At 37.6% G+C, this 134694-nt stretch overlaps 7 protein-coding genes across 11 annotated transcripts; 3 read left to right on the top strand and 4 right to left on the bottom strand.

Annotated features, from left to right (window-relative positions):
* Window positions 1-21904: 21904 nt before the first annotated feature.
* Window positions 21905-33245, bottom strand: faxcb (failed axon connections homolog, metaxin like GST domain containing b). Its single transcript, XM_067448393.1, has 6 exons — window positions 32804-33245; window positions 29212-29347; window positions 28779-28975; window positions 26414-26631; window positions 24773-24889; window positions 21905-22843 (listed from the first exon to the last, which is right to left on the bottom strand). Exons 1-6 carry the CDS (start codon window positions 33061-33063, stop codon window positions 22563-22565), a joined length of 1209 nt encoding a protein of 402 aa, XP_067304494.1. The 5' UTR covers window positions 33064-33245; the 3' UTR covers window positions 21905-22562.
* Window positions 33246-34715: 1470 nt separating this feature from the next.
* Window positions 34716-41586, bottom strand: coq3 (coenzyme Q3 methyltransferase). Its single transcript, XM_067448392.1, has 6 exons — window positions 41273-41586; window positions 40953-41105; window positions 37602-37701; window positions 36145-36387; window positions 35527-35686; window positions 34716-35289 (listed from the first exon to the last, which is right to left on the bottom strand). The coding sequence occupies exons 1-6, from the start codon at window positions 41434-41436 to the stop codon at window positions 35099-35101; spliced, it is 1011 nt and encodes a 336-aa protein (XP_067304493.1). The 5' UTR covers window positions 41437-41586; the 3' UTR covers window positions 34716-35098.
* A 783-nt stretch (window positions 41587-42369) lies between these two features.
* pnisr (PNN-interacting serine/arginine-rich protein) lies at window positions 42370-52617 on the bottom strand. Of its 4 annotated transcripts, none has more exons than XM_067448388.1 (12): window positions 52568-52617; window positions 51867-51974; window positions 51602-51784; window positions 49798-50033; window positions 49547-49715; window positions 47557-47747; window positions 46583-46729; window positions 46396-46495; window positions 45740-45793; window positions 45246-45437; window positions 43076-44117; window positions 42370-42732 (listed from the first exon to the last, which is right to left on the bottom strand). In XM_067448388.1, the coding sequence occupies exons 2-12, from the start codon at window positions 51955-51957 to the stop codon at window positions 42702-42704; spliced, it is 2436 nt and encodes an 811-aa protein (XP_067304489.1). In that variant the 5' UTR covers window positions 51958-51974; window positions 52568-52617; the 3' UTR covers window positions 42370-42701. The 4 variants fall into 4 exon arrangements, with proteins under 4 accessions (XP_067304489.1, XP_067304492.1, XP_067304490.1 ...); XM_067448391.1 differs by having other exon boundaries at window positions 43076-44114; XM_067448389.1 differs by having other exon boundaries at window positions 51867-51987; window positions 52568-52595.
* Window positions 52618-60012: 7395 nt separating this feature from the next.
* usp45 (ubiquitin specific peptidase 45) lies at window positions 60013-107531 on the bottom strand. Its single transcript, XM_067448385.1, has 18 exons — window positions 107239-107531; window positions 106248-106356; window positions 105864-106033; window positions 98650-98750; window positions 98105-98205; window positions 85392-85540; window positions 84725-84820; window positions 84492-84622; window positions 70682-70769; window positions 67241-67322; window positions 66940-67031; window positions 66776-66832; window positions 66533-66661; window positions 65429-66089; window positions 62875-62972; window positions 62504-62590; window positions 62259-62400; window positions 60013-60700 (listed from the first exon to the last, which is right to left on the bottom strand). Exons 2-18 carry the CDS (start codon window positions 106348-106350, stop codon window positions 60570-60572), a joined length of 2418 nt encoding a protein of 805 aa, XP_067304486.1. The 5' UTR covers window positions 106351-106356; window positions 107239-107531; the 3' UTR covers window positions 60013-60569.
* Window positions 107532-109859: 2328 nt separating this feature from the next.
* On the top strand, window positions 109860-114433 carry tstd3 (thiosulfate sulfurtransferase like domain containing 3). Of its 2 annotated transcripts, none has more exons than XM_067449600.1 (4): window positions 109860-110119; window positions 110480-110668; window positions 110776-110935; window positions 113960-114433. In XM_067449600.1, the coding sequence occupies exons 1-4, from the start codon at window positions 109996-109998 to the stop codon at window positions 114024-114026; spliced, it is 540 nt and encodes a 179-aa protein (XP_067305701.1). In that variant the 5' UTR covers window positions 109860-109995; the 3' UTR covers window positions 114027-114433. The 2 variants fall into 2 exon arrangements, with proteins under 2 accessions (XP_067305701.1, XP_067305700.1); XM_067449599.1 differs by having other exon boundaries at window positions 110459-110668.
* Window positions 114434-118149: 3716 nt separating this feature from the next.
* On the top strand, window positions 118150-121779 carry zgc:172323 (uncharacterized protein LOC564165 homolog). The gene is made up of 10 exons (XM_067448387.1): window positions 118150-118367; window positions 118984-119133; window positions 119389-119508; window positions 119619-119714; window positions 119799-119933; window positions 120090-120200; window positions 120345-120455; window positions 120555-120679; window positions 120776-121252; window positions 121645-121779. The coding sequence occupies exons 1-10, from the start codon at window positions 118221-118223 to the stop codon at window positions 121730-121732; spliced, it is 1560 nt and encodes a 519-aa protein (XP_067304488.1). The 5' UTR covers window positions 118150-118220; the 3' UTR covers window positions 121733-121779.
* Window positions 121780-126900: 5121 nt separating this feature from the next.
* Window positions 126901-132221, top strand: prdm13 (PR domain containing 13). Its single transcript, XM_067449598.1, has 4 exons — window positions 126901-127201; window positions 128676-128807; window positions 128898-129018; window positions 130415-132221. Exons 1-4 carry the CDS (start codon window positions 127061-127063, stop codon window positions 131854-131856), a joined length of 1836 nt encoding a protein of 611 aa, XP_067305699.1. The 5' UTR covers window positions 126901-127060; the 3' UTR covers window positions 131857-132221.
* The last annotated feature ends 2473 nt before the right edge of the window (window positions 132222-134694 follow it).

The raw sequence follows: 134694 nt of genomic DNA, 5'->3' as shown, positions 1-134694 counted from the left end.
ACATAAGAGCATATGAATTATTCATTTTTAACACTTTCTGTTTTTTGATCCCTCTTGTCCAAAATGATAAACAGCTGTTTTTTTAAAAAAAATTAATCTTTAGTGGCATTCAAAAGGCCTAAATAAAATTCTTTCATTGCTTTTTCATGAAGATCATACCTGCTGCTAATTGTAACTGTAAACACAGCTCATAATTATTCACATTTCATATCCATATTACGCTTATCGAAATTATATTTGATTACTCACACATATCTTGCAATTGACTTCATTTAGAAAGGTCGACTATTGGCACCGGCCAGGGAGTGAATTAAATGTTTTATGATTACCAAAGTTATTCACTTTTTGTCTAAATGACAGAATCTGCAAATATAATTAGCACGGTGGAAATGCAAGGAGATAGTGGTGTTGGCTGTCATCACGTACTCCTATTGTTACAGCGCTATGTCCTCCAGCTGAACTTCACTACATGGTTTAATTGGTTTCAGGAACTCTGCTTTGAGGAAGTCATAACCTTGATCTTCCCCAAGATAAGACATTTCTCTTTTTTCACCATCAAATGCATGCAAATATCAGGCTCAGCCTGGGAGAATTGTAAACAGACAAACATTATTTTTTTCTATTGTGAGTCTGATTAGAGAGAAATAATTAATCACAGTGTTTTAGTGGCCCAGAGGTGCACTGATCTAATGGCCTAGAAGACTGACACAAGCTACTGTAGCCCCATACTGTAAATTCCCACTAATGTGTCTTTAACTTACAAGACACAGAGAGATACCGGTGTCTTATATAAATAGCCTATAATAAGAATGAAATACTGTTTCAAGATAGAAAGATTGAGGGGGCATTTTTTAATTAACTTATGCGTTTTGGCCGTTCATTTACAAAACAATGTATTTGGGGCCCTGAATACATGAGACTTTGAAAATGGGTTTCAAAGTTGATTCATGCACATGCGTATTACATGTTCAATTTATCACCAAAGTGTTATCACCAACTACTGGCCTGGCATGCTGGCATGTTGTGTAAACATACCCTGGATTTTATATAATTTATCTACATTTTATAATAATGTATATTTTTTTGTGTGTGTAAATTATAAGAAAACTAGTTTTTTTATCATTTGGGGGAACTGTAAAAAAACCTGTAACTTTAAAAGTATTTTACTGTAAATGAAATGTCTGGGTTGAACATACCCTGTTTTTTATATATATATAAACCAGGGTATGTTCAATATATATATATATATATATATATATATATATATATATATATATATATATATATATATATATATATATATATATATATATATATATATATATATATATACACATTTAACAGTATTTTACTATAAAATGAAATGAAATCTTTTAAAGGTTTTTACCATTTATAGTAAGAGAACTTACTGTTAACCAAATACAGATTTTACTTATTATTTGTGGTGATCTTGGTCCTTTTTTCTTGTTTTTTTAATACAGTGTAGGATACAACCACCCCTAACACATCACAACCTATTTCAGTATTTTAAGGATCCAAAAAAAAAAGGAAAACAAATGTTTTCTAAGGTGCAGAGTAAGTGAATAAACAGTGTACAGGTTACCAAGACACTGAATAGCTATTTCATTCTGCAGTCTTGGCACGAAAAACCTTTTCTGAGAGCACTTATCTCACTATTCCTCAAAGGTACAGAGATCAAATCCCTGCGTCCTTCACAACTGCCTCTCTTTTCTTTTCTAGTCAATACGAACTAGAACTCACTCTTGAGAAAACCTTTAAAAGTTACAATTTTCAAAAAGAGCAATCCAGGAGAAATACAAGTATAAAAGTGGTAGAAAAAATGGATACTTGCGAAACACATGCTCATTTTCCCACTTTCTCTGAGAAAAACAATCTTTAACCAAAATAACAAAAATCAACAGAAGACAATAGAAATAAAAATGGCAATAAGTTGTACGTTTGTAATGTCAAAGAGAGCTAAAGAATTCTAAATGGTTTTGTTGTTGTATATAATAATGATTTAGAAGAAATCTACTTTAATGCTGTATTAAAGGGATAGTTCACACCGTTCACAACCGTTGCTCATATAATGCAGGCCAATGGGGTTTAATTCTAATTAGACCCCATTGACATGCATTAGCCTATACGGGCAACGGTTGGAGTTAAAAAACTTCATTTGTGTTCTACTGAAGAAACAAACACACCTACATCTTGGATGCCCTGGGGGTAAGCAGATAAATATCTAATTTTACTTAGAACTTTAAGAATTATTTTTACTGACATTAATGTACCATTAAAATTTTTAGGATCAGTAAGTTTCTAAAGTTTGTTGAAAATCTCTTATGCACACCAAGGCTGCATTAATTTGATCAAAATGCAGTAACAGTATTTGTACAATTAAAATAACCTTTTTCTATTTTCATATTGTTTAAAGTGTCATTACATCAGTCTTGTCACAGAATCCTTTAGAAATAATTCTAATATGGCACATTTCTCATTATTATCAAAAATTTAAAACAGTTGTACTTCTTAATATTTTTCTGGAAACCGTGATGCATCTTATTTCAGGATCATTTGATGAAATTGTTTTGATCATTTGATGTTCAAAATAACTGTTAATTTGAAACAGAAGTTTTTGATAAATGTAATGTTATTCTGAGTGTAAGAATCAACAATTTTTGGGTGAATATACTTATAATTAAATTATACTGACAAAATTGTTACTTCTGTGAAAACTATTAAAATGAAAAAAATGGTAATTGGTCATGTCTATCCATTCATATTATATATATATATATATATATATATATATATATATATATATATATATATATATATATATATATATATATATATATATATATATATATATATATATATATATATACAGTATATATATGTTTGCATGGCTGACATTGCCTCCTTGCAGAACAGCTCGAGCTCAGTGAGGTTGGATGGAGAGTGTTTGTGAAAAGCAGTTTTGAGTTCTTTCCACAGATTCTCGATTGGATTCAGGTCTGGACTTTGACTTGGCCATTCTAACACCTGGATAGGTTTATTTTTGAATCATTCCATTGTAGATTTTGCTTTATGTTTTGGATCATTGTCTTGTTAGAAGACAAATCTCCGTCCCAGTCTCAAGTCTTTTGCAGACTCCATCAGGTTTTCTTCCAGAATGGTCCTGTATTTGGCTCCATCCATCTTCCCATCAATTTTAACCATTTTCCCTGTCCCTGGTGAAGAAAAGCAGGCCCAAACCATGATGCTGCCACCACCATGTTTGACAGTGGGGATGGTGTGTTCAGGGTGATGAGCTGTGTTGCTTTTACACCAAACATAACGTTTTGCATTGTTGCCAAAAAGTTCAATTTTGGTTTCATCGGACCAGAGTACCTTCTTCCACATGTTTGGTGTGTCTCCCAGGTGGCTTGTGGCAAACTTTAAATGACACTTTTTATGGATATCTTTAAGAAATGGCTGTCTTCTTGCCACTCTTCCATAAACGCCAGATTTGTGCAGTATACGACTGATTGCTGTCCGATGGACAGAGTCTCCCACTTCAGCTGTAGATCTCTGCAGTTCATCCAGAGTGATCATGGGCCTCTTGGCTGCATCTCTGATCAGTCTTCTCCTTGTATGAGCTGAACGTTTAGAGGGACGGCCAGGTCTTGGTAGATTTGCCATGGTCTGATACTCCTTCCATTTTCAATATTATTACTTGCACAGTGCTCCTTGGGATGTTTAAAGCTTGGAAAATCCTTTTGTATCCAAATCCGGCTTTAAACTTCTCCACAACAGTATCTCGGACCTGCCTGGTGTGTTCCTTGTTCTTCATGATGCTCTCTGCACTTTAAACGGACCTCTGAGACTATCACAGTGCAGGTGCATTTATACGAAGACTTGATTACACACAGGTGGATTCTATTTATCATTATTAGTCATTTCGGTCAACATTGGATAATTCTGAGATCCTCACTGAACTTCTGGAGAGAGTTTGCAGCACTGAAAGGGGACGAATAATTTTGCACGTCCAATTTTTCAGTTTTTGATTTGTTAAAAAAGTTTGATATATCCAATAAATTTCATTCCACTTCATGATTGTGTCCCACTTGTTGTGGATTCTTCACAAAAAATTACAGTTTTATATCTTTATGTTTGAAGCCTGAAATGTGACAAAAGGTCGGAAAGTTCAAGGGGGCAAATACTTTCCAAGGCACTGTGTATATATATATATATATATATATATATATATACACAATCACATAGTTTTTTTAATTGACTGTATACAACGCTATAAAAATCCCAATTCATCCAATACTCGACCCTTTCCCTTTCCACCTCACTGCTGCCAAGCGTCTCCCTCTGCGAGTGTGACACACTCCCATGGAATGTATTCAAATATTTTGACATTTTGCCTTTCCTTACTTCCAGAGCAGAAATGATTTGTGACAGATGGAGAAGGGCTCTGTCTGATGAGTTCCTCCAACACCACGGGCACCTCTCTCCTCCTCGGTGTGCTCTCCTCCGTTTGTTCCTTCTCTGTCTCTCTCTCCTGTCATGTGTGGTGGCCTGTCTCTTCCCACAGCTGCCCCAGGTGCATCCTCCCTCAGTGATAAACACACAAAAGGGAGACTCCATCAAAAAGTTGAGACAAGAACATGTTGCTGTTACCTCGAGCCGTTCTGGTCTGATGGTCCGAGAACACTTACACAGCCAGTGCCAATGGCTTGTGACGGAGTCAGCCTGAACACAAAGCTAAATGATGTAAGGTTCGACAGCGGTTTCCACAGTAGAGTCACCTGTCTTACTAAGTATCCCATTACTATCAGTAAAGAAAACTGATCAAAAAGACGAACTGATGCTACGATGACATGTCTGCATGTCAGTTGGCACCGTTTTGTGGCTAATTTAGCCATGTTATTTAGATGTGTTTTTCCCTAGTAAAAATGAAGCATGGAGGAATACCTTTAATTGTCACAGTCACTGGGCTGCTTGTCTGTACTAATGCAGAGGCAGTGAGAGACACAGGACATGCGATGTTGACACCAGAGCAGGAGTTTGAATAATGCCTCTCATTAGCCACTGAAGCGGTACTTCTGCCTGTGTCTGTCCCCGGTCATTTTGCGCCAGAGTGATAAAAAAACAAGCCCATCGCGTCTGAAAGCTGTCATCAATCAAAGGAGGATGCAGTTTACTGCTATGAAAAGGCATGAATCTCTGTGTTAGTCTCTCAGGAACCAAGCTGCCTATGTAGACAGCATTTAAGGCATTATAGACATTTGGGGGCCTCCTAAGATGGCTTGTTTTGGCCAAATTATAAGGCAGCAATGTGCATTTCATTCACAGAGAAAAATGGCGGATAATTCATGATCAATTAAAAAATTAGGTCAGGTAAAATGGGGGGAACAACAACGTGGATTTACTTTTAAACTGTAGCAAATTTCGATATAATTTTAGCATGTGCAGCAGGATGATGATGATGATGTATCACAATGTGTTATAGGAAATAAGTAGAATTTTTTTCTAATTTTTCTCTGTTGTTAGAGCACAATGTCAAATATTAAAAGAGGGGTTAGCTGGCCCCCTATCTGGGGTAAGAATCATCTTACCCCCTATATATTTTTGGTAACAGTTCATATTAAGATTTCACTACATTAGGATGACCCAACAATGAACAATACTTCTACAGTAGGTTAATAACAAAGATTAATAAATGCTGTAAAAATACTATACTGCTCAAAGTTAGTTCATGTTAACTAAATAAAGGCATTATTTTATTTCATGAAATACTATTAAAATAATCGTTTAGTATAATTAAAATGATATAACTTACTCAATATATGTATGCACTTTGTATTTTCTGCCTATGAGAGCATTGTCTTTGCTTTTGGAACATGCTAAGGCAAAACTCGTAAAAATCTATTGTGAATCAAAACAAATATATATGTAACAGTAATTAATGAAATATTGTGAAATATTATTACTTTTGAAATGAAAAGTTTTCTATTTTAATATATTTAAAAATGTAATTTATTCCTGTGATGCTTTCATCATCATTACTCCAGTCTTTAGTGCCACATGATCCTTCAGAAATCATTCTAATATGCTGATTTGTTGCTTAATTAACACTTAGGCCTATTATTATTATTTTCATCAGTGTTGAAAACAGTTGTGCTGCTTAAAATTTTTGTGAAACCATGACTTCTGTCTAACACATTAGTGTTCTGTGATAAATAGAAAGTTCAAAATAACAGTTTTATTTAAAACAGAAATCTGCTCTAACATTTTTCATTTCTTTTTTTTTTTTAATTTTGATCAACTTAATGTGTCCTTGCCATCAGACTTTTGAACGATAGTGTATAGACAGATAAATATGTTTCGGAACAGCGCTCTACAGCCACTCTCTACAGCCACTACAGTCAGTTTTCAATACAGACACTTTCTCTTGTATACTGTAAAAAGATTCTTAGCAATCAGTCACATTTGAAAAACAAGAACTGTATATATAATAATTTATAAAGTAATTTCCTTCCAAAAAGACAGATAAGACAAGCAAAAACTGAGAGAGGGAATCTTGTAAGGCAGCATCCATCTGTGCTTTGAGCCGTTGATTGAGTGTATGTCTGGACGTACATACTCTCAAGAGCCCACGGGGCAAACGAAACCCCAGCTACACAGCGAATCAATCAATAATACACGTAGCGTATAAGACTGAGAGGGAGGCGCAGTCTGAGCGCATATGATAACAGGAGATTTCCAGCAAATGAGAACCAGGCACAGAGCTCTTCATCATCACACAATCTGCAGAATCTCCCTCCACTGCCATCCCTCAACTCTCTCACAATATTTTCGGTGTGTTTGTGCATGAGGACTCAGTGGTTTTAACTGAAGCAGATAGACTAAATGTTTTTGACTGAAAGTTGTTTTCATTAGGCATGGTATGTTTTACCCAGGTTGAGCCATCTTAGATGTGGAGGTGATGCTCCATTAATGGTTGTTTTATGTCCAGAGTGAATGGGAAAAAGTCTAAGAATACTTGCCAATGAAGGAGATAAAAGCTCCAGTGCTAAGGTTAATCTTGTTGCAGACTTCATAGACTTCTTCCTTTGACAGACGTCAAGCGAGTAGCTGAAGTTCTGGACTGTGATCATCTGGAGTCATTATCATCACTGTCTGGGATGACCTAATGCAGCGCAGCACCACAGGATGAAAGAGCTTGTTTACTGATCCAGAATCAGAATAAAGAGCATTAATCACCTTAATGAAGAGCAAATCAAACCATCACAGATGATCCCATGTAACAGAATGTGCTGTTCAATTCAAACGGGCAATGTTTCAAAATGACAAATCAGTGAGAGTTGGTCATGTTGATTGATTTCCTCTATGAAACGCTAATAGATTTAGTCCTCACTGGGCAATTGCCACTCATTAACCTTCAAGCGGTTTCATTTGAGAATGTATTGCTGCCATTTTGCAGCACCAGACAAAGGCAATTCAGCAGATGATAAATATCCTGACTCTTTAGTGGCAGGTCACATATCAAATGAGCACTTTGGCACTGCAAACTCTGGCTAATAGATAAATATACACACAGCCCACTATACACTAATAAAAAGATGAAAAGTCCAAAGTGTGAACATTACGACCATCTGGCATAGCTACATAATAGCAAATATTTGGGAGTTTGGGTCCGCTCTTAACGCTCTTCACACTTCCATAATCAGATAATACTGTCTAAGTATAGGGCTCTGAGCTCGGAATTTGGCCCAAACCCAGAGCACTCCCATCCCAGGAATAGGATGTGGAATATATAGGATAGGAATAATCAAGTGTGAGGAGCTGGGGTGGAGGAGGAATGAAGAAAAAACTGTCGTGGATGTTACCGAAGTCAGCTCATATGGCAGCTCATACCCCGTGAAGCGGCTCGTGAGTCCTGACCGTCCCGACACAACACAGACCGACTAAATGAAACTTTAAGCAAAACATCTCAAATGGAGATTGATAAAATGCAGCTTACTTGTTTATTTGGTGTTTTCAGAACATCCGCGGTCGAGAAAGAGCTCGCGTTCGTGCGGTTGCCAGATTTCAGTAATTAATTCCCACAAACAGAGCTTTTCTGTGAAAAGAAACCCGTATACTTTCCGGTGTTTACCTAAACATGTCCAATCTGGCAACCATGCACGAGCTCTCTCTCGCGCACGATCTGGAAACACCAATAAACAAGTAACCTACATTTTATCAATCTCCATTTGAGATGTTCTCCTTTAAGTGTGTCCCTCAGCCTACATTTTAGACTTGTCTTTTTTCGTCAACGAAATTGCATGTTTATATAACGTTAGTCATAATGTGCTAACATTACACGCAGTGACGCAGCCTGATACAAATAGGCAAAAACATCATAGGAAACACCTACTTCAGTTCTCAAAATAGCCTTGTCAAATGACTATCCTTTTAACTTTTATGGTGGAAAAGGTGAAGTTTGCTAGAAGGATCGAGTGAACGATCTAAGCAAAGTATCTACAGTTGTAGGCTAATACAAAGTATATTACCATTTGTCATTAGATACATTTAGTTTTGTATGGTACTTGGAGTTTCTGTAGCCTTTAAACGACCAAACACCTCCACGTTTCCCCTATTTAAATACAGTTACACGAATAGCTGAACAACCAACTATGGTGACAAAATAAAACGTGGCGCTTGACTTAGCGGGTTAAAAAGTATATGGCGGAATAGCACTTTTGAGAGTAGGCCTATAGCCTACTTCGACTCGACGCAGTAAAAAGTAACGCCTGAAAAATCCTCCCCTCACATCTCCCCCTCCCTCTCAATAGGGGGATTTATAATTAAATAATAATAAAAAAAGTATTTTTTTTTTTTTGTGGTGAAAAACATAACCTATTGAATAGATTTTTTTTTATTTTTTTTAAAATACATTTTAAATACAGCTCTTACAGGTTGTTGGTCTTGTTTGTTTCGTTGCTTCTATTGCTCTCCCCTTTTTGTAAGTCGCTTTGGATATAAGCTTTAATTTGGATAAAACTCTTTGATAGATTATACAGTTATAATTTACATTACTATTACTGTTACTACTAATAAAACCGATCTCTGGGGGTCCCAAAAGTGCATGGGCCCTTAAAATCATCCTAAAATCCTGGCTAAAGTTCACCACTTTTGCTTTAGTTTGGGTTCTTTACAAATACCAAACTTAATAGAGAGAGAGAGAGAGAGAGAGAGAGAGAGAGAGAGAGAGAGAGAGAGAGAGAGAGAGAGAGAGAGAGAGAGAGAGAGAGAGAGAGAGGTGTTGCCATGGAGACCCTAAAGGTGAGTTCTGGGGGTTTGATCCAGGGTGAAAGAGCGTAACTGAAGCCGCCTGCATGTTCTCTCACTTAACTGACTGACTGAGCACCCACCAAGTACTCATATCTGACTCACACCCAAGTAGATCTGTGAGCCAAGAATTCAATTAGTCACTCAAAACCCAGAGATAGCCCCAGGGGGAGTCAAATCTCCATCATTTAAAAGTATGATTACAAATAAACCAATAACATTTTGACTCTCCGGGAATGGACCAGTAGATTAGAAAATTCAGATTAGATCTAAGTGCCTGTAGATTCTCATTAAAACAGCACAAACTACTGAGAAACAATAGGTAATTAGGAGCCTAATGAAGCACAGCACCGTTAGCGCGACTTGACTGTGTGCCTCTCTGCTGGGACCCAGTTTTACTCTACACTTATCCTACAGCAAAGCTTCCAGCCTTTCATTTGGGCAATAAGACATATTTAATTAGATTAATGAACGTTATAAGCTCTCTGAGGAATGGCTTAGTACACAGTGACAATGCAGCAGCTTATATGTGGGGAGGAACACTTGCTGCTTCAGGGCAGACCTTTTCGGTCTCTCAGGACGGAAGTGAGAGAATTGACAGCTACTGTGCAATCTGTCTCTGCGTTACGCCAAGAATAAAGGGCGATGTACAAATCGTTTATTGCAAACTCGTGTTTGGGAATTACAGGAGAGAGTTAGGAGTCTCGAGACACGAAACAGAGCAGAAGTGGACTGAGAGGAGCTGAGAGGGTTGATTAAAACAGGTTTTTCTTGAGAGTTCATAAAATCGGAGTCTGGTGTTTCGCAAGTTTGTTTAATAGCTTATTAGTCGTTATTAGTGCTCGAGGAGAAACGAGAAATTGGATTATGAAATTTATGAAAGAATTCTGACTTGAAGTGCAACGAGGGCAGAGATTCTGCATCATGCCAAACGTTACTTTCATGATGATCCTACTTGACTGTATCGCTCAGTAATGCTTCCAAGTCTGGAAGTAAAATTAGTTGCAACATTTTTATTTATATTGACTTTAAACACAAAGGGGTATTCAAAAAAAGGAAGAAGACCTCTAAAAGTGCATGAAAAGTCACTTTAAGAGGTCTTCCTTTATATTATATATAAAGGAAGAAAATTACAGAATTGATTTATAGAATTATCAAAAGTTTAGGGTATAAGTAAGAATTTTTTAAAAGAAATTAATATTATTATTCTGCAAGGACACACTAAATTGATCAAAACTGACAGCAAAGACAATAAAGATAACGTGACACTTAAGACTGTCAATTCAGCTTGGCCTCAAAGGAATACATTACAATTTAATACAAATTATTTTCAGTTGTAATAATATTTCATAATTACACTGTTTTTACTGTATTTTTCATGATCAAATAAATGCAGCCTTGTTGGGCATACTTTTTTTTTTTAAACATTTTAAAAAACACTTTAAATTATTTAATTGTGTAGATCGGTCCCACATGAATCAATTAAGTTAAACAAACATAATTTGTTTATGTAACTTCAGCATCATGGAATTTTAAGTGACCCAATTAAGTAGTCTCAAAGTGAGTTTTATATGGATGCCTGACATGATCCAGGCATTCAATTTCATATATCAATCAGCCACTTCAATTGCATATACTTCATTGCAACACAACTGAATTATTGTATACCATACTAGCTAGTTCACAAACTTTTAGCTAGATTAATACATTACCATATTAAATGCAAAGTATCAACAACTCCTTTAGTAAAGCAGTTGTATCAATCCACAGCCTAAGCAAATCCTCCACTCTTCTCCACAAAGGTAACCCACTGTAATTTAAATTGTTCTAATAATTCCAACATAACTGAATATTAAACACAATCAAGTATTCATCCCCCTTTCTCATCTTGCTCAAAAATACATTAAAAACTTTTACCTATAAGATAACATTTACTCTCTTTAGTTAGCTGTATGCAAAGCATGCTGGGAGCTAACAAGCCCCACCCAGTTTCAGTTAATGCAACACAAATCATTCATGTAATCTTAACGCAAACGGATTAAGTAAACTTCAACTTGACTTATATTTAAGTGGATTGAACACAATCAAATTAAATTTGGACAAAATGTATAGCAATTGTGTTGCTTTAGCTCATTTTAATGAAGCAATTTAAACAAGCAGTAAAAATCCTTTTTTTTGTGAACCCTAAACTTTGGTACAGTAGTATGTATATTCCTGTTAATGTTAATGACCTTAACATTAACAGGAATTTTTATTCCCTGCTGGGAATAAATAAAAAGTTTGACTTTTGATTAGTCAGAATGACAGCATGTCTAATGTTATAGTGCCCTCTATAGGCTGTAGGGGGAATGTGTTCTATGGGTCTTTCTCTGGAGTGTCAGCAATAGCGGCCTAGTCTTGGAAAGGTCACCATCAATAGCAATATGGAGCAATAAATCAGTAATCAGGTACACAGAAGCGTAACTGGAACCGAGATAAGATATGAATCTGAGGGATAAGCTATTTTTTCACTGTTTAAGTGAAGCTATTGACTTGTATCCATAAACAGCTGTCCACTTAAGCTCATAAGCACAACACATATTGTGGCACGTCTGCTGTCGTTGCAGCAGGTCGCCGCTTGAGTACCTGCAACTGCGAAATAAATCTCTTACACTGTGCCGCCTTTGGGAAAACTTTCAGTATCAGTGCCCCCAAAAAAGGCCCACGCCTAACTGATCCAACTGTTCTGTTTGCGCTCGTGTTTGTAAACAGATGAATAATTGAGCCAAGTTCAAATCCGCCGTGGCAGTGGGGTGAGAGAAGAGGAGGAGGATAGACAGATGGCCTAGAGCAGATAGTCTAAAGCGCGGCGCTCCGAGCGCACACACCAAAGAACGCGGGCCGGCATTGTTCCGCCCGCCAGGGCCGTGCTGTCATGCGGCGTACAAGCCATCCCCCTAGAGCCAAGGTCTTAGCGTGTCAGTGTCCCGGGCCCATTGTCTCTACGTTTTTTAATTTCTGGGACGCAATCGAGTGTGACGCCAAAATGTTTACCTAGCGTGTCTGCCTTACCCATGAAGTGAGGAAAATAATAAAAGACAGAGAAAGGGAAAAAAAACATGTCCAAGGGTCTCAGCACAAAATAATCCACCGTAATGCTAGAGAGTTTAAAGAGGCTTTGCCAATATCCCTCTGTTTTCAGGAGGGAAAAAAGAGGAGGGTGAGATAAAGAGCCAGGAGTAACCATCAGGAGAGAGAGAGAAAGCTGCTAAAAACCCCTCAGCCTCAATGGGATTGCTAATGATTGTTTTTAGAGAACAACAATTGTGGTATTAGGGCATAAGCAGCTGAAGATAACATCCAGGGGAAGAGAAACAGCAGCTTGGGGAAGGAGATAATGAGGGAAAAGTAGGGGATTCTGGGATGGGGCCCCGCTCTGTTGCTCCGATGCCCCTCTCAGTCAGGGGGTATCAAAGTGACTCGCCCTCTCTCTTTCTCTCTTTTGAAAAGTACCTGCTCTAATCCACCAAGACAACGGGGCTTGAAGACGTCCTTGCAGAGCAGATCTTAAAAAAACGTAGGTCGAGAACATGCACCCTCGGAAGCATCAAAAGTGAGAGTGGCTTCTCTGGCGTCATCTATTTGTGAGACAAATGGTCGGACATATGTGGGTCTTTGCAAAGAATATGATCAAGAACATGGCACATTCACATTCGATTCAAAACAGGAGCTTACCGCGAGCTTATCGTTTCTGGCTCTGTCCGAGGAGGCTTTGAGAAGCGTTGTCGGTGGAAAGACCAGCCCACACACATACCAACTCCCCCTGGCTCTTGTCCAGCGGGCGAGGAGACTCGTCCAAAACAAACTGGGTGCCAACGAGCAAACAAAGGCGTAATTGGTGAAGAAAACAGCGCCACCTGTTGGCGTTGAAGTCCGATCTTTATGTACCACACCTGAGTCTGGCTGCCAAGGCTGAGGGGAGTGAGGTCTTCGGGAGGGCCTAGGGAGTCACCTGGCACATGCAGAGCTGCACTCTGGGCACATGTGGGCCGTTTTATTCCCATCTCTCTGGATCCACAAAACACACACAAACAGGAAGACAGCGGGGGGCAGATGGAAGGGTCACTCTCTCTGCCAGGTGGCCAGGGGGCCTGAGGATGAAGCCAGATCCATTTTTTTCTCGTATAACACACACACACAGACCGAGAAACAGAAATATTATACACAATTCAAAGAAATGGGCATAGATTGTAGACATTCTTCATATTTATTGTTATGGTCTTTGTGCATTTCATTTCATAGGACAGATTGGAGATACAGGGAAATAGAATGGGATTGAGACAACACAGGCTGGATTCCAGATATCTTGATTCACTGCCTTTTACAATTCCCTGTTTATACCAGACGGTGTGAAGGAAGTATGTTCCATATGGATTGTGGAATATGTGTTGACTTTCAGCTGTGTTTGTGACTTTTCCTAGAGTCAGTGTGCAAACAAGCGAGCAGATGACTGAATGAATAAATGAAAGTATAGCAGAGAGTCTCTGCCATGTTCCTGCATGCTGATTACCCATACGACTGTTTTTATTCTAAACCATTTAAACACACAAACACACACACTCTAAGTCTTTTGAAAGCAAAATCAGTATCTATCAATTATATATATATATATATATATATATATATATATATATATATATATATATATATATATATATATATATATATATATATATATATATATATATATATATATACGGTATATATATATATATATATATATATATATATATATATATATATATATATATATCTATATCTATCTATCTATCTATCTATCTATCTATCTATCTATCTATCTATCTATCTATCTATCTATCTATCTATCTATATATATATATATATATATATATATATATATATATATATATATATATATATATATATATATATATATATATATATATGGCCCATATTGATAGGATAGCATCTTGCAGTTGGTGGAAATTTGTGGGATGCACATCCAGGGCACGAAGCTCCCATTCCACCACATCTCAAAGATGCTCAAGGGTTGAGATCTGGTGACTGTGGGGGCCATTTTAGTACAGTGAACTCATTGTCATGTTCAAGAAACCAATTTGAAATTATTCGAGCTTTGTGACATGGTGCATTATCCTGCTGGAAGTAGCCATCAGAGGATGGGTACATAGTGGTCATAAAGGGATGGACATTTACATTTACATTACATTTAATCATTTAGCAGACGCTTTTATCCAAAGCGACTTACAAAAAAGGGGAGAGCAATAGAAGCAACGAAACAAACAAGGCCAACAACCTGTAAGAGCTGTAAGAGATCTCAATTAATTAGCACAGTACACAATTTTTTTTATTTTTTATAGCCATCTACAACAAAAACTCACGTACGCAAAATACAGAACACTGGATTTTGATAGCTATGATAACAATGATAATGGACATGGTCAGAAGCAATGCTCAGGTAAGCCGTAGCAATTAAATGATGCCCAATTGGCACTAAGGGGCCTAAAGTGTGCCAAGAAAACATCCCCCACACCATTACGCCACTACCACCAGTCTGCACAGTGGTAACAAGGCATGATGGATCCATGCGCTCATTCTGTTTATACCAAATTATGACTCTACCATCTGAATGTCTCAACAGAAATCGAGACAAATCAAACCAGGTAAAAAAAATTCCAGGCTTCAACTGTCCAATTTTGGGTGAGTTGTAGCCTCTTTTTCTTATTTGTAGTGGAGATGAGTGGTACCTGGTGGGGTCTTCTGCTGTTGTAGCCAATCCGCCTCAAGGTTTTGTGTGTTGTGGCTTCACAAATGCTTTGCTGCATACCTTGGTTGTAATGAGCGGTTATTTCAGTCAAAGTTGCAGCTTGAATCAGTCTGCTTATTCTCCTCTGACCTCTAGCATCAACAAGGCATTTGCACCCACAGAACTGCCGCATACTAGATGTTTTTCCCTTTTCACACCATTATTTGTAAACTCTAGAAATGGTTGTGCATGAAAATCCCAGTAACTGAGCAGATTGTGAAATACTCAGACCGGCCCGTCTGGCACCAACAACCATGCCACGCTCAAAATTGCTTAAATCAACTTTCTTTCTGACATTCAGTTTGGAGTTCAGGAGACTGTCTTGATCAAGACCACACCCCTAAATGCATTGAAGCAACTGCCATGTGATATATATATATATATATATATATATATATTGTGTGTGTGAAATTAAATCACAATATTTTTTTATATATTCTGAAGAATGTTCAGCTTTGTTGTCAAAGGAATAAATTATTTAAAATATAAAAGCATCTCAAAATATTAAAATATCCATTAGCCTAGTTATTTTGAATTGTAAAAAAATTAAAAAAATTGGGGTATTCACATAAACACAATCTGTAATGCCTTAAATGAACGTAAACGGGTGTGTGCCCGTAGGTTCATGCATTTGTTCTTAAAGTGACAGCAGCCTAATATACTTACTGCCGCCTGTCATCAATCAACAAAAGACAAAGAGAAAATGACTCTGCTCTTGACTGAATAACTTTTGTATCTTTAATAAGAATCAATTTTTATGTAATTCATTACAAAGAGAATACATAATTATTCAGTTTCTGTAGTAGCATATAGTACTGCATATTGCATCTTAGTTCTTTTATATTTGTTCTATTGATTATTTTCTACTTTGTTCTTATCAATAACTAAAATAAAATAACTAAAATATCTATATCGTGATATATATTGTGAAATAAAATGTGTCATATTGTGAAATTATTTTAGGTGATTTTTGCAGCAGCCTTTTTTACTTAATTGTTAAAAATAAAAAGTTTTTGACTCAAAAATTGAACATTTAATATGAGCATGATGCTTCTGACTACTAGAAGAAAAAAACAGGAGCTTTAAAAGGGATCCGCTCCAGGGTCTGAAAGTGGAATGACCTAAAGTCTTTCTGTGCCGAGCATGTGTAGGCTGTGCCTGCCTCTGCCATCCTCAGTCCAAAGCCACAGATGCTGCAGTGTTTGTGTGTTGACTCTGTGTAATTTGTTTGCACTAATTTGTTTTGGGGTATCAGGGGAGTTCCCTTTTTAATTTGCCTCTCTCTGTTTACCCCTCTTTGTGGAGCACTGATCTGTTAAGCAGCAGTAAGAGCAAGAAAGAGAGAGGAAAAGAGAGAGAGAGATGGGGTGTAGAAGAGCCTAAATTAAAAGAAGGTACTATGCAGATTGTTTTAAGCTCTGGCTGCTCCGTCGGGCCCAAAGGCCTTGCTCGCAGCCTGCACCTGCTCCATCCCGCGGGAACCTGGTTCCTGATCCGTGGCCCCTCTCCCTCTCCTGTCTCTCTTCTCTTCTCTCTCTATCTCCCTCTCTCTCTCCCCTGCTGTTTCCTCTGCACGCCTCCAGTGCCTGGAAACGCCTTAATCAGCCCTCCTCTGCGCATGAATGGCTGCCACTCATTAGCCTGATTGAAAAGATGGTAGCTCATGCTAAACACACGCATACACACATGCACACACAGGTTGGAAAACATTCACACTTTGACTTTTTGAATATTAGGCCTAAATCCTATATATAAGCAATTTAATTAGATAGTGATGCTGTTCCAAATATCAGCATGAAAGGTCATAAAACAAAAGTTCAATATTGAGTAACTTATTAACAGTTCAATACTCAAGACATTAATATTAGGCACTTAAATTTCAGACAGAGTATTGTCAGGTACCTTGTTTATTTTTACTTCACAAGTGAAAATACTGTTGTCAAAGTATAATGAAATATCCAAGTGTAAAACAGTAGTGGTGTTTTGTTTTGAGAATGAATCAGAGTTTCGGATTTACCAATGATTCATAAAACAAGTCACTTGTTTCGTTCCTGAATGAATCAGTGTTTTGAATTAATCAGAACAATCAACGATTTTGTATCTCACTCATAAAAAACAGTGGCTACATCCTATATCGCACATCCATCATCGCACAATATATCTACTGTAACAGGCTAGGCGAAAAACAATATGAGAAGAGTAACGTCCAAATTCACAGAAGACATAAAACAGTGGGCTAAAAGTACCTGGATAACTTACTACTTACGGCTAAATTCTGAAGTGCACATCTAAAGGACACTTTAATATACCATGGCCTGAAAGACCAAGATAGAGAATTTGCAAATTGCCGAGGATTTGCAAATGGCAGTGAAGCAACACAACTGATGCTGGTAGCTAACAAGACTACATGACAAATGTAGACTGTTCGTATTGCATTCATACTAAACACAGGATAGTACTTTTAGTTTCTGCAAAGAAGTTCTAAAGAAGTTGCTACCTACTCAGAGTAGCCTATGTGATTTCAGATGCAGCCCTTTTATTTTTGATTCTAAATGAATCAGTGTTTTGACCGAACTGGTGCCATGAATGATTCAATGACTCGCTCATAAAAACAGTCACTTGTTTCATTCCTGAATGAATCAGTGCTTTGAAAGAATCAGTACAGTGAATGATTCAATGACTCGCTCATAAAAACAGTACGTACATCCCAAATTGCATACCTTTAAGCGAAAAACAGTACGCTACAAAAGAAGTGTTCAAAATCACTGTACTCATAAAAGAGTAGGTAAAAAGTAACCAGAGAACAGACTTCTGGTAAGATTGTTTAAGTGTGCGTACGACGGACACTTTACTTTACCATGCTGTAAGGCAACAGGAGAGGATTTGTGAATATCAGTAAAGCAACATAACTGACACTGGAGGTCACCTTATAATAACAGCATGACAAATGTTATAGGTCCAGTTTACATTCATTCTACCCACAGTCATAGTGGTCACAAAGTAATTATTTAAAATAAGTAAAGGAGAACAGGCCCAGGCTAACACAGGGCTAGTTGTAATACATGTGGTTTAAAAATTTCCACACATGCCAGCTTGACGAAATGTAATGTATTTATTAGTTGCCATATCAACACTGAATAGAGAGAAAAATGCTGCCAAAATATGAAAATCTTTGGAAGATATCACTGAACATTTATTTAACCATATAGCTAAAGTTCATTTCTTACTGAAGTAATTTTTTATCTGTTTTTTGTTGTTAACAAATCTGACTAAAAATTAGACAAATCTGATATTATTTTAATCTTATATCTGTTATTTAACAATTTCAAAGCTGATCTAACCAGCAGAAGACACTAGCCAGGTTTAAATTTGCACATGTGGGACATGTTGTAACAATGCATTACCTAGTCCCTAACTATATGCTATTCTATTCTATACTTTTATGAATTCTATTGAGAAACCACGAGGAAAAAGGCAAATTAAGACTGAGAGTCAATGTTCAGAAAGGATTAATTATTTTATGTTCTGAACTATGCTGTATTGCTGTTTTTCTGTTTGTCAAACTCCAAAAAAAAAAAAAAATACCATTATTTTATATGAAAAAGTTGATAATTGTATCTTATTGACAAAATATTTTAGTTTTTCTTGTATATATTTTTTTAATTTATTAGATCAGATAATATTTAAAGCAGCCATATTGTCATGTTACAATGTGCCCCACCTATGGGGCATGTTGTCACACTTTACTTCCATTCTTTAGGGGTAAGAAAAAGTATACACTGTATTAATGAAACAAAACCACATAATTGTACTAGACGTGTAAAGTGTAAAAAATAAATACCCTGAATCCGAAGTGGGTTTACACAAACTGAGAAAGTCAAAAAGTGTTAGGTTGTGTTCCCCTACAAGAGAGTATGCACTTGCCACTTGTCATTTAATTCTAGAATGAATCAGTGTTTTAAACCAATTAGTACACAGAATGATTTAATATCTCAATATTAAACACTTCACAGTCACTTGTTTAATTCCCGAATGAATCAGTGTTTTGAATGAGCCATTTCACTGAATGATTCAATCTTAAAAATAGTAACTTATTTCATTCCTGAATGAATCATTGTTTTGAATTATTCGGTTGAAGTAAACACTGTGATCAAAAGAAAGAAAGGACAGACACAAATGGAGGGACACAAACAGTGAAAAGTGAGTGCCACTTGACCTGAGGAGCAGAACTGTTTCATAATTCCTAATAAAGGTAAAAGTGGAAAACAAAAGTAAAGTAAGTTTATGACAAACCATCAAACAACTGGGTTAATTGCATTCACTGGCTTAAAGGGATAGTTCACTTTGAAATTAAATTTTGATATGTTTATCCTTACCTCATGGGCATCCGAGATGTAGGAGTATTTGTTTTACCAGTAATTTCAATTTTGATCATTTTAGGTCAAACCGTTCTTGTCTATGGTCACCACCTCATAGAGCATACATAGAGAAGTCCAAATTAAACAATCCCTCATCGTAAGTACACACTGATGACCTAAGACACGAAACGAGCGGTTTGTGTGAGAAAACGAACAGTATTTATATCGTTTTTACCTCTTGTACACCACTACGTCCGACTGATCCGAGGGCGCGCGTGCGTGTTTCCTGTGGTGTACAAGAGGTAAACGATATAAATACTGTTCGTTTTCTCACACAAACCGCTGGTTTCGTGTCTTAGGCCATCAGTGTGTTCTTACGATGAGCGATTGTTTAATTTGGACTTCTCTGTGTATGCTCTCTGAGGTGGTGACCATAGACCTGCATTATGTGAGACACAGACAGGAACGGTTTGACCTAAAATGATCAAAATTGAAACTACTGGGAAAACAAATACTCCTACATCTCGGATGCCCATGAGGTAAGCTAAACCATATCAAAATTTAATTTCAAAGTGAACTATCCCTTTAACTGGTTTGGAAGAGTAAAACATGCCTTTCACACACACTGAAATCACAAAGCTATTTTAATTGATGTTTTGGAGCAATAATTGTCAAACAACCACTCAGTTCAGGGTAACTAAGCACTTATGGGAGGGTCTCAGTTATTCATTTTTATATAGTAGAATATTTTATAACCATCATTTGGCTTCTATAGACAGGAAATGAACTGTAATATGGCTTCAAGATCTAAGATCTGTAGCAAAATTTACTTATGAGAGCATAATCCAGCTATGTTCTCAACACACAGACACATCTCTAAAAGTCTATTAATATATACATATAACACATAATTAAAATGCATCAGTTAATGCACATTTTTTGATTTGGCTGCAACTGTTATCATAAATCAAACTGATAATCAAAATTTCCTCAAGTCACTGAAAAACTTTAATGTCTTTTTTATTAGGCTACTTTATATCCCAAAAATAGTCTGCAAATTTAAATGATATTAACACAAAATTCATATAAGACTAGGTTTACACTGGGTATTAAACTTCGAATCTATAATGCAAGGAATAAATATTTCATAGAAGATTTCCACTGGTGCACTTTACACCAGCTCACACAGACGCACACACTAACACATGCAGGTAAATGATGTATTACATTTAGCTACTGTATATCATACACACACACACACACACACACATAACACATCTCACTGATTGTATGGACCCTGTTTTAAGTCCTCTCATTTTTCCACCCATAAGTGTACATTGTCAAATGTCTTTGAATAATCTAAAATGTGCAAAACAACAATATGGAAAGTAAACAACAGAAATCTGCATAAAGGTCGAACCTTACAGGGATTTGAATAATTTCATTTAGTACAGGCTTGGGTTTCAAGTAAATTCAACAGAAATAGGGTGATCTCATCATGCTGCTGTTAATCACGATATTTTTCCCTCAACTAAGGCAAATCTGCTTATCTGCACGCACTACACTTTGGTACACAAATCAGACACATGAAAAAATAAAATGTATACTGACTGTTTAGTGTTCACTAGAGGTTTACTGTTGTTATTAATATTTAAGGCAGAAGCTTGAAGAGATGCCCGCAACGGCCATACAAGTGGCTGCATAGGACCACCTCAATATGCGAATGGTCACAGTGCCCTCTGGTGGTGACATGGAAGTATGTTCTGTAAGTCTATTACAGAATCAAAAAGAAAGAGACACATGGGGAAGAGGAGAAATGGCTGTCACACACTTACAAATAAATGCAGTCAGGCACACAGGTATTAAGCACCATTCAGACTGATCAAGAGTCAGCTGACACTGATGACACACACTGGAGCTATAACAAATAAAATTGACAGAAAGGGATCTATTCTATTGTATTAGCCTATGTATTTGTGAAGATTGGATTCTCATTTTTTTATTGTATGTTTAAGCAGGTAGATTTAGGATTAAATGCTATTTTTACTTTAGCTGATCTGGGAACAGAAATTATTATGTTTAAAGTCACCATGAAGTCAAAACTTTTAATGGAATATTGCAGTATTTATATATATATATATATATATATATATATATATATATATATATATATATATATATATATATATATATATATATATATATATATATATATATATATATATATATATATATATATATATATAAACTATTCATGTGCCCTCATAAAATTGAATCAAAATAACTTCCCCTACCTCTTTCAGCTGATGATGTGTTTGCTGCAGTGAGGGCGGGACAACCTGTCACTCACATGAGATCGACCAATAGCAAACCACAATCATCCAAACAACGGACAAAATGTCCAGCCCTAAATTTTTACTTGCTTGAGAAGCCATTTCACTCAGATATACATCATAAAAGGGAAGAAAAGACTATTGCAATTTCTGTTCATGCCGAATTTAAACAGAAGCGAGGAATTCACACAGATTTCATTTAAGGTTGCACAAAGGAAATCAGCCTGTCAAAAAAATTAAATAAACCGTCAACCTCACACAAACATCCTAGAATCATGCAAGCTAGTGTTTAACTACATGATTCTGTTCAACGTTTGAGAGAAAACAGATGTATAGAAATACTTCGACGGGTGTTACAAATTCAGTGAGTGGCATTTCACATGAAATGAAAGCCAATTCAAAACCACACTAAATCTGTGGACAAATGAACAGCTGTTATTTAAGACATCTGAGAAAGATGGATAAGATATGTTTTTATAAAGGTAACTGTCCAAGAATGATCTTTTACACGTCTCACAAAGGGAACTAAAGCCAGCGTCCGACTTTTGCGGTGTAAATCTTGAGGCGTACATGTCCATGACTCATGTCATTTCTTATACACATATTTTGTTTTTACTTCAGGTCCATCAAAGTGTGATTTATCCAGGCATGAAATATCAATATCAGTTTTGAGTGCCACCAGATGATACAGCAGATGAAACTCAAACACCTCTATTAGATTTAACCCTTGACCTGCTCCACATCTGAGCCATCTACTTCAATGTCAGAGTCTGAGAGCGAGTGTCCAGAATGGTCTGAGTCTTGAGAGTTTGTGGGCAGGCTTAGATCACTCTCCTCTAAAGTGTCTGTCCTGGAAAAGAGACCAAGGTCCAGCAGGCAGGTGGGTGTCCCGCTGCTGTCGTTGTCGCTGTCATAACAGAAGTCCTCTAAGTCCACAAACCACTCGGGCCAGAACTTCCTCCGTATGCGCTCACAGTACATGGCGAGGTTGATCAGTTCTCCTGTGGACAGATAGACGTAATTATTTATTGTGTAGCTTTCATGAAACATGTCAAACAGGGTTAGCTGAATGATTCATTTTTCTTTATATAGAGGTTACTTTTAGGGATTCACAGGAATTAGTTTAAATTATTTTTTTATGTTAATTAAACTTTATGAATTAAACAACTCATAAACATAATTTATCACAATAATAACAATTAAATAATACGTTGAACATGAAATTATTATGCAAAAAGTTTACATTTCTCCTTATATAATATATTTTTGGCATAAGGGATTCTTTAAAATTGAGTGAGGAACTCTAGTGTTCTATATAGAAACCCACTGAACTTGTTTGTTGCTGTTGAGGGTATTATTTAATAAATAATACAGCAACATATATTTCTATACTGGTGAGGTGGATTAGCATTCTGTCTATGTGACATGTTACATAAATAAATTCCTGTAATGCCATCTAGTGGATAAACTGAATAATAGCGTTCAACAAACTGCCATTCAAGGGCTCAAAAAATGTAAAATAGTTTATCCATATTAGTCTGTACATATTAATAATACAAGATAAGATAAATATTGATTAAGGCTTTGATTATGAATTTAATTAGGATGTATATATATATATATATATATATATATATATATATATATATATATATATATATATATATATATATATATATATATATATATATATATATATATATACTAATTAATTCCTATATTATTTTAATGATTCTTCCCAGTTATGATTTTGCTTTTAGTTTCTTGTTTTCTAAAGTGTGTTTTCTAAAGCTCACTGAGGAGTGACTGAGGGTCTGGCCTAGAGATGTGTGATGTGTCACTAAAACAAAAAGCAACAAGGCATTGTGTGTTTGGATTTTTGAGGCATCACACACCCCTCATATGCCAGGAGTGCAGAAACAGTGTTTGCTCACTTACCTCAGCTTCCAGATATGAAATATTGATTTGTCTTTCACTTAATTTATTATATTTTATTCCTTTTAAATTTCCTTTTACTGAAACACTAAAAAATCAAGATGAATATTACCTGTACTATTGTCTGTACCTCTCACTGAAAGAAAGCACATGTTATCAGTATGTTTGGGTAAGAACTGGTTAGAACTGGAGCTTAATCAGCTCCAACCTGGGAGAGACTGTGTATCTGTGTATGTGCGCAGAATTCTGTGTTACAGATCAGTGTTGAGGTGGTGTACAATAGGCACCCTAAGAGATGGGTGGACTTGTTGTTCTGGGCAAGCTGGCGTCTGCTCCAGATCTAGAAGGTCACTACGGGCCTATTTCTGGGATAAAAGCATCAACAAGTGACACGTCTATGGAAACGTGCATCGGATTAATTGAAAATGTGTGGAAATTTACCATGACTATGCATTTTCTCTGAGCCAATCAGAATCATCCACCTTGCAGTAATGATGTGGATAGACCTTGAAAACAGTATAACTGTTGGGACAACTGTATGAACGATAGGGCAGGGCAACAAGACAAGGAGAGAGGGAGCGCGGCCTACAAACTCCTTGTGAGACTTGAAGCTGGCTTCTGCTGTTGAAACTGTAAACTATTTTTAAGTAAATTATTCTTTTAATTAATTGCACTCCTCTTGGTCTTTATTTTTTCACTACTGGTCTTGGGTCATAAGCTGTTAACCCCTAACATTACCATAAACAAAATTCAAATGACTCGTGCACTTTATGTTAAATATTCTGAAACAATACTATCACCAACATACCTAAACTTGTGTAGGTTGAGTAATAACGGACAATCTGTCCCTTTAGATAACAAACTCCATCAAAACTCCACATGCACATATCTCCCATTTGTTCTCCAAATATTACTACTTGTTTTAATTTGGCTGATGCGGAGCATTGTATGTTTCTATTAGGAATGCAAAGCTGCAGCTGTGAGTTCTTACTCACCTTTAATAAGCTGCTCAGGTCGTGTGCCAGGTAGCGTCCACATGGCTTGTGCAAGGTGACCGAACACTGTGGCATCCACGCTGGACAGCTTGGGACCCATGATGTACTTCTTATCCCCTGGCAGGCCAGAAAACAAATATCAACCCCAAGCCATAATGTAAGAAAATGACAGACTTCTTTAAGATTGGTTCAGAAACACATTGCCTTAAAACAGCCATTACAGGAAAAGATTTAACCTTCAGTTTATTCAGTTATCAGATGGATATGGATTACACAAAACTACAACCAAGTATGTCAAATAGTGTCTAAATGTTTTGTAACAGGTGTAGTTTCACTGACACATGAGCTATACGATAGCCTAGAAATCTAGACGCACCCTAATCTAATCTAACTCTAGGCAAATCTAATTTGCAGCGAGTGTCTTGATGTGGGTCTGGCTTGTCAGTCTAGCTATATAATACTAACATGCAGGAACAAAAAGTATTGGCTTATATATTTCATAAAACTATTTAATTACAGTTTTATGGTCTGGAAGAATCATAGTTACACTACTGTTCAAAAGTTTGGGTATAGTATGATAAGTGTCCTATCCTCACCAAGGCTGCATTTATTTTTTCAAAAACAGCAATACTGGGAAATATTATAATCGTACAAGTTAAAAAAAAACTATTCTTGAATATATTTTAAAATATATTTAGTCAATGATAAACATCAAAAAAATGATATGCTGATTTGGTCTTTTGGAAACATTTCTTCTGATAATTAAGAATTTTAAAAAGGAGTTTAATATTTTTGTTAAAACTGGTGCACTATGTAGTATTTTTGCAGTAAAATATCCAAAAACCACTAGGCCAGTGTTACATATTTTGTTCAGTTGAGTTCTTACAATACCACAAATGTTTCCAACTATTTGTAAATTGTGAGAAAATTGCTATTTTAACCATGGAGCCGGGAGCATAGAGGGAGTCGCCTGTCAATTGCATCATATTTGTGTTACCCTCAGTTTTTGGTTTTATTTGGCTGAAACACTTTACTCTTAGCAGTGTGTAACAAGTGGCACAGCAGCCACCGAGCGAACGAACAGATTAATGTCATTACATCATTTTAAACACACCCTAGTCCTATTTTTTACCGGCTGTCAGGTGAAGACCACATATCCCAAGATGCTGCGCTCAAACTTGGCGTCATCAAACTACGCCTTTGTTTTGAATAGGCTCCCTCCATTTGTTAACGTTAGTTACTAAAAATACAGCTGTTCATTGTTTGTTCATGTTACTTCACAGTGTATTAACTAATGTTAACAAATACAACTTTTGTATGTATTAGCAAATGTTGAAATGAACATTAACAGATTAATAAATGCTGTAGTGTAGGTAATTATTAGTTCATGTTAACTAATGAAACCTTATTGTAAAGTGTTACCATGACCTTTTTTCTGTTTAAAATGTATTTTCAGCTTGAGATCCTATCCATCTAAACTGGTTGTATCTATAAAGCCTAGTAGTCAATTTTTAAGGAGCAGTTGGACAATATCTCTTGTTTTTTAAGTTACATAGTGTACCTTTAAATATTGTGATCACATCACAAAAACATGCTATTGTCAAAGTATAACTTTAAACCTTTATTTCTTTTTCTCCTCACCTAGCAGTGTGGCCAGTGTGCGCATGTCCTTCTCCATGAGGGCATAGACCTCTTCTTTAGTGAAGCAGCCAATGCCATGACAGTACATCTCTCTCTTTACAATCCCACCAGTCAGTTGGCACAGGATCCATTTGAGCAAGTCACTGAGGGGTCCGGGAAGGTCAAGCATCCTCTGAGTCTCCTGAACATTATCCACCCACTGACAGTATGCAATGGTCCTGTGAGGACAATAAAGAGAAGAGAGAATTAGAGGTGAGAGCCATTTGTACTGTGGGGGCAAAAAAGGTCATATAATGAAGACAACCATTTTTTTATGCTTTCAAACCTTAAGTCTTTAAAAAGAAGATTTTGTGCATTATGCAGTTTAGACTAGCATATTTTAAACCTTACTGTGCTCTAATATGTTTGTATATGCCGTAGTAGGCTATTTTTAAATGCATAATACTTTTAGCAGCTGCTTTTATCGAAAAGAACTTAAAAATGAGGAAATCCACAACAAATAATGGATCACGAGCACAAGCGATTCATCATAATATGGGTTTATTTATAATTCAGAGTTTATTATAACTGATAGCAGCCTTAGTATCACACAGAAAACAAACTCAGTTTGGCCTTTGAGATTAAACTTTGAATTAATTCTCTGCTCTGTGATTATCTGAATCAAATTAATTAAAGCTGTCTTCTAATTAACTTCTTTGCACACTAGGCAATGCATTAATAAAAGCCGTTACTCCAAAATGGCTTCAAGCGCTCTTTGGGTTCACGGCTTTGAACTCACCACTTGGAATTTACAATCAGCCTTTCATCAGGTTTAAATCAGATTCAAAGCTTCAGTGTGTAAGTTCTGAGCCAAAAGTAATGACTTTATTCAACCATGTTGCATTGATCAACATGGACTTTAAACTGTATACATAATACAGTACTGTGCACTACACATTATATTCACTTTACTAGGTTATTTTATTTAAATCGGTCAAGTGTGTTATTTTCCTGACCAAAACCCACAAGATTTTCTGTCTATATCCCAAGTATGACATCCATAACTCTTTATAGCTCAATAAATGTCCTTGCTCAGCAAACTTTTCAGCTGACATACACTACACCACTCCGTGGTGGACAGATTCAAACCCTTGAATTATTCAATCAATAGCCATGTGGGAGCCTATATTTAGCACAATGTGAAGTGTTTCTGACAATGTGAATACAGAATGCACAAGAAAAAATTAATAATCTGAAGGAAGCTAATAATGCAAAAGTAATTCAGAGGAGGAAATTAGGATGCAAGAAAAGAGAGGTCTATTCCACTGCTCTTCACCCAGCTTGATATTTTTTTCCAGTATAATGCTTACTAACACACCCAATGTGTAGGATATTTTACAACACAAGTCATTCATTTTATAAACCTGATGCCTGCCCTGTAAATCATGCCAGCTGTACACTCCAAGCTAATTATGCATATTTACTATTTTATTGCATTACTATTATGGACTCTACAGACTATGGAATTTATTATGCAAACAGAAATGTCTATTTTTCAAGGATTGAAATCTTACAATGATGAAGATTACTAATAATTAAGGTCTAGTTAAAATCCGTCATGACTCTTCCGTCATGATACTTAATCAAATAAGTACCAAGTCTAAAATTCAGACAAAAAGAAAAGCCTTACTATTCGATAGAATGATATATACATATTTTTGGAGTTAAAAAAATATGTATTTCATTTAACTGATGATCATTTTATTGATATCCTTTAATTATAAATTGAAATACATTCACTTATCTAAATGATGAATCTTGATTTATAAGTTTGGCTATTAATTATTTTTGTATAGAATTATATTTCAAATTTTTAAAATGCCCCATTATGCTTTTTCAGATAATACCTTTCATGTGTGTAATAAAGCTGTTTGTGAATGTAAAAGATCTTTAAAGTTTTAAAGATCAAATGAAGTAAAGTAAAAATTAACAGAAAAGTTCACTATATTGAATCCATGCTTATGGTCAGCATGGCAGCAGCCTCATATAGGCTGTTAATGTTAATTCAAACAACAAAAGAAAAAAGAAAATAATTCATTTCTCCTTACTAAATTTCTTTCATAGCTTCAGTGATATGTAGAAGTATAATCTTTGTATATGTAATTCATACAGTGCAGTTTATAGCATGAAGTATCATTTGGTTTGGGGGGTGGGGGTGTTGGGGGTTGCCATTGTGCATGTTGTGTTAGAAGGGAGGCCTGCTGTCTTTGACTTTGAAAACCACTGCTCTAGTCAATAATTAGTTAATGCACATTTGTCCCTCACATTCTAGCAATGGCTCAGTAGCAGGAGAGTGACTCATTCTGAATGCCAGCACATGACTCACCAGTAAAAGTGTTCCTCCACCATCGTGGTGATGGCCCGCGCTACCGCCTGCTCCTGAGTGCTCAGACTCTTGTTCAAGCTCACACCAAGTTTCTCCTCCAGAAAGTCAATTATAAATTCAGTTCCACATACCTGCTCGTAGTTATACTCAACCCAAGGCATCTTGCCCTGGGAAGAGAGGCTTCCGTCAAAGTAATTCTGCAATGAAAAAAATATAATGAGGGTGAAAAGATGTAAATAACAATAATAATAATAATCATTTTCTTTATTCTGGAACATCTGGATGTGAATGAAAAAAAAAAATCCTATTTTCTAAGGGCTTTCATGAATTTCATTGACATTTTAACAGCAGATGTTGCAACTTCCAATAACTACATGTAACCACTGATCAAAAGAAATGGACACCATAATCCACACTGCTCCTTCATGCATACTTGATAGGGCAGATCAACCATGCGCAGATATGTCTCCATTTTGAGGCAGAAAGGTGACAGGCTTGGCACCCCGTGTTTTGGCCTGGAGAACTGGTGAAGGATGATGGTGTCTTTAGAATCCAACTCTTGCTCTTTCCTGTAAGGAGATGATCCACAATAGATTGTAAATCTACACACACACACACACACACACACACACACACACACACACACACACACACACACACACACACACACACACACACACACACACACACACACACACACACACACACACACACACTTACACACACACACACACACACACACACACACCACACACACCACACACACACACAGTGGGTACAGAAAGTATTCAGAGTAGGTAATTTATTCCTCATTAATGTACACACAGCACCCCATATTGACAGAAAAACACAGATTTGTTTATTTATTTCAAAAGAAAAACTGAAATATCACATGGCCCTAAGTATTCAGACCCTTTACTGTGACACTCATATATTTATCTCAGTTGCTGTCCGTTTCCTCTGATAGTCCTTGGGAAAGTTCTACGCCTTCATTTGAGTCCAGCTGCGTTTAATTATACTGATTGGACTTGATTAGGAAAGTCACACACCTGTCTATATAAGACCTTACAGCTCACAGTGCATGTCAGAGCAAATGATAATAAGAAGGTCAAAAAAACTGCCTGAAGAGCTCAGAGACAGAATTGTGGCAAGGCATAGATCTGGCCAAGGTTACAAAATAATTCTGCTGCTCTTAAGGTTCATAAGAGCACAGTGGCCTCTATAATCCTTAAATGGAAGACGTTTGGGATGACCAGAACCCTTCCTAGAGTTGGCCGTCCGGCCAGACTGAGCAATCGGGGGAGAAGAGCCTTGGTGAGAGAGGTAAAGAAGAACCTAAAGATCACTGTGGCTGAGCTCCAGAGATGCAGTCGGGAGATGGGAGAAAGTTGAAGAAAGTCAACCTACAGTGCAGCCCTTCACCAGTCAGGGCTTTATGGCAGAGTGGCCTGAACGGAAGCCTTTCCTCAGTGCAAGACACATGAAAGTGCACATGTAGTTTGCTAAAAAAACAAAAAAACACCTGAAAGACTCCAAGATGGTGAGAAATAAGCTTATATGGTCTGATAAGACCAATATATACATTTTTGGCCTTAATTCTAAGCGGTATGTGTGGAGAAAACCAAGCACTGCTCATCACCTGTCCAATACAATCCCAAAAGTAAAGCATGAGGGTGGCAGCATCATGTTGTGGGGGTGTTTTTCAGCTGCAGGGACAGGACGACTGGTTGCAATCAATGGAAAGATGAATGCGGCCAAGTACAAGGATATCCTGGAAGAAAACTTCTCTAGAGTGCTGAAGACTCAAGAGTGGCTTCACAACAACTCTGTGACTGTTCTTGAATGGCCCAGCCAGAGCCCTGACATAAAACCAATTGAGCATCTCTGGAGAGACCTGAAAATGACTGTCCACCAACGGTTACCATCCAACCTGAAAGAACTGGAGAGGATCTGAAAGGAAGAATGGAAGAGGATCCCCAAATCCAGGTGTGGAAAAACTTGTTGCATCTTTCCCAAAAAGACTCATGGCTGAATTGGGTCAAAAGGGAGCTTCTACTAAATACTGAGCAAAGGGTCTGAATGCATAGGACCATTGATATTTCAGTTTTTCTTTTTTTAAATAAATCTGCAAAAATGTCAACAATTCTGTGTTTTTCTGTCAATATATGGTTGTGTGTACATTAATGAGAAAAAAATGAACTTAAATGGCTGCAATATAACAAAGAGTGCAAAGGTGTGTGTGTGTGTGTGTGTGTGTGTGTGTGTGTGTGTGTGTGTGTGTGTGTGTGTGTGTGTGTGTGTGTGTGTGTGTAAAAACATGACAAATAAATACATGTAAAGCTGTTACATGACATGTCTGATCTATCTATCTATCTATCTATCTATCTATCTATCTATCTATCTATCTATCTATCTGTCTGTCTGTCTGTCTGTCTGTCTGTCTGTCTGTCTGTCTGTCTGTCTGTCTGTCTGTCTGTCTATCTATCTATCTATCTATCTATCTATCTATCTATCTATCTATCTATCTATATATATATATATATATATATATATATATATATATATATATATATATATATATATATATATATATATATATATATATACACATCACATTGGCTTTTCAAAGTAGCATACTTTACTAGTTGAAGTACTGCCAGCAAATGGTTTTACAGGAACACAATGTAGCCTTAAAATGAGCTATTTAGTCCCCAAAAATCTTGTGGAGTGCATGTGGAAGACACCTTATACTATAATTATGTGGAAACAGCAGCATATGTCTGGGAGGACAGAGGCAGATCTTATTATACAACCTTATACAAGTTTGAGCTTTCAAAATAACACAACCTAGTCCTATTCTGATCACAAGCAATTTTACAAACAACAGCAGTATACATATCTTCGATCACAATACATAATCTAAAACAGGACAAATCTCTCATTTCTACACTCAAAGAGCCAACAACAAATGCAGATTTCCAAATAATAACACTGTTTAAGTGTGAAATTGGAGATTAATTTGCACAATGATTATACAATATACACCTGCAGGTCTGTAATTAACCATGATGATAAAAGAAAGGTAGTTGACAAAATACTCTTGACAAAATTAAGATTCCCTTATGTATTGTTTTGTGGAATGTAATTCTCAGAGTTAACAAACTGACAAGTCATTAACCAGGCCAAAACAACTCACTCCAGGACCTATTTTCACAATTAATATAAAAGGCCATTAAGTTTTATAAGGACTCCACTCACTCATCCTCTCAGCTTTAAGCTTCCTTGGAACTCTAATATGAACATTCTTATGCACTAATAATGTATATTTATGTCTTTTGTTTATTACACATTTTTGTCTTTTTACGTCAACACCAAATAATAATTTTTATTCTATGACAAACTGAACAGATAATAAAGCGTAAAGCATCCGTATGTATTGAATGCTGCAGAGCTGAGGGCTCTAACATGACGCTGTCCACTGCTTGTGGTGCTGAAACCCCCCAGTGAAGTACTAGGCTATTGTATGAGGATGAGAACGTCTGTTGCCACATTAAACAGTCTGTACATTAAGACTTCCAACAGCCCACCTGAATTTATTAGCTAAATGGGCCAGATAAGAAAGGTCGCTTGTACAACACAACTCAAGGACATCGCGATCCAGTGAAGTAAACAGTCACGATCACGTGCCGCATAATATGACGCTTCATTTACACTTGGAACAAATGTATTAAGGTGCTGTTGTTCTACGCCAATGTAAACACGACAGGGCGTTTTCATATGCTCCAGTGCGGCCAAAAAAACAATTTGTGCATTTAATTTAGAAACGTGACTTGATGCAACCCAGCGGGCACGAGCTCAAAGAAAACACGGAGACACTCACTGGAACTGGCACCGCTATGCGTAGCCTCATATTTACATTTTCCGCTAGCCAGCTTCAAATGTATTAAGTATTTATGATGAGATATTACAAACAATAACATATGGTCATTTAATATGTCATGTGACACACAGGCCAAAGCACTGACCTGATGGAGAGCAGCTCGTGCAGTAGATACGCAGCCGCAGCCAGCAGGGCACCTCCGGTGATGTAAAGCGTCTTCCTCCACCAGGAATCCGATACCAATCCCGACATTATCTTACCGAAATCCTGCACAGGGACGGCAACTATGTACCCATAAAATAAGTGACGATCATCAGAGCCACACAACCCGAAGGACGGGCTCTGATTCCGGCCGAGATCAACCACGAACGACCGGGAGGAGGCGAAACCAGCAACCCAGTACATTATCTCTCTCCCCCCGCTTCCTCCAACGAATCCTACGCCACTTCATTTATCCATATAAATATGGATAACTGTTACATGGTTGCGAGCTATGTCAGCCTCGTAAAGCAACAAAAAGGAATTTTAACGGGATTTGGCTCCCGCACGCAGCTCCGCATCCTCCTTTGTTGCTGTGCTGGAGCTGAGTGACGTCACGGCGCATCACACATGGGAACTAAGCAAATAATCACATTCAGGTTTTTTATTGTATATATAGGCCTACTATATTGGCAAAAGTTTTGGAACGTCTGCCTTTACATGCACATGAACTTTAATGACATCCCATTCTTCAAATCTTCTGGGAAGGCTTTCCACAAAGTTTATAAGTGTGTTTATAGGAATTTTTGACCATTCTTCTAGAAGCACATTTGTGAGGTCAGGCACTGATGTTGGTTGAGAAGACCTTGCTTGCAGTCGCCGCTCTAATTCATCCCAAAGGCCAGTCAAGTTCCTTCACACAAATATCTTATATCTCATGTCCTTGCTTTGTGCACTGGTGAGCAGTCATGTTGGAACAGGAAGGGGCTAGCCCAGAACTGTATCCACAAAATTGGGAGCATGAAATTGCCCAAAATGTCTTGGTATGCTGACACATGAGTTAATTTCAGTGGAACTAAGGGGCAAAGCGGGCAAAGCCCAACCCCTGAAAAATAACCCCACACCATAATCCCCCTCTTTACACTTGGCACAATGCAGTCAGGCAAGTACCATTCTCCTGGCAACTGAAAAAAACAGATTAGTCCATCAGATTGCTAGACAGAGAAGCGTGATGAGTCATGATGGTGATTTAAGGCTTGGATGCAGCTGGAGGGGTGTTCCAATACTTTTGGCTATTATATATATATATATATATATATATATATATATATATATATATATATGAAATTTAGCTGTGTAGCTAATTCTGGAGTAATATTTTATTGTCCACTGTCAAATAAAGATATATATATATATATATATGAATTCAAAAACATTATATATATGTTTTTGAATTCCTAATCCTTTTTTACCTTTCAGTTATGTTCTGCACTTTGACTTTGATTTAAAGATATATTATCATATCTTTATTATATATATATATATATATATATATATATATATATATATATATATATATATATATATATATATAAAATATTCATTATGTGTATGTGTCTATATATCATTAAGATTTTTCACAGTGCATATATATATATATATATATATATATATATATATATATATATATATATATATATATATATATATATATATACATACACAAAATTGGGAGTATGTAAATAATCATTTTATATATAAATATTGTAATATATATATTTGTAAATGCTCTGACAAATCTGGTTTAAAAAAATTGATAAATATAACTGTGGCATTAAAATGATTCATCATAATAATAACAACACTCATTAAAAAAAACTAGTCATAGTGGTCATTTTTATTGTGCTTTCTATTCTTATGGTTAAACATGAAGCTGATATAGAAGGCTTTTGGCTGTTTTATTTATATGTCTATATTTATGTACATATGAAAGTTACCATAATTGATTTGACTCAAAGTAAATGTGCTCAAAATAGAAATTTGTTCAGGTTGAATAAAACACTCAATTACGCAACTCATCAGATCTGTTCTTTGTTTCCATTTTATTATGTACACTTACACTTTAAGTGCCATCAAAAAAAAAAAATTCATTATATCATTCTCGCTGTCTTATTTGACCTCTGACATGAACCAACCAGAGATCATCACCATAAAACACACAAGTATATTGTGGTGAATATACATTGAAGAATCTTTAAAAGCCTGAACCTCATTCTCATCTTACCAAGAGCTTCATAAACGATGCTTTATGAATCATGCGTCTGATAAAATGTTTTCTCAAGGAACGCAAGGCAAAGAATTATTACTGGTTCAGCAATGCAATATGCAACATTTTGAGATCACACTCTATCCTGGAGCAGAAGTCTGTTTGATAGCAGTTCCACCCGACACAGAAGAAAGCTCAACTGTATCTTGCGGCTCGGCCTAGCTCATCCAGATTCTCAGTCTCAGCCCAGACCCGGTCAGGCTGAGGCTCTTCTTTGCGTTTGACTGCATGCAAAGCGTAGTTGATGGCAGTGCTCTGCTGCCAGCTCCATGCTCCTGTGAGAGGATTGTACATCATGCCTCTGATAGCCTCCACGTAGAAACCAACTGGGATAGAGTGAAACAGAACGACAGTAAAGTAACAAAGGCAGCTGCACAATAAACACTGTAGCAGTGGAAATTTAGATCATATTGAGCAGTTACGCAATGCATACCAGCTTTTTTCCAACAAGCTGTTATTAAAACAGCAAAGGAGATCGATGAAAGAAAAGTGGAGGGGTAACACCCAGAAACCGATCAATAAATGATAGTAAGAGAGAAATGGGAGTCAGAGATGGCACTCACAAGACTCCAGCAGTCGCTCCAGATCCTCTGGGCTGATGAATTTCTCCCAGTCATGAGTGCCACTCGGTACAATTCTTAAAAGCTGCTCCGCTGCCACAATCCCAAAAACGTAGGACAGGTTGGTTTTGTTAATAGTGGTAATGAAAAGAGAGCCACCAGGCTGAAAGACAACACCAGCTCACATTAGTTTAGCAAACAATCTCAGTTTTCAATCAAGTTTTATTTAAATATTAATTTATATTTCTAGCACGTTATCTCCTATAAAAAAATAAGGTTAGTTTAGGGGATATAGACTGTAAAAGGGATATTGACAAACTTGTGTATGTATACACATATAAATTGAATGATATGATATGATTATATTATATTATATAATATATTATATTTAATCTATTAACCGAAAGGGACAAAAGCCTAACAGAAACAGGCTGACGAAAGTGCCTCTTAATAAATGGATTAGGAAAGATTATGGGGATTTGGAGTAACTCTTTAGGAAGACCTCCGACACACTGACCCAGAAGATTAAATCCATCCATTCGGTTCTCCCTGCTGAGAATCTTACTGTTACTCTGGGCTACTGTCATTGTTTTAGAGATCAGTGATGTTGTGTGTTCACACCTTCAACACCTGCAGGCAGCAGCTGGCAAAGGCATCCAGGTCAGCCAGATGTTCCACCACCTCAGATGCCACTACGGCATGAAATCCCTCGACTTCCTCCTCAGCGAGGTCTTCCAGGGTGCAGGCCTGATAGCGAACTCTCTCCCACAATTCGGGATCGTAGGAGGAGTGCAGCTCTGCGGTCCGCACACTATCCTCCACTGGGTCAATTCCCAGGACATCTGCTCCTAGCCTCCCTAGTGGCTGAGAAAGGTTAATGTTACTCGCGGATCAAATACTATATACTATACTATACTATACTATACTATACTATACTATACTATACTATACTATACTATACTATACATAATAATAATACTATACTATTACTATAATAGTATGTAAATAATAATAAAAATAACACTTATCCACAGGACTGAGATTTTGGATTAGCAAGCACAATTTAAATGGGAAAGAAAATCTAGTAAAAAATGTGTAATTGTTCAGTTTCAATGTAAAATGGTTGTTTACTAATGTACAGCAGGGACTGTTCCCTGTTTAAAGGTGCACTCTGTTAATTTTAGCGATGAGGTTGCGAAATACAGCCGCCCTCCCTTTTGAAGTATGTAGAGAAGCTTAGGTGGCCGACACAGGACAAAGATGTTGTCTGAGACAGCAGAGAGTAGCTAGCGCTCTGTAGAGAAGTTTGTCCATATAGGGCTACTGTAGAAACATGGCGGCGCAAAATGTTAACTTTACTGTGTGGTGATCTCCGGTCTATGTAGATAGAAATGGTTCATAACATTTCATTATGTAAGGTCTTTATACACCACTGAAAACATAGTCATGTATAGTATATGGCATTTCTGTCAATAGATTCTCAAAGATATTACACACTGCACCTTTAAGCAAAGCAAAACAATGCACCTTTGTGTTTATCTGACCAATGTAATAAAAATGAAGTACATAAGTATATTAATTAAGTACTTTATAAAAAAACTAAACAAAAACCAACAAAAACTGCACACTTCCCTCTGCTGTTCAGACAGGGCAATGCTCCTGAAATGGGGCTGAAGTAACCAGTCAGTTGTCTGTACCACTGATGTTCCTCAAAGGGGATCTTCTGACATAAGCTTTTGCATGACAGGACACTCAAAAAACTTCACCCTCACCAAAACACAACAACGATCAGTATTCTGAGCCCAGACGGCCTAGAGAAAGTGTTTATCTTCACTGGCCGTGAAGCTGTCTGTTTTAATCAAGTAATTCAGTTGATAGGTTTTCAGTTACCATTTGTGGCCAGCTAAAAAAATAATTCATGTTATCAAATCTAACAAACATGAGCTTTATTTTGATCCCAGACCTGATCAAATAAGAAAATACCATTCAGTAAACAGACTTGTATTAACTATTACAAATGACTCAATATCTCTATCTAGCTAGTCATTTTAACAATTTTCATAATTAACACTAGTTACCTCACTTAGCACGCCTCCACCACAGCCAACGTCCAGTATTCTGAGCCCAGTCAGAGGTTTGCCCAACTGCTGGATGCCGTGCACATTCAACAAATTATCCCTGGAAACGAGGTCAAAGGTCACAAAATGAGGTTAAAAAGGCATTAGGCTAGAGGACTTGTCAGTCCAGTCAAGCAGAATTTTGAAGCGACGAACATCAGACTGACGCAAAACAGAAAATCTGAAGCTAATCACAGCATGTAATTCCACTACGTGCTTCTTGAGTCACAAACATATATTACTGCTAGTCCCTCTGGCTAGACACACGCCTTTGACATCCTGAAGCACTTGTACATCCTCGCTATTTGTCTCGCTGGACCCATAAGCAACATCCTCACGTTTCTCCCCAAATGCTTGGACAGGCCTTGCAGACCAAAGCAGCCTGAGGTGCTCACTGCCAATCCTGTTAACTCAGCCCATCACTGGCAAAAAAACCCAAGTCTTTGAAGGAATCCCCTGCCAGATCTCTTGAAAACACACACTCCTCAAGTACAACATAATAACCAGCAACAGCACTGAGGTCCCTCATTTAAACAAGCCCCCAGGGCACCACCATACCCACGCAAGCTGCAAATACGCTGTGTACTCATCACCGATATAACTGATGCCGTGTTCAGGGAAGCGGAAGAAATTCCAGGAGACGGGGGGAAAACCTTACAATGACAATCTCAATATACATCCTGACTCTCACGGAAACAGCTGCCGAGAGAAGAATCAGACATGCTGCATAATCGCTGTTCTCTAGCTGCTGTCTTCACCCTTTCATCCTAATCACCATTACCTGGACATGAGGCAGAAGCTTCTGCTTTCTATCTGTGGACATGCTACTAGAATAGATACTAGTACTATTGATAGCACAGACTGACTCTGATTAATAGAAATTATTTGGTTCAGATGATTCCTTTGAAGAAAATATTTTAAAGAAATGTATATTTTTATTCTGCACTAATATAAGATTTCTAATTCAAGTAACTGCTGTTCTATTGAGTGCTCTGTTCATTAAAATACTCTTGAACAAACTAATATTTTACAGCCATTTTGAACATTGACTAATAAGAAATATATTTAGCTTGTTCTTAAAAGCTGAATAATTCCAAATCAACTCCATTATTTTCAAAGGAAAATACAACAAAGAAAAGCACGTCCATTCTGCGTGGTATGTAAGATTCTTTCAGCAAAGCGACGGCCTAGGCAAGGCGTGCGTCTTCACACTAGAGATTATGTCACGTCAAATACAGGTATGCTGCGTATCCATTGAGCTGAATTAATATAGTATAGATCGCTTGACGGAGATGCGAAACTCTAAAATGCTCAGTCAATGTTCAGAAAATGAAAATATATCTATGCTAAACTTATACTTCACCTCTAACGCACAAACAAAATCTATGAATTTATTAGGCAATGGCTAATGACATTACTTAGACATCATTTAGTCGCCCAAGGTGAAGATTTAGTCGCATATGCGAGTGATTTACTAGCATTGTAGAGAGTTGATAAGAGATTACAGTAGGAAAACATAAAACTCTTTCAAGAAGTTACATTCTATTCTTTATATAAAACTATTTTAAGCTAGGGATGTATTAATAATCCAGTCCCTTCCATATTTTTTATAGCCATGTAATAGCCAGAATAATATATATTAAAATAAATTATATATATATATATATATATATATATATATATATATATATATATATATATATATTCATATATATTCATGCATTTGGCAGACGCTTTTATCCAAAGCGACTTACATTGCATTTTTTAAGGAACACTTTTTACATTTTTATCAATTCTTGCTTTCCCTGGGAATCGAACCCATGACCTTGGCATTGCTAGTGCCACGCTCTACTGGTTGAGCTATATATATATATATATATATATATATATATATATATATATATATATATATATATATATATATATATATATATATATATATATATATATATATATATATATATATATATATATATATATATTACACACACACTCACCCCTATAGGATTTTTAGGAACACCTGTTCAATTTCTCATTAATGCAATTATCTAATTAGCCAATCACATGGCAGTTGCTTCAACAAACATTTAGGGGAGTGGTCTTGATCAAGACAATCTCCTGAACTCCAAACTGAATGTCAGAATGGAAAAGAAAGGTGATTTAAGCAATTTTGAGCGTGGCATGGTTGTTGGTGCCAGACAGGCCAGTCTGAATATTTCACGATCTGCTCAGTTACTGGGATTTTTTACGCACAACCATTTCTAGAGTTTACAAAGAATGGTGTGAAAAGGGAAAAACATCCAGTATCCACAACCAAGGTATGCAGCAAAGCATTTGTGAAGCCACAACACACAACCTTGAGTCGGATGGGCTACAACAGCAGAAGACCCCACCGGGCACCACTTATCTCCACTACAAATAGGGAAAAGAGGCTCCAATTTGCACAAGCTCGCCAAAATTGGACAGTTGAAGATTGGAAAAATGTTGCCTTGTCTGATGAGTCTCGATTTCTGTTGAGACATTCAGATGGTAGAGTCAGAATTTGGTGTAAACAGAATGAGCGCATGGATCCATCATGCCTTGTTACCACTGTGCAGGCTGGTGGTGATGGTGTAATGGTGTGGGGGATGTTTTCTTGACACACTTTAGGCCCCTTAGTGCCAATTGGGCATCATTTAAATGCCATGGCCTACCTGAGCATTGTTTCTGACTATGTCCATCCCTTTATGACCACCATGTACCCACCCTCTGATGGCTACTTCCAGCAGGATAATGCACCATATCACAAAGCTCGAATTATTTCAAATTGGTTCCTTGATAATGACAGTGAGTTCACTGTTCTAAAATGGCCCCCACAGTCACCAGATCTCAACCCAATAGAGCATCTTTGGGATGTGGTGGAACGGGAGCTTCGTGCCCTGGATGTGCATTCACAAATCTCCATCAACTGCAAGAGGCTATCCTATCAATATGGGCCAATATTTCTAAAGAATGCTTTCAGCACCTTGTTGAATCAATGCCACGTAGAATTAAGGCAGTTTTGAAGGTGAAAGAGGGTTTAAACACAATATTAGTATGGCGTTCCTAATAATCCTTTAGGTGAGTGTGTGTATTTAATATATATATATATAAAATACATATATAATATAAAAATACAAATATATGAAATATATATACTAAATTCAAAATTGAAGGAGCGGTAAAAATGTAACTTATATGTTAAGGTCAGTATTATAAATAAGTACCTAAACTCGCTGATAGTAAAGTGCTGTAATGCCATTTATTAGTAGAAAAGCGGGTAGATGTACACACCGTATGAAAGGCACTCTCAGGTCATTCATGGAGTGCAGGGCTGAAAAATCGCCCTGCAAGTCCCACCACTTGCTCGCCATGGCCTGAAACTTCCGTACCTCGGCGGGGTCGAGAGTACTCCGGGAAACCGTGCGGACATTTAGACGGGTCAAGCTGCAGGAGGAAACTAATGTTAAAATCCTTAAATCATAGGTCATCGTGATCCGCAAGTAAACAAAAACTCAACGAACGCTCAACGAAAACTGGCCTATTAAACAGAAAGAAATTTATACATGCATTAACTGTATATTCGCTTGTTAACTTGATTAAATCGGTCTCACCCGTTTGACAGCAGATTCTTCTGTCGGTGATGCTGACACACTGTCCAGCTGCACAGAGACCGCAAAGGTTTCACTTTAGAGGACACATTTCTGGTTAACCGGCTTATAAACGTTGATTCTGCTAACAGCCCAAAAGCTAATCGTGCAAATTTCTTGGAGTACATAACTGCATCTCATTACGTTACGTATCTTAAATTATCACTTGACTTCAGTCATTAAATCCATAGACAGTAGATTAAATCCAATGTGACCGTGGCGTGTTCGCAGAACTTCTGACCGATCAGAAACTTAACATGAAATTAAACGTTCCTATCCCATACAACAGTAAAGTTATGATAAACAAATGTATATTTTAACTGATAAACTTTTAACGCATTTAATTTCATTGAAAAGGGTAATACGTTTTATATAAAATATTTATACAATTTATACTTTTATATATAAATACTGCATACATCTACAGCCACAAGTTTGCTTGGACGCAAATAGTCTAACTTACTCACGAAATAATGAAAAAAAACTTTAAAAAGCGGCTCATTCGAGTCTTCAAATGTGATTCAAGAAATTGTGTTCACCTTAAAAATAAGAATTCATCATAATCTCAAAAACCCGTAGGACTTAATTTCTGATATGTAACGTTATATTTTGAAGAACGTATTCGGCTCAAAAAGCTAGTTTTTTGAGGTGTTCACTGTTCACGAAGCAGACTGATCCAGTTCTGGTTCAACTCGGTGCGTCGGTTCGTTCGCAGCGCTCAACTTACATTTGTTACACAAGGGAAGTTAGTTCCAGAACACTATTATATCGTTATTGTCAGTCCACGAGACATCGTTATGGTGTATTTGGAGATTGACTGTTGAAAATAATGTCAGGAAATATTCCCTTTTCCTTGTTCCATAGAATAGTCACAGGACTAAAACAAAGGTAAGTGATCAAACTTTTAATTTTTGTGCAAACACAATGTGGTTTATAAACACAACGCTAAATCATGTCGATTTTATTGTAAATATGCTCATACAATTTTTACATTGTTGATAGTTTGTCTTCAACCAGAACAAGGCATTTCAAGCCACAGACAAAATGAAAGCCAGGCCATGTCAGACAGAAAGAATCATTCTTCTTTTATTGAACAATTTACATTAAATGAGAATTTATTTCCTCTGGTGTTAGGTCCTTAAAATGTTACAGTTTCAAGGTTCTATTGACTACTTGAACGCTTAGTCTTGCATAATACAAGGCAAAAAAGAAACTACCATTCAAAATCATCCGTTTTGAAGACAACACTTAAAAATACAATATATTTACAAAATGAGGGGAGTGAGGGGGTTTGGAGTGGAGAGTTCACCTACAACGTTGCCTCGATAATGAGACAAGCCTGTTAACTCATGGAATTTTAAAAGAAGTGCACAGATCAGAGGCAGAACACCTCTCAACGCTTGCGACGGCTGGGAGACGGAGACCTGCAAGAGAAGCGGGAGACAGACTATTAGTGCAATCACTAGAACAGATCACATCCAGAACTTCATACACACACCTTAAACAGCTGTTGGATCAACACTGAATGAGAAAAGGGGGGAATGATATATCAATCTCAGTAGCACTTGAGAAGCACAGCCCAACCATTTGTGGACAACTCAGCTATTACACATTCAACATTATGTGACTGCAAATTTAAATGTAACAATTAAAAATGAACTTTAGAACTTTTTGAATGGCAACAGTTGACACTAAATACTATTGATCATTCACACACAATTAAAACAGTTCAACAATAAAAAAAAGTAGAAAGAAAATGGATACTACCTTGATCGTGACTTAGACTTGTGTTTGCGGCTTGCCTTCTTACCAGACTTGTGAGATCTTTCCGTTGACCTTGATCGACTACGTTTTGATTTCTTAGACTTTTTTTCTTTGCTAACCTCAGGGGAAGGGGACCTGCTCCTGCTGGACTCTGAATCGGAATACTTCTTGCTAGCTTTGGCGGAGCCTTTCCTGCTAGATTTGCTGTCTTGCCGGGAAAACCTCTCACTGTGAGAGTCAGTCCTCTCGCTCTCCTTTCTCCGCTTTGATTTGCCATCGTCTTCCTCATCCCTTGCTGAACTGCCCTCGACCTCTTTTTCCTTGCCCTTCTGCTTGTCTTTCTTTTTATCTACTTCCTTCTCTTTTTTCTTCTTCTCCTTTTCATGGCTCCGGCTCCTCTCTTTCCTCCTGTCTCTGTCCTTGCTGGAGGCTTTCTGTTTCCGCCTGTTGCGGCTCGTACTACGACTGCGGCTGCGCCTGCGGTCCCTGCTGCGCCGCCTCTCTCTGCTGCGGCTGCGACTGGCTTTGGACCGACTCCTGCGACCCCTGCTGGATCTGCGCTGCCGCGAATGGCTGCGCTTCCTGTGTCGAGAGGAACGTTCAGTGCTGTGCGTGCGGCTGCTCCGCCTCCTGTCTCTACCCTTGTCGCGCTCTGAGTGATGCCTGCGAGAGCTACGACTTCGGCTGCGCCTGCGAGTCCCACGAGAGGTGGAGCGGCTGCGTCGCCTTTTCCTTCTAGGAGAAGAGGAGCGTGAGGAGCTGCGAGAGGAGGATGAGGAAGATGAGGATGACCGGCTGCTGGAAGAGCTAGAGCTGGAGGTACGGCTACGTCGCTCACTGGGCGAGGGGCTGGCACTTCCTCCGTTACGCCCTGTGTGCTCTTTGCTTGTCCGTTTGACCTCACTGACCTCAGCATCACTACGCGACCTACGTCGCTCTACTGTAGGCTCCGCCTCCCTTTCCCTAACTTCCTGTTTGTGTTTAGAATCTGTCTGCTCCTCATAACCTGCCCTCTCTCTGCTCACTCTGTCCGATGCCAAATCTTCTGAAACACAAATTTTACAAGGTTAAAAAAAATGGTGTCAGTTTCATTTACCAACAAACTACCACCACAACCATTCAAAAGTTTTTTTTTTTAAATTAAGCAAGGATGCAATAAATTGACTAAACGAGTCAGTAGTCTTTACTTTGTTATTAAAAATAAATGCTATTCTTTTGAACATCATTGTTTGCACAAAAAGCAGTAAGCAGCACAGCTGTTTTCAACATTGATAAATGTTTCTTAACCACCAAACACTGCAGACTGGAGTAATGATGCCAAAAATTAAATTTATATATTTATAAGGGGCGTAACAGTTCAGATTGTTCACGGTTTGGTATGGTTCATTATTTTCTATTTTTAAGGGAAAAAAGGACTACTGCCAAATAAAAATAAGAACAAATAATTTAAAAACAACCAACAGCACAAATAAATACAATCCAGCAAAGATACTTATAAAATAAACAGTACTTTTCAGTGTTTTTCAGGTAGGTCTAAGATTAGTTTTCAGGTACAGAAATTGATCAAATATAAAATAATATTGCATATTTGACTAAATAAATTAAAGATAAACTTACAAAAGCTATTCAATCAATAGTAGTGAGTGATGTCCTCATCTTTTGTTTGACATTAAACAGAGCAGTAAAGGCTATTGCCCCTTTAAGAGCTAATGCACAGATCTGCGTCGTCTTTCTCGACTGTATAAAGTTCACTTAAGGCATATATAGAATATGTCTGCTTGGATACTCATCAAGATGGACATGTTGACATACTTTTCGTGTGAGTTTGTTCATTCAAGGGCAAGACTTGAAAGAGAACTCAATATTTGTGATGACAGCGAAAATGACTGGTCATATTCGAGCATACAGCAGCACTTGCATACATTGAACAAAGAGATACCATTTAGCGCACATTTATCTTTTATTATCGCTGTTGTAATGTGCGTGCTGAACAATGATTAGAGAACGGTGTGGTTAGATTTTTTTAACCGAGAACCATTTCACCCCTATATGAATATATGTCACATGAGTTAAAACTGTGATGACAGTTTGCAAAATGTATGCGTGTAATGTATAAATATATCTAAAAAATATTATTAAAAAGATGAAGATTCTGTTCTCTGGATGAACCTACCTTTTATAGTCTGTACCTCCAGTGCCAGCCTCTCCTGCAGCTGCTGCTCCTCCCTCTCTTTGCGACGGAAGGCATCCTGTTTCTGGCGAATGCGGTGCTGCAGCTCCTCATCATCTGTGTCTGATGAATCAGACCCCTTTGCGCTCCGCTCCTCATCCTCACTCTCGTCCGAGCCGTACTCACCCAGCCCTCCTGCGGCAACAAAGCCCCTCTCTTATAATGGACCGCAGGAGCATTGCATTTAGTCGCACGCTAACAGTCCCTCTTTTCTCACCTACTCAACTAAACAATACTTCACTAAAGCCCACCTTAAAAGAAGCATGCGTTTTATAATCTTCTATAAAGTGTTGCTGGAAGTTAACCATTTTGAGAAGATCTGCTGCTTGAGCTCTTGAGCTTGTAACAAAGTTCATTAGAGAGCTGAGAACCCTCACACCCCCCATTTACTTCCCCCCACCCACCCCCCCGGTGGTCTTAAATGTAAAGTCACTTACCAAGGCCGGTTAGAGAAGCCAGTGCATTTGACTGTGCCAGCTGTTTTGCAGGAGCTTTGATTCACATCAACAACAGGAACAACATGTTAAAACACATACATCCACCACTTTCGAATAGGCAAGAGTCTCTAGAGATGAGGGTACACATATGCACTATTCACAAGAGCTGCCATCAGCAAAAAACAAAACAAAACAAAAAAAAAGATGGAGAGAAGAAAAAGGTTATCACACAAAGTCTGTCAACACACAGGCAAACAGTGGAGGAGAAAACCAGTCTGTACTAATGCAGTCTCACTTGTGAAATGAGAAGCCATCTGGCAAACACAGAAGTGAGGAAGTACTTTTGTTGTAAATCTAGGAATGGATTTGATTTTAAACCCTTTGAAAGATTGCATTTAACTGCATCTGTGTGATCATATCCACCCTCCCTCTGCAGTTTGTTTTCATCTTCTGTTGCATTAGCAGAGAATGGCCGATGAAGAATTACACTTTTGCTTATCATAAAGTATTACCAAGGTGCATCAGTCAGAAAAAGGCTTCATATATTTATATATCAGTCAAAACATAAGCAAGTCTAATTTCTCTGAAAATGTGGCTCTTCCTCAGAATTAAACGTGAAGGCACAGTTGCACGGAGAGAAGGGAACAGGAGCAGACCTTTAGTGGCTTTGCGATGAGCCTCTTTAGCCACTTGGGATATCTCCTCATTTGTGACTTCAAGGAGGACTTCGGTGAGAAGAGTTTTAGTCATCACCATCTGCAAGAAGCAAATAGGAATTGGTCAAAAGCACAAGTCACGAGTGAGGACAGGTGAATGCTAAGACAGAGGATTGCGTGAACAGACCAGCTGAAACTCTCTCTCCTCTTCTGTCATTTCTGGTTCGCTTTGGTCTTCTTGAACAGGAGGAGAACTTCTACCGCCAAACTCCAGCCTCCTCCCCAATTCGCCATCCTCGCCGGCACCATCTTCACCATCCTCATCATCACTGTCCTGAATTAAAGAGTAGACGACAATGATTGGACCAGACACCACATGCTTGCGGATGACATTAGCGCCGAGAGGTATTTTAAGTGTCAGTGTGCAACAGTAACAAGCAATGTAACAACTTAAAAGACTCCATTAAATTAATTAGGAGTTTTGTGGCCCAGTCCCTGTCTGATAGTTAAGGTGTTAGTTTAAGCCTATAAGTTAACAGGAATACTCTACTGTTCACTGTTTGGGGCTGTAAAAATTAACAGTAATCCGAAATATTTTTGTAAATTAATATAGTTTTCCATCTTAATGTTATTTATGGTTGTGGTGGCAAATAATTTTCACCATCATTACTCCAGTCCACTTGTCACATGATGTCCCAGAAATCATTATAATATGCTGATTTGGTGTTTGTTTTTTTACTTTAAAAACAGATGTGCTACTTAATATTCTTTTTAAACTAATGTATTTTTTTCAGAATTTATTAATAATAGGAATTTCAAAATAAATTTTTTTGAAATAAAATCCTTGTAACAATAAGTCTCAACTGCCAGTTCATTTAATGCAGCCCTTACTGAATTAAAGTAATAATTTCTTTAAATATTTCCTAACCTCAAACTTTTGAACAGTAGTGTACACACTTAATGTTTCAATAAAAAAATACATCAACAAGAGAAATAAATTTGTGCTTGTCGAGCCATTTCATTAATTACTTGATAACGATCATGTCAATGATCAATGATCATTAACTGACATCATCATGTCAGTGAACCCTGGGACAACAGTTGCCAAAGTAACCTCAGCAGGTTCCTTCGCTGTAAACTGGATCTGAAAAAGATGCTTACAAATTTGCTCTTGCGTGGCAACCGAGGCCCATCACCTTCCTCCTCTACAATATCGCTATCCCTTTCATTAATTGCCATTTCAGCACGCTCTTTCTCCATCCTCTCCTTCTCCAACTTTTTCTGTTTCTCACGATCCATCTTTTCCAGGCCTTCTCGAATCCATGCTGGTAAGGTCCTCCGTTTAACAGCGTCTAGAACCAAGACAAATGTCACCATTTGCATCCCTCTACAACAGGTCGCAACACACCAAGTCAACGTCAAAACTAACAGAGAGGTGACTGTTATTGGCTCGCTTTGGCAGCATCTTGCCCTAAGAAAACAGATTACCTTTATCAGCAGGTATTAATAGTCTATATTCACCATTCAAAAAAGAAAACCGAAGCTAGGACAGCAGATATACAAAATGAAAACAAAAAAGACTTGTTCACCATTTTGAATTCATCACTATCTTCATTTTAGGTGGTTATGGTGTAATAAAAATATTTTCAAACTAGAATGCTCAAGTAAGATGATGTCAATTATAACAGCCTTCTCTCTGTATTTTCTTGAACTCCGCTCACTTTTATTCCTGTATTTATTCCTCATTTGCTAAACTGAACAGCTAATCAGGGGAGCATTTTCGAAAGCTAACTATGGGTCGCTAGTTTGGTTATTATTAACACAATTCAGATCTCTATCACCAACGGCCCGACTGCAAATTCAATATGCCGAATTGCCACTGATGTGAGTAGGAGTACAAGCGATGCCTTAGCATAATTAATTATGTAAATTAGTTGATTTTTCTTACTGTTTGTGTTTATCCCCATTAATTGCAGTGCCGACTCCTGGGGCCCATTGCACAAAAACTAGGATAAGGGATTAAGCCGGGATATCTTGGTGATCCTTGCTCAATTTATCCGCTAATATACAGTTATTTTTCGTTATGGTTATCATTTTTGGTGTGAGTGTGCCTTTAGGATACGTTTACAAAACAGTGGTGTTAATTTTGCATACAGATGACAAGACCACCAAGATATCCCGGCTTAATCCCTTATCCTTGTTTTGTGCAAAAGACCCCAGCTGAAAAATGTTCATGCTAAAATTATCAGTTATTACAAAAATTGAGCTCGATTTAAAGTGTGGATTTAAAAAAAAAATGAAGACCTAATAAAATGGTACTCTCCAAACCTTAAATGGCAATTTAAGTGTTGCAATTTAAAGGGGTGATGAATTGAGAAATCAACTTTCACTTGAGCTTTTGATATATAAAAAGGTCATGGTAATAGTGTATCCTGTAAGTTTCAGAGCTGAAAACTTCCTTGTTAGTCAAAGAGCTTTTTTTAGACACCAGGCCCAGAAAACGATCGTGTGCTTAATCATGACGTCATCTTTATATTAGAAATGTGATACTACATTTATTTTTAATGAAGTTCCAGCTCGTGTGTTGTGTTCGCTTTCATTTAACTGCGGAATCGTTTGTAAACAAGTCTTAAGTGCTGTATTTGCACACACAATGTTGTGCATTCTATATTGGATCTGACGGGAATGGTGCAACAAACAGAAAGGAAGCCGTCCTGTTTAATCAAGGCGTTTTAATAAGTTTATTTAGCTCACCGATTGTATGATGTTCAAAGCTATAGTGATTTCTGTGAATGACGGGAGCTATTGTATTTCAGCGGGATATACTTGCCGTTCCCTGCGCTAGAGCGCCCTCTGGCTTGCGGAGCAAGTTTACTACTGATCACAGCCGTGCTGCTCTGAGAAGCTGCGCGTGCTATTATCGCAGCCTCTTCCAAATTGCTTGCGATTTTATTGCGATTTATTGTGCAGCCCTATTTTATAATATAGCTAAATGAACATATTTCAAGCAGCTACTTTAATCTCCTGAATAAACAATATTTAATTCTCACTTGTAAGCAATTGCTGCTAAATCCTAAATCCTAAACGGTTGAACATCAGCTTGGTGTGTCACGGCCCTTAGGCTTCTACCTTAATCCATAATTATATTCACCAAGAGTAGGCGTCTCTGGTTTTATTCCCATCTGGTTGGGGGATCTGGGCCGTTCTGGTCTGAAGGCTGGAAGCCGGTCTCTTCTGTTTTGCGGTCCTTCAGGCCAATAAGGTGGATGAAACCCAGTGGACGGCGGTCCATATGCTGCCCCTGTTGGGGCTGCTCCATGCTAAGATTAAATGGTTATAAATTATTAAAAGAAAAGTTAGATTGAAAATAACTTTTGATAAGCCAGACTTAAGCAAGCATACCTGATAATCAAATTGATTGACACCAACTGGGCCAATAGGGTAAGGCTCAGGCTGACCCCCAAACCCATGACTGTTTTGAGGAAAGCCCCCATGGTGTGGGTCTCTAGGAAAATCCAAACTATCTTGACTGTTACTGTCTTCAGATGGGTTGACCACATCCATCGGTCCTTGGCCAGGAGGAATCCATGTTTGTTCTGGAGGGGGAGGCGGCGGCGGCTGGCTATGCATTCCCCACTCTATAAACAATCCACAAATAAGACCATAATTTAAACATCAGCTGTTCACTATGATCAGCACTGGTGTGTTTAAGTAAAAAAACAAACAGAATGCAAATTCAGTTTTCACATATAATATAACATTAGTCCTACCTACTTGACCATGTATAAAAAAATATTGCGCATCAACAAAAATAAAAAATAATGCATGTTTGCGGGGAATGTGCATTGTTTATATCCAAAGAGAACAAATCAAATGATTTGATTCCAGGTGATTAAATGTGGTGATTAAATAAAGATTAGCAACAAACCATCTCTCAAATTTTGATAGACTTGCATAATTTTGGTGACAAACATGCATCTACACTGCCTCACGCGTTTATCTGTTGTAGCTTATCCAAGCTAGGTGGATGACGGACACTAAAATGCATTCAAAAATCACTGATTAAGCATTACTGTTTCAGTAAATTATTTCAGCCCTTTTTATTTCAGAAATGTCATTCTTTCATGTTTCGGTGCATCACCAAAGTTGATCCTTTGGCAACACTTAAAGGTGCACTATGCAACTTTCCGTCCACTGGAGGGAGCCTATTCAAAACAAATGCGTAGTTTGATGATGCAAAATTTGAGCGCAGTATCTTGGGACATGTGGTCTTCACCTTACAGCCGGTAGAAAATAGGACTCGGGCAGAAATCACATTCATGCATGCGGTTATTAACGTTACTGTAGTGTAAAGCAGAGCAGGACAGTGTTGTTGAGCTGTGCACAGCTGCTGGAGCCGTTGTTATACAAACACACGGCTCACGAACACCAGGACTTTTATTATGACGCGACGGGACACATTCGCCGTGCGCCTGTACTGATCCGCTCTTCCGGTTATGATTATGAGGTAATGCGACTGTTTATCATATTAGATACATTTAAGTGTGTTGAAAATGATGTTATGACGTTACTCTGTGCGTTCACTTGTTCACACTGCTAAGAGTAAAGGGCTCCTGCCAAATAAAACCCGAAACCGAGGGTAGCACAGATATAAAGCAATTGACAGGCGACTTCGTCAAACGCTATGCTGAAACATCCCGATCCTTAGTTAAAATAGCTATTTTTTCACAATTTGCAAATAGTTGAAAACATTTGGGATATTGTAGATACTCAGCTGAACAAAATATGTAACACCGGCCTAGTGGTTTTTGGATATTTTACTGCAAAAATACTACATAGTGCACCTTTAAGTTAGCTGTAGGGCTACTTCTGCGTTCTATCAATTGAGTAGAGCATCTGAGTGATAAATTATCAAAGAGAATTTATTAGGACAAGGACTTAGTTCCATCCACTCTGGTTGCTCAGGATGGAAGCAGATTGTGATTTCATCAGATTATTTAGTTATGACATTTTATTAAACATATAAAAAATGAAACACGCATAGATTAACTGTTCACAAGACAAGATGCATCTATAAAATGTACATTTCTTGGCAGAACAAAATGCAGTCAGCAATGAGCCTTAAACTGGATGCATGATTTACTCTATTTTTTGATGACAATGTCTTTAGAATTCCTATGGTCAAACCAAAAACAATTTCTCTTACCTGGTTGCCAACCCCTGCCAAAATTAGTATCGCCTGGAAAGGCACTATGGTTATTATGGGCTGGAGGTTCCATGTTCTGCATCTCCTGGCCATTGGGCTGAATCCCTGGCTGGTCGGGAACCCCTCCAGTGGATTCTTTCTGTGCTATCCATGCTTGTGCTAGAGCAGCCCAGTCCACTTGTCCTGCAAAACACACACATAACTCAGCAGTTCAAACACACAACCTAAATATGTTATCTCAGTCTGATAAGAACAACGGTCTAACCTGGATCCTGCTGATGCTGAAACGACTGCATCCATTGCTGTTGCGAGCCCAGGGGCCACTGAGGCCAGGGTTGTCCTCCCTGGTCCCACATCTCTCACCTTGTGATTCCTGTGCCAGAAGCCTATTTGTCAGATTAAGCAGCACTGAAATTTCGAAGCATTTTGTGCAATACACACAAGCAGATGTGCATGAAACACTTTATATGCACGTAATTAACATGGAACAAAAAGTGATGGAAAATTGAGCGTTTATAGCACTCCTTATAAGGAGATGAAAAACAAAACCCCTTTCCATTACAAATCATTATATTTGTAATGTAACCCGCACAGCTGCAGTTAAGAAGACAGCAAAGAAAAAAGCGCAAACAGACTAACGTTAGCGCAAAACCTTGGATGGTAACGTTTTATGCACCCCTAAATGTATGCAGCGTGCTTTACAGTCTTTATGTGCATTAACGTTACCTTTTTGTATTTCACTGAATATAATTATGACAGGAATTAAATCAACACAAGCGTCGACGTAAAATGGCTATGCAAGCGTTAGGCCGCGCGTCTACAACATTTACACTCCTAAAAATTATTCAAGGCCATTTAAAAACACACAACTTATTAGATTAATAATCGCCGCCATTGATCCCAATGAGAATCGCGGGACTCAGAAATGGTTTGCTGAAGATTTACAGACACGTTGCGATTTCTTACCTTTCCACTTTTCACCAGTTAAAATGGCGATGGAATGATGACCCGGAAACAATGCCAGCAACAGTGACCTCACCACACAGTCCCTCTAGTGGAGATCATATTAATACAAATAAATAATAAAAACTATTTCTATACACATTTTTCATGATTACTATTATATTTTTATATTTTCAATAACGGTAATAGTCTAAAATCCTAACATACTGTGTTAAACTAAAATATAACAATGAATAATAAACTTAATTATAAATTAATTTCCCCAAATTATTGATTAATGATTGATTATGCTTCATGATTATCCCTTTAAAATATTGTACATTTTGATGCGTCTGTTTTATATATACAAATTTCTATATAAGTATATGGTAGGATGAAAGCAAGTCAACCTGTTTGACTCAAATGTCCCCCAGTTATATTTGAAGGCCTACCACTTCACCAAATAAGCAATTAAGGTACGAGCTTATTCGAGAGCAAATTGTTGCGTCAGTGCAACTTTCATGAAGTAAATCACTAAAAGCCATCCTTCCCCTGGCAAAAATAGTCTCTGGCCATGAACTGCAACCATAGACCGTAAAAAAACTGCAACCTGCAACGTAAGTTACATTATTACGCCATTAGATGGCGCAAAGACTGTCTTTATGAGTGAGTCAGTGGCAAATATTTCTATATTCCCATCGATTCCCATAGGCTACCGTTAGTGCACAGCGGAACCCACTGTTAAAATACAGGATATCGCAGCGGACATTCAAACGGATTTTTTTTATTATGAACACGGGACTGACCTTAAGGAAAATGCTATATCTAAATGCAGGTTAGCGTGGCTTTCGGATTATGACAAGTGTCGCTCTGTCTGACACACTCTCTCTCACTCTCGATCTAACGTTACAGTGAGCTTCAATTAACAATATTGGAACAAACATGTATGTTGCTAAGAGTGGTTGGTAAGTTGTGTAGTGATAATTCACCGAACCAGCGCAGTGGTCATGTGAGTTTTATCCATAGATATACATCTAGGTTTTATCTATTTTCTTTTTTCCTTCTTCTTTTTATTGGTTTTATCTTAAATGAATAAACACAGTTATTGACCAATCAGAATCAAGAACTAACCGACCGTTTTAAAAATATATGTTGGTAATAACCTATGGTAATAAGTTTATTTTCAAACTTTTGTATTTACAGAAGCCAGTAGTTACAATATATTAAAATAATTAAATTCTTATTATTTTCACTCCCAAGTAGCAATTCATACCCTATAAAATATTTTACAGCATAACAGAAAAAAAAAATCAGGCCTATGTTTACATTTATTATGAAACTTTCTGTTAAAATTCCCTCATGTAGGTTTTCCATGACCATGGGGTTATTGATAAGCTTAGGCCTACATCTGGATTTTTTAAAACTTATTTTAAAGCTTTGTTTTGTCTCAGTTTTATTAATTTCTCATGGGTGGGTCCTCTGGATGACAACCACTGTTCTAAAGTGTAACGTTAGTCTATTAATGGGGTGGTTGATTATGATTTCACTTTTTCAACTTTAGTTAGTGTAATGTAGTGCTGCAACGACGCGTCGACGTCATCGATGACGTCGACTACGGAAATACGTCGACGTTCGTGAAATGCGTCGACGCGTCGTGTCAGAAGTTCATCTCGCGTAATGTTGGCTTCTGCTCCTGGTTCTATCACAAAAACCTAGACCGTGAATATTGAAAGTATGGGAATACTTTAAGCAGAGGCCAAACAGTGTTTCCCACACATAGACTAATTTGTGGCGGACTGCCACATAATCAATAACGGCCGCCACATTCGTCATTCATTCATTTTTACGCTATTTAAAAGACGCACGCATATTCGTTTAGCTGCATTTCCTTAAGTTCTCTCTCCGCCCTTTTGCGCGTCTCTTACTCACTCACACACACACACACACGCGTTGCATTCGACCGTAAAACAAGTTTTATTGCATTTTGGCGCATTTAGTATGACATAGCTTTTAAAACCAGAGCAGTTGAATAGTTGCGACACGCCTTCATCACGCGGCAGCGCGCGGTCACGGCGCTCATATAATTCTATACAAACCAGCGCGGTGTCAATCAATACAGACCAGTGTTTCCCAACCGGGATCCCGAGCAAAAGATGCGGGGACGCACTTACACTTCGGTTCATCTCGCATCTGATGACGCATCTTTAATATGGGTTGTAACTTGAAAATAATGCTGTATGTATGTTTCTGTCGATGGATACACGTGCTGATTCCTCAGGTATGCACTACAACAACAGCGATAATAAAAGAAAAACGTGGGCAAAACGGTCTCTCTTTGTAAACTTTATAAAACGCATGCGAGTGCTGCTGTACGTCCGAATATGAGCAGTCATTTTCACCGTCATCACTCCCGTGTAGCCAGGAGACTCGAATGAGAAGATCTGTCTCAGCACTCGTCCCAAAGCGCGCAAATATTGAGTTATCTTTCAAATCCTGTGCTTAAACGGACAAACTCACAAAAAGTATGTCAAAATGTCATAGCCTACTCTATGCCTTAAGTGAACTTTATACAGAAAATACGACGACTATCCGTGGTTCTTAAAGGGGCAGTAGCATTCACTGCTGTCTAATGTCAAACAAAAGATAAAGACATCACTCACTGCTCCTGACTGAATAGCTTTTGTAAGTTTAATAAGGATTATTATTATTTTTAATTTTAAACAGTTAAATGTGTGGTTATTTTACTTTTGATTACTTCATTCCATTTCTCTACCTAAAAACTAATGTTGGACCTACCTGAAAAGCATTGTTTATTTTATTCTCATCTTTGCTCAATAGTATTTATTTGTGCTGCTGCTTCTATTTAAGTTATCTGTTCTTATTTTCTTTATTTTCATTTGACAGTAGTCCTTTTTCCCCTGAACATAGCAAATACCGAACTGTACTGAAACGTGAACCTAAAACCGCGATACAAAGCGAACCGTGAGCAGTCTGTACTGTTACACCTCTAGCGTAACTTATGTGAGGGGGTGCCACAGAATTTTGAAAAATTTCAAAGGGTAAAAAAATAAATCGTTAGATTAGTCGACTAATCGAAAAAATAATCGTTAGATTAGTCGACAGAAAAAATAATCGTTAGTTGCAGCTCTAGTGTAATGTTGCTGTTTAAACATAAACAACATTTGCAAAGTTATGACGCTCAAAGTTAAATTTCAAAGGAAGATATTTTTTAAAGAAATTGCTTTTGATGACGACTGCAACAAATGGCTTGTACTAATCCTGCCTGCATTCACATGCTCTCGGAATTATCGTAAATATGTGTTTCATAAGTAAAAATTGCACATGAACACCCTCCCATTTCACAATTTGAATGGGATGAGCTCGTAATCACGACTTCTGAAGTGGGGGTTATCAATTTTCCGGTAGCACGTGAAGGTGGCATAAGTTACACAAGCTTTCTCCCCAGGTTAGTGACATCAATAAACCTTACATTTTAAATAAACCCGCCTCAAAAACCACACACAACAAAGGCCATGCTGAGATTTTATAGATTATAATTCATGACAGAATATATTTGAAGATAATTAACTCCACACCAGCTACATAAATTAATTAACTAACCATTCAGAAACATCTTTCTACACGTTGTCACTTCTTCTTGAGTCTCTCCATCATTGTCCGAACATAAAAGGTTGAACAGTTTCATTGCCTGTCTGCAAGTATACATATTAGAGCTGCTAAAACTGGAGTTCTTCAAGCTCCGCCCCATGATCAGTAGCTCATTTGCATTTAAAGGGGCACACAAAAACGTCAGGTTTTTGCTCTCTCAAAAAGTTACAATTTAACAGGCTATATAAAAAAGGATCTGTGGGGTAGTTTTTGCAAAAGCTCAGGGGACATCAGAGACTTATTTTGCATCTTGTAAATAGGGGCAATCAACCATCCTTTTAAAGAACAAAAACAACAAAACTGATAGTAAATCTATTTTTTTTTAAAAAGTAGGAGCAGGGTTCCATTCTTCATACCTCACTTAATACATCTGAGATGATTTGACAGATCATAGATCTTCTAATCGTGATATCTGATCTCTGGCTAATTTGGTTCTTTAAATGAATTTAAGGACTGGATTAAAACATCTGGATTGAGTTAAGAACTGCATGTTCTTGTGTTCTCTGAAGAGGGCAGATACCGTATATACATACTCGAAAACACAAATAGCAATGCAGCGATTGACTTGCGCAAAACAGCAACATAATGACATCATATAATTTAAAAAGTCACCTGACGAAAAACTTGACTAATTAAAGAAAAAAAAAAAAAACTAGAAAATTCTGGACCTTTATAAGGAAACAGCCAAGCGACCAAAACAAAATCCTATTTTAAACCCAATTATTTATATTCATGATTTTACAGTATTTGTACACCCTTTACATTTTTATTTCAATGTTCTAATCAGCAATGAATTTAATTTGTTATGTGAAAGTATTAAAGTTTCTGCAACAAGCCACTCCCATAATTATATACATCATCACTCAAATGAATGCATGGCTCAGATTAACTGTACAGCATGTGTATAAGACTCCAATAAAATTATAAAGTAAATATTATATTAAAAATAAATCTGAATAGTATTATACACAACATTATAATATTTTAAAATAAATCTTTATATTATTCTTATGTTATTATTTAAAATTATTATTGCCTGCCTGGTTCAGTAAGGAACTCTTCTAATAAAGTACTAATGCCTGGAAAACATTTTAAGTATCAACGCTCCTTAAAAAATTGCAATCTAATCCTGTTTACATGAAATAAGCCTCCTCCAGAGCAGGTTTAAAGGGATAGTTCACCTAAAAAAATACAATTTTGACCCAGGGCATCCAAGATATAGGTGGGTTTGTTTCTTCAGTAGAACACAAACTAAGATTTTTAACTCCAACCATTGCAGTCCGTCAGTTGTATAATGCATGTGAATGGTAGCAAAATCTATCAGAAAAAAACATGCACAGACAAATCCATATTAAACCCTGTGGCCTGTGACGACACATTGATGTTTTAAGACGAAAAATAATCAGTTTTTGCGAGAAACCAAACAGTATATAATACACCACTATGTCCAACAGCCTTCATCATGTGATTACTTCCAGAGTAAGTGAGGTAAGTACACGATCTGGTATAGTTTACGCAAGCGGCGGAAGTGATCTCTCGCACGTATCTCAATGCCAGATCGTGTGCCTTGACCTCACTTACTGGAAGTGATTGCGTGCTGAAGGCTGTTGGACATAGTGGTGTATAAGAGGTTTAAAAAAATAAATAATGAAGAATGGACCCCAGCAGAATGGACACCTCTGCATATTGGAAATATACATCTGCAATTAGTATATAATATTGGTACATAAAGGTTTTGATTATTATTCTGGAAGTTGTTTTTAGGGCCTCAAAACCATTTAGAGACTATGGAATGTGTCTTACTACCATTTAAATGTATTAAATAGTAATGGGAAAATGTGATTAAAATGTCAGAATAGTGATCAGTTATATATCATCTCAAAATAACCAGTTCTAATATATTGATAATAAACTTACTAGACATATATTGTTATAATAATGTAATGAAAAGTCTTTTCTTTTAGGTTCTCTGGTTGCATTTGTAAATTCTGAATAAAGTCTCAAAGACAAGAGTGCAGTATTGATCGAAACCACACTGAGTCGATGTTTCAGTGAGCAATTCAATACCACATTGCTACTGAAGCTTGCAATGAAGGAATTTTAAGGACAAACCTTCAACACACTAAGAATAATGTACAGCACCCAAGAGTTGAATACACCCGACATTCCAGATAACCTCTCTGGCATCTTCAATGCATAATAGCAGATAAATGCTTACACTAGGACTGGTTCAATAGGGCTTTGATATCCTATCCATCATATTGATTCATGTCATACACTTCTAGTTTCTAGTGTCTAGTGACAGGGAATATTATTCACCTAGCCTCAGACAAATGTAACACTGTGCTGACACCCCAAACGGACAGAGTTGCATTTGCAAGAATGACAGAAGAGGTTACATGTTGTTGAGTAAACCAGAAACACAGCTGGGTCAAAAAAGATAACAAGCATCATCTCTAACCACTTGTTATGTCTGCCCTGAAGGTATAAAGAAAAGCAAAAACCCTTTTCCACCCTGACATGTCTTCACATTCAGCGGGTTCTTTTGAAAGCAAAATAATCTCCACCCGTCTACCAGATCAGGTTTCTCTGTCAGTTCAGACTGAGGGAACACATCCTATCATTAACTCACATTAAATCACTCACAACAACATCCCAAAACCAGAGCCCTGCTTTAAAAATAGACACGCGCTTCGCAAAGATAGCGCACTCTTGTTGGTGTCTTTACACTCAGTTGTAACTGATCACTGTCTAACATCTTGATTTGAATGTCATAGAATAAGGAGAGGAGAGGAGGAAGGCTGGACGACAGGATTGTTTCGGACGTTGCCCTTTTCTGGATTCCACACCCACCTCCTCTTCACCAGTCAGTGACATGGTCTAAAACAGCACGCCTTTTCACCCGTCATGCCGAATCGCAGCCGTGGACAGAGTGAAAATGGCATCCTAGGATTTGTGGCGACAGTGGAGACTAATGGTCGACGAGAGAGAGAGAGAGAGAGAGAGAGAGAGAGAGAGAGAGAGAGAGAGAGAGAGAGAGAGAGAGAGAGAGAGAGAGAGAGAGAGAGAGAGAGAGAGAGAGAGAGAGAGAGAGAGAGAGAGAGAGAGAGAGAGAGAGAGAGAGAGAGAGAGAGAGAGGGGAGAGAGAGAGAGAGAGAGAGAGGGGGGAGAGAGAGAGAGAGAGAGAGAGAGAGAGAGAGAGAGAGAGAGAGAGAGAGACCCGTAAATAACCTGACACCCCACTCAAAGGTTTGTCAACTAAATGTATTTAAATTATTTTTAAATGATTTATACTAGATTATATTCACAAAATTCAAGCAAAAGAACAGCTTGAGGAACCCTGAAGCCTTTTACACACCACACAAATCTATGGTGTTACAATATCTGCCCATTAAACAGAATAAATAGTATTGAACATGATACATTTTTTACATACAATTATGAATATTTCTAATCAGTATATATACAAATCGTTCTCTTTATACTGTTTAATTTAATACTTTGCTAAAGGCATGCACAAACAATCTCACCCTCCATAAACTGTAGGCACTGATCTGATGTAGTCATGTGTGAGAAATAATAATATAAAAAAAATGTTTTCTATTCATATTTAATTAGGCATGAGGCAAAGTCCAGGAATACTGCTCCTTAACCAATATATATTGAGAAATGTGAGATATCTCAGTTGTAAAATTCATAAAACGTTATAAGAGGGCCCTTTGAATCAAAATATGGATACATTAAAAAAATGTCTTGATCTAGCAAATCAAAGTTAAATGCGTTAACAAAAATTAATGAAAGAAAATCAACAAATTACAATTTATTATATTGTCAGTCAGCCTTGTGAATGTAACATTTCCTGCTAACAAATCATGACACGTTGTTTGTGCAGTGACTAGCTTGTGTGATCCAGTCCAGAATATGACAGGTTTAAGCAACTATAAAAGCAACAGCTGCATACTGTGCAGAGTTTCCCTTTCACAACAAAGGTTATAGACTCTTTTGGCACAATCCCCCCTCTCATATTATATATTCTATACATATTACCCTAAACTACTCTTTGGCAATTTCTCCTGCAAAATGAACACAAAAAAATGTTAAGCTCAAATATTAGCTGTAAAATATAAATAACTTAAATTTCAGAACAATATTTTACATCAATAGTAATGGCTCCCAATTTTAATTTAGATCACCTTGAGTAACGGATAAGTCAAAAGCCCAAGCTTTTAGTAAATGGAATACTTCCTACATTAAAACACAGGGATATAGGCATGCAAGTGCTCGCGGTTGTCTGAGCTGACTGATATTGCCTGTTGCATTCATCTGGATCGTGGTGCATTCACGCGGCCACACGGCTCTATAGCAGTTCTTCGTAGAAAAGTAAATAAGCTTGAGAGTTCAGCACTCTGGACTCCGGTACAGTCTGTACGTTGGTGTCGCTAACATATACCCACTGGCCTTGTGGGGCTGAACTGGCCTCTCTGGAACCTAAAAAACATACAGAGATGCTGGTATTCTGAGAAACACAAAGTGGTAGAAATGAGGTTTAAAAAAAGACACAAAAAACAAAACATTCAGATTGTACTTCTAAGGATCAGTGTTAGCATTAAACATGAAAACACAACCAAATAAAGATAAGAAAAAAATAGGGCTGTGAATTAAATAAAAATGTATTAATTGCAAATGCTTTAAAACTTGTAATCATAAATATTTGTACACATTGAAATTAAAATGTTTATCAATCAACTTAATGTGGAATCAATGTCTATTTAAAATAATTAAAACATTTTATTCAAAGTAATTTTTTCCTTTGATTTATAGCCATTTAACACTATTTTAAAGCAATCATTTAGTCTTTAAAGGGATAGTACACAAAAAAAAAAAAAAAAAAATTATATATATATATATATATATATATATATATATATAATTAATTACTCACCCTCATGTCGTTCCAAACCTGTCGGACCTTCTGTCAATAACGAAACACAAATGAAGATATTTTTGATGAAATCCGAGAGCTCTTTGACCCCCTCCATAGACAGCTATTTAATGAACACTTTCAATGTCCAGAAAGGTCGGAAAGACATCGTTAAAATAATCCATGTGACTCCAGTGGTTCAATCTTAATTTTTTGAAGCGAAAAGAATACTTTTGTGTGCAACAGACGAAAAAAATGGCTTTATACAAAAAATGTTTTCCTATCCTGTTTATCAAAAATTATTCTTGTCGCTTCAAAAAATTAAGATTGAACCACTGTCGTCACATGAAGGTTTTAACGATGTCTTTACTATTAAATAGCTGTCTATGGAGAGCTCTCTGGTTTCATCAAAAATATCTTCATTTGTGTTCCGAAAATGAACGAAGGTCTTGCGGGTTTGGAACGACACAAGGGTGAGTAATGAATGACAGAATTTTTCAATAGATCTATACAATCATCACCTAAAGCCATTCTAATAAAATGTCACATTTGGCTTTGCTTTTATTTAGGATGAAATAACTGAGGTCCTCTTGATACTTCAGGAATTATTTACACATCCCTACCGATTTAACACTCTTTTTTCGCTTTTGTCTTTTCTGGTCCTTTAAATGCAAACACAAGAAAGACGACTGAAAAAAAGCATGAAGACACAAGGGCAAAATGTATTTGCAGTCCCTGCTGCCATTCGAAGAGTCTTGCACTTTCACCTCTCACAACAATTCAGCTTGAATTTGTGCACTACAATAGTTAGTTGTGTGCGCACAATCTTTTCTCACAGCTCTCCATGGGCTTTTCACTCTGTTCCAAATGTTGCTGAAAGGCAGGCTCTTTCCTTGAGTAGAGAGCGGATAAGAACGCGTCTATATATCATCAACAACAAACAAATCGCGCTTGGCCTTTACTGAACGAGCTGCATCTTCAAGGTTGCGGTGAATGGGGGGCCAATGCCGGGATGCAACCACCCATTTGTTTATCCACTGGTTATTCAGGCCTTTCAGAAACAACTGCGAAGGAAACATATTGACGCACACATGAAAACTATATACTGCCTGGGCGGCATTGTACCTGACTGGTTCCGGCGCTGCTCAGGTTTACGCTGAGGTGTGCGGACCTTCACATAGGCTGCATAATGCCCCCCTCGCATTGATCCACTGTGTTCCACAATGCCATACAAGCTGTAAAGGACACGCTCTCCTGATCCGAGGTTCTGCCACACGCAAAAATACTTAATTAATACTGCACACTTACACATAGAAGAATGGATTCATAAATCACTAATCTTGACGGACATGTATAACTTCAATCAGTACCTTACAAGTGGCAGAGCAGAAAGGAGCCAGGTCCAGCATAAGAGGAAAGTCCACATGTCTATTAACTTTCCTCAGATTCATCCCGGCCTGCAAAAGTGAAGACAGTTCAATCAGTACATCGCCACACAATGAAGCATACAACATGACCTTGCTCGGAAAAACATGATTATAGATTTTCTTTCTTTTCTTTTGAAAGTATGCTCTGCTAATAGTCTCTGAAGAAGACAATGAGCATTTCATCAATTCAAATTTACATTCTTTGTCTAACAGTGATTATATTGTAACAACCTGGCTGAAATGACACAAAAAGTACTTATGCAACACAAATGACAAGTGCAACTTCGATGAGTGCGTATACTGAGGATTCTGACCTGATGAAAGCGCTTAAGATGAAGAGTGACCACCGGAGGAAGTGCGGAGATGAGCATCTGTTTACGGGCACTGGTGTACACTTTCTCAGCCTTCTTATCTGAAACATACATAAAACAAGTGAAATGTAACAAATGGTGTAAGGAGAACTACACGGTCAGGCTATTGATATCTTACCACCCAAGTGTTACTTGTGAGTGTAAGTTCTGAATCTTCTTGACTACACCACAGAGAGTATAAAGAGGGGGAAAGGCATTTTTATGAATCCATAGGATAATGTTTACAGCAGAAATTGTAGTGCTTATCAAAATGGCAAAAAGTTCTTGGGCAAAAAATATTTTAGAGTGTTTTATAATGAACAAAATTAAAATGTATCATTGTTAACATGATTTCTGTTAAAACAGCTACATTTTAGATTGTGTGCCTTCATAAATCACAAACAATCATTTGTCTATAAATTGCTAGATTTAAACAGCTTTTAAGAACAACTTCCACAGAATTGATTTGGCCCATGTTTTATGAATATGGCCAAATGTTTGTTTGATTTTACTGGTGGATTTCATTACACCAAGCATCATTGTTACACTAAAACGTCATGGTTTGAAATCGTGCATGGCACGGAGGGTTCCCCTGCTTAAACCAGCACATGTCCAGGCCCGTCTTAAGTTTGCCAATGACCCTTTGGATGATCCAGAGGAGTCATGGGTGAAAGTCATGTGGTCAGATGAGACCAAAATAGAACCTTTTGGTCATAATTACACTAAACTTGTTTGGAGGAAGAAGAATGATGAGTACCATCCCAAGAACACCACCCCTACTGTGAAGCATGGGGGTGGTAGCAACATGCTTTGGGGGTGTTTTCTGCACATTAATTTCATTTATTTACAACACATGGGACAGGGACGGCTGCAATGTATTATGGAGAGGATGACCGGGGCCATGTATTGCGAGTTTTTGGGGAACAGACTCCTTCCGTCAGTTAGAGCATTGAAGATGGGTCGAGGCTTTCAACACAACAATGACCCGAAGCAGGATAACCAAGGAGTGGCTCTGTAAGAAGCATATCAAGGTTCTGGCATGGCTTAGCCAGTCTCCAGACCAAAACCCAATTGAGAATCTTTGGAGGGAGCTCAAACTCCATGTTTCTCAGTGACATGCTAGAAACCTGACTGATCTAGAGAAGATCTGTGTGGAGGAGTGGGCCAAAATCACTCCTGCAGTGTGTGTAAACCTGGTAAAAAAACTACAGGAAACGTTAGACCTCTGTAATTGCAAACAAAGCCTACTGTACCAAATATTAACATTGATTTTCTCAGGTGTTCAAATACTTATTTGCAGCTTTATCATCCAAATAAATAGTTTAAAAATCATACATTGTGATTTCTGGATTGTTTTAATAGATTATGTCTCTTACAGTGGACATGCACCTACGATGACAATTTCAGACCCCTCCATGATTTCTAAGTGGGAGAACTTGCAAAATAGCAGGGGGTTCAAATACTTATTTTCCTCACTGTAAATACACACACATAAACACTATCATGCTAAAGGTTTTAGGAAGTCTGCCTTTCCATGGACATGAACTTTAATCACATCCCATTCTTAATCCCTAGGGTTTAATATGGAGGTGGCCCACCCTTTGCAGCTATAACAGCTTTTAACTGTTCTGGGAAGGCTTTCCACATGGTTTAGGAGTGTGTTTATGGGAAGTTTTGACCATTCTTCTAGAAACGCATTTGTGAGGTCAGGCACTGATGTTGGACGAGGAGGCCTAGCTTGCACACTTTGCATTGCATTAGGTGATGTAAGGCTTAGATGCAGCTGCTTGGCCATGAAAACCCATTCCATGAAGCTCTCTACACACTGTTCTTGAGCTAATCTGAAGGCCACACAAAGTTTGGAGGTCTGTTGATATGGACTCTGTAGAAAGTTGCCGACTTCTGCACACTGTGCACCTTAGCATGCGCTGACCCCACTCTTTGATTTTACGTGGCCTACTATTTCATGGCTGAGTTGCTTTTGTTCCCAATTGCTTCCACTTTGTTATAATACCGCTAACAATTGACTGTGGAATATTTACCAGTGAGAAAATTTCAAAAAATTGACTTATTGCACAGGTGACAACCTATCATGGTACCACACTTAAATTCGCTGAGCTCCTGAAAGCGACTCATTGTTTCACAAATGTTAGTAGAAGCGTCTGCATGCCTAGGTGCTTGATTTTATATACCTGTTCCCATGGAAGTGATTTGGAGGGGTGTCATAATTTTTGGGGGCAATATAGTATATATATGTCATAAACTATATTTCAAAAGTTAAGGATTTGAAAGATTTTTTGTAAAAAAAAAAAAAAAAAAAAAAAATCTTATGCCCAGCAAGGCTGCAATTATTTGATAAAAAAGTAAAAACAGAAATATTGTGAAATATTATAATCATTTAAAATAACTTTTTTTATTTCAATATATTTTTTGAATGATTTGGTCCTCAAGAAACATTTTATAATTATTATCAAAGTTGAAAACAGAGAATAGCGGTATGTGGTGTGAGAAAACATACCACTCCTCTTCATCTGTCTCTGCCTTCTCTCAGTGCAGTTCTCACAAAGCAATTTGTTGTTGCCCATGAGCAGCTCAACAGAGGTGAACTGATGAAGACAAGACTGTACCGAGCACTCTTTAGAGCTGGGGGTGTAGCTGTGACAGAGTGCTTGGAAGGCCCCTTGGTGATGCTGACGTTCTCTTTCCCGGATTTCGGTTGGTTCCTCTGGGCTGTGGCTGACTGGTAGCGTGTCGGTGGAAGTGTGCACAAGTCCCAGCTTGGACACAGCGCTGACAAGCTGCTCTACAGCGCCGCCCTGCTGAGGTCTAATGGAGGCTAAGGATGTGGGACTGGGGCTTAGGTTAGGTTTTAAACTTGGATTGTGTGCTGTTGTGGTTGCAGTCGTGGTGGTTAGGACTCTATCTGATGTGATGCTATGACTGGACACAGATGGGATTCGAGGAGACCATTCACTCTCAGAGGCCTCGCTGTCTGCATCATTACTGCTGTCCTGGAGGTTGGAGTCTTTCTCACTGCAGTCTGATTGGCTGCCCATTGTATCGGCCCGGTAACTGGCCAGGCCACGACCAGCCACGCAGAGCTCCTCCTCTTGTCGGCTAGAAACCGAGTCTGCACCTCTCTCATCATGTGAAGTGGATGAATGGCGACCTTGTAGCTTCTGATCACATCGACATACACATAAAGTAATATTAAAAACAAGGAAGCTAGGAAGCATTAAACTTCCTTTAAAAATGAATAAATAAATTGAACAAGGATGCATTAAACTGATCAAAAGTGACAGTGAAGATTTCTATTTTAAATAAATGTTGTTCTTTTTTAACTTTCTATTCATCAAATAACCGTGACTGTATCTCAGTCTTCACAATAAATAAATAAATAAATAAATAAAAACATACATTTAAAAATACATGCAAGAGAAAAACTGTTATTTTAAATTGCAATAATATTTTACAATATTTCTGTTTTTACTGTATTTATGATCAAATAAATATAGCCTGGGTGAAAAGACAATTCCTAACAAATAAAAATCTTACACAATACAAACGTTTAAATGGTGTTGTAGAAGAATAATGTTTCTCTTATAATAATGTCTCCACCTACCTGTCCACTCAACCTCCTGCTGTTTCGATTGGCTTGTGAGTGGGCAGCTGAGGAGTCATCATGAGAGACCAGACCGTCTTGCTCCCGCCCACTTTTCACCAGTCTACTAGGGTTTGTGGGCTTAGAGATCTGGGAAAGAAAATAGACAAACCTTCAAAAGAAAGCTCAGTACATTCAATGCGGGAAAAGATTAATAAATGGATTTTTTAAAACTGTGGAATGATAAATAAAGGCTGCTCTCACCCTTTCCTCTATAATGGGAAGGGAAATGTCAATGAAGGCTTCCTTTACAGTGGAAATCTAGAAGTGAAGCATGTAAACATGTTACATTGTGGTTTTAAGAGAGACTATCGTATTCCATGACTGAAAATCTTTGTGTTCTGACATAGTTCATTAGAAATGCTCACATGTTCACACTCTTCACACATTATGGTGCTGGTTAGCTCTCCGACAAAAATACGATCTACAAAATTCATTTTTACTCCTTCCTTTCCATAAGCTGTAGAGCATAAAACAAAAAATAATTATTTACACATGCACACACACACATCAAAATATGTAAGCAGAACACAAATAAAAGATCCTTTTTAAAATGATAATATAAATAGTGCCATTATTTCTAGAAGCGTGTGAATGCAAGCTGTCACTAGATGGCAATATTGTTCTGAGCGATGTGAAATGCAGGTGATGGAAGCAGAGGTGGCGCACCCTTCACTTGTCGTTTTGTCTCCTCATCAGCTGTCTTCTCCGTGGGGTTGTTAAAGGCTTTGAGGATGCCTGCTTTAATGCGCTGTCAATGTAAACACAATGTGATGCCACTTTGTTAGATAATGAAGCTCAAACAGTCACAAAAAGCTCCTTTTATCATGTTCAAAATAATAGAGGCGCAGTAAAGAAGTTTGCATCTTTTAATAATGAAAAGTTGACATTTTAATTAAATAAAAAAGACAAACAAAAATGTCAACATTTTAGTTACGTGTTAAAAATGTTCTTGTATCTATAAACAATAAAAAAAGACACGGCCGTTTCAGACTTTACACTGTTCACCCTTGGACTTGTTCTTTTTCTTCTTAGGCTTTTGCTTTGGTAAAATTAACTATAGCAAACGCAAGGCCATGAGCAGAGCATATTGTGAAAAGTAAATGTGTGTTTCACATATTTCACACAGTACACGCATTGTATATCCCATGTATGTGTGGGCATAAAGACTGAAGGCGAGTGTCCCTGTGCTTTTAATGAGAGGTGACATGGTCAGTGACTGTGTTGGCGAGAGAGCTGTTAGAAGACACAGTCACAGTAAAGCAGCAATCAATAGATAATTGGCCGTGGTGGCGATGTCTGTTGGGCTCGACCAGTCTCCCCCATTGTCCCGTCCCCACGCTCAGGATGGCCTATTTAGGTCAAAAGCCTGGTTAATCCCTCTCCTTCAGCCAGTCAACCCCCAACCCCCCCATCTGTGTCGGACCCCACCACAACACACACTAATTAATCACACAAACACACATATCCTAAGATAACTAGGCCACCACACTCTCTTGAGAAGTTGAGCTCACTTAAGCGGCCCCTTTCTCAGCATTTTTATTCAACAGCTAATTGACGATAATTCACTGATGTTAATTAGCATATTGTGAACAGTGATCCTATTGGCTAATCAGCATAAATATTGTGGTGTTCATGTTTAGTGACTGGCTTAAGGGGTCTCAGCTCTGTTACACCATAGCTAAGAGACGAATTGACGCATTTTCAAGCATGCTTCTATAAAACAATCAAAATCCCAATAATCTTGATCGTAACCCCAACTATTTTCGAAGTTAACATTCTTTTTTTTTTTGTGCGTGCAAAAACTTCTGTATCTGTAAATCAGTACATAACTACTCTGTGTATGTATATATGTATGTATATATACATACATATACAAACTTTTTGTTATTGAAAGAAGTCTCGTATAAACTCACCAGATTACCAGATTATCAAAAATATAGTAAAACATTTATATTATGAAATACTATTAATATTTAACTTTTTTCTATTTAAATATATTTAAATATTTGCCTCAGTGGAAAAGCTGAATTTTCAGCAGTCATTACTCCAGTCTTCAGTGTCACTTCAGAAATCATACTAATATGATTGCTAATATGTTTGCTGCTCAAGTAACATTTCTTACTATTGTATTAACAATGAAAAAAACAAATAAAACAGCTGTGCCGCTTGATATTTTGTGGAAACTGAGACATATTTTTCAGGATTCTATAAAGAAAAAAAAAGAAAAAGGAAATAAAATGAATAAATAACAGCATTTATATGAAAATGTCATAACATAATACAATTCTTTACTGTAACATTTTATCAACTTACTTTATTCAGCAAGGACAAATTTTTAATTTCTTTCTTTAAAATTAAATCTTCCTGAACCTTAACTTATGAACAGTAGCCTATAAATATTTTTTTTTGTCTTAAAAGCTATGCACATACATCAAAATACATGCTGTTTGTAGTACAAATGTACAAAAAACAAAAACAAAAAAAATCATATCCCTGTACTTGAATATCTGTTTTTCAACTTTTTGGAGAATAATTTTTAATTTATTTTACAACCTGCCAAATGTCCTATAAACAATGTTAATATTTAAAATAAATATAATGAATGTAAACATGCAGGCTATGCTATATAATGTGTGCAAAAAAAGTTAAAATAACATTACATTCTAACCGAAATAAAACTAAATAAAGCAGTAAAATTCACAACATTAAACATTTTAAATCTAAATTTTCAAAATTAAAAACAAAAGCATAGACTAAATGTTAATTGGTAGGAGAAAAACACATTCACTCATCTGAGCTTAACTATATTAGCCTACATTTGATTACCACTCGCTTACATAAGGCTAATTCCACATTGGAAGTATTTGCATGACCTTAAAAATGTACAGATGGAGAATATAATTGTGAAATGTAAGACATGTACGAGGGAAACACCACATCTCAAATGCATTAAACAGCAAAAGTATCTGTCAGAGCATCTGACGGGACAAGCTGTGTTAAACTATAAGCATTAACTTTATTTTGAAGCCATAAATATAAAGCATGCTCTGGATTATGCTTACTGCACAGCAGCTCACTGCGTGTCCAGATGTGCTCGTAATATAAAGCTACTTTACATTGATATAAACAGTATAGCCATATCCTATATAATTTATATATCAAAATATTACACAAACTTGGTATACTGCCATCCCTAGTGTGGAATTTTTAAACCAGACTGTTTCCTGCATTCTCCCCCTCTGCAGCCCCAAAGTGTGGAGGGAGGGAGGGAGGGAGGGAGGGAGGGACCTCCATCACAAAGCCTCAACAAGCAGCTGACTGTTTCCCAGGATGCACAATGAGGCCAGTCGCGCCACTTGCAAGGTTCCTAAGTGGCACAACTGTCCACATTCACAAGTCTGAAAGGGCCTGGCTGGCCCTGGGGCTCATCGCCCAATGCTGCAACCCGCTTTCTTAGGGCAGTTAGGGCCACTGGTGGGGTTGTGTGGGTCTTGGCCCCTGGCACGTCCGCATTAAGAGACCCACAAGCTGTATCATTCTACAAGAAGCACCCTAGCAAACCACTGTGCATCTGCTTGTGAGAGGTCAATGTCAGTATGCAAAAGTAGCCCTTTGCAGTGACTGGTCTAGTTTATGCACTGAGGAGGACTGAGGGCATAACGCTGAGGACATGACCCCCTATAGGCCTGGTATTAACATCCGTTTAAGCACTCCAATTGAAACAGATAAACTGGATCTAGAACTTGACCACAATGCACTTGTAGTATAAGCGTTCAAACTTTAATCAAAATCTATGGACCGCCTACTCACTTGTTTTTTCATTTAGATCAGCCAAATACCAACTTAAAAAAACAAACAAAATTGAGCATGATTTTTTTTTAAAAATATAAATATTTAATATATAATATTTCAATATATTTTATTTTGAACAAATTAATATGGATATGCAGCAAGGAAAGGTTTTTTAACCTTCCTATCAAAATTAAATCAAGAGATGCACATTTCCTCCAGATCTAAATATTGTGACTTGTTTGACTATTTGTGATCGGATCTCATTAGACTTATCTTCATACCATGACTAAGAAAAACAAAATCACACACACTCACCTTTGTCTCCTCCACTCTCATAGAGTCCAGGAGGTAATGCAGCAATTCCTGACTGTCCTGTTGCTGGTAACCCTTAAAGCGAGGGGCCCTGTACACACACACACACACACACACACACACGCACACACACACACACACGCACACACAAAAAGAGAGAGAGGCACAGAATGAGAATTCTTGTCAAAGAAACACATTCGCACAAGTGTAAATACATCCAAAGGGACAAAAGGAGCCAAAGCCATGCAAACACCAATTAGCCACACACAAAAAGCAATCAGCAGCATATAGATGAGTAAAGACAAGAGAAGAATGGACATAATCTTCTCTCAAGGCCTTTTCTCCGATGCTGCATGAGGTTTCTCGCTGTCTCTCGACAGGTTTTAGGATTTTAGGGGCAGCTGTTATTTTTCCCTGACAACTTTCATTCACTTTTCATTTCATCATTCGACCAGCTGAGGTTGGTCTCACACACACATGGAGCCATACATTCACTTTCATACACAACACAGATATATAAAAGTATTCAGACCTTTAACCAGTTCTCTGATTCTACTGAATTCCAACCCCAAGATTGGAATGTATTTCTCAGATATTTTCTTTTAAAGAAAAAATGAAGTCTAAGTATTCAATTCCAATATTTTAATATGGGAAAAACCACCTTATACAGAAAAGTCATATTTAGGGGATATTTTCTGACTGTTGTTGATGTGTAATATTGTTTCTTTATTCTAAGCTGGTGTGTTTATGTTGCTTAGTTCTACTTTAGTAATTGATATTTAATGCAGCACTGGGTAACTTTTGCTCTCAGGGTCCCCCTACAGTTGGGAAAAAATAGTGTCCTCAACTACTGTCGTAAGCTCTGTCATCCTACAACAGGGGACGCCATCGCGCGTGCATTTGTTGACATGACAACCCATGATGCGCGGGTCGTCTCATAACCCGCGGACCCCGTATGTCTATTTAATGATCGTGGGGCAGGTTGTAAAAATATATACAGTGGTGCGGGGCGGGCCAAATAATTTCATAAAAGCGGCCCCGCGGGTTGGTGCAGCACTAACAGTTCCCCTGAACACTGCAGGAGGAGTTCACATGCAGGTGTTCTTCTGGCGTCATGTGTGAAATGTCTTCATCCCAGGTACAGTCAGTGGCATATGTTTCAGCATGTCATATGAATATAATTTCACAGGTTTTATTTTTTTCAAACGGCAAATAATCGCGATGCTCACGTTTACAAGCCAGCGTCATTATAGTAGTCTATTGGTTACCGTTTTACAGAATCTACAGTCTTGTTCAAAATAATAGCAGTACAATGTGACTAACCAGAATAATCAAGGTTTTTAGTATATTTTTTATTGCTACGTGGCAAACAAGTTACCAGTAGGTTTAGTAGATTCTCAGAAAACAAATGAGACCCAGCATTCATGATATGCACGCTCTTAAGGCTGTGCAATTGGGCAATTAGTTGAAAGGGGTGTGTTCAAAAAAATAGCAGTGTCTACCTTTGACTGTACAAACTCAAAACTATTTTGTACAAACATTTTTTTTTCTGGGATTTAGCAATCCTGTGAATCACTAAACTAATATTTAGTTGTATGACCACAGTTTTTTAAAACTGCTTGACATCTGTGTGGCATGGAGTCAACCAAATTGTGGCACCTCTCAGCTGTTATTCCACTCCATGATTCTTTAACAACATTCCACAATTCATTCACATTTCTTGGTTTTGCTTCAGAAACAGCATTTTTGATATCACCCCACAAGTTCTCAATTGGATTAAGGTCTGGAGATTGGGCTGGCCACTCCATAACATTCATTTTGTTGGTTTGGAACCAAGACTTTGCCTGTTTACTAGTGTGTTTTGGGTCATTGTCTTGTTGAAACAACCGTTTCAAGGGCATGTCCTCTTCAGCATAGGGCAACATGACTTCTTCAAGTATTTTAACATATGCAAACTGATCCATGATCCCTGGTATGCGATAAATAGGCCCAACACCATAGTAGGAGAAACATGCCCATATCATGATGCTTGCACCTCCATGCTTCACTGTCTTCACTGTGTACTGTGGCTTGAATTCAGAGTTTGGGGGTCGTCTCACAAACTGCCTGTGGCCCTTGGACCCAAAAAGAACAATTTTACTCTCATCAGTCCACAAAATGTTCCTCCATTTCTCTTTAGGCCAGTTGATGTGTTTTTTTGCAAATTGTAACCTCTTCTGCACATGCCTTTTTTTTAACAGAGGGACTTTGCGGGGGATTCTTGAAAATAGATTAGCTTCACACAGACGTCTTCTAACTGTCACAGTACTTACAGGTAACTCCAGACTGTCTTTGATCATCCTGGAGGTGATCATTGGCTGAGCCTTTGCCATTCTGGTTATTCTTCTATCCATTTTGATGGTTGTCTTCCGTTTTCTTCCACGTCTCTCTGGTTTTGCTCTCCATTTTAAGGCATTGGAGATCATTTTAGCTGAACAGCCTATCATTTTTTGCACCTCTTTATAGGTTTTCCCCTCTCTAATCAACGTTTTAATCAAAGTACGCTGTTCTTCTGAACAATGTCTTGAACGACCCATTTTCCTCAGCTTTCAAATGCATGTTCAACAAGTGTTGGCTTCATCCTTAAATAGGGGCCACCTGATTCACACCTGTTTCTTCACAAAATTGATGACCTCAGTGATTGAATGCCACACTGCTATTTTTTTTAACACACCCCTTTCAACTAATTCAACTAATTGCCCAATTGCACAGCCTTAAGAGCGTGCATATCATGAATGCTGGGTCTCATTTGTTTTCTGAGAATCTACTGAACCTACTGGTAACTTGTTTGCCACGTTGCATAATTTTTTTTACGAAAAACCTTGATTATTCTGGTTAGTCACATTGTACTGCTATTATTTTGAACAAGACTGTATATGATACTGTTTGAGTGTTAGGTAATCAGCACGCCTCCTTCAGCTCACGCCAACGAGCAAACGCTGGTCCAATGTTGATCCTCGTCCTGCCTTTAATCCGATCACTTTTTCATTTCCTCTTATTGCTTTCCTCCAACAAAACCTTTTATTTCTTATTTGTCTGTGCTGCTTCGGACATGACTATATTATCCGACAAACAAAGTTGGGCTCGCACGTCCGAATTTAAGGAAGTGTGGGTGTTGGTGGAAGTGATGTATATGCCGTAAAGCAGTCGAATTTTGTAGTTCTTTTTGTTCTCGGGTTACTAACCGAAACCCAAAGTTTAAAAGTACGATTAAAAACAATAGAGACCCCGTCAAGCTACGGCAGACGTGTCATTCAACCTATTGTAAGTAGATGTATCATCACAAGAGTTTTGAAAATATATTAGGAAGGTTGAAAAGTTACCTAGTGCTGCTTTAAAATGGCCAAAAAATGTTCTCAATATAAAATTGAACCGATAATAGCAAAGTGTTATTATTAAGACACTGGGGGGTAAGGGCAGTTGTGGCCCAGACAACCCAAAGGGCAAAGGTTCAATTCTCAATGCCGGCAGGCAGGAAACACAGAGGTACCCTTAAGCAAGGCAACTAATTCCCACTTGCTCCCCAAGCACCGCAGTGAATGGCTGCCCAATGATCTGGGTGCGTGGGTTCAATAAACACTGCTCCTAATGTGTGTGTGCACTAACTTGGATGGCCCATACTTGGCCTTCACGTTACATCATTTCACTTCATATTCACTCACCTAAAGGATTATTAGGAACACCATACTAATACTGTTTTTGACCCTCTTTCACCTTCAGAACTGCCTTAATTCTACCTGGCATTGATTCAACAAGGTGCTGAAAGCATTCTTTAGAAATGTTGGCCAATATTGATAGGATAGCATCTTGCAGTTGATGTAGATTTGTGGGATGCACATCCAGGGCATGAAGCTCCCATTCCACCACATCCCAAAGATGTTCTATTGGGTTGAGATCTGGTGACTGTGAGGGCCATTTTAGGACAGTGAACTCATTGTCATGTTCAAGAAACCAATTTGAAATTATTCGAGCTTTGTGACATGGTGCATTATCCTGCTGGAAGTAGCCATCAGAGGATGACTCTCCTTTATGGCACCATGGATACATGGTGGTCATAAAGGAATGGACATGGTCAGAAAGAATGCTCAGGTAGGCCGTGGCAATTAAACGATGCCCAATTGGCACAATGAGGGGCCTAAAGTGTGCAAAGAAAACATTTGCCACACAATTACACCACCACCAGCAGCCTGTACAATGGTAACAAGGCATGATGGATCCATGTTCTCATTCTGTTAACGCCAAATTCTGAATCTACCATCTGAATGTCTCAACAGAAATCGAGATTTATCACTTCACTTCAACTGTCAAATTTTAAAGCTTAAGGTAAGCTTGTGCTAATTGGAGCCTCTTTTTCCTATTTGTAGTGGAGATGAGTGGTACCCAGTGGGGTCTTCTGGTCTTGTAGCCAATCCGCCTCAAGGTTGTGCGTGTTGTGGCTTCACAAATGCTTTGCTGCATACCATGGTTGTAACGAGTGGTTATTTCAGTCAAAGTTGCTCTTCTATCAGCTTGAATCAGTCGGCCCATTCACCTCTGACCTCTAGCATCATATGTCATACTTGGCCTTTGCATCACACCACTTTATAATAAGTAACTGCAATAAAATGAATTAATAAATATTGTGATACAAAGTTTAAACAAACCATTGTAACAGATATTAACTGAAAACCAAGTGGCAACCTCCCAGTCTCTCTTGAAGCCAATACAGAAGTAATTTAAACTGCAATTCCTCAACTGGCCACTAGGGACAGAATATCATTGGGCCCCATTTTAAATTCCCAACTTTACAGCAGGAAAAAACATGTTTACAGCCTGGTACAAATTGTGGTTTGGGTCTATATGGCTAATTTTGCCCTTCATGACAACTGTGAGGGGGGTGGATTTGTTTTGTAATTCATTCATTTACATTATATAAAGCCTTACAGTTCTGCATAATTAAGAGCATGGTTACTTTGAGTGACAGGTGGATAGCCATTTATCTGCCGTCTGTAGTCATTGCGTCCCCTAAGCTCGGCCCACATCCCACCTCTTTGCCCATTTTCTGTTATCCGGGCGTGACACGCTATTTACTCTTCAGAACGGCTTATCGGAATCCTATGGGTGACGTCACGGACACTACGTCCATATTTTTTGCAGTCTATGCTGAAAACACAAGCTCTTTCTAGAAAAACATCTTTATAGAAAAACTTTCTATAAAAACATTTACAGTTGTTTAACGTAATTTTAAGCCAAGATTTTCTGGCTGTTTCCTAAAACCGACAACAGCAGCAACTTTGAGCAATTATGACAAAAAAAAGTATTCCGACCTAAAATTCGGTGCATCTTTAAACATTTGTCATATCTTTGTGTCCTTCAAACACATTTAATGTCACATGTTCAAAATAACTTAAATTACAGAACAGAACAGAACCAGACAAGACCACCCTAAATATGCCAGACTGGAGGACAGTGACGTGGATGTTTGACCTTCCTCCCAGCTAACCCTATGGTCAATCGAACGGAAAAACGTGTTGGCGTTTAGAAAACATCTCTTTAGACTCTCTGTTGGGCAGTCCAAGCCAGATGTGGGCCAGCTGTGGAGGACATATGGGCAGCTGGAGCCAGTCCTGCATTAACCTGTTGAGCAATAAAGGCTGGATAGCTGGTCAAGATGATGGGAAGGCCATTTGGTCTGTATGATGGGATGGTTTGGGATGAACCCAAGGGTAAAGGGGCAAGTCAAGGTGTTGGGTCGGGTTGGGATGCCTGAGGCTGTCCAGATGCTCAATGATTTTGCCATTACCTGCTAAGCTTGCAAGCACTGTGTGCGTGTTGTGTTGTGTGAGGGCAGGCTGGATGAAATGAATGCATGTGCAGGATGGATGGTCGAGCAGTCTGGAACGCCTCTACCATGGGCTGATGAGGTCTGACGTTCTGCCCGGCTCTGTGTGACTGGAGTGTGTTTAAGAACATCCAGCCACCTGCTTCCAACACAGGTCCATGAGCAGGGGGTCTGGAGACACAGCCATCCTCCCCTTTCTCTGTTTCTTACTGCTTCTTTTCTCTCAGCACCACATTTCTAACATTACTTTGATAAACTCATTTTACATTTTAATTCAAAAGCTCCGGATCAGTAAATTACGTAAATTCCTTTACGCAAGTGCACGTTAAAAGAATTGAAAAAAACAAAAAAATATCTTTACAATTTAATTGTTACAAAAAATGTGTTGACAAATTTTCAATTTTCTATTCATCAAAGATTAAAAATGACACTAAAGACCAGAGTGTAATGGCCTCTGAGAACTCAGATTTGCTATCACATGAATAAATTATAATTAGTTTTTAATTAAATAAATGCAATAAATGTGAGCATGAGACTTCTTATATAAATATTTATAAAGCAATTTCTTTTTTCCTCCCCATATTTATGACATTGACATTTTTTTTTCCTCATCTTATCTGAATAATATAATTTGATTTTGAACCCCACCGTTTATGTAGATTAGATGTTGACTAATATTACTTATTTGAAATACCAGTAAAGATTATTTTTGTTAAAGTGTCCAAAAAACAATATGCAGAAGCAATTTTAAAAAATCTCTAGGGATCTGCATCTGCCAAACAGTAGGCAATCATGCTGGTATAGCTCAGCATAAGCAGCAGAACAGAGCGAATGTGTTCTGGAGGGAAGCTGACGGGTGAGATGGGTTCCAGTAGGAGAGGTGGGAGAGAGAGAGCGAGAATGTTCTGGAAACTCATTCCACTGGAAGAGAAGGCTGAAGGAGCCTGTAGCGGTATGCCCAATATGGCCCTGCCACAGACGGACAGCTGTAACCACTAACACAATTAACAGCGGATGAGTTAGTACCAGACGCCAGGCAGTCCCAGCACAATGCTGCAATGCACACAAGCATACTACATCAGCCAAACATAAAACACTCCCATATATGAAACATACACAGCTAACTGTTCTATTAAACTAACATTCTACTACAGTCAAATATTTTTGTACCATGGACATTTTAACTGTATAATTAATAATAATAATAATAATAATTGACTGTTGGCCAAGGTAAACAACCTCCAAATAGCAGTGATACCTAGCTGTAATAATAGTTAGGCAATAAAGGCCTTTTGAAGCGAAGTGGCGCAGTTGTGTAAGAAAAATATCCATATTTAAAACTTTATAGAATAAAATAACTAGCTTCCGGCAGTCAGCGGTACGTAGTAAAATTGATCTCAAGTCCCTCTTCTCTTATATGGAAATTACATGACTGTGTAGATTGAGTCCATCAACCCCCCCAAAATCATAAACCACTTCCTGGGTCAACATTTCATTCGGTAACATCAGACCATTTCACTGCTGAAATAGAACAAAAACACTCAATACTGCATCTAAAATGTAAGTGACTTAATGTTAATTTGTTTACGGAACATATGAAATCAGTGTCATTTTCTCGGTGTGATGGTATTCAGGAAAACACTCTTTTGGTTGAGTGATGTTTAATTGCATCATATAAAAATGCAATTAAATGCCTTTTTTTAGGACACAAAACCTCATCTTATATTCGGGTATATACGGTACATATGCATCTGCTTAAATATGTGATTGTGCGTTTCTGCTTTTTCTTTCCCTGTGCTTAGTTCTGGAGATACTGTACTCCTTCAGGAGATGCATACTAACACCCCGTACTGTGTAACAGTAGCTGCGTTTCCATTACAGATTTGTGAAAAACTTTTGCAATATTTCTTAAATGTCGATAAAAAACTGTTGCGAAATGACAGCGTTTCCATAGCTGCTGTTATGCGACTAAAACGTATTACTTTCCTCTTGCGATAGGTCATTCCAAAATGATGGCACTTCGTAGGTTTGTATATCCCATCCACCGCACTACCCATTATTTTTATTGGAAGGAGACGTGTGTGTTATCCAAGCATTAATGGCAAGGAAAGCCCCTTAGGTTACTTAAGCGGCACGGATATGAGGTGTGTGTGTGTGTGTGTGTGTGTGTCAGATCTGCTTCAAGGTCTTCATGATAATGTAGCATTTCTGTGTTTAGAATCCAGTATTACTGTAATCCTATAGTGTCTTTTATGAGTTTAATAAAGAACTCCATCTAGTCTTCTCTCCAAACCGAACCATCATCTGTAAAGAATGATCGACTTTTACGCGCGCCAGGTTGACGCATAGAGCGAAATGTTTGAATTTGCATGTTAACTCAAATGTTTTTTTTTATTTTTACCACTTTCGTTATTTTGGCTAGATATTTCGTTTGATGGGCATATGAACTGAATTTAGAAATGCTTTGGAAAAGAAAAAAATGGCATTTAATAAACGAAATAATTGTTTTGAAATGAAGACAGCGTTTGGAGTGAGTGCATGCAAAATAATTAGTTCCCGGAGTCCACAAATAAAAATAGACAGTTTTTAGTTTATAATTATGTCTTGAACTTATCTGTATAGCTAAAAATGACAAGAGTATTGTACATTTTTTCATCTCTCTTAAAGGAAGAAGGAAAAAATGAGAACGTCGGCGCTTTTATCGGCCGTGGGTTAAGAAAACATAGCCTAACTACGAAACTAAATAATAATAATAATAATAATAGATTTTATTTATAATGCACTTTTCATTCCGAAGAATCTCAAAGTGCAAATAGGCTACGTTTAGGCCTAAACATTAGCCTGTAATATTATTATTTTAATTTATATGTTGATTATGAAAAGTGAGCAGCATGCGCAAGAATCGCAATATGTTTGAGACCTGGGGAGTCACATGATTTTGATCACTTCGAATTTTATTTTCTAGAAAGTCTTTCTTAAAAAAAATATTTAGTTTGGTATAAATTGTATTTTTATGTTGATCGAAGTTTCATAAATGAATTGCCTATTTATTAAATAAGAAGCAAACTAAGATAGTCTGGAATGGATTGACGTGCGTAACTGGCCTGTTTCCTCGGCCTTTAAGTAAGGCTGAAAATACAGGATGGCTCTTTCTGTTTTAATACATTTCTTGAATAGATGTCTTAATTTCAGTATATATAGCCTGTAGTCCTTATTAGGAGAAAACATATGTCCTTTTAACTACATTATCTTGTTATTACGACACAATTGAGTGGAAAATATAATATTATAGGCCCTATGTTGCAGCAATGCGCCACCGCAACAGGTGACATGTAAATGCGAAAAAAACGTTTCCATTGCAGTTTTGCGAAAATGTCCTTTTTCGAATTGCCTGAAAAACCACCTCATGAGAGCGGAAATACTTTTTTTGCGATATATGGGAGTTTTTGTGAAATTGCCGCGTTTCCATTGGGCGTATTTTCAAATCGCAATTTCAATTTGCGCAATTTGAAGGGTAATGGAAACGCGGCTAGTGACAACATGGAAAGCCATATAAATTTGTCATTGGCAGAGAAGAGTCTAATAAATGACAAGTTAACTCATAAATGGTAGGGAAAGTGTTAATTTACATAACATCTGGAAATCAAACTTTAAATTAGGCTACTTCATTTATTCAGATTTTCCAAGAACCTTAGAACCCTGATTTTTGAAAGAATAAGAAAAAACAGATGTAGAAGGTATGAACTAAAATTAGAAATAGCATGTTTTAGCTTGTTTTAATGCTTGTTTTTGGCTTAGTTTAAACTATTTTAAGACCTCTTGAGGCCTACTTTGACTTTTACAGCCCCCTGGTTGAGAAATCAATGAATTGTTTGGTAAGCAGCCAACAAACTGGACACTACTCTCATTTAGATTACCACCTCAACATGTCTGGGTTTATTTTGTAATAAAAACTGTCTAACTGTACATTATCCCTCACATATACACAAGCACTAAATGTAAGGAACAGGAATGATGATCTAGAAATAAAACGAGCAACAGAATGTAAATTAAAAACACCAAATCTGATGTTCTAGTTCTTTTAAAATAGAGCAAAACTAACATTAAATCAGCAAAAAAAGGGGAACCCTTTTGAGAAAGCAACCTGTAACGGCTTAGTTTTGAACCCCATAAAATTGGTAACAAAGGAGAGAATTTAAGATATATGAAGATCAAAAATAGGCTAGAGTTTATTATTCCACCTCTCACAAGAGCATCCTTGAAAGTGCTGCATTTTAAACTGATGCCTGTATGCTTGAATTACTGTACTAACAGACATTAAATAAGTACCATTCCACCTCAACATGAAATATGCCAAGGGTTTGAGAGCTGATTATAATACAAATTCAAATGTAGCTTCAGAAAGCATAATATGAGGACATCTTACAAGCTGGGACCCTCAGTAGTACCAGAAGCAGTGTGTGTTGAGCAGGGAAGGCTGCTCACTGCTCTTTGGACCACTGCTGGCACTGGTGCTGCTTAGATCTGTCCAGCTGGCAGTGTGACCTGGCCCTTGACCAACCATGCCAACAGCACTCAGCTGTGTAACACACACAAACACACACACTACTTGTTCTTCACCCATTTAGTGGTTGGTGTTCATCCCACCTTCAAAAATACTGTCCTTTAAAGCACGATGTCTCAAAAGATACCATTCTGCCACATTATCCAACATGTACAAGATGGTGTTCAAGATGGCGCAGTAGTTCAAGTACCCCATCAGACCAGCAGCTGTGACCGCAGTTTGCCAGTCAACAAACAGATTAAACAAACAGGATCTTCCCTGTCAAGGACATGTTGGATCGCACAAGCACACACACATAATTCGGGCACCACAGAAGGCCTTCACTTGACCCTACAAGCTTCTGCTCTATAGTGCTGAAAGTGTGTGCATGTGGGTCTGCCACAAAGAGAGGGAAAGGTGTATACGAGGCAGAGAGAATCAGCGTTTAATGCTAGAGAGGGTGACAATTTTGTTTGACTTGTAAACAGGAGCAAGATTATCAGTATCAGTCTAAAAAAAAGCACATAATTGGTCAATATTTGATTTTTGGAAATAAATCACATCTACCACGTACCGTATTTGAGAAATGTTAACTGTACCTGCTATACACAGTGCAGGCCAAAATGATAAGAACACCTAGCATCTGCGAGTTCTTATTGGCCTGGTTTTATTTTCCAAGACTGATCTCATAAAATGGCGTATGTATGACACGCCAATTTGTATGCCATTTTGGCGTGCTATAAAGACGCATAAACGCTTTTTAGTGTGTTTATCAACGGCATTTCATTCTATCCCCCTACAATGCCCCATCCCTAAACCTACACACACACACACACACACACACACAGGTTCGTTTCAGCGTAGACATTCACGCGGAATCACGCAGCGTAGACATACACACGGAATCATACGGTGTAGACATACATGCGGATAGCTCAAAATGCGTACAGATAACACGCCACTTGGCTTTAGAAAGTGCCGTGTGTATGTTTACGCAAAGGCTTGATGTCATGCTGTCCAAGAGGACAATAACCCGAAACATTCTGAATATTTTCGTAACTACCTGTGACGGAAGGAATCTGCTGGAAGATTGAAAATTATGGACTGGCCTTTACAAAGACCAGACCTCAACCCCATTGAGCACATTTGGAGCTTATTGGAAAATAAATTGGACAGATCTGTTGTACTATCCAAGGAAATAATTTGGCTTAAGTTGCAGAAGGCATGGGATAACATTAGTGTCATATACTGACAGAGAAATGTGCTGTTGTAATTGCTGCAAAATGTGGACATACCAAATATTAAATTTAAAACTGGATAAAAACACTATGTCCACTGTGAGAGACATCTTAAAAAAAATCCAGAAATCACAATGTATGATTTTTTAACTATTAATTTGTATGATACAGCTGTAAATAAGTGCAACCCACTCCTCCACACAGATCTTCTCTAGATCAGTCAGGTTTCTGGCCTGTCGCTGAGAAACACAGAGTTTGAGCTCCCTCCAAAGATTCTCTATTGGGTTTAGGTCTGGAGACTGGCTAGGCCATGCCAGAACCTTGATATGCTTCTTACATATATATGCTTTCCCCACTCCTTGGTTATCCCGGCTGTGTGCTTCGGGTCATTGTCATGTTGGAAAACCCAGCCTCGACCTCGACCTCTTCAATGCTCTAACTGAGGGAAGGAGGTTGTTCCCCAAAATCTTGCAATACATGGCCCCGGTCATCCTCTCCTTAATACAGTGCAGTCGTCCTGTCCCATGTGCAGAAAAACACCCCCAAGGCATGATGCTACCACCCCTATGCTTTACAGTAGGGATGGTGTTCTTTGGGATGGTACTCATCATTCTTCATTTGGTCTAATCTGACTCCATGACTTTCTCCCATGACTCCTCTGGATCATCCAAATGGTCATTGGCAAACTTAAGACAGGCCTAGACATGTGCTGGTTTAAGCAGGGGAACCTTCCGTGCCATGCATGATTACAAACCATGATTTTCCTCCCGTGTAGTTCTGGGCTGATTTCTCACCTTTCTTAGGATCACTGAGACCCCACGAGGTGAGATCTTGCATGGAGCCCCAGTCCAAGGGTGACTGACAGTTATTTTAAGCTTCTTCCATTTTCTACATAGTGGACATTTACTTGTGTGTTCAAATACTTATTTTCTTCACTGTATATATTTTAAAATACAAAACATTTATTTTAAATTGTAATAATATTTCACATTATTAGAGTTTTTTCTGTATAGTATGCTTAATATTTAATGTTTACTAAGTTTGGTCTTTTAAAGTCACTGTACATTAAGCCACATTAAGAGTTTTCTTTATAGGAGGAAAATGCTTAATTAAATACGTTGTGTTCATATTCAGGGCTCACCTGCTTTTCTGTACATAGTATGCTGTATTAGTATGGTGTTCACTAAGTTTTGTTTGTTAATGACATTGTCTTAGATATCTAAGCCTCGTTAAGCTTTTTCATATTTTAATGTTAAGCGGATTAGAACGTACCAGTGGCAATATATTTTTCAACTGATTCACATTCACAACTTCAAAAAATAAAACGGCGAAACTCCTATTATTTCCAATAATTCTCTGTAGATTTGATCAAATAAACACAACAGTTGCAAATATAATAGACTTATTTAAAACAACAATAAATAAATAAAAAACCTAACAGTCACAAAACTTTTAAATAGTATGTATGTGAATGTTTTGTCCTTTTGCAACATATTTGGGCATGTTGAGTTCTTTGAGACTTCCTGAAGCATCTTGAAAATGTCAATAGCTTGGAAAAGATTTAGACATTTCAACAACTGTCCTTTAAAGAAGCCTTTATATTCAAGCTGAACATTACAAAATATACAATCCAAGTAGTGTTTGTAAAAGATGTCTATACGTGGAAGAAGAAATGCTTTTTTCATGGGGTATACTTTATGTTTCACAGCATTGCACATGTTTTAGAATTTCATATTGGCGGATGTGATGTGATGTGATGTGTATATGCTTAAATGAATTGGTGTGCTTAAGGCTGAGATGATGCCAGGTGAGTAGGACACACATGTACACATATGCAAACCCACAGGTCTGATAAAGGCACAGTACCTGAGCTAATATCACAGAAGCACCAGAGAGACACCCAATGGCCTGGCAGGCTCCTGTCTGAGCCACCCAACCATTCAGCACGTTCAAACAACGTTTAAACAACAGCCAGTGAACCGTTCAGCCTGTACACGGCATAAAAATCAACCCCCGAGAGCAGGGATCCAACCAGCCATTTAAGTTCAAAACAGGCTTGAAACCGCTTGGCGTACAGTGACGATCAATTAGCCACATTTAGATCCACTACCCCAGATAGCTTTTGTACATTTTCACAGTATGCATTTACAAATTGTGGCAGTATAGACATACTTCTGACAGAGCTGGTTGAAAAGGATCTTGGGGGAGACAGGTCCTTTCCCAGGCTCCTTCATGCTTTGTAGGAACAGAAACATGGCTGAGGTGAGGGGTTCTGGGCTGGGCAACGTCACCGTTAGTGGCCCCTACAAGAAAGCATAATACTCATATCACATCCAGCATACATATTTAAAAGCTAACATAAATTAGATTATGAGACTAGCCCATCTAGTTTCATTGGAACATACCAAGTTTGTCTCAGCAGAGGGACAGATCTTCATCTTATGGCCTTTTTCCTTGACATCTTGAATCAAGTCATTCAGCATATGAGTCTGAGAGAGATTCTAAACCAAAACAAAGAATGGTTAAGTTGTCACATGGCAAATATCTATCAACTTCTAATATTAGGGCTGCAATGCTGAACATTTTGATAATAAATTAATATGATTTTACGCTATTAACATACATGATTTCTGAAGGATCATGTGACACTGAAGACAATATGATCAAAGCAGCAGAACATAATTGATAAAACGAATTGTTCAATATTATTTTATATATTTTTTTTCCAATTTGATCATTTAATATTTTTGTATCCTTTAAAACATGAATTAAATATTAACTTTTTCTTACAGTCAAGTTTCTTGTGTGAACTGTTCAACAAGAAAAATCTAAAGTTTCATTTAATATACTAACTCATTGTCCTTCCGAAACAAACAAGGGTCATGTGTTTGCTCAAGGCCACAAGAGTGAAAGTTCCGGGATTGCAACTTCCACATAATGTATTTGAATTGATTTGTGTTAACAGCCCAGATCAGAAACCAACTGGCTTTAACCATCCGAAAGACAGAACTGACACAAAAAAGTGAAGTAAAAAATAAAGTGAAGGATGCGAGTTCTCGGACATGACTTTACCTGCATCACAGCATTGAAGAAGCAGGTGTTACCCAGGTTGTTGATGCCCTTGACCGGGATAAGTGTGCTATTCACTGGACTCTTCCCTCTCTGAGTATCCACATACTCAATGGGTTCCTCACGGAGCTTGATAATTTTTGAGGTTGTTCCTAAAACACAGGACAGAAATCAAGTTGACAGATCTCTCATTACCACACTAATTAATAAAGTAGGTTTTCTAGATTCAAAAATGTTCTGACACATACAAAAGGCAGAAAAGTCAACTTAAACTTAAAGTCAATTTATTTGAGAGAAATACATTGTAAGAGATCTGCTGTTATGTGAAGATCTGGGCTATGTTTTTAAAAAAGCATTGAAAGTAGGACCACTGGCACCAATGGTCACTACTATCAACTTAGCTCACAAGATTTTTGTGAAACGCAGCCCTGGACTGGGCCTGGTCCCAGTATGCGCTTGATTTTCTGCTGCAGAAATGGGTTAACATTCTGGGTAGCAGCTGGGAGAGGCTGCAGATGACAGCTGGATAAAACTACACTGGTTAGGGAGCAGGGAACAAGCCCAGCTGCTCCCCGCTACCGCCACGACTCTGCGGGAGCTTCTTGGCCCAGGCGGCTAAACACAAGGCCCGCAGAGAGAGTTTTTTTTTTTTTTTTACACAAAAACAGCTAAGCTCCAGAGAAATGACGGGTGCACTGCCCTAAACACTCAGGAGACATGAAAGCAACCTGCATGATAATTCAGAGCGAGCAGTCGGTCCCGCACATAGCTCTCAGTCCCTCAGAAGATGATGATACATACAATGATGCGATTTATTTTAACAATGATTTATAACAATGGCTACTTCTTTGACTACATTTTTTCAGCAATGACAAAAAACATCTAACAAGTTTATTTAAAATTACACTGACTATCATATGCAATTTGTTTTGTTCTGTATTGTGTACCATCTTTTATCATCTAATAAATATACACTTTATACAATATAAACTATATTTAAAAATTAAAACAATATCAATTCTATCAATGCTAACATATCAATGTTATTTAAAAGAAGTCTCAATTTTGTGAATCTAGTGAGTAAATAGTGGATATCCTGTACCAAATGACATGCAAAATGCATGGTCAAAATGCAATTTCAGAATACAAAAATTTATGACGGTAAATGCAACAACTCCACTTCACCTTTTTTGTTTTTATTGCTAGCTTTCAGCTAGTTAACATGGAGGAAGACATCTCCATGATGGACTTTGGTGAAATATGGTTGACGTATATATATATATATATATATATATATATATATATATATATATATATATATATATATATATATATATATATATATATATATATATATATATGTAGAAATATATAAAATGTATAAAAAAATAATATATATACCCATTTTGGCATAGTTTTAATATAAAATATTGGTTCTAATTTTGATGTTTACTAATAAAAATAAAAATGTAATATTTATAATTTTTTATACATATATAGTTTTATACAATTATATATATAAAATTGGCCATGTTCTTGCTTTTGAATAAATAATTGCAAAAGAGTGTAAACAGTATTTAGTAGTGGCAAGCAGCACCATGCTGACTTTATTTTATTATCAGTGCCTTGGGTGCTTGCAGTTGTTTAATGCTTAATTTGATGAAACACTTTTTCAAGTAACAGACTGAAAATTTTACCGTTGCTCAGTAGGTTCCAGCTAGTTTTTAGACCAAAATTTGTTTTGTAGTTATTGACAAAATTATAGATTTTTTTCTTTGTACCTCTAATGCTGTAAAAAAAAAGAGAGAGAGAGAGACGCTAAATGTCTAAATGTAGCGTATTCATGTAATGTGCCCCAAGTAACTTCAAAATGACCTGAAGTAATTCATATCATATAGATGAGTGCAGGTCTTGTACATATCTACAGCTTGTTCTTCCATCAAGTGGAATAATATGCCTTACTCTTGTGTCCCAATTGGTTTATTCTTGCATGAATGATTTCTGTTAAGAAAAGTGGATAAAATTAGCAGTTGATGTAGGTATGTTTACATGCCTTAGTATGCTTTAAATTCCCCCTACCTCTTCAACACTAGCTCATGTTAGAAAAATCTAGAAAGAGGACAACACCCACTCACATGCTGTGAACAATATGGAATGTGATGTTTTGGAGGTCATCTTTTGGACAAGCTACACAAATCAAAGCACTTATATACATTTTCCTTTGCATTCTCGTATACACAAGAGAATTAACACTATTACGAGAAAAAGAAACTTCAACGTACAATTATTGACATTTCAGGCTGTTGAATGGCTGTGGAGATGGACGGGGAGGTGATGTCTGATGAGGTCAACTCAAGAAGACCTGTCTTCAACAAATCTCTGCTTGGACAATACCAGGAGGTCTTAATTAAGCTGGAACACGGCTGACCTTGAAAACTCTAGGGCTGCAATATATGCTCTTAACCCTTCAAATTCAGCCAAGCATTTGATGGGGTGGAAAAGGTATTTCTGACAACAGGGGAGCAACAAAATGTTTAGAGTTGTGTTTCAGGTTCAGCTAGCATTGATGTGTATCCACAGGATCATCTTGTTTATTCTCCCGTTCTGAATCCATATTGTCGCACTACCACATCTGAGGGAAAGCCCAAGGACAACCCATGTTCTCCAATTTAGGAAGTAAATTGGTTTTCCTTTGTGCAGAAATGCTCTCCAGAGCTGCCCCAAATGTTATGCAGATCCACACACACTTATTGTACAAACAGGCCCAGTATTAAGCCCTGCTCAGGAAAAATCCATTAAAATCTGAAGTGGGCAGCTTCTGTGCCCCTATGATTTTCTCACAGGGGTTAATCAGGCATCAAAACAATAGACTGGAGTGCGGCTATCCCTAAGTGGGACCAAAAGCATCTGGAGTGCTACATGAAAACATCTGGAAGTTGGTCTGTGTTCATACAGCCATTTGAGAGGGAGCCCATATGTCCATGAACACTGTGGTGCAAACAAGTGTAGACAACAGGGCTCACACATTGAGCAAACAGGAGAACGAGCGAGAGTAACAGCAAAAAAAGGTAGCCTTTGCATTTTGTCAGTCCCATTTTTTAATGGACCAGGAGAATAAACGGTGCAATGTGGGAATGTCTATGGAGTTACATCACATCTGGGCCCGCTGATCAAGGTAAACAATGTTCAGAGAGCCATCTGCCAGCGTGGCAGAGAAGGAGATACATAGAGGGGACTCGGGGGGGAGAACGGTGCCCTGAACAAGCATATGGAAAAACAGATTTTTCCTCTCCCTGCAGCAGTTAGCGAAGGCAAATGTCAGCATGCACCACGGCCACGCTTGACTGTCCTGCACTCGGCACCACCACCTGGCTCTCCTTGCTCAGCCACCGAATATGGGCAGGAGTGACACTGTGGAGCATGCCCCCGGGGCAGCATTAACGATCAGCTAGCCACTCCACTCCTCTCCACCCAGCTCTCTCTAAAATGCACAAGTGCCAAAGAAAACTGGATGTGGTTTCCCGATAACTGTGTTAAAAGAAGATCTTCCCTAAGAGCTTTGAGGCAAAACAAGAGCTGTGAAATCCTTGAAATACTCATCCTCCCAAAAGGTCCTATTCCATTCAATGAACGCGAACAGTGACCGTGGTGGTCCCTTGTTCCCAATCCACATTCACCATCGTGCATATATATCTTCCTAAATTATTATAATGATTCTTTCCAGTTATGATTTTTTTTTTTACTGAAACACTAAAGACTCAAGATGAATATTGCCTGTACTATTGTGTGTCCCTCTCACTAAAAAGAAAGCACATGCTATCAGTATGTTTTGGTAAGAACTGGTTAGAACTGGAGCTTAATCAGCTCCAACCTGGGAGAGACTGTGTATCTGTGTATGTGCACAATATTCTGTGTTACAGATCAGAATGGTATACAATGGGCACCCTAAGAGATGGGTGGACTCGTTGTTCTGGGCAAGCTGGCGCCTGCTCCAGATCTAGAAGGTCACTACGGGCCTAATTCTGGGGTGAAAGTGTCAACAAGTGACACGTCTATGGAAACGTGCAGCAGATTAACTGACATGAGTGGAAATTTACCATGACTGTGCATTGTCTCTGAGCCAATCAGAACCATCCACATTGCAGTAATGACGTGGATAAGACCTTGAAAACAGTATAACTGTTGGGACAATTGTATGTACGGTAGGACGAGTCAACGAGAGAAAGGAGTGCGGCCTACAAACTCTATGTGAGATTTGAAGCTGGCTTCTGCTTTTGAAACTGCAAACTATTCTAAGTAAATTTTTCTTTTAATTAATTGCAATCCTAACTCTGTCTTCATTTCTTCACTTCTGGTCCTGGGTCATAAGCTGTTAACCCCTAACAAAAATATATATATATTAATATAAATATAAATACATATATATATATATATATATATATATATATATATATATATATATATATATATATATATATATATATATATATATATATATATATATATATATATATATATATATACACACACACTCCTGAACAAAATCTTAAGACCAGGGGATTCATTGCAAGTTTTACACATTTCGCACTAGTGGATCATAACCAGGTTGTAAGTGCTGATTCAAAATGCCAAAAGAAGAAACAGGAGCAAGAGACAAAAAAATAGAGGATAGGCAATTTATTGAAAACTGCATTTAAAATGAAACAGGCCGTTCAACAGCTGATCAAAAGTTTAAGACCATAGCCCAAAAATAAACGCACAACAGTACTAAAAGTGTCAAAAAAGGACTCAGTAGAGAGTAGCCCCACCGTTCTTGTTGATCACTTCAAAAACTTGTTTCGGCATGCTTGATGCAACTGTTTCCAGGAGGCTGGTGGGAACGTTGCTCGATGTGGTGAAGATGGCTTCACGAAGGGCATCCACGGTCTGGAACTGTCGTCCATTTTTGTAAACTTCCCTTGCCATCCATCCCCAAATGTTCTCAATGGGATTTAGATCAGGGGAACATGCAGGATGGTCCAAAAGAGCAACGTTATTCTCCTGGAAGAAGACCTTCGTCAGGCGGGCTTTGTGAATTGCAGCGTTGTCCTGTTGAAAGACCCAGTCATTACCGCACAGACGGGGACCCTCAGTCAAGAGGGATGCCCACTGCAACAGATCCACATAGCCAGTCGCCGTTTGACGCCCCTGCACAACCTGAAGCTCCATTTTCCCATTGAAGGAAAAAGTACCTTAGATGATGATGGAGCCTCCTCCACTGTGCCGCGTAGAAAACATCTCAGGTGGGATCTCCTTGTCATGCCAGTAATGTTGGAAGTCATCAGGACCGTCCAGCTTACATTTTTTCTCGTCAGAGAATAAAACTTTCTTCCACTTTTCAATGTCCCATGTTTGGTGCTCCCTTGCAAATTCTAAACAGGCAAGTTTGTGTCGTGGGAGGAGACGTGGCCTTTGAAGACGTTTTTTGTTCTTGAAGCCCTTTTCTAGCAGATGACGTCTTATGGTTATTGGGCTGCAGTCAGCATCAGTAAGGGCCTAATTTGGGTTGATGATCGATCTGTGTCTTCAAGGACAACCCGTCGGATCCTGCGGCTCAGTGCAGGTGAAATCTTTTTGGGTCTACCACTTGACTTTTTTGTCCCATAACTCTCAGGATTTTTTAAGAAATGTAAAATGACTGTCTTACTGCGTCCAACCTCAGCAGCGATGGCGCGTTGCGAAAGGCCTTGCTTGTACAGCTCAATAATCCTACCACGTTCAAAGAGAGAAAGCCTTTTTGCCTTTGCCATCAGGAGATCTTGACAGTAAGACTGCTTGAAGGACAATTCCATGAAAGCCATATTTTTGTGCAGATTTGACCTTTTTATGGCTATGGTCTTAAACTTTTGATCAGCTGTTGAACGGCCTGTTTCAGTTTAAATGCAGTTTTCAATAAAAGCCTATCCTCTATTTTTTGTCTCTTGCTCCTGTTTCGTCTTTTGGCATTTTGAAGCAGCACTTACAACCCAGTTATGATCCACAAGTGCGAAATGTGTAAAACTTGCAATGAATCCCCTGGTCTTAAGATTTTGTTCAGGAGTGTATATATATATATATATATATATATATATATATATATATATATATATATATATATATATATATATATATATATATATATATATATATATATATATATATATATATATATATATATATACATATATACATATATACATATATACATATATATATATATATATATATATATATATACACACATACACGTGTGTGTGTGTGTGTGTGTGTGTGTGTGTGTGTAAAACACTGTTTAAAAAAGTAGGCACCAATATTAACATTCTAGCAGTGTTATGGTAGCATTATTTATACAATTATTGTATTTATTCATATTTTGAATCAGCTTTTATTTTTAGATTTTCAGTTTACAATTATTTTTTAATTTTAAAGTACTTCAGTGTGCCTTGCAATTTGTATTCGTTTTTATTTTAGTAGGCAACATTTAACATTTGTTTGTTTTTCATCTATTTTATATATATTTAAATTTACACATTACAACAATGAGTTGTGCAAAATGAAAATATATATTTATTTAGAAATTTTGCATTTTCAACGATTTTAAAAGATTGAGTGTTAGATAACAGAAAAACAGTAATCTAAAGGTAAAAATTGGTGAATTAAACATGACCAATTAAATAACACTTAAAATAAAAAAATAATCTTATAATGTCCAATAACCTATATGCTAACTTCCCTAGAAAAAAAGCAGCAGATTGGACATTCTGTTAAATATCTATAGCAAGAAAGATAGTCATACAGGTTTAGAATTACAAGAGGATAGAATGACATTTTCAGGTGAAATATTTACATAAATAGTTCACACTGAGGTAAATCAATATTTATATCCGTTTTTCTGTATACATTACTTCAAAAGGTCATTAAACTAGCACTACTAGTCATTTGTACTTGAAAAATCTTTGAACCAAAAGTGTCACAAAAGTAACAAGTGTTTGTAGCATTGCTGTGGATAACTTCCAGAGAAGAGTCAAGCACAGATATGCAGAAGTTAATACACTAACTGAACATGTACACTATTCAAAATCTTTCCTTGTTTCTCACAAAGTGAAGGACAGCTCTCCCCAGGCTGAAGACAGCAAGCAGTCATGAGGAAGGCCGAGCAACACCAAATGTCTTATTAATTTGTTGTGGCCATGGGGCATGAAAACCGTGCTTCATTGCCATCTGAGGCCAAGGGTATCCAACGTCTTGATGCATGTACACACACACACACACACACACACACACACACACACACACACACACACACACACACACACACACACACACACACACACACACACACACACACACACACACACACACACACACACACACACACACACACACACACACACACACACACACACACACACACACACACACACACACAGGATTGACCTAAATACAAAAGCATTCTTCCACCCGAGGCTAACCATTCTCAGTAATCAAAAAGACCTAGCTGTAAAATCCTTAACATCGAAATTAAATGTAAAACTATGTATAAAAACCATACAAAGTGTATATCAAAAATGGGCTAAAGGGTTCCACTGAACATATTCCGGGATGACGTTAGAACCCAGAAGACTAATTTGATGGTGGTTCCTTCAAGATAATTCAATAGAAAATAAAACTGTTCAGCAAAAACTTCAAAGTATCCTCAAGTTATGGTTACCTCATGCTTTATTTCTCTCATAAATTGAAAACCCCCATCATAAAACCTTCAAGGAACCACTGGCGGATTGCATTTTTGCACTCCATGCACGTATTACAATTTTGGCTCATAATGATACTAATAAGCTGATAATTCTTTATTATGTTAAGATTGAAAATTAGAAAAAAAATTTACATTAGAAAATAGTTAAAAGGAACAAGTGAATTTAGGTATTACAACATTACACTGTACAGTATAAAAAATACTGAGATAAAGAAAAAATAAATTTAGTTTGAGATTTGTTAAGGTCTGTCTAACATTTAACTATTATATTGAGTTTAAAAAACATTTATGCAACTAAGCCACTGCAAAGTAATCTAAATGTAAAAATACAAGAAACAAACATGCACAATTAAATATCAAATATGACACAGATAAACAAAAAAAAGAAATATCAACCAATAACCAATATGGTATTTTGTATCTCTACTTCAAAGAGCTACTTTCCAAGTGCGGAAATGGTTTTTACCTTGATACACTCAGGGGCAATAATGGACTACAAAAGAGTACAAGTTCTCTATGCTAATTTTAATATTATCAACTCACTCAGGATTATCTGTTTACGACTGTGTTAAAAAGAAGAAGAAAAAAAGAAGAAAAACCTGAAATGTAAAGCAAAATAAGTTTGAACCCTCGCCTAATGAAATATGAAATGAGATTAAAAAATCAAATATGAGAAAATAAAGATTAAACTGCTGCATGTGCCAGCTTGTGATGCCTATTGAAGCAAAAACATTTCAATTTCCTCAAACAAAGCCTTCCCAGCTGTGTTTCAAGCGCAAGCCTGGCTCTCTGAGGTCAAGTCTCTTTCTACCAAGACTCTGGTACTTGAGCTGAAGGCCTTTTTGGTGAGAGAGCGCAGTTAATAGATTTTCTTTCTTCTCCCTTCTGTTGTTGTAGAAAACTATTATGGATTCTGGAAAATTCTTGCTGGGGCTCTTTTGTGCCATGAGTCTATGAGAAAAAGCGAACACAACAACAAGCTGTCTAAAAAACCCTGGCCTTCAAATATTGCAGAAATGCAATTTCACCAGCTCTTCTATGCCAGCGCCAGTCTATTTCACAGACACAATGGCTGCCCATTTCTTCCTCATTTAGTCAGCCCAGCCCGTCTGGAACAATGAGCAAGGAAGAATGGCAACAGGTAATTTAAAGGACTAGGTAAGAAGGATGTGGGCAGGAGGTGGCCCAACTCTGGCCCAACACCACAGACCACCACCAGCTACCTTCTGGTCCTCACCAGAATAATAAAGAAAATTCTAAAAAATAAAAATAAAATAAAACACCAAGTATAGCAACTGTTTTCCCTTTTCTGTCTTTAGAATATTGGCTCTGAGAGTGAATCAGGCTTGATTGGAAACAGATGATTAACAAAAAATTATCATCTGACGTATACAACAATATGTTTAAGTTAAGTCAAGGCCATAGTGCAAAGAGTACATCCCTCTCACAACATCCGCCGCCTTTTAACAGCTGAGGATGCTGTACATACAAAACAAGCTCCCCTCCTGAAGAAAATGAGACCCTCTCCCAGAAGCATGGAGTGAGAAAAGAGGAATCATGGGATATGTGGCCGGGCAGGGGGAGGAGCAGAGCTCAAGATCCCATGTCTACACAGCTGCAGTCGTTCTTCAGGGAATCCGACCGGGGAGCACCACTCAAGCGCCTAATGCCATTAATGAGCGCAGTCATGCAGCAGTAACGGAATTGGAGCACAGCTTCTCTAGCAAGAGCTTGGCTGCCCCTGGAGTGGCGGGAGACCAGTTAGGCTGGGCTTAAATGAACTTAATTTTGATACACAAGATCATGAGGGCATGGACAGGGACGGAACAGATTTGATGACTGTTAGCTTAAGCATTATGCAAGGACAAGGTGGTAGCATATTTCATGGCTATGTGAAATTTTATATACTAGCTTTTGCTGATCACTGAAAGGAGAAATGAGAATTTTAACAGACACCGTGCCTCGGCATTTGCTGTCAGTTGGAGGTGTCGTCTAATTTTACATACCAGAGAAAACAAGCTGTCTTTCATGGCACATAGTTTAAACTTGAATTTAAAAAGACTGTGACAGAATTTATTTAAAAGTAGTTTCTTTGTAATAAGGAAGAAACCGACCTACATCATCATACTGCTATGCTGATCCTCATAATATCAGCCAGGCTTTACAAGATTAATGACATACATGGATGAATCTCATGAAAACTTGCAACACTTGCAATAAAATCAAAACAACAACAAAAACAAGAACAACAGGAAGATTTTTTTTTTTTGCATATATACATATTTAAAGGGGTACTTCAGCGCTGGGAAGATGAATATATATTTAAACTGGGTCATCAATGTAGCAGAAATGTGAAATTATTTTTGAATTTGGTGCTTTCTAGACTGAGAAAAGACAGAAAATGTATTTTTGTCTCATGGGGATGAAAGACTACAATTCCCAGAACGCTTCGCTGCCCTGTGAGGCTATTCCCAAAGCCACCAACTTGATTACTGTGACTGAGTCGGAGAAGACACTACAATTAAAAACTGAACGCGTGTTCTATATAATGAGTGAGTCACCGCACGAGTATCACAGCACTGAGCACTAACTGCACGAGTCAGATAAGTGAGCTGATGAGCTCTCGTGATGAGAGCTGAGGTAATCGCGACTACACTCGCGGCATACATTCACAACGCGAGTTCAGTTTGGCGCGTTTCAGTTCATGCCTTTGCAAGATTAACTTTCATAGAAATTAATTAGAGAAGTTAAATAACCTCTAGTTAAGGATCGGACTGCCGAGTTTGTGATCGCATAACGGCCGGTGTGAAGACCCTGTGCGACTCTGAGAACCGAATGAATGGTTTCAATAAGAGAAAATAAAGAGTTAAATAGAATAATCAAATGTGTACTTAAATTGTTAACAAATGACCTAATAACCAATCAGTATTCTAAACTAAATCCTAATTTATGATAAAATGGAGTCAGATAAAAGTAAATTTGAATTAATGTACTTTGCCCGGCTGAAAAGACCGCCCGTCATTTGCCGGGCCTTACATAAGAAAAAAAAAACTTTATAAACTAAAAACTAAACTTTATGAATTAAAATAACTAGCGTTTTAGAGAAATAATTCAGCACTTATTAAGAGTTGATCAAAATGGATAGATGCCTTGTAAAGCTGAGATTCTAAGTTATACATATTTTGATTTGTGAGTCTTTAAATTTAAAATTTAAATTTGATGTCACTCAGAAAACAACAGTTTTAAAAATGCCTTCCAGGTGTCAAGGAATGAACAGAAAGGCTACCTTTGTTCCAAATACTGTAACTTCTGATTACTTTATGAAATCACCACAGTTTGATCCAGATGCAGACCATGTATAGGGGAACATCACCAAAAATAATTGTTCTGCTACCCTGTTTCCTTCTTGAGTTATTGCATGTCAAGTAAGAAATATTTGTAAAATTATATTTTTCTTTTATCAGCAATTTCTCAGCATTAGAATGTCCAAAAAGTAATAGTGTGCTAACAAATGATACCAACCTGTTGACTCTCCTTGCTATAGTTTTGGAGTTATGAGTCTTTACTTTGGTGTATGTCACTCAGACAAAACAAATCAAAAAATGCCTTTAGGGCTTAAGGGGTTAATATAACTATTCGTCTGAAAGAAGAAAGTCTTATACACCTAGGATGGCTTAAGGGTGAATACATTTTGGGGTACATTTTTCAAATTTTGGGTGAACTATCCCTTTGAGCCCTTGCTCAAGGGCATATTGGTGAGTTTATGAATCACTCCAGCAGATTAAAATAAAACGTGTAGCAGAATCATTTCATCATGCGTACAAAGCAGAACTGCTGCTGGAGCTCTAGGTGGAGCTAGGGAGCTCCTGTATGACAGAAAGCAATCATCCTAACTGACATGCAGGAGATAAAGACTGAATTAACAGAATGTGATTACAGTACCACCAAGTTGAATATATCACCTATTAGAGACAAATCAAATGAAGGAGGGTGTCACTGTAGTTTGTCTTTACAGCAGTTTCTGTACAGTACCCTACTGCCCAAAAAGCACTAATTTCTTACAATAATTATCATTATATTTAACTGAATAGCAAATTAATTAATATCATCATAACTATTATAGACTATAACTGTCCAAAGTAATTTTGAAACCCTGCTCTGGAGCAGAGTTAGCACCACTTTTGCAGGATTACCCCTGCATTGCTGTGCAGTAAGAAATTATTAGAAACTGAAAATATCACAATTATATGCCTCTGAAAAGCCACGCACTGTATATAAAATATTTAATATGTGAGGTTAGTCATTATTTAAATCGGTTGTGCACTGCATGTATACATTCATGGTTGCTGACATCACAAATATTCCAATAAGAATGTTAACTCAGCGTTTAGGAATGTACAGTGTGATTATAAATACCTAGGATTAATAAATAAAGAACGAGTTGTGTTGAAACGTGAGATTAAATAACCCAGGATTCTATTTACCCAGGGTTTAGAATGACCCAAGGTTATCGCTTCTTAAGTGTGAAAAGCCTCATATTATATTGTGAAAAATGCTATACATTTTAAGTGAATAGGAGAGGACACTCAAAAAAAAAAAAACATCAGTTTTTGTAAATGAAATATCAGTGCTTTCTGTGCCTGGAGAGCCCAAAGAGCTTTCTCCTCATTGTATCTGGAAAACTAAAAATGAGTGACCCCAGGACAAAAGTCAGTAACAACAGTTGTGCTAAAATGGCATTGCTTTACCCAGTTCATATTTGAGCTCCCAAAAGGTCTTGTAAACAAGGTAATTTTCAGGTTAATCTGTAAATAAGAGTCTGCTTCTATTAGCTTAATCTTCACAGCAGCATAATGACTGTCGCTACTATTAGCAGAGGAAAAAGAGGTGTTTTCAAATTTTTAAAGATAAAGTCACACTTCTTGTATTCCTGTGGAAAAACTACCTGAGGCTGCCTTTGCTGAGTGTTTCTGCAGGAAGTCCAGAGTCTGAGCCAGGGCTTTCTTATTGCAGTGAGTGGAGAGCTCTTCCTTACATTCAAAGCACCTGTTAAGGGAGAGCAAAACATCAATTAATATCAAATTCATTTTATGTTTAATACAAAAGAGCATGCATATATTTGACCAAAATACAGTAAAAACATTAATATTGTGAAATTGCATTACAATTTAAATGAACTGTTTTGTATTTTAATATATTTAAATGTAATTTAGCCTAGTGATGTCAAAAATGAATTTTCAGCAGCCATTACTCGTCTTCAGTATCATTTACTTTTTTCATAACTTTTATAGTATTATTACTTTTTTCTTTGATGAATAGAAAGTTCAAAATAACTTTTTTTTAATTAAAAATGTAATAATGAAAATATTACATTTCAATTCATCCTTTTTAATTTCTTTAAAAAAAAAAATCATACTAACCCCACAACTTTTTTGTGTATATGGACACATAATCATGCAATACGGCATAATCAATTATGATGTTTCCTACCAGGCCTTCCATGTACTGAGGCTGATGGTGATACAGTGAGAGTCAGAGCGATGAGCTTGCTGGTGTTTTGTGGAATGCTGAATTTCTGAATGGTTACAGCCCTGGAGGAGAGAGCAACAATAGCAAGGTTGCCATATATATTGAGATCTGGTTAAGTTTTGGTCAGTCATCTTTTTCCCAGTGTCAAACCAAGGTCAAACAATATATCTGCCATATTTCCAAATCTGCTGAACAGCTCAAAGGGGTGGTTGCATGCGATTTCACTCTTTTACCTTAAGTTAATTTTTTTAGTAGTTTAGTAAGTTTTTTTTTTTTTTTTTTTAAAGTTAATTGCCTACAAAAACTGCCGGTTTGGACTACAACAAGCTTCTTCGTGGGTTGGTGATATCTTAAAACCCTTGCTAGTCAGCACAGATGTGATTTCTGCCCGTAATGGTACGGGTGTGTCGTTTCCGGCAACTTGTGCTTGGCACTTCAGCCAATAAAAATACAGGAAACTACATTTGGCCATCTAACCAATCTAAGACCATTGCGTTTTTCGGAGGGATGGGCTTCATAGAAGCAGGATATTACGTAAACGAGTGTCTGGGTTATGGGAATGCATGCTTCTAGGAATCCAGATTTTAACTTTATTCAAAGGACTTATATGTCTCCAGCTAAACTGTATAGTATACCCTTCTGAGCTGTAAACGCCAAACTCTTGTTGGGCCAATCACATCGTGTATAGAGTCGGTGGGCGGGGCCCTAATGACGACGGCCGAGTTGCATTTGCGTGCTTCTAGTAAACACAAAAACTGGCGAACGGCGGTCTTTCGAATCAGCTTTGACCACGACTCTGGAAGACTTGGAGTTAAGGTTTTCTCTGAGAAAAGAACAAAGAACGGCACTGAAATCATTCTTAAAGCTACACTGTGTGATACAGCATCTAGCGGTAAAAAGGTATATGACCATCCAGCGAATATTAGTTTCTGTTCCTCTCAATTCTGATTTCGTTTTAACTCCTATGGTGGCCGATTTAGTCCAAGATTAACATGGCAATCCCCCTCTTCACATTCCACACGGCCATCGAGTGTTAAAACGCGAAAGGCGAAACTTGAATTAACGGGTATGTCCCTCTTTGCCTAATGTATTTTCAAGATGGAGGGGCAAGATGGCGACCAGCATTCGAACCCCTCACCTGTATGTATTTTCAATGGCAGATTATAAATTTACCAAGAATACTTTATTACTTGAAAGTAAATATACATTAATGAGCACATATATATATATATATTTTTTTTTTTTTTTTTTTTTGGAAATAAGTGTTTTTAGCTAAGAATGAACTAAAAAAGTTACACAGTGTAGCTTTAAAAAGGGAAGATGTGTTCAGAGTTTTGCCAACCGGATACGGCGAATGTTTAATATGTCAACGAGCTTTGCTTCACCTTCGTTGCTCTGGTTGGTTGTAGCGCTATCCTATCGCGTGCAGAGGGAGTTTGAAAGACAACCGTGTATCCCCCACTCTCGGATTGAACCCTGTCAATGGTGAGTTTCCAGACCAAACATCTTGATGTGGGACTGGCTTGTCAGGCTACTGTTTTACTGGTTTGAATGTCAATATTTTTGCGTGGTTATCTTTCTTTTACATGATCTGTAGTACATGTATAGTCTTGCGTATAATCTGAAACATGTATGCCTCAAATATTTGTTTTCTGTATCTGTTGTTTACACTTCAGTGTAACTGATGAGTTTTAATTTTATAATTTTATATATACAGTGCCTTGTGAAAGTATTAGGCCCCCTTGAACTTTGCGACCTTTTGCCACATTTCAGGCTTCAAACATAAAGATATAAAACTGTAATTTTTTTGTGAAGAATCAACAACAAGTGGGACACAATCATGAAGTGGAATGAAATTTATTGGATATTTCAAACATTTTTAACAAATCAAAAACTAAAAAATTGGGCGTGCAAAATTATTCGGCACCTTTACTTTCAGTGCAGCAAACTCTCTCCAGAAGTTCAGTGAGGATCTCTGATTGATCCAATGTTGACCTAAATTACTAATGATGATAAATAGAATCCACCTGTGTGTATTCAAGTCTCCGTATAAATGCACCTGTCCTGCACTATGATAGTCTCAGAGGTCCGTTAAAAGCGCCGTACCTCTAAACTTTCAGCTCATACAAGGAGAAGACTGATCAAAGATGCAGCCAAGAGGCCCATGATCGCTCTGGATGAACTGTGGAGATCTACAGCTGAGGTGGGAGACTCTGTCCATAGGACAACAATCAGTCGTATACAGTAAAAATCTGGCCTTTATGGAAGAGTGGCAAGAAGAAAGCCATTTCTTAAAGATATCCATAAAAAGTGTTGTTTAAAGTTTGCCACAAGCCACCTGAGAGACACACCGAACATGTGGAAGAAGGTGCTCTGGTCAGATGAAACCAAAATTGAACTTTTTGGCATCAATGCTGTAATTGCAGCAAAAGGTGGCGCTACAAAGTATTAACCTAAGGGGGCCGAATAATTTTATACGCTCAATTTTTCAGTTTTTGATTTGTTAAAAAAGTTTGAAATATCCATTACATTTTGTTCCAATTCATGATTGTGCCCCACTTGTTGTTGCTTCTTCACAAAAAAAATACAGTTTTATATCCTTATGTTTGAAGCCTGAAATGTGGCAAAAGGTCACAAAGTTCAAGGGGGCCGAATACTTTCACAAGGCACTGTATATTTTACTGTATATTTTATTATTTTATATATAAAATGTTTTTTTTTATTTACTTACTGTTACAAACTGAATATTTGTCTTCGTCATTTTGTGTGTCAAAAGATGTCATAACAACAATAAAAAAAATGTATCATCTCTTTTCACAATACTAACATTCAAAAGTTTAGGGTCAAAGATGTGATGCTTTTAATCAGGACACATAACATTGATCAAAAGTGACAGTAAAGACTTGTGCATTGTTACGAAATAAATCTATTTAAAATATATGCTGTTCTTTTTGACTGAAAACTAAACAGCTGAGGACAATTCAGCTTTGCAATCATAGGAACATTTAATGTCTGTATTTGTGCCTATTGGAAAAACTTACTAAGCCCAAACTTTTAGGCAACATATTCCCATATCAATATGAATTTAAAGGGGGGGTGAAACACTCAGTTTCAGTCAATCTCATGTCAATCCTGAGTACCTATAGAGTAGTATTGCATCCTTCATATCTCTGAAAAGTCTTTAGTTTTATTATACTTATAAAAGAAATATAGGCTGTGCCGAGTCTTTCCTAAAAAAAACAAGCGGCTGGAGGCGTATCGTGTGGGCGGAGCTAAAGAATGACGAGCGCGCACAAAGCAATGACGTCCTCAAGCGTGGAGAAGAAAACGCTACCCTAAATAAACCATAGCTATCAATCATATTCAACTAATACATATATGATCCAGAATCAGATCCAGAGGCTGAAATAAATTGAACAGGAGAAGCAACAATAGCGGGATGTCCATCTCTGTGGTATGTACTGTATTTAGTGGCCTGTCAACATTTGTGTGGGTTTACTCAAGGTTTATGATAACATGATTTGGTTTATGGACTATTATATGCGACTAAACATCAGCAGTAGCAAGCAAAACAGTCTTGCACGTCAGACTAGTGTAACGTTATACATAGATCAACAATGGAGTAACGTTAGCGCATTTGAATGACGAAGCAAGCACTCTTTGTGAGAACGTCCCCTATCTTTATGTTTGGGAGGTTTTACAATAAACAAACTGACAGCTATATTGGTCAGCTAAACAAATGTATTTAAACACACACCATAGATTGCATGCTCCATTGATAAATTAACTAACGTTATACACGATCGTGTTGTTTACTGATGTTTACTTGTGTGATGATAGCCAACAACAGACATTTGAAGCAGTTTTACTCACCGCCTGTTTCCAAAGCAGAACCGTGAACCTTTATCGTTGGGACCGCTCTGTCAAAAACACACTTCTTTGGTAACATTGTTGATTTTGTGAAGTCCTGTGACAGCAGTGACTGAGGAGATCCCCTTTTGCAACACGACTGAAGCGTGATGTTGTGACGTTTCCCGTCATTTCTGCGTTCAAATCGGTTCAAATGCAGCGCTGCCTTTCTGGAATGCTATGCGGGCGTGTTAAAGTCGCTTGACATCACCCATAGGAATAAAGTGGAGCGCGGCGCGACCGAAATGTTGCACGGACAAGTGGATCTCACCTTGAGAGCAGTGTTTATGGGCGTTGTGAATTTGCTCTCTCGCTCTAGTCACACGCGCGCGCGCACCCTTCCGGGAGAAGAGCCCATATGGCCCATAGAAGGACATTCCTCTCTGTCGACGCCAAACGGACCTATACTCAAAAAAAACTCTCAGAAACTTGTGAGAAACCGGAAGTATTTTTGACACAGAAACACTCCATCAAACGTCCAACTTAGTTTTTGAAACTTTGTCTATATTTAGGATGGGAATCGAAGTCTTTAACAGTGTAAAAGGCTCAGTATGCATGAAACAGCATTTCACCCCACCTTTAAGCATTTTGTTTGTACGATTTCTTAATTTTGTTATTTTTGCCATTAAAGTTTCTAATATTTGTGAAATATGAATATGCCGCAAACAACCTGTTACTGTGCAATGATAGAACTGCATACATAGTGCTGCAGAGTAGGGCTGGGCCATATGCAAAAAGTGTTTTATCGATAAATTGCTAGGGGTATAACTGTACACAAAACTGATGGTTCGGTTTTTAAGTCACAGTTTGGTGCAGGTTCGGTTCAGCAAGGGAGAGAAAACTAAATACAAAATTAATTTTTTTAACTAACCAGTGGTTTACCGAATAAATTGTGTCTATCCTTAAATTAATTAAATTATAACTAAACGTTTTCTTAAAGATTAAAAATAATATCTGCTAATGCTGCAAATTGTAAACTATATAGGAAGCCCTTACTTGCACATTACTACAGTATAACAACAAAGCCCAAATTGGCTTAAAGGACAACTCCGGCAAATTTATATATATATATATATATATATATATATATATATATATATATATATATATATATATATATATATATATATATAATATCTTTGTGAGTACAGTCTATAGAAAAAAAATTAACCGGATTGGTGCTTGCAACACGGAGCAGTTACAGTTAATGCCCAGAGCCCTCACTCAGCTAAAACGACAGTGATGGGGGCATAAACGTAAAGAGTGTCTTTGTGCATCTTAACAGACGCAAAATGCAATTAAAATGTCTGTCCAACAAGAACAGGGCCCCACATGACAACGAGATGCATTTAGCCACTTAGCCATTGTTTAAAATCACCTAAATAGTGTTTTAGACGGCTAGCTGTATGTCGCGCTGAAGTCCCATGGAAACTTCATTGTAGCCGGAAAAAAGGCAAATAGTGCTTGACCTTGAAATGCAAATAGCGCATTGGGAAGAGCGCCGTGTGTATGAAGAGGCTCTGCTCATCGGCTTGTCGGTTCTCTCAGTATCGAACGTGTCCGAAAGAAATGGTTTTTGATTCTGTACTGCTGATCCAAGAACCGTTGCACGTTCAGTTGCACGCACATGCTCAGTATCAGCTGCTCGTGAGTTTATCAGTTCTCTCAGCAAAACATGTCTAAGTTCAGGTAATGGTTGGAGTTACAATATAATTCAAGACATTAGTTTTTTTCTATTCGGAAGGGCTGTCACTCATGTCAAAAAGTGAATAACTAAAATAACTTGTGTGATGAGCGCTGATTTGAGACGCAAACCATTTAGAACGATTCAGTCCGCTTTGGTGAACTGGTTCACTAAAAAGAACCGGTTAATAAGAACGATTCGTTCATGAACCGGGAATCACTAGAGTGATGATCTGATCGGGCTCATAAGTGAAGAAGAAATGGTTCACGTTTGTGCCTTTCCAAATTGTGGCAAAAGAATGTAAAAAATTGCAGCGAACATTTTAACAAGGATGACTAACTTACACAGACACAACACAGTGGGGCGGGTTGAAGAAAAACGCCATTCCGCGGTCGAAGACGGGTGCAACCATTGTGGAGGTAAAGTAAACTTTATTTATGCTTCCATTTGGGCATACACGGCTTGAGGAAAGATGTGCAGTAATAAAATAATCATGCTTTACACACACAACGCTCTTCCCTGGACTATTTGCCTTCTTTTCCGGCTACAACTGCGTTCCCACGGGACTTCAGCGCGAGACTACAGCTAGCCATCTAAAACACTATTTTGGTGAGTTTAAACAATGGCTAAGTGGCTAATCGCATCTTGTTTTCATGTAAGGGACCTGTTCATGTTGGACAGACATTTTAATTGCATTAAGAGGCACAAAGACACCCTTTACATTTATGCCCCCAGAGCTGCCGTTTTAGCTGAGTGGGGGCTCTGGGCATTAACTGTAATAGCTCCGTGTTGCACGCACCAATCCGGTTCGTTTTTTTTTTTCTATAGACTGTACTCACAAAGGTATAACAAACTAGATAAACATAAAAATTCCCCAGAGTTGTCCTTTAAATTCAGTTGTTATTTATTTTAAGTTATAATAACCAACACTCAAACAACACATTGTAAGCAAACATGTAAACTTCAGTTTTTGTATTAAATTTATAATTCTTGTTATATAATTATATTTTTACTCCAATTCGTTCTTGAAATAATAATTTAGTAGATAGAGATGTGATTTTTATGACAGATTTATTTATACACACATTAAATAATAAAGACTTCAGTAATAGGTTAAGTAAAATATAATGCATATATAGGCTAATATCATGCATTTATTTAACGAAAGAGTTGATGTCTCTAGTGTACTAACCAGCTGTGGACACTGCATGACTTCTGAGGTAAATGTAATGCTAAGTGACATTACAAATTGTTTTATTGATGTCTTTCCAGTGTTGAAACACTGATTAAGCGATTACACACACATATGATACGTTTCAGTAAGTTCCATTCTTTGACTAGGAAGTGATGATCGTGTTCACTAGTCTATAGAAAATATTTAATTCATGCTATTTCATGTGAATAAAAAAATATGTGCATGGTAATTATGGGGCTATGTGAAATATATTTGGATTTTTTCTTGATATTGTCGATGACCATTTAGTAACTGACTATTATAACCTACATCGATATACTTGAGAGACATGAAATACGATAATATTGTTATATTGCCCAGCCCTACAGTAGAGTGAGAAGATCTCACCTGGAACCCACACTTCAGGCACACAAGGATGTCATGTGCTCCTGTTGATTCCCCCTCAACCATGTTCCTCTCCTTAAGGCAATCGGAGCACACCGACCACAGGCTGCCTGTCACTGCCTTCTTTACTGAGCTGAGGTCCACAGCCCTGCTCACATGCTGGCACGTCAACCCTATTTGACGCAAGAATACACATCTTTCCTGAAGACTTTACAGCTCTATAAGCTCCAACTCCATTGTTAAACCCACAATCTGAATCAGAATCACTAAGGAACTCCATGCATCAAAGATCCTTAATGTCAAATAAATGCTTTGTATTGCTGTGATTTTGAAACGGGCATCAACTGCATCACAAACATGAAAAATTACATCAGAAACGCTCCTTACCGCCAACCTCGTCGGATGAGTCTTCATCTCGAGGCTTTTTTGGCTTGTTAGACCGCTTGGTCATGTCTGAGGTTTTTAAAGAGAAGGGGTCTTTCAACCGCATTTGTATCTAGGGAAAAAGAAATCCGTAAGTATGAGAGCCCATAGTACAGTTAAAATTGGGTTTCTGAAACCTAACAAAATCAGCATATTTACAAGGTGGGCACACAATGACTTTAAATAACAAAATTATATAAAATAATTATATTAAATCTATTATAATCCACTGTAACTTAAAGACTACAATTATTTTAAAGATTTCATATTAATATATTATATTAAATTATATATATATATATATATATATATATATATATATATATATATATATATATATATATATAAAACAAATACAATAATTAATTCTAACTAAAAATGCTTACTATTTTTTTTATATCAATAATAGATTAACTAAAGGGTAAAACTGTAAAAATCAAGACATGTAACAACATCTAAACTGACATATTTTAATTCAACATTTTCCCCACAACAACGTATGTCTTACTGAATAACTAAGTTCTGGAAAGCTCTGGAATTATCCATTGACGTTCCAGCGTATTTTTCCCTTCTATCTCAAATATCTACAGTAGCCGACTACCCGCTCAATGCAACAAACGTACTGTATCAAATATGACAGCAATTGAATACAGTTTAGACGAGGAAATATGCTGTCGGCAGTATGTAACCATTAATTATAGCTAACGAATCGGTAAGGGAGGATAATAAAGGCATACGAAAAAACTAGTTATTAACACAACCCCTGTAGCAAAGCAAACATGAGCACGACACCTGAGACTTGCTCAGGTAACTGATACAAGTAAGTTGACAGCATGTACCGGCTGGCTAAAGGCCTTTGCTCCTCTAGTATTAAGTCAGCTGTTTATAATACAGGTTTAGAGTGGCTATAGCAGTAAAAATGTCGTTGGCTTATATAGTAATAAACCTAACTCACCCTGTTTATTTTCCCCTCCTCCCCAGGCTCGGCAAGCGAACGTCAGTTGACAAGTGGCCAGGTGGAAGAGCGAGCGAGGCTGATAACTTGCATATGCTTCCAAGTTTATAAATACGGAAGAATTTCTGTCAGTAGCTTGGTGTTCGGATCTAACACTTCGACAATCAGGAAATTAGCTATTCCGAGACAGTTTGTATTTTGATTAACAGAGTTTGTCAGCGAGGTTGGTGACATTTGGAAAAGAGGAACAGAAAGCACAAGTATCACACATATCACGTGATCACACCCTCAACGACGCGCTACGGATACTTGAATGGCCAAACTCGTTTGGGTATCTACTGTAGTTTGGTAGAGCTGTTTGTTTCAGACATTTTTAACATTTAAATGTTAAAACAAAATAGCAAGTTTATATAAAACACAATAAAACAAAGAAAAGAGGGAAAATGTCTCAAAAATAAAACAAGTAAAAATAAAAAAGACACTATATATGCATTATATAAGTGCATTATATCAGAATCAGAATCACATAGTTGCCGTGGTATTGAAGCTTCCAGTCCACACATATAAATATAACAAGACGCATAATAACATTTAGGAATAAAATATATATAAAAAAGTATAAAAACAGGGATAGTCAAAATAAACATTTACAGATAATTAACATACGTACAATATTGTGATTAATGATGAATAGGAATAAATTAGTTTACAAAGATTTACAAATATAACTGGCTGCTGCAGCGTGGGTATGCTAACAAGGAGGCTAAATTATAACTAAACCTTCATCCATTACACTCACCTCCAAAAACCTCACTCCCATTCGGGTCCTACATTTCTACTCATCCCGCTCCGAGCAGAATTTGAACCGGGGTTTCCAGCGTGGGACGCAGGTGCACTAACAAGGACGTTAAAGACTGTAGCCTCCAGCGCACCTCTTAAGAAAGTGAGGTTTTACACGCACAGCTCTTACTGACCTACGTCCTTTACACTCGCCTCCTAAACCTCACTCCCATCCAGGTTACGGTACCAATTGTAACTGGCCCTGTTCGACCCGCTTCGAGGCGGGGTGCTATCAAGGACGTTAAAGACCACAGCTGCTAGCATCAGTTGCTAGCACACCCCTTAGGACCAGTAGAGGGAGGTTTACATGCACAGCTCTTACTGACCTATGTCCGTTACACTCACCCCCTAAACCTCACTCCCATATGGGTCACGGCACCAAATGTAACCAGTCTCAATATCGCTCAGAGCGGGGTTTGAATCGAGGTCTCTGGCATGGAAGGTGGGCACACTAACAAGGACTCTAAAGACTGCAGGCCAGGTGAGTGAGGTTTACATCCACAGACACTGCCCTACGTCCGTTACACATATATTGCACTGAGCAGTGGGGTACTAAGAGGCATTTAACTGTTCAAGAGGAAAACAGCCTGTGGGAAGAAACTGTTCCTGTGCCCATGTTCTAGTGCTGATCTGAGGAGAAGTCAGCAACAGTTTAAAAGGATAGTTCACCCAAAAATGAAAATGTGATATTTCGCTATTTCCCACAGAGAAACCGATCAGTTTGTGTCTTAAGACATCAATGTGTCGTCACAAGCAGCAGGGTTTTTGTGCACGTTGTCTAATCATGTTTTTTTTTTTTTTTACTCCCTTAGAGTTGTTTATTTTTATTACCCATTACCATGCATTATGACTGGCAGACTGCAACGGTTGAAGTTAAAATCTTAATTTATGTTATACTGAAGAAACAAAGTCACATACATCTCGGATGCACTGGGGGTAAGCAGATAAACATCACATTTTCATTTTTGAGTGAGCTATCTCTTTAAATAGTTTGTGGCTGGGATGAGTGAAGTCTGTGATGATTTTACCTGCCCCTTTCCTCACTCCAGAACCCTTTACAGGGGGTACCAATAATCTTCTCAGCAGTCTGGACTGTCCGTTGTAGTCTATTGATGTCTGATTTGGCTGCACCAAATAAATGAACACAGGACAGACTCAATGACGGCTGTGTCATCAGGTCCTGTGGCAGGTTGAACTCAGGTGAAGGAAGTACAACCCCTGCTGGGCCTTTTTTACCATGGAGTCAAGTAGTCCTGAGAGATGGTGGTGCCCAAGCAGGAACCTGGATAAATCTAATGCTGCCAGACTGCCATCTGCTCAATATTTCCTGTTTAATTAATGTTTATATTAATTTAATACAATTAATATTTCCTGAATGTCCACTTGTATTCCTGAATGTATTGACATTTGCTTATAATTAGTTTAATATTAAAACCCACATATAGCAGAATGTGTGTGTCTGAGAAAACGTATATTATGCATTAACATACCATTTCAGGTGAAATGGTAATCACTTGCATGTCAAAATATAGTATAACACTTTTCTGAACAAATATGCAAAAAAAGAAGAAAAAAAGAAAAGGAACAAAAAAGAACAAGAAAGGGTAAAACTATAAGATATCGTTATAAACAACTTAAAAGTGTTAAAGACTTAAAAGAGTTTTTTTTATCTTTTAGAAATGTATAACATTTCCAACAATGTACATATTACGTAAAATTGTAGTTGGGTCTCAAAAAAAAAAAAAAAAAAAATGCTACGTCACTGCTTAGACGTAATAGTAGTTGTGCGCATGCGTACAGGAGTAGTGTGTAGCTGCTATCCTGCTATTCTCTCCGTGTTTGCTTCAATATTTAAATACAAAACAAGGAATTAAGTAACGTCGTCAGCTTGCAGATTTCCTTACTATAAATTCTAGCATGGCGTTAAATGTCTGTTCACGGCTGACGAGAAGTTTTGTCCGCGTTGTAGCGAGAAGAAGTGTCATTCCTGTAACAAGACAACTGACGAGTTCATGCGGGACACATTTACTTCGCTTACAGCGTGAGTGTGGCTTTAACAGTAACATGTAGCTAAAACATCGTGAATGACATCGATTGTTCTGTAAAATCACACATCTTGCATTAATCTTTACCGCTTCGATGTGATTTAACATGTTTTCTCCCTCTATGTGTTTGAAAAAGTTTAGGCTACTTTTATTTTTTATTAAATCCAAGTTTTTTTGTGGCATTTTTATGATTTAGAGATAAACTATAGCCTCTATAGGCTATATAGCCTATATACTTGTTACATTAGATTGATTCAGTGTTGATCTGCTATTTAGGATTACACAGCGACAACTATAGGCTTCGTCTAGCAAAATAACGGCCTCTGTTGGTCAAGTGTGGGTGTGTTATATTTCAGATTTCCGCGTCATTCGTTATGATGGTGCTTCATTACGAAATTTTAGCTCTTCTTGCGAGCCTTCAATAGATGTGTCATATGAGCAGCTGAAGAAACTGCTGGTGTCCGGATCCGGTATGGTAATAGACGTCCGCGAACCGTGGGAACTCAGGGAATACGGGAACATACAGGGATCAATTAACGTTCCACGTAAGTCAGCGATGAGTGTCCTCATCCATATAGGCTACTGTATTATAAGTCGTCGCACTAATGCTTTACTCTCTCATCATTACAATACTGTACTCTCTCATCTGCAGTGGGACAATTGAATGGAGCTCTCCAGCTCAAACCTGATGAATTCAAGGAGAAATATGGAGGAGATATGCCATCACAATCCCAAAATATAGTGTTCACCTGCCTAGCTGGTGTAAGAAGCAAAACTGCCCTGGAAGCTGCTGTGTCTTTAGGATACACCAAGTGAGCAGTTATGCGTATTATAGAACCAGTGCTTGTTTCTTTGCCTCTTTTTACACCGTTTGAGTGAAACTTTGAAAAGGATGACGTCTTAGGACTATTATATTTTTAGTCCAGCAATCAAAGAAAATTGCTCTAAATGTGGCAACATCTGTTATACAGTAGCAGGGGTCTTCAAATGGGATTCACCTTTTTGATTTAAAAGTGAAGAATTTTGTTTTAATAAGTTTTAATAAAAATGCAATATTAAGCTAACATCAACCCAAGCTAAAGTTCAGCTATGTTTCATTATGCCTCCTACAAAATGTAAAATACTAAGTGACATTAAATACTTGACTCATTATATACATTTTGAACAAAAAGTTTACATAGTGTACCTTTAAGGGAAAGTTCACCCCAAAATGAAAATTATCCCATGATTTACTCACCCTTAACCCATTCTAGATAAATATAACTATCTTCTTTCAGACCATACAAACAGTTATATTAAAAAATATCATCCATCCATCATATAAGTAATTAATTAGACTCCAGGGGGTTAATAAATGCATTCACAAAGCAATGGCATTATGTAAGAAAAATATCCATATTTAACACTTTATAAACTAAAATGACTAGCTTCCAGAAGACAGCCTTTGCAAGTCGACTTGTGCCAAAGTGTAGGATGTATGACGTAGGATGCAGAGGTGGTAAAAGTACTCAAAAGTTATACTCGAGTGAAAGTATATATACCTAAATAAAAAATTACTCCAGTAAAAGTAGAAAGTCCTCCATTCAAACATCACTTGAGTAAAAGTACAAAAGTATCAGATTTAAAACGTACTCAAGTACCGAAAGTAAAAAGTAAATATTCAAATTAACTGTAAATATCAAAAAGCAGATCAAATCTTTTGGGACTGGTTTGCAATGCTTTAATTGAACAAATGATAAGATTAGATACTGCAATTAAGAATTTGTTAGTTTGCAATTAATAGGAGACAGTGAAGCACCTTAACGCAGTATAGGGGTTAAACTTAAAATAGACATGTTCCATAACATTAGCTCCATAAAACAGATGATGAGCAAGATACTATTAACTATTTCAAAATTAATTCAAAAGCCATAACCACAATGACACATTACGTAACAATTAGTTAATAGTCATGTGCCTCAACAAGTAAAGTCATACTATAATTTTGCCAATTGTTATGATTAATGATTAATTAAACAGACAACTGAGAGTCGGAATGCATGGCTTTGAATACATGAATTTACATTATTAGTTAATGTAATGTGTTATTAGGGAATTAATGATGTCATATTTAATTAATAGCAATTCATATATTGCTTAATCTATTAATCATAGAGAATGTTCATTAGTTGCTGATGCAGTAATCATTAATAAATGGTTTAGTTCTTCATTAGTAATACATTAACTCATGATTATCTGTGCATTAGTTAGGCATGAATTATAATAGTGCACCTGTATTGTAAAATGTTACCGATGTTTTCATAGTATATTGTGTGCCGCAAAATAAAAAAGTTGGGGAAACACTGAGCTAACGTTAGTGTGGCAAACCTGACTTGTCAGCTTTTCCAAGTCTATACCCGACTGGATCATCCATGACTGACCAGACCGGTTTGGAAAGCAAGTGTAATAAATACTTACTTGGAGCGGGCATGGGGAAATGTATTGGAGTAAAAAGTAAACTTTGCCTTTAATATTGTAGTGGAGTAAGAGTAAAAGTAGATGCAAATAAAATATACTCAAGTAAAGTACAGATCCCCGAAAAAAATACTTAAGTAAAGTATCAAAGTATTTTTACTTGATTACTTACCACCCCTGGTAGGATGTAGGAGTAGCGTAAGTTTTGATGCTTTTCACGGTCCAAACAAAGGCCTATATTAACTTGCTAACTTTCACCCCCCTTTTTGAAAAATACATGAAAATTCACTATCCAAACTTAAATGGTTGTAATTCAAGAATGCTTTGGAATATAGACATAAATTTGGTCTTATTCTAAAGAGGACAGTCAGCAGATTATTGCTCAAGTGAAATCCTTTCAATAAAAATGAAAGTATAAAAAAGTTATGGAAGTTTACATTTATTGTAAATCAAATATACAGTTTTTATATATTTTTTATTATTTTATATAAAAATATATGTTACAAAATTATTTGTACTCTAAAATTACTATCAAATCAAAGTTATATGTCTAGTCAATTTGTGTTCCAAATTTGAAGTTGATATCACAAAAATTGAAGTTCCTATGAGATTTTGTTTAGGCTCATACCACACATAGCCACCGGGTGTCATTGAAATTCATAGATTTTTTAATGCAATCTTCTGTATCAAATATATATATATTTTTTGTCCAAATATCACAAAACAGTTGGCAGATAGAGAACCGTGAGACTCAGACCTTTCCGACGGTATGTGTTTTGTCAAGATTAGAAAAGGTTTTTATTATAAAGTGGTTAAATAAATGTTGCAATATGAAACATGACAACGCCCACTAAGAGGCCGCTAGAAGAATTTAGAGCACTGTTTCCATGGTAACGCAAGGTCCGAATTCAAAACGTTTTCACAGGATGAATCTGGAGTTCATAAGCTTTTGAATTATATATAATTAGTCAACATTAAATTGATAAATATAGGATATAATTGTTTTAAACATGCAGTGGCAAAAAGGCCCACCGGTGGCCGTGTGGATTAATTTTATGATGGATGAATGTGCTTTTTTTGGGCTTCAAAATTAGAACCCCCCATTCACTGCCATTATAAAACTTGGAAGAGCCAGGACATTTTAAATGTAACTGATTGTATTTATCTTAAAGAAGAATGTCATCTAGGATGACTTGAGGGTGAGTAAATCATAGTTTTCATTTTCGGGTGAACTATCCCTTTAACAATACCTTTACTGAAGAAGCAGGAAATGCACATTTATACCAGATTCGTTTTTTATATATCAATAGGCTACGCTACAGTATATTGAAGTTCTGTTTTTATGGCCTTGGTTGTTTAATTGATTTTCTCTCTTCTGGTAGGGTTCAGCATTTTCCAGGCGGATGGAAAGAATGGGCAGAACGTGAATTAATACAAACCAAAGAGTGATTGTTCCATTGTAGTCACATTAACACTGTGATAGAAGTTTGACTTGTACTGCAATATCAATTGACACTGCATCAAAATGTGCCATGATTTAATGGTATTGACTGGAAGTAAAGAAATACATTATAAATCAAAATGCACTATTGTGATCAATGCACATTCTACTCTGATATTTAATTTGACATATACCTTATAGTGTAGTTGGAATGAGGAAGTGCAGTGGCCTGCGGTGTGTATGTTACAGTTTCTGTTGGGATAACTGCCTAATTCTTAAACCTATATATTTTCTGAGCAGGCAATCCCAATATCAGGCAAAAACATTTTATTCAATAATTTATGAAGTTTTCATAGCACCAGATAAAATTAAGTGTTGTTTTTGTATATATGAAAAATAAAACTTTAAGGCTGCATTACATGTGTATTGTGCTTATTTGAAACAAGTATATCTGCATTCTCGCATTTGTAAAGTTTGATAAAAAGCATCTGCTAAATAATTAACTGTAAATTTAAACAAACCCCTAAGCGTAATGTAGGGAGTAACTCATCCATCTTTTAAATGTCATCGTGCACTAGAATTATTTTCTTTACAAAATATACAAATCGGATGTAAACATTATGTAATTTATAAACTACCAAGACAAAACACTTTAATTCCTAGTTTATGTGCAGTGTTCTATTTTCTATTCATCAAATAATCAGGAAAAGAATGGATCACAGTTTTAACAAAGAAGCAGCACAACTGATTTAACATGAATAATAAATGTTTCTTAAAGCATCAAATCATAATATTAGAATGCTTTCTGAAGGATCATGACACTGAAAACTGATTCTGCTTTGCCAACACAAGAATAATACCATTTTAAAATATATTTAAATGATTTTTTCACAATGTTACCCTTTTACTACTTTTGTTAGTTAGCATAAGAGACTTCTTTCAAAAACATTAAATCTTACATATTCCAAACTTTTTAATCAATAATCAATAATTTATTTATATAGCGCCTTACAGCAGCCAAAAGGTGCACAAGGCGCTTTCCAGAACAAACATCAAACAACAACATAAAGACAAATACAAACAAACAAGAACAAGACTAAAAGTCAAAAGCTTGATTAAAAAAGTGTGTTTTCAGATGTGCTTTGAAAATACTCAGCACCGTGATGTTTCGAAGGTGCACAGGGAGTGCATTCCACAACTTAGGTCCTAGAACACTAAATGATCGGCCTCCAAACTTTTTATACCTGTATGTTGTGGTAACCAGAGAAATTTGATCAGAGGAACGGAGTGTCCTGGCTGGCTGATATATTTTTACTAGTTCAGTGAGGTATACTGGGGCCAATCCATGGATGGCCTTAAACACAAACAATAGGAACTGTATTAACTGTATTTAACTGTATTGTAAATAAGAAAACCCATTTCAGACATAATTTGAATGGCACTTATAAGCCTTTGTTATTGTATTATACAAGTAGCAAAGTCATCTGTGAAATATGACTGTAAGAGCTATTGCCATTTTATAATCATATCAGAATATCTTACACACTAGCATGTGTCTTTGAGCCGTGTGTATGATTATAAGCATTATGTACCATTGCCAGCTGTTTTTCACTGATAAATCTGAAATAAAACATTTATAACTGAGCAAAGCAGCCTCAACAACAAATAGACAAAGATAACAGTGCCTTAATTGCTAATAAAGAGACTAGCCTATTGTCTTTATCAATGCCATCAGTGTTTTTTTCTGTATACGAGCACTGCTACAGGAATGAATAATGTCCTATAATTGAATGAGATAGCAGGAGTAAAATAACGCCTGAGTGATTCAGCTCATTTAGCCACTGTTCACATCTCAGAGAGATGCAGACCAAGCCTTCCTCCCACATGGCTGGCAAATCTTCGATCGTTGGAAAGAATCTCATAAACCACATTATGTCAGCATATAAATACCTAACAGCATTGTGTAATAATAATAAAAAAAGATTAGAGCATAATTTGACTGATACTCCGCACAGTTTTTAAGGACAAATGTATTATTTGAGGTTTGATTAAAAAGGCTGTGAGGACTTCCCCACTTACATCCTTTAGTCGTCTCAAGCATGAATCTCAGACAGGCCATAGAAAAACAATTCCTCATTTCTACACATACTTCCATGTAAAGTGACCAGATTAATGTCATCTCTCACATATCAGAATCATTTTGCACAGATTGACCCCGTGACACTTTCTTGCCCTGCCTGGAAGCATGTGTAATTAAAATCCCCACATATCAAAGCGCATCACATCACGGCTGCCGCTTAATTTAACCCTCAATTCAACACCTCTCAAGACCTTGACAGATGTTTGAATGACAGGCCATTTTTGATTGTGCAGAGGCTCAACATTCCCACAGCACTGACTCATGTTTATAGCTGAGTATAAAATGCCTGGACCTCTGGGAGTGTGGATTTGTGAACAGAGCTCGGAAGAGGAAGATCAACAAAGTAAGGCCTCAAAGTTTAGCCACTGACCCATGATGAGTCGCAGCCCAGAAAGGATCTCATCCTATCGCCGCCATTTCGAGGACACCAGCACCTCCTCTTACCAGGTGAGGGTCAGTAGCCCTTCTCCGGTCAGACGGGATGTCGGGAGGTGCCGATCAGCCAGCTACTCCCGCAATGCCACCTCTGTGAGGAGCAGCATGGCAGCAGGCCGGAGGACCATCTCATCCTCACGCAGCCAGCCCCTCATGACTGGGTAAGCATCGTCCATCCGGTCAGAACAGAAGCAAAGGAACAATAAAGGACATCATCATACGCATTAGACTAAATGCAATTTGTTAAACCAATTGAGGATACATTTTTCAGCCCAGGATGGAATTAATCATTTCTGACATTAGGAAGTGCAAAGTGTAAGCATTTGGTAAATATATAGGCAAATATTTAGTAAAAGTAACTTTATTATGTTTATTAAATTCACACACACACACACATACGGTGTGTGTGTGTGTGTGTATGTGTGCCTGTTTATGTGATTTATGAGGACAAATTTGCATAACTACATGGGTATTACACTGTTATTACAACATAAACGTGGTTTATGAGGACATTTCAAATGTTTAAAATACGGTTTGTATGGTATAAAAACCATTACATGTGTGTGTGTGTGTGCGTGTGTGTGTGTGTGTGTGTGTGTGTGTGTGTGTGTGTGTGTGTGTGTGTGCGCGTGTGTAATCCCTACCTTATGAGGACAAAATGTCCCCACAAAGATGGCAATATCTGAAATCCTTGTCCTTGTGGGGACATTTTTATGTCCCCATTAGGAAAACATTTTATAAATCACACAGAAGGAGTTTTTGTTGTTGTTGAGAAAGTAAAAATGCTGAATGTTTCCTGTGATGGGTAGGTTTAGGGGTAGAAGCAGTGTAGGGGATAGAAAATACGGTTTGTACAGTATAAAAACCATTACACTTATGGAAAGTCCCCATAAAACATGGAAACACTATGTGTGTGCGTGAGTGTGTGCGTGAGTGTGTGCGTGAGTGTGTGCGTGTTTGTGTGTGTGTGTGTGTGTATGTTAAATTCCATGTAAAATATAATTTCTAAATTATCTCATCTATTTTTATATATATTTTGTAGTATTACACTTGGCCAATATTTAATAAAATAAAATAGGCCTACAATAAATAATTAAATCAATTTAAATATTTGTTTACTACATGCTTAACTCTTATCTTCCATCATGTTTTCTCATATATATATATATATATATATATATATATATATATATATATATATATATATATATATATATATATATATATATATATATATATATATATATTGTCTAATAATTATAATTTATACAAAGGATTTCAGATATTTTAACTAACCTCAATACAAAATGAAAAACTAGATTGCTTGCAAATAGGTGGCTTTAATATTTAGATTTTTCAAGTTTCGTATTTAATTAGTTGGCTAGCCTACTAGTTGGTGGCAAATAATTGCTTTGTTAGAACACACTTTCTTTTTATCTGACTTATTGATCCCTTACAAATCACACACAGACTAGACTCGAGCGCGTGACCCAACGTGACAAATAGGCTAAATAAATCTTCACATACCCGCAACACGCATAACCTTGCATTCAATTCACAGTTGTTCTCATGGCGTTTTACCTTGGCATTCAAGTTGTGCTAAATCTGAATTAATTGCAGTGTCGGAATGGGAGCCATCTGTCTTATCGGAGGGGGTTCTGGGTTCGATCTTGAACAGGCTGCTGCAGAAAACCGTGAATTCCTCAGCACACGAAGCAGCGAGAGACAAGAAATGGTTCTGCTCAATGATCGCCTGGCAGCATACATTGAGAAGGCAAGTGCGCTCGCGCAATTTGAAACACTGACTAGACCACTAAAAAAGGCACTGGCAGCAATTTACATTATAGGCTACTCTAAAAATTAAAGCTTTCAAAAATGAGACTATTCAGAGAACTATTCTTAAAATATTGTTTTTCCTTAACACGAAGAGCATTTGTATGATCCATTGACTATGAATAACCTTTTGTGGAATAAAATATTACATGGATAAATCATGGAACTACGCCAATATTTTTTAAGAGTGTTGCCTATTGCTATCAGTTTTGTCACATAGCTAGGCTATATAGGGCCTAAAATACATTTAAAGGATTTATAAATTTATAATATAGGCCTACTACAATTGATAGCCTAACAGATATATGCTAGGCCTATATTTAACCTTTAATCTTTAACATTGCTTTTAATGCTCTTGGAGACGAGCCTCATTTTTAGAGCCATCTTTGACAGCATTTGTCTGATTTGGCCACGCTTGAATGCGTCGCGCTCACTGGCAGTGTGGAAATGCCACTGCTGGCTCACGAGATAAAGCGCATTATTCGCACTTCTGTGGGCATACAGACAGAGCACATAACCCGCGTACTGTGTTTTCTCATTCTCCTGTCGAAACGAAGGTCCGGTCGCTAGAGCAGCAAAACAGATTGTTGGAGACGGAAATCGAGTCCCTTAAGAATCGATTCTTGAAGCCCACCGGCCTCCGCTTGCTGTACGAGGAGCAACTGAAGGAGCTGAAGAGGCTGGCTGAGCAGATGAGAGTTCAGAGGGTAATCATTTGAATGGGTCTTTCGACAGATTTTAAGCATTAAATAATTTTATTTTTTCATTTTTATTTTTTAAAAACGAATACATTAATTCATGTTCAACCATAGGGGTTTATTCGTAAAATGACTCTTTAAAATATTGTCCAATGTCGTCTCGGATAAGCAACCGTGAGAGAATAATTCGCATTGAGGGGACATTTTTCTATGACTTCGACAAGTCTATGAATTGTATGATAATAATACCAATTATGTTTTAAGGACCTTGCTATTGCTGCAAAGGATGCTATGGCGGGTCAGTTGGAGATGATTAAGATTAAATATGAGGAGGCCTTAGAGATGAGGAAGAAAGCCGAGCTTGAAATTGAAGCTTTCCGTCCGGTACGATTCCCTTCAAATAGTCTTATAACATTTATTTCCATAAGCAAGCAAGCAAGCAAAAAAAAAAGTGATAGAATAACATTTTTTATGAGTATCTTTTATATTTGCAGGACGTGGACGCCGCGACCTCAGCGCGCATTGCTTTGGAGAAGCAGCTAGAAAACCTGGAGGTGGAAATAGAATTCCTTCAAAGAGTACACAAACAGGTAATTAAAACACAAAAACAATTATACCTGTACTTGATAAATAAAATGGAAATGTTTTAATGTTTCAAAACCGCACGCTTGTAGGAAATCGAGGAGCTTCTGAAACAGATATACACAGCCCACGCCACAGCAATAGACACCTACAGTCTCCCCGACCTCTCAGCCGCTCTCAAGCAGATCCAACACCAGTATGATGACATTGCAGCTAAGAACTTACAGGTGGGTATTTTTACATAACAAATATTGTTCAAAATATTTGAAATTGAGGAGGCCTATGAGCATTATGTGTGTATTTTTTTTTATCAAAACAAAACAACAATAACAAAAAAAAAAAAAAAAAAAAAAACACTGTATGAACTTTGAATTTTTCTGCAGGAAATGGATTCTTGGTACAAAAATAAATTTGAAGATCTCAACAATAAAACAACAAAACATGTGGACAGTGTGCGGAATGTAAGGGAGGAAATTGTCACTGCGAAGAAGGATGTAAGTATTGATCTTTTTAACGTGCTTATATTGGACAATAAATATTTTTATATTTTGTCAATTTATACTATAACAATAGTAAAATAACACATAACATCTACAATTACAGTATAACATTTATTCATAGTTTCTTCTTGTTTTTAGATTCAAAATAAGGAGCGTGACTTTGACTCTCTGAAAACCAAAAATGATGCTTTGGAAGCACAGATCCGTGAGACTCAGGAGAAGTACAGAAAAGAACTAGAAGAACTCCAGGTGCTTTGGCCTAAATGCAAAGTGAAATCAAAGAAAGAAATGTAAGCATAAATATGATAATATAAACACTTCTGATGCTTTTTTTTTTTTTTTTGTCAGGCAAGAATTGAGGCCTTGCAGCTTGAGCTGAAATCCTCCAAACAAAAGATAGCGCTGCTCCTGCGTGAATACCAAGATCTGCTCAATGTGAAGATGTCCCTTGAGATTGAAATTACCACATATAGGTAGCTTTTAGCAACTTAAGCAAACAACTTATAGCTTTCCGAGTGAAACAAATATGTTATTTTCTACAATCCTTCCTCCTTAATTGTTTTTCGCAGGAAGCTCATTGAGGGCGAGGACTCCCGTCTCACTTCCATGGTACAGAGCATGCAAACCATGTCCCTCATGAGCGGCAGCATGAGTGTTCACAGTGCTGGAGCCACTGGTGTTGCAGGTGCTGTGGGTGCAGGAGTTACTGATAGAGTGGGTGGAGGTCTTGCTGGAGGTTTAGGTGGTGGTCCTGCCACAGGTCTAGGTGGTGGTCTTGCAATGGGTCTAGGAGGAGATCTAGGCAGTGATCCTGCCACAGGTCTTAGAGGAGGCACTGGTGATGGTGTTGCTGGAGGTCTTGGAGGTGGCTCTGCCAAAGGTCTTGGAGGAGGCACTGGTGGTGGTCTTGCTGGAGGTTTTCCCAGAGGTAATGGCGGAGGTCTTGTTAATGGGAACACCGGTGGAGTTGGCGGCCCAGGCACCACTATAGACTACACTCAAGAGCAGGCTGTGGAGATGACGGAGAGGAAAACTGTGCTTATCAGGTATCATTAAAATTAAGCTTTCTGCCAGAACCCATCTCCTGCCCTGCCTCCCTTTCCACCCTGTTTCATACCCTTTCTCAAATATCTCTGCAAATAAAAGGTACAGAAGTTGTCACTTTGGTAGTACCATTTCAAAATGTACACCTTAGTACCTTATGTACCCCTAAAGGGCACATATTAGTACATGAATAATGCCTTTTTAAAAGGATACTGACCCGATAGCTTTTGTACTTTGAGACTGGTGGCAAAATAAAAATAAATCTAAGCATCCCAAAAACTTCAATAAATATAACAGAGCTCATGTGAGGCTTTGAGAAAATAAAAAGTGTTGAATTAATATTGCAGCATTTTATTTTAGCCTGCTCAATGAATTATATCGGTTTCTCCCACAGAACAGTTAAAACTGAGGATGACACTCTGGAGAGCAACACACAGGAGAAATCGTATTCCATCTCAGGAGCAGCTGATGATGAAGAGTAGTGGTGCTCTCTGCTCACCAATCATGCCTTCAGATGCGTGTGCCTTACTACTCAAAGACCAGCTTGTGCTTTGTATTGCTTGTTCTGAAATGGAAATAAAGCTTTGAGCATCATGTCCTTTTGTGGGTTTTGTTGCTACATTGTTTGTGCATACAATCCACTTTTACACAATACCAACAGGTGTAAGATGCAGTGCACATTATGACTGTTTATGATGAGGAAGGAATAGACAAGAAAACTTCTTAAGATACAAGCAGGGAATGTGATTGTCACTCAAGGCTCAGTTTTTCACTTTGATTCTTTGGCCAAAGGGGGACCCCAAGCTGTCATACGAACGGCAGTGCCACAACAAGAATCACACTCACTGTATGGCCCCATTCTATCTAAATCTGCCCTCTTCATTTTATCTGATCCATCCTGATCGGTCCACACTGGAACATGCCAAACACTCAAAACTGTCTGGAAGTGTGAGGTAGATGAGGACTGGAGTACTTAAGCATGAAACTGCTGCATGTAGTTGACAATTTATCCAATATAAAGTTTAGAGTTTAAAGTCTACATGCAGCAAACAAAAGATAAATGCTCACAACATTAAAACATATGGAACTGTTGCTAACCAAAGTCTAAATATTGAAGGAATACACAAAAAAAAGATAATATTTCAAAGGCCTCTTCATAGTGTGAAATCCTTAATAGGATTTGTGTAAATTGTGGTGCATGCGCAAAGACTAACTGACCAGAGACAATTGTTTTCTTAGAACACTTATTAACCTTTATTAATTTTGAGATTAACATATTGTTAAATAATGTTAACTAAACCATCATATTTAATTTAGTAATATAATTGCCTATAAAAGGCAATAATTACATTCATTTATTATATTATATTCACACATAATATTACAGTATAGCCCAAAGGCCTACACTTTACACAATTCAATTGTCCTCACGGTTGACTTTTTGTTAACATTGTAAGTGGTGATTTAAGGTCATGTGATTACGTAGCAGATTTGGAGAAATCTCAGGCCCTCTGGGATTACAATAATAATTTAATCAAAAGCAAAAGGGATTATACCGGATTAAAAGACGTCAAAACAGCTATCCATGCAGTCATTTAGTCGTTTGTCTAAATCGTGTTGATTTTATTAGCTACTTAAAAAGCAAGCACATTTATTATTATTATTATTATTATTATTATTATTATTATTATTATTATTATTAGTACTATTATTATTATTATTATTATTATTATTATTATTATTATAGTCTAGTTCGCTAGAGTTTTTTTTTAATTGACAGCACTGGGAAGATTCAGGGTCTTGAACATATCGGGTTAATCAATAGCCCCTCATTACTACTTTAGATACGGCCATCATTTCCACAAGCTCATCCCACCCGAAACGGAGGCGCAATTAACGGCCAGTACTTGCCTTGCATTGTTTCTTCGCGGAAATGCACTGGACATTGTGAAAAACCCAGAAATGTCAATCCTGTCCATTAATGAGGAGGCTACAGACAGTTTCCAGTGATGGTCACTGATTCATATCATTAATAGGCTATGCCTTTTGCTAGTCATATAATATGCATTTCGAGCTAAAGGCGTTGTAAAGTTGGTGATAAGCGTTAAATGAACCGCCTCATGCATTGCCTGCATGCGTGCATTATCAATATAATTAGCTGCGTTTACGTGAGTGGCTATGTGACCTTTCAAAGACGGGAGCTATCCAGGGTCCTGCCAGGCCACATGAACAATGAACGTTGTTGAAAAAGGATTTCAATCTGATCATTACAGCTTATTAGAATCAATGTGCAATTGCAGTTGTTTTCTTTTAAAGATGTTGTATTCATTTTCATTTATTTATAGTTATTTTTTATTGAGAAAAGAAATAAAATAAAAAGGTGTGAGTTCTCATCCAACATGCATTTCTATGTTGAATAAACCTTGGGCCCATACAGGGAATTTTTCAGGGAAACGTCAGAAAATGTTATGCACCCAAATTATTCAAATTTTTTTCAATTCATGACTGAATTGAAAGAATCGCCAATGGAATAACTAATGATCTGTCTGTACATACCATCAGACAAAACTCCCTCAGTCTTTTTTTCCCAGCGTCCACTTAAATGATCTGAGGATCAAAAGGGGGCAAAAGTTGCTGCTCTCTAAAACCTGAGAAATTCTGTCACTTTTTGCATATGGTTTTAGTGCCTTAATCCCAATTAGGCCCGGCTGACACGCAGAACTATTCACTGCGAGCCTCCCCTGAATACATTTGCCTAAAAATGAACTTCACAAATAGAGCTCGCGGTAAAGGCGCTCGACAGCAGAGAGAATCGGATAGACTGAAGTTTCATTCTTACGCGCTCGAGTGAAAAAGGGTATGAATTTATAAGGTACACCGAAACATTTCAATTCAGACAAGTTTACACCCCATTATGCGAGGCCTTTCAACTGGGACAAGAGAGGTAAAGTTGGGGAAATTCGGTTCAAAAGGCAGAGCTAACTTTGTTCAGGCTTTGAATACTGAAACGAAGCAGCCCCCTTTCTTTTGAGAGCATTTAGAAATGGGAGCACGCATGAACAGAGTCAAATCAGTAGCCACTTATCTCGCCACTTTCTAATGCGACTTTGAATATTAGTCTGGGTTAAAATCCCAATCATGTCATCTGGTGGGACTCCCATACAAGCATAATTACTATTCAATCGCGTCACTAATGTCCCACCCGCATCCCCTATCTGCGACGCAGCTGGTCCGTCCTTTGTGAGGCTTGCACTTTCCGCAACAAGAGCGAGTAGGTTAAGCGCATAAAAATAAGCATGTAAGATTAATATTTGTAGCCAAGCATAATTTCGTTAATGTTGAATTAATTAATTAATCAATTAATACATAATTAAAACTTTTATTTTTATTTTCGGAACTATATTTTTTGAAGCATATAGCTATTCGGCCATGGAATGTTGACGAGCAACTAAAGTAAAGAAATGCAGCAAATTATTTGTACACAAAAACGTTTTCCATAATTGCTCTGGGAATATTTGAAAGAGGAGCGATGAGAAAAGAAAGTAAGAGCCAATAAAAGGAGTTTGTGTGGCAGAGCGTTTATGGTCGGCGTAAAAAAAAAATCTATAGAGCTCTGGCATTGTGCATCGTTCTGATAGAGTGGTGAACCCTTGGCACTCAAGCCCAGTTTGGACGCATGAATGAAACCCCTGGTGGGACACTGCAGTTCTTCACACAGTCGCTGTTACCCTACATTCATGCTTCATTATTTGGCAACCTGTTAAATCAAATCCCACATTTAGCTCGAATTGTAACGCTGAGACCCTGAGAAAATGCTTTCAACCACCAACACTTTCTCCGAACCTCACAATCCGACGCGTAAAAAATGTTCTGGAATGCTCCGTTTGGACCCACAATATTGTTCCGAAATAAAGCTGCTGCCGTGTAATTAATGTGCCATTTAAAAGACAGGGGACAATGCGAGCGTTCAAGCTATTTGATTTCATTTAATTTTCCATCCCATTTGCTCTGAACACTGCTTTAGCTCCCAAAAACCCTGCTCCAATAAGCGCTCTGGGATGACTTTCACCCTTTGCTTTTCCCGGTTAGGAGGACAGAAAAGAAAACGTCCCCGTTTCCGCCTTTGTCCACAATTTATTAGTTGGAAAACTTCGACTTTAAAGACACAAGACGAGAATGAGAATGGGCCCGGCTGGTGTGGGAGCTGTAGAGGCCGGACCCGCTGTTGCAGAGCGGATGGGAACCAGTCACAAATGGCAACATTAATAAATAACGCACCACACAGCCGGCCTTTGCATGCGCCTATTCAAAAATTGTTCGCGTGTCGTTCACGCTCTTTGACTCATTAAGGAGCCCAAAGAGAAGGCTCCAAGAAAGGAGCAGTGGGGTACCTTTTCCCGAAGAAAGAAATCCCACCTCTGCTTCTCCAATTACAGCGTAGTGTCATCGCAGAGTCGCCAGGGCAGAGGTTAGCGGGACATGTTCATGGCTTGAATTTATCGCCCACAAATTCTTGTTTCTTTCCCTCGGCCTCTGTTCAGTCATTGAGGACAGCGATCAAAGAGGTCAAATTAAGTTTTAAAACCAGTGGGGACAGTCACTTCGAATGACACCCAATGGTCCAGAGTGATGTAAGTGAGCTCCTCTTTTTGACACACATTATGATATTCGAACTTTAAACTGTTTACTAACTTTGTATTGAAAAGAGCAATGTCTTACCAAAGTTACATTGGTCTAGCGTATTAGATTCTAAAATTACTTTTTTACCTGAATGATAAATATTTATGAATAAAATGAATTTAGATATAAAGTATGCTATTATTGCTATCCCCTTTAAAATATTCAGTACCAGTGAACACTGCTAAAAGATGAAATATTGGCAAGCAGCAACTTGTCCAAGATTTCGTGTTTTGTCCTGCGTCTTTTGATACCATCTCTTCTAACACAACCCCCCCCCCCCCCCCCCCATTAATTTTAGAGCACTGCAGGGCACTTCATAAAAACTGAATGCGACCATCCTGATACGTGACCTGTTGTCAAAAAGTGTGAAATGATAAGGTGGTGGTTATTTTGAAAGCAGCTCTTATTTTTTTGGCTGGTTCTCCCGTTGAGTACCTGCCCGGTCCCAGCACGGCACACGCCGGGAGTCAATAGAAGTTAACAAGTCTCCCAAACATTCCTGCTCCTTTTGTTGAAACGGCAACGGACAATGCTGCCAGGGAGAGAATAAAGAGCTTTGAAGTACATAAAACCTAAAAGGATGCAGCCAAGTAGATTTAAAGTAGTCACTGATTTCCAAAAACTGGTTTGTATAGGAACAATAAAAGGGGAGAGAATTTATGGAGAAATTATACAGTGGATTTGTCACTTAAAATATCGGAACTGTCTGGCGGACAAAGCCACATGCTGAGGATTAATGGTTGCGCCAGACCTTTGATTCTGCACTCTCTTTTCTCTGCCCTTGACAAATTGGATTTTGGGGATGGGAAGGTCGCTGGGGCCTATTGTCTCTTGACCGTTTGGAGCGGTTCATTATGCGTGAGGGTGAGGGAAAGTCTCCATGTGACCATTTCGGAGGGTTCTACAGCTGCTAAAAGAGCGCAACTCTCTCATAGCGCGCTGCTCGCCCTTGCGCATTAATGTGCCGAGGGGTACCTGACTGCGCCATAAGAAAAGCCGGATCACACACGCCACCGCGTCACTTGGCGGGCGGATATTAGTCTGTCCTCATCTCAGACTCTCTGCTCATCTCAATCAGTGCCTGCTTGATCGTCCTGGTTCTGTTAGCTCAGCCCCACACAGAGCCAGCCATGCAAGCGACTCGGACACCCACTATCAGTGTGTTCGCCGACTGCAGCATCCCAGCCGGGCTTCGGATAGGTCCGGTTCCGGGCATCTTCAAACTGGGGAAGTATGTTTCGGACCGCAAGGAACTTGGAGTGAAAAAGAAGGTTAGTTTGATATACTTCCGACGCGTCCTTGTGTTAAACATTTTAATATGACTTTTGAAAGTTTATTTATTTATTTATTTTTTAAATAAAATGCACACTGAGAGAAATGTGATTTTTTTCCCATTAGAAATGGATTATGCATTCGTGATATTTTAAACAAGATGTGCAACATATTGTACAATATAGAATATACCTGCATTAATAGTCTTTTCCACTTGTATATAGCTTTTTATTTAATCTATTAAATTAAGCCTACATAGAAGTACAAATAAAATACAACAACAATAATAATAACAATTATTATTATTCTATGTTTTACTACTATTACTACTACTACTATACTACTAATAATAATATTAATAACACTAAATAATATTAATGCTTTAATCTGAAAAATAAACGAAATCAAAGAAAACAAAGTATTTAAAAAAACACATTTTTATGAATTTAGAATTGTTTAATGCAGTAAAATAAAAATAACACCATACTTTCCAAGTCTCGATGGCGACCTGTCACTCTCCATAGCATCCTCGTATTAATTGGTTTGTGCTGTCAAGTTAGAAATAATTGAGTTATATTAGCAGGACAACATGTCATTCTATTCGTTTTACTTAACCGCCTTAATGGGGCGACTTTCTGCGCGAGATTTCATGCCCTCTACCCTATTAAATTTTAAGTGCTTGAGGGCTGGTTTTTCCCATGTACCATTTCATTTCGATATATAGATAACAGTAAACCAGACAATAACTAATCACTATATAAAATACTGATTACATTTAACTGGAAACAGGAAACACTATATAAAATATTAGTATAAATCATAAAATGGGCAAGGTAGCCTTTTTTATTTTATTTTTTACAAAAATCGAAATGTATAATTATATAAAAAACATTGAATTGTGTAATATTCGTAAATCAAAGGGGTTTAAAAGGCGTTACATGTAAACAGCTTTTACTTTCTTAAATAAGTTGTAAATAGACTGGAGCTCTTTCCGCTGTCTGCTTCTGTGATTGATGCGCGTAAATGCAACGCCGCGGGCCATAGGCGATCATCAGGTGCAATCTCCGTGTCAAATGTCACGCTTTAATCTTTAATTTGTTTGAACAGAATAGAAATGCTTTGACACTCTTCAAATTCGTTTCTCATATCAAGTCAATTATGTGCCCTGTTCCTTGAAAATTATCACCATTGTCTAATAGACCGAATAAAAAGACATTAACGCGCTTTTGTTTAAAATACCTTGGGGTGGTATAGTGGAGAAAAAAAAGACAACAAAGAATATACATATACACAAAACAGTTTTTAGATAAATATTCTTTAAAATATTATTTCAACAGCTTCAGGAGGACAACATAAGACAAGTTCAAATTAAATGAATAATTTGACTATTTTAGCCACCTAAAATACCTCAATTTTGTTTACTAAGTAAACAACATTTAAACATATTATTTATGTTGTAATTTGTATTTGTAGATTCGTCTGGTGAGGGGAGAATTCGTGGACGATTCTGGCAGTGCAGTTCCAGATTGGATCGGGTTAATACGCGCGGCCAGGAACAGTCAAGAACAGAACCTCGAGGCAGTCTCGGATTTACCTGGAGGACAGGTGAGTAAAGAACAATCGAATGATTGTGATCTTATTTAAATCACAGACTATTTCTAATACGTTCCCTTCTTTTTCTTTTTTTTTTTAAAGATATTCTACCGCGTGATAAGAGAAATACAGACTGGAGAGGAATTGAATGTCTGGTATTCCAACGCACTGGCGCATTGGTTTGACATTCCTACGACTGCGACTCCAACTCATGACGAAAAAGGTGAGACGCGTGTCATAATTTCGTTTATTTAAAAATTTGCAAAATTTAGTAAATATAGGCCTAATCCTTAAAGTGAAGAATACACTTCAGACCTTTTTCACTTTACTTGAATATATTTCAGACATATAGTACAAGTTAGACATTCAACATTTACCCAATATGTTTTAAAATGAAAATGCATATTTAAAAAAACTCAGAATGAATTGTCGGTAATTTTGCAATTAACAAATAATGCGATTGTAATATTTTCTATGTAATATTACATTAGACCATATTATATTATATTATATTATATTATATTATATTATATTATATAGCCTATTATATTATAGTCAATTATATTATTAAAATAAAAGTAAACTAGTCGTTTTGATGAGCTATATGAACGAATTATAAGTAACACGGCCACCAGCACAATATTAAAGGCAAATCCTGTTTAAATCCGTTTTAATAGGCTTATCTGAGAATGTTGTCAGATTATCCCATTTTAGTTAATAAATCGAAATGTCTGACGTCTGGGGCAGTAACTCATATTGACTGGTTGATAATTATTGAGCAGAGTAGCTATTTACACACTGCAGGCTACTGTAGCCTATTTGCTATTTATATTGACATATGATTGATCATGCTCAGCTACGGTTTGTATTATCTCTCTTAATTAGTTGTATTTACTAATAAAGTCCTGGATGTGCTCTCCTGGGCTGATGCCCAGTGTCGTTCAGCGAGGGGAAGAGGTTAACAAATGTCATCTAGTCATTAATATTCATGTATTCAAAAGCAAATAAATTCAAAAAAGGTGCTCTACGGTAAATTAGCTGGCTGCATAAGGTATTGTTGGCTAGTGAATGCAAACTTTTATGTGGGATGTATATTGCCCTGATTTGAGACGCTGTACTGTGAGCGCTGCTCTCGGGCCAATACTCAGTGCGCTCCTTGACATACGCTTCCTATTCTCCAGCGTCAACAGATGGGCCAGCCTCATTGTCTTATGCGACTAGCGATTTCAAGCAACAGCTGCCGTCAATTCCACGGGAAAGCGCACAGGGAATGTCCCCATTGAATGTATTGGTTTGTAAACGACAGATTGGGCCGGCGCTTGCTCTTTTGATGGTGACAATAAACAACGGGGTTTTGAGGATTACAAAATCATTACATCTATATCATTGACCCCAGACTACCCAAGTGGTGTCATGCCAACGTGACCAAGGCATTGTGAGAAAAAGTCATAATTGTAGCCTTTTAAATATATGTTACCAGATTCAGCAAAGTTCTTGAGTTGCTAAAGGTGCTCTGGATCTCTATGACGCATGATTTCAAAAAGGTTCTCCTATGAAAATTGCAAAGCGTTGTAGCTGAAAATAACGTAATTTAATAGTATTTTTATTGTTTGTTTCAGGCGAGGAGCGCTACATTTGCTGGTACTGCTGGAGAATATTCAAATACCCCAACACCCTGAAATCTCACGTGCATTTCCACTGTGCGTTGAGCAACGGTAGAAGTTTGGTGAGCAACGAGCAAGTGAGAGGCACAGACAACTTCAACAGATCTCCGAAATCAGGGGACATCCCGAATACGTCGTCCTCTCCACGGAACGGCCACAGCACCTTTATGTTAGACGCAGTGAAACCGTTCGCCAATAAAGCGGGACTATCCAAAAAACCGAGCGCAGATGAGCAGGACAGAGCCCTTGACATGAGCGTGACCTCCGCCAGGAACCCCGGACATATCCTGGGCCTTGGCGGGACATCGTCTGTGCTCAACAGCATGGGTTTCCACCCCGGCGTGCGCTCTGCTTTCAAACCAATGGGGCTTTCAAAGATCTCCCCGACTGAGGTCGCGAGAGATGAGCCTAATGGGAAACCAAACAGTATTGGGTTCAGTAAACTGCTAGGAAACATTAAGTCAGTGCGCACCCTAAACGAACCTCTACCAAACGTTCATCCCTCAAAATGCGCGCACCCCATGGACAGCACACCTCCCGTGATCCCCTGCGCTAACCCCATCCGTGGCTTTCCTCTACTGCCACATTTTGAGGAGACCTCAGCTTTCAAGCACGTTGACAGCCGCATGCACCCTGCCCTGTCGCCCTCGCGCTACTCTCAGCTTCCGGCCGGGTTTCACTTCGAGAGGTTCTCCTTGCCACAGTTCGATGGGGGGAAATCCTACAATGGAGACTGCAACATACCCCTCATGCCATTCACGGTTTACAATGGAGAGCTCCTTTATAGTTCCCCGTACTACCCTCTGAAATTTCACTTTGGTAACCTGCTGAAATACCCAGACTACTTTGGCGCGCCCGCTCTAAATCCAGATCTAAACGCGATTACGAATATCGACAGGGAGATAGCGATGCACACGCAACAGCTGTCTGAAATCGCCGTAGAGAAGAACCGTTCACGACTGGAGTCTATGCCCGCGTCGAACCCAAACTCGGGCAAGCCAAAAAAGGGACATTTGTGTCTTTATTGTGGCAAACTGTACTCTCGAAAATACGGGCTGAAGATTCACATGAGGACTCATACAGGCTACAAGCCACTCAAATGTAAAGTGTGTTTTAGGCCTTTTGGCGACCCCAGCAATCTCAACAAACACATCCGACTGCACGCGGAGGGAAATACGCCCTACAGGTGCGAGTTCTGCGGGAAGGTGCTCGTGCGCAGGCGAGATTTGGAGAGGCACGTCAAATCGAGACATCCCGGTCAAAGCATCAAAAAATCCGACGACAAAATGGAAGGCATCTTCGAGGATGCCGAGCAAAAAAGCGACAACGACAGCGACGTCGACGTTTGCTTCACAGATGATCAGAGCGACCAGGAATCGAGTAAAAACAACGATTAATGGACTAATATCTGGACATATTTAAATAGACTTTTGCTCTTATGTAGCTAAATTATGCATGTACATACATTAGTTATGAATTGTTTGTTTATTTTATAAACTTATTGTGAAAAGAAAACCTCTCAGAATGAGCAAATGTTCTCCTAGTAAATGAAATCGTTCTGTGAAGGAGGCACTCATAACATTCTTATTGGTATTGAGTAGATCTCAGCGCCCCCAATGTGGAGCTGCACTTTATAAAGACGGGTTTATGCCATACAGCCGACGCGTTAGCGTCAAATCTTCGTTAAAAATTTTCATGTGCATCTTTTCTTTAAAAATGTCTGTCCGTTTCCTTATAACACGACGTTGAAATTACCTGTCAAATCCGCACTTTTTTAACTAAAGCATTTAACTCATTCTGTATAAATATTTTTTTTGTTTGTTTTTTGTTTTTTTTGCAGAACAACGGGCACCTATCAATAAAATAAAGTGGTGTTGTAAAGAAATATTCGTGTTTTTATTTAGTCAAAAAGCTAAATCTTTGTGTCAAACAAACAAAAAAGTTAATATTTATTCATTAAGTAACAGTAGCTTGTATCGCTTATTTTTTATAATTATTATAATTATTGTTGTTGTTATTATTATTATTAATTTATATTTTATATGACCATATTTTTCCCTCAACATTTTAAAAATATATAATAAAAAACATTCCTCCCATGCACTGTCCGGTTTTAAGTAGCATGGACAAATATATAGTTTAAGATAAATTTAAAGAAATAGGAAAATTAATTGAAATGTGCAAGGTCTAAATGTCAAGGTTAGACTGCTACTTACTTGGCTTTATGGGCTGAAAACAAACGTTCAGCTCTAATATTTTTTTCCATACATTTTCCAGGATTTACTGAAAGTGGTTTGTTCCCTTTTTATACAGTTTCACAAAGGCATCAGATTATTAACACATAATTACTTACTAGATGGTTAATACTATTCAGCAACTTAGGCTTCTTATACTGTAAAACCTGGCAGGCAGCTGAAAGAGATCTTTATATTGATTTTTATTGGGTTATGTAATGTAGACACCTTGATTCTATCATCATTTTTGGCATGAATAAAACGGTTAATTAAGATGTAAAAAGGCACATTTTTAGGTTACCTGACAAAACATTTTCCATGCTTTTATAATCAACTGACAGCTTCCTTGCTATCGAAATTAACAATTTCTACACCTCTCTTCATAACACGTGTTATATTTGAGAAAAATGTATAGAGCAAATCAATAACTACATCCTTACTGAATAAACAGGTCTTCCAAGTTGTGAACAAAAGCAAACAGTCACAATAAAGTTATAGAAAATGTAGCCTTAAGGTTGGTGGATGAGGATTTAGTGTATACTAAATAAAAAGCAGCAGACTCTCTCCACACAGTATTCTATAATTTCTTTCTTTCTCTGTCCTTCTACACATTTGGTGTGTCCTTGATGTGCGACTTTCTCTTTCAGAGCCTCGGCTTTTACCAGTCATTGTGTCTTCAAGGTACTAACAACACAAGAACAGACTGTAAGTTATAGCATCAACACCATGATTGTTTTTATTTGTTGTGGAGCAAATGAAAGAGGATATACTCATGTGTATTTATTGCTTCTGTACAAATGAACTGCAGACAGGGTTTACACTGTAGAGTCTGCGTGAATAAAGAACTTTTGAATGAATATATTGTGTATTTTTTCCTTGGGGAGTATGTTATCTCTTCACTTGTTTACTTGTTTTTGGATACTGGCCAGAGAAAACCAGCTCATCCCCATCCCCTGGTGCCCCCACCCTCACCAGTGCTCAAATCAATTAGTGCCGTTGATTAGTCCAGGCACCAGAAAGAGGGATTGATAAAGAGGCTGGCTTTTCACACAGTGTGGGAGCTAGAGAAGTTTGGCAAAACTACTATTACTACATCTGTGAATTGACCAATGCTAGAAGTAATGACCAATAACACAAAATGTTTGGGGTCAGTAAGATTTTTGAATGTTGTTAAAAGAAGTCACTTATGTTCACCAAGGCTGCATTTATTTGATCAAAAATAGTGTAATATTGTGGAATATTATTTAAATGTATTCCTCTGATGGCAAGGCTGAATTTTCAGCAGCCATTAATCCGGTCTTCAGTGTCATATTATCCTTTCGAAATCATTCTAAAACATTGATTTGATGCACAATTAAACATTTATTTTTATGGATTTTATTTGGAAACTGTGACTCTTTTTTTCAAGAATGGCATTTATTTGAAATCAAAATCTTTTGTAAAATGATATCTTACCACCACCGCTAGTAGTCTGAACTGTTGAGACAAGGCAGGATGGATTCAATGCTTTTATGTTTACACTAAATTCTAACCCCACCATCTGTCACAGCAAAATGGTGACTCATCAACATTTTTCCAATCTTCTATTGTCCAACTTTGGTTAGCCAGTGCAGATTGCAGCATTAGTTTACTGTTTTTAGCTGACAAGAGTGGCACCTGGTGTGGTCTTCTGCTGCTGCTGCCACGCACTGGATATTTTCTCTTTTTTGGACCATTCTCTATAAACCCTAGAGATGGTTGTGCATGAAAATCCCAATAAATCAGCAGTTTCTGAAATATTCAGACCAGCTGAGTCTGGCACAAACAACGATGCCATGTTCAGTTACTTAAAGGGTTTCTTCAGTGATTTAGAATTAAGCTTTGTATTTTAACTGGGTCCTTAATGTAGAAGAAATTTGAAATTCATTTTGAATTTGGTACCTTCTAGATTGAGAAAAGAAAGAAAATGTATTTTTGTCTCATGGAATGCACTTACTACAACTACAACTCCCAGAATGCACT

This window comes from Pseudorasbora parva, chromosome 7, assembly GCF_024679245.1.
Source record: "Pseudorasbora parva isolate DD20220531a chromosome 7, ASM2467924v1, whole genome shotgun sequence".
NCBI classification, from domain to species: domain Eukaryota; kingdom Metazoa; phylum Chordata; class Actinopteri; order Cypriniformes; family Gobionidae; genus Pseudorasbora; species Pseudorasbora parva.
The sequence above is the reverse complement of the archived record's forward strand: the minus strand, read 5'-3'. Positions and strand labels throughout refer to the sequence as shown.

Coding starts and splice junctions, on each gene's coding strand:
- faxcb (XM_067448393.1), bottom strand. CDS start 33,063: ATGTACTGGGTTGCTGGTTTCGCCTCCTCCCGGTCGTTCGTGGTTGAT. Junction 29,348..32,803: donor CACGAGCTGCTCTCCATCAG/GTCAGTGCTTTG, acceptor ATCTCCTTACAG/GAAAGAGCAAGAGTTGGATT. Junction 24,890..26,413: donor CACACTGGCCACACTGCTAG/GTGAGGAGAAAA, acceptor CTGGCCTGCCAG/GGGATAAGAAGTACATCATG.
- coq3 (XM_067448392.1), bottom strand. CDS start 41,436: ATGTACTCCAAGAAATTTGCACGATTAGCTTTTGGGCTGTTAGCAGAA. Junction 41,106..41,272: donor AAGAATCTGCTGTCAAACGG/GTGAGACCGATT, acceptor TTCCTCCTGCAG/CTTGACCCGTCTAAATGTCC. Junction 35,687..36,144: donor GCTGCCTGCAGGTGTTGAAG/GTGTGAACACAC, acceptor GTTGTCTTTCAG/CCTGGTGGCTCTCTTTTCAT.
- pnisr (XM_067448388.1), bottom strand. CDS start 51,957: ATGTGGGACCAGGGAGGACAACCCTGGCCTCAGTGGCCCCTGGGCTCG. Junction 45,438..45,739: donor GGCTTCTCTAACCGGCCTTG/GTAAGTGACTTT, acceptor TTGTTGCCGCAG/GAGGGCTGGGTGAGTACGGC. Junction 42,733..43,075: donor AAGTCTAAGTCACGATCAAG/GTAGTATCCATT, acceptor CTTCTCTTGCAG/GTCTCCGTCTCCCAGCCGTC.
- usp45 (XM_067448385.1), bottom strand. CDS start 106,350: ATGCGGTTGAAAGACCCCTTCTCTTTAAAAACCTCAGACATGACCAAG. Junction 66,662..66,775: donor TTCCCATTATAGAGGAAAGG/GTGAGAGCAGCC, acceptor TTTCTTTCCCAG/ATCTCTAAGCCCACAAACCC. Junction 62,401..62,503: donor TCTGCTCTGCCACTTGTAAG/GTACTGATTGAA, acceptor TGCGTGTGGCAG/AACCTCGGATCAGGAGAGCG.
- tstd3 (XM_067449599.1), top strand. CDS start 109,996: ATGGCGTTAAATGTCTGTTCACGGCTGACGAGAAGTTTTGTCCGCGTT. Junction 110,120..110,458: donor ACATTTACTTCGCTTACAGC/GTGAGTGTGGCT, acceptor CTGTTGGTCAAG/TGTGGGTGTGTTATATTTCA. Junction 110,669..110,775: donor GGGATCAATTAACGTTCCAC/GTAAGTCAGCGA, acceptor TCTCATCTGCAG/TGGGACAATTGAATGGAGCT.
- zgc:172323 (XM_067448387.1), top strand. CDS start 118,221: ATGGGAGCCATCTGTCTTATCGGAGGGGGTTCTGGGTTCGATCTTGAA. Junction 120,456..120,554: donor AAGAACTAGAAGAACTCCAG/GTGCTTTGGCCT, acceptor TTTTTTTGTCAG/GCAAGAATTGAGGCCTTGCA. Junction 121,253..121,644: donor AGGAAAACTGTGCTTATCAG/GTATCATTAAAA, acceptor TTTCTCCCACAG/AACAGTTAAAACTGAGGATG.
- prdm13 (XM_067449598.1), top strand. CDS start 127,061: ATGCAAGCGACTCGGACACCCACTATCAGTGTGTTCGCCGACTGCAGC. Junction 127,202..128,675: donor AACTTGGAGTGAAAAAGAAG/GTTAGTTTGATA, acceptor TTGTATTTGTAG/ATTCGTCTGGTGAGGGGAGA. Junction 129,019..130,414: donor TCCAACTCATGACGAAAAAG/GTGAGACGCGTG, acceptor TGTTTGTTTCAG/GCGAGGAGCGCTACATTTGC.